We start from the raw sequence: 104079 nt of genomic DNA, 5'->3' as shown, positions 1-104079 counted from the left end.
AGAGAAAGAACATGCCAAAGATGCATTCAGAGAAAAGCATATGTGTGAGGATCTTCTCTGTTACCTAAACCCTCTGAAAGAATAATCCATCAAAGGTTTGTCATGCCCTGATAAATCACACAAACGAGAGGTGTTTGAACCTACTTAGTATGGTGGTAGCAATAGTTTAGTGCTAATACTTAGCATTAGAAAGCTCATAATGGAGACCCAAATCATTAAGATCTTGTAGCCTTTTCAAAATAAAATGTCAGGCGGCTAAAAGGACCCAGCTGAACAAGTTAAACAAACCAATTGTGGATTCTTTGAACCATTGCATTACCTTTTTCTGAACAAATGCTGAGCTTTTTATTCAGCAGGACAGAAGCTGACCTTAATGCTAGTAATTCACATCAAGCAGTTCAAGAATCACACTTAAGTTAACTAATTTGTTGTTTTCCAGTTTTCACATTTAATCTAAAATTAACTTTACATGGAAAAAATCGAAATTGATCAAACATACTCCACTTGGTGACAGATGATCCTTGCAGTGAGAGAATCAGTAGACACATATGCAAAGCATTGATATCATTATCAGCATCTACTGAAACTCTAGAATATATATACGGAGAGAAGGGCCATGCACACGCACATTTTTTTTACTTTGATCAAAATATGTGCACGAATGTTATTTCCTCTATAATATTCAGAAATGAAGCGCGAGAAAAGACGCGACAAGGCTTCCACTGAAGATTCACAAAATAAAATTAAGCTTTGTAAAAAAAACAAAGCATTGCACCCAATGTAGGCCAGGTACAACCTACTCCCTTTCACTGATCAAAGCTTTGAAGCAATGCAGAGAAAGATTTCAAACTTCACCCAAACCTTTGATAGATTCATGCCTTGATGCCAAAGTTTGAACACTTGATGGATCCTCTTGCAATGTCAATCTCAATCAGGTTGTCTTCCTCACTGATCTCTGACAAGATGTCCATGAAGTCCCTCTTTTCAAGCAGCAAATCAGGCAAGAACTCAGCAAGGAGGTCCTGCTCCTTCCATGCACATTGCTTCCTTTGCCCCACAGAGTGCCCATCAACAAGGGAGATCTCAATGAGGCTCTCGTCGTCGTCGCCGTCTTCTTCATCGGATAGCGAGCCGTCCTCGGTGCACTCTTCACTCACTGGAGACTCTGACAGGCTTCCGGTCAAATCCTCCGGCGCATCCCCGGCCAACTCATCTTGTGGCACAGTGTTCTCCTCTTGATGAACAGCATCTTCCATGGAAGGGTGAGACTTAGCTTTGTGACTCCTGGCTCTGATCAGCTGTCTGAGGTTGGAGAAGAGCAAGGAGAGGCAAGTGGAGATAACCAACACCAGCAATGCAAGAGAGGAGGAGGAGGATGTGGAGAAAAAAGAAGAGGATGCAGAGGAGGAGGAGGAAGAAGAAGAATACATTCTGTAAAGGCTACATGAAATGAGTAGGAGTGTGAGTTGTATGGCCATTTGGGAGCTGGGAAGCATCAAGAAATGCTCACAAGAGGCAGGAGCTTTAGTGTCACAAATGATGATGTGATGCTAAAGAAGAAAGAAGCCATGATGAGGGAAGCATGGAAGAGAAGGGGAGCTAGCCTTGCTGCTCCTCCCTCACTTCCTTTGCAACAACAAAACCTGCACAAGGAAAGCAAAGATTGTAATCTCTATCAGATGGATTTGTGAAATTGACACAAAGAGGGAAGAGGGAGAGGAGAAGTAGGGCTCACCATGAAGAATGCATCTGGAGAAATATTTTTTTTCTGAAACTGATGGATGGATGTAAAGGTAATTGTGACTATTAATGCATAGAAAACTGAAACTTTCTGGTGAACTGTTACCAGTGCACAGTCCCTAATGTCCTTTGCATCACTAGGTTAAGGTAACTGTTGTCTTTGCATCATGGTCAGAGTTCTTAACTGCTCAATGGCAGCAATATTTAAGGTGTGGTCCATGGCAGTGCTTATAGGATGACAACATGTAATGGCAGGGTTTTTTTGGTGGCTCCAATGAGCTTAGAAATAAGAGGATGCCATGTGCACAAGGTTAATTAAAGTTTACCACATGGGCCTCACCTATTCATCTCTTTCACTCTGTCTTCCTCTTACCCTTATCAAAAGCAGCATTTTACTTTGCTCATGAAAGGTGAAACTGCAATGAAATTTCGCCCCTTTTTTTCTCCCCTGTGGCAAAAGGCGCCCAATGTTCATGATTTGCATGCTCCAGCCCTCCTTTGCATTTGAAAAAACAATCAATTGAAGCACAGGGCCTTACCAATTTATAGCATCTCAATATTCTTTTTATATTTACTGAATTCCACATAAAACTAATCAACAGAACCGCAAGTCCTGAATCCTCTTGTGGCATTTCATCAAGCATAGGCAAGAACATGTAGATGTGTAATATCCTGCTATTCTCTAACAGTTAAAGCTTTTAAGTAATAAGATATGGTGCATAGGATCAAATCTTCTAGGCATATAATTGAAAATTTGGAATCCTATGATGGTCATAAACAAGATCTACAGTCATATACTCATCTAAAGACCCAAAAAAAAAAGGGAAAAACCTTCAGCCCTGCAATCCTTCTTTAGTTGCACATATAGATAAGGTTAAGAAACAAGCTTACAAATGCACCTAGTCAATAGATCTACTTTGGGATGCTCCTCCTTAATTACCTCAGTCTAATCTAAATGAATCCCTACCACTAGTTAGTTGTATTATATCTACAGTGTCAGAGAGCTAGGCTGCAAAAGTAGCTCAGACAAGTTTTGTTAGACAAAATTGGTCATACATCACCAACAATATAACCTTTGAATTCAAACTCTAACTAACAAATTATTTCCCAGGATGTATGTAGAACTAGGAACAATAGCATGCGACAAATCAGCCACTCTGAAAATCACTAATGAATGTATCAACTAGTACATCTGGACATAATACTATTGGTTCACTCATGGTCTCATGGACAGTTTTGCTGTATAAACTTATCTTGAGAGTAATTGCGTTTGAGTTGATAAAGTTGCAAATGCCCTATAAAACTTCAAGTTGAAATATTTTATCACAATAATATTTTGAGCAATGGAGGATGCTAAGTAAACTATGAGTTTTCAGATGACCCAGTTCCAAATATAGTGTGTGCCTGGCAAGACTGTCTTTCTGTCTACCATCAGTACCTGTTCACAATTTAATAAAACCAAGAGCCACAAAGTATGTATCTGATCAGAAATTAATTGCTTAGATAATCATAATCATGACAAAATTTATACTTGAGCTTAAGCATGTACGACTGAATTTTCCTTCAGGCATGTGCCATTTTTATTCTTCGATACATCATATACTGTATATACAAGTACTGATAGTAATGGATTTGTCACCAGTGTTCAGTGGGCTCATATTGATATTCATCCTTGAATATGGAAGGCCCTGAAATTGTTCTCTCTTTTGACATCTAATTGCTAATTTTTTTTTAACTGTCTTTACCATCTCAGAGCATGCCTAAAATATCCCTGCACTTCACTAGTAGTAAGTACCTTCTCATAACTAATAGCCTCTTTCCACTTGTATCAACTGAATGGATTTTGTTTTTCAGCATTAGGTGACAATGCGTAGCTGGGAGAATGATGCATCAGAAGCTAACAACCACAGAAGTAAGGTCACACAAGCTCTCTCATTATGACCTAACTTTCTGCAGAAAACAAAAAGGTGTTTTCCTTACTAATGCTAGGCCTTCTGTACAGCCAGAAAGGGACATTTCAAAGAGGCATCAATCATTCAAGGTCCATGAACTCAAGCGAAAGGCGCCGAGCCACAAATTCTCGACAAATAATTCAATCAACATGAACACACAAGACCTAATCTTACTGTCTATATATCTAGCTGATCATATCCTCTTCTCTTCCATGTCAAGTCTTCTTTTTTCTTAGGAAACATTGTGGGTCCTGAAACCAATTGTCCTTTCAAACACATTCTTGAAGTAGACATCTCCATGTTGACTATACTTCGTTTCATCGTTCTATCTTGCTGGTAGCCTGTCTTTTGAGGCACATATATGTTGTTTGACATTGATTCATCCTTCCCAGTACTGTCTTTTAGTGCTCAAATTAGGCTGTAGATTTGATTCATCCTACAGTCTTAGATGATCTCTTTTCACTGCTCAGATTTTATGGTTTGTTGTTTCATGTCAGATAGAGATAGCATAGCAGATTCAAAAATCACAAGTACTTCAGTCCTAGCAACTGCATGGGACAATGGTATATATTGTAATTTCACAAGGATATGTTTTTTTTTCAGATTTTCTTAAGGATATGGAGCTGTGTTCATTTTGATGCAGAAACAGATTTCTTTCCGTGACTTCAAGATGAAAAAGTTACAATTGCAATTCCATAATTACGATGAATAATGGATGACCACAAAGAGAGTAGTTTAGTTCAAACAACCCATCGACTACTTAACTTGTATTGCAATTGATCATTTTGCCTGGATCTCAGGTCCCAACGAAATTATTATAAATTTGGAAAATAATTCTACTTGATTTTGATGTATTGTTGTACTGTAAATTCAAAAGTACTGTCCTTAACTCCACCAATTAGACATTGTTTGTAGCACCTGTTACTTCCTAGAACTTTTTCAGTGTACTCTGCTTTTCATTCATCTTGCCTTTGTTGATTGGAAGCATAGTTAAGCAATTATTGTACATGTGAACTCCAGACATCCAAATGAAGTCCATATTCATTTAAAACTGGAAAATCTTGTTGCCTACTTTTCATATACCCATGGGCAAAGACCAGATAACACAATCTTCAGAAATTCACTTAAAAAACCCCCCAAATACTCACTAAGTCCACACATATAAGCATTCTTAGTACATATTAAGGTGGGAGGAAATCGAAGTAATTTTAGATTTTTTTTTGGGCGACAATTTATTTCATTAAATGCATCCTAAATGGTTGAGTGTGGAAGAAAAGGGTCACTTTAATATTGGGTGGTTATGAACAGACTCTAAATGGTACAATATTTATGGATGGATGGAATAATATGTTATTGTCCTTTTTTATGCTTATTATAAAAATAACTAAAAAGGAAATTGTGAACTCCAAGGACTTTTGGATTCATATTTTCAGTAGAGATCCATAAAAAAGCATTAGGAGTTTGTACGTGAGATAAGAAACAATTTTAGATAATTGAGATAATAAACACTAATGCAGATGATCAGTGCACAAATTATCTGCAAATATGTTTGTGCTCAACCGATTAATTAAAAGATTACTTGGACAAATGGCACCATATTGGACCATTTTAGCAAGCGTGTTTGGGAGGGAATAAACAACATGCTACACCGTCCAAGAGGTGATGATAATCTTCTTCCCTTTCCAATGTCATATGACTAAAATCTTGTTGGTTACACAAATTGCAATTACAAAACTGAATACAGTAAGACTTAAAAGTACACCTCATCATGTGCAAATCCCTCATTCTACAGTCCTTTCTGTCGTGTTCATTAAGGTTTATGCAAGCTAAAGCCTTTGGACCTATGCAGCCAAGAATATTCAATGCTACTCCACTTTAGGTTACTTGGCATATGAATTTAGATCTACCATCTACTTCCTCCATTTAAAAATATACTTCCTCCATCCCTAAATGTTTGACGCCGTTGACTTTTTAACACATGTTTAACCGTTCATTTTATTTAAATTTTTTATAAAATATGTAAAGCTATATATATATGCATAAAAGTATATTTAACAATAAATGAAATGATATAAAAATAATTAATAATTATATAAATTTTTTGAATAAAACGAATAGTCAAACGTGTATAAAAAAAGTCAACGACGTCAAATATTTAGGGACGGAGGTAGTATCATGTCATTGTTTTCCATAAAGTTAATATTCGTAGCATTTGACTAATTATTAAAACTAGCAATATACTACCTCCATCCCTAAATATTTGATGCCGTTGACTTTTTATATATGTTTGACCATTCGTCTTATTCAAAAAATTTACATAATTATTAATTATTTTTATATCATTTTATTTATTATTAAATATACTTTTATGTATGTATATAGCTTTACATATTTGATAAAAAATTTAAATAAGACGAATAGTTAAACGTGTATAAAAAGTCAATGACGTCAAACATTTAGGGACGGGGGAGTATATCTTTAGTGGCATGCATATGGTCTCATTATATTCGTATTTGGAAAATACTTTCATATGATATTAATTTCATAGTTATTGAGAATACATCGTAAAAGTAATTAATTGTCAAACTATATTATTAGAGATTATATCAATAGCATGCATGCCTTATATTTTTATACGGAGGGAGCTCTGTCTAGAGAGCTACGGGAGCATGATGCCATCTGTGAACACAAGGGGTGCATTTATACTACTTCAATGAACATATGTACTATCACAGGGATACATTTTACAAATGTGAGTTTACCCCTTTGTATGGAAGAATTTACTACTTTGTGGAACATGTTTAGTAGTTGCACCCTAGCAACATTTTTTGTATAGAGTCCACCATTAGTAGCTAACAAATTATGGATTTATCGTGGGCACTATCAAAGTCCTCGATGGTATGTTCTTTTCAAAAACTCATCAGTATTTCTTAGAAAAACTTATCTAAACAAACCTTTCAACTTTCTAATATTTAATTCATTAATTTGTGCTTTTCAATAATTGTTAGAGCATTCTCAGCAACTTATCTAAATTTGATCATCTATATTATCATTTAGATGGTCATCTATAACAGATCATCTCTTTGTATCAGTTATCACTCCAACAGAACATTCATATTACATTATTTATATTTATTTTATTGATACTTTGCAATCACCTCATATCATGTTATTATTGCTCTCTCCTCTTAAGATTGGACTATGAGATATGGAGTGAGAAAGAGAAACTTAAAATATGAAGCTTTTCCTTTTAATACGGAGGATGCATGCTCTATTTTTTGAGGACGTGATGGAGTATCTGTTAGAGTAACTTTTCTCCCTCACATAATTTATTTTAAGGATGGAAGACGGTCTCCAGGAAATGCTCTTGTATATTCAGCCTCATCATCATCCATCATTTATCATAACACAATATGAGCCTCTTGACACCGACATGCATGCCACATGCATGTAACCTGCCTGAACTCCAAAAAGCATATAGCTATATCTAGGGGACTAGGATGAAGTGAACTCCCAAGGACTGGCCAGCAAATTGCAAACCTGGCTTTTGTTCTTTGCTATCCAAGGTAGCCGGCAACCAATGCTTAGGTCTATATCTTTTAACTCTCATAGGTGTATGTTCTCAATAAAGATACATATGCCCCGTTAGTGAGGTTGGTGGATAAGTTAACTTATCCAGTACGGAAAACGTAGTAATAGATTATTACATGATTAATTAGTTATTAATTATTAAAAAAATATGAAATAGACTAATATGATTTTTTAAAATAACTTTTCTATAGAAAATTTTTATAAAAAATACACCGTTTAACAGTTTAGAAAACGTACGCACGAAAAACGAGAAAGATAAGATAACTTGCCTCGTCTGCCGAACGCGGCCATACTATATGGGCAAGGAACCAAACAGAGCACAGTAGTATGACTCACAAGGAATGTTCTTTATTGCCTTTTGACCATCAGGATTGTATTCCCAAGGTGTACTGTTAAGGTTTTCATGTTCCAATTGCAGGAGCAATGGCTTCCACTGCGTTCGTTAGAGCAAGATCAATAAAAGAGCTAACTAATAGCTCTAAAATATTTTCATGTCATTAAGATCCCAGTGTTTTGAAGCTTGTGGTTATAAATTGTTTTTCTTCTCTCTCCTATTCTCTCTCCTCCATATAAGGATAAAGGTGACGTAGCAAATTTTAGAGTCTCCTTATATCACTTATTGTACTCGCTCTTATGTATAAATTTTTTTAGATTATTTCTCGGATTTTACGCGCATGTTTTCTGAACTGTTAAACGATGTATTTTTTAAAAAGTTTTTATATAGAAGTTCATCATCTCACTATTCTAAAGTAGATTTCCAACTTTGCATTAGTTAACTTGATTGCTTGTACCATTATAGCTATATAAAATCATATAATCTTTCAAAAGAACGGAGTGATCTTTGTTGAGTTTATTGTGCATGGTACCAAGTGATTAGCACTAATTCAATAAACTAGGTATTGGTAGGAGCAATGTGGAGATTTCCTAAGAGTAGAATCAGGGGAAGCCAGATGCCTAATTATCTAATTAGCTAGCAACCTAGGCCTTTAAAGAAATAATTGATGAGGACCAATGGGATTAACTTTGTTGTCCAAATATCAAGGCCAGCAAAAACATGTTTCTTGCTGTGAAAGAGTTAGTACGATAAATTGTTACATAAAGAGAGAAAATCACAGTAAAAATTATTCGCTTGCTGAGAAGGGCATCATTTTTAGGGAGACCTAAATAGTATAAATTAACGTAAGGCTCAAAAAGTTTAGCATCCTGGAAAGAGTAACCCGAAAAACAAACAAATACTCTCTACAGTTATCACAATGACGTAAAAATTCATGGTGTATCATGATTCTCGTCTATAGCTCTTTTTTTTTTAGAGAGAAATAAACTAAAGCGGCTTAACCGAGTCTCTCTTTTTTTTCCTTTCATAGAATCACTATCACACATAATTTGGATTGGGTTTAAGAATTATAGGGGAAAAAATAATTTGGATTGGGTTTAACCGTTGAATTTTGATATATAGCTTAAAAAATAGGAGGAAGAGAGGAGGGGAGGATGGCAAAAGTAGAGGAGGAGAGCATTAAGCTCCTTTGAAAAATGGGATTAAAAATAGAGTAATGAAGAGGAACGTACTTGAGATAGCGTGAAATAGATGATTAAAAAATGCAAGAAAAATATGGGAATAGAAGTTTGAATAGGTAGCATGAAAAATACAAGAATTAGTAAGAGGATAGGCTCTAATGAAATTTTTCAAGAGATTGAAGCTATTACTAACTTTTCTCTAAAATCTATATGCATTGTTGTAGAAATGGAATGACGGCTATAGAGTCGGGTGAATGATTGTTAATTACTTTTTAAAAATTATGAAAGCAGATAAGCAGCCACATAAATAAAGCTACTCTAGTATCAGTAGAACACTAAATTAATCACTCTAATCCTAAAAAAGTCCAAAAAACCAAAAAACTTCTTAGAACTACGAGACTAAAATATATGCATTCAAACCCGACGGTTATATCGAAATACGGGAGCAATAGAAGATCAGGAAAATATTTGCCAAAGTCACCATGCGCGAGAACCAAATTGAAAATTTTGGGTTGAGATGAATTTGCTCAACTTTATTGATCAAAATAATCCAAAAGTCGTTACAAAGCACCATATCTCTCTCAACTCTCGTTCTCTCAATACTAAAGATAACGGCTTTTTCATACTATTGTTTGGCCAATATATATCCTCATATCTCTACATTTTATACAATAGAACATGGAAAGAGCCTAAAAAGATATACTCCATAGATGTTTATATGACACCGTTGACTTTTAAATCTATATTTGACCGTTCATCGTATTCAAAATTTGTATCTAAATATGCAAAATTATAAATCATACTTAAAGTTTCTATAATAATAAATTATATTATATCAAAATAATTAATAATTATATTTTTTTGAATAAGGCGAAAGGTTAAACGTGAACGTAAAAGTCAACGGCGTCATATAAAAAAATATGGAGAGAGTATTACTTAGCCCAACATAGCCCAATTAGTCCATAAAACTCTAATCAATTATAAATCAATCCACCGGCCCATTAGCCGGTCCACTTTTATGATGCCCAAATACCATGAACCAAACTAAAGTATTATCATCTAATGACATCTCTTGACCGACTCTGACCTTAAAATTTGCATTCTATCTTGGTCCCTCATCGTTCACAATGTTCACCTCCTACATTTATCTGCACATCAAAAATGAAGAAAGAAACAAGTTCATCCTAACTCGATCCACTTAGTCTGAACAATAATCTATTTTACCAATAATTTATATCACATATCACAAATGTTCTAACAGTTGTGCCATTCCTTAGTACTTTCATAGGATTTGGAGGACTCAAATCCTTTGTTCAAAAGGTTATATAAACAAAAATCCTATAGGATTTTCATACTACAAAACTCCTAAACAAATCATTTGATTCTTTCTTTTTTGGGAAGCACAAATCTTTTGATTCAAAGGAGCCCTAGATCAATATAATATAAGTTGTATACGTTTTTTTAGACAATTCGAATAAACTAAAATAATGGCTTTACAAGTTAAAGTGATCAACATATGGATAGTTTATTTTATTTTCTTAGAATTTCTAGCATCGATCAATCTATCCATCTATTTGTTCTATACTTATACTAATTGGGCACTTGCTAACAGTTCCCATGTTGATCAGAAAGATCTCACCATTGATTAATTAAATATTGTCATCATAACCATTAGATGTCATTAAAAATACCATGGCCCCTTTAATTTAGATTTCATTAAAATATCATGACTTATTTATTTTAACTTGAGAAAAATATCATTTTATGGCCCACTTATATGGTTAGAGACTACCTAGGTACATGGGTCCCTTTGGTTTCTCATGTGTGATTAGGATTTTCACGATCACATTTTCTAACTCCTAAACGGTGTATTTCGTTGTAGCAGTTAATTCAGTGGTCTATGTCTTTACATAGCTATCACAAAAATCATATAATCATTCAATCCTTTGATCTCAGCTATCACAAACACCACGGAAACCTTACAAGCCACTATATTTTTATATATCTCTATAACAAGCTCAAAATACGATCAATTACCTTAATGTGTACATATGCACATATCTACATAAGTATTTGTTTGTTTAGAGAGAGTAGTGATGGAAGCTATAAATCTATTGGCTCTGATTGGCCTAATCTTTCTTGAGTTGATGATAAATACAATTTGGGAGAAACATTAACGACCCAACTACAACTGTCGAGACATTGTTGTGTTGCTCTTTAGCAATTGATACACCTCTTCATGGGTTGTTAATCTTGTCATTGTAGATCAACCTTATTTCTGTAAGCAAATTAAATAAACAAGCAAGAACAAGATAAAATAAATAAAATATTGCTAGAACTTTAATCTAAACAAAACCTAAAAATCCCTGAAGGGGTACCTATCTATTTAAGGAGGTGGGAGAATGTCCAAGGGATCTCTAGGGTTGTGCTCCACTAGGTTGGGGTGTACCCCACTTGGACACTACTTGAGTCAGGGTACAGATGAAGTTATAGTCTCATAGGCTTATTATAGGTGACACATCACCTTGTTTCTATGATCGCAACCGACTGATGTGGAATTTGGACATGAAGCTAGATCCATTGAAACAAGGACTTCAAGGGCTTTCCATTAAGTACTCATGGATCCAAAACGGAGTTTGTATGAATGTTTGTTAACCGTTTAAGATAGCACTAGAGCAGGTGACCGAATTGGATTTTAGAACTTGGATGGCTTGATCTTGATATCTTCCAATTGAGCTAGGATGTGAGCAACCGTTGTATCAAGAGGAGTCATGGTCACTTCAAATGTTAATAATAGTGACGAGATATAAACATATTAGTAACCTACAACTCAACTATTCTTCAGTGTTATCTTATGTTTTAGTTTGACATCAGTCGCTAGCAGTGATGGGAGAAAATTTCAATCGACTGAGGATTGACCATTGATTTCAAAGATATTGTTTTACGAGGGATACAAGGACTACACATAATTCTAATTGGTTTTCTTGTTTGAGTCAAACTTTTAATTTGTAATTTGTGATCATTTATCCTGCAAGCTCTATAATAATTTGTGATAGCTTTTCTAAAAGTTTAATATTGTGCACTAGAATGAATGAATTTTTAATATCGTGTATTCATCCAATTGTTATGGTCCTTAAACCCTTTCCAAAATGTAATCATTTCTGGGATTTAAATCTTATAAATAATACAATGTTTTTTTACCGTATTTATAGTAATACTTGTCTCATCAATCACTTTTATTCAAAAGTCTTCTTATTTTATTCTCACCTAGTCCTACCATTCATCCATTACTCATTTATCAAGAGACACCATATTATTTTATTATTAACCTTATTATTTACTAAATAATTTAAAATACAACGGAGCGGCGGAGGTAGTATGTAGATCATGGTCTAACTCGCCGAACACATGTCTGCAGGCCTATCCAAAACTCGGGTCGGCCTGGGCTTCGAGCTTAGCCTAGAAAAAGCTCGGCCAAAAAAAACCAAGGCCTAATCCCGACATTTCTAGAAAAACAGAGCCTAGGCCTGGTTCGACCCTGGTTTTTTTTTTAAAAAAATCAGCCTTTTTCAGGTTTGGGCTTCAACATCCAGACCCAGTGCATGGTCAGGCTGGGCCAGGCTCAGTCTTTTCGGGCTGGGCCGGGCTGAAGAACAGGCCTACATGTCCACCACGGCCCAAGCCCTCCACAAGAAAGCCCACCTCGGCCCGCCTCGCCTCTTCCACTCCACCTCGCCTCCACGCCACCACCGCGCCGGCGGCTTCGTCGTCGTTCTCCTCGTCGCCCGTGTCCACGGAGAGAGAGGGAGAGAGAGAGAGAGAGAAAGAGAGAGATCCCCGCGCCCCCCACGATGGCGGTCGGCATCGCGCTCCTGCTCGACCTCGCGTCCCGCGCGCGGCCCCGCTACTCCTCCGGGGTCCACGCCCACTCCGCGATCTCCGCCGCCGCGGTCGCCTCCACCGCCGCCGCCGCCGCGCTCTCCGCCTCCGGCGTGCCGCTCTCCGCGCGCCACCTCTTCGGGTTCGTCTACCCCCAACCCCAACCCCTACCCCTGCGCCTTCTATATCCTAGTGGCTCTATTGCCCGTGCGGATGGGCTGGTTACTAGTGGCTTGGCCCATGGCCGCCGTCGAGGTGCTCGGGCTCGGCGCGCTGCGTGCTAGCTAGGGTTTTTAGTCGGTGCTCCCCGCTGGGTTCTCGGTGTAGTCAATAGGTGGGGGGTTTGGTTCTGGGAAGGATGGAGGGAAGCGACCAGTGTTGCTTGTTTCGGACCTCGATCTGCTGCTGGAGTGGAGCTCAGCGAGACCAGGAATCGGGTCCTAGCTTGTAGAGCGTTTTTTTGTCTTTGTGTCACTTGTGGGTTTAGGTCAAAGATGTGTTTTCTTGACGCAGATTGCACAAGGTAGATACTCTGTTGCTGGTGCTCCTGTGGTAGTTCATGCGTTCTAGCGTCGCTCTTGCTTGCGGCATTTGATAGGCTGCTAGTTTTTGAGTTTTTCCTGGCAGATGCAACTCGTGAGGCCATTCAGCGTCTTCGAAGTTTGCTTCCGTGGAAATATTTGTTGTATATTTACATATGCAAGTAAAATCTTGGAATTCTCGTGGTTTGTAGTGATGTATTGGAGGTGCATGATGCGTGGAGTGACAAAACCATTGCTCATAGCACTGCTTTGTCAATTCGGATAAAAATACCTGCTGCATTTGTTATAGCTTTGTGTTCAGAGTTTGAGATTGTTTTTGGACATGTTTTATGCTGCATAACTTCTCCAAATTGAGGGAAATAAGCTCTTGTCGAGATCTTATCAGTGGTAATGAATGCAATGCCATGGATCTTGCTCCTGAAATACTGGTAGGTCCAAACTATATAAGGGTGTGCCAGGATGAAAGATCTCTTATCTGGTTGAATTATTTATAACAAGGAATCCTTCAGATCCTAGTATGGCCATGGTTGTTGTAGGATGTGAATGGAATACATTATCTAAAACAAAAAAAAGCCATTTTCTTGTGAATTGTGATGTCACGATTGGAGCTATGTACTTGCTTGGCAAGTTCCATTGCATCAGATTGAACAAAAGTACTCCATATTTTAGACATATTTACGCAAATGTGAATTAAGATATTTTTAAGCATTACTCACTAATAAACCATGCACCCAGGCTAACAAATGAATGATAATAAAAATATTTCTGCACTGCAATACATGTGACTAGAGACATTTTCCGATTCTTACTAGACATGTTTATATTTTTTCTTTGCTTTTTACTTTTGAATCTATTGATCTAATACACATTAATTTTTCTTTATTCTTCAGTTTCCCAGGATTTACTGTAGCCTATTGTGATGCTGGTGCAACTGCTGGATTGAATGATGCTCCTGATCTTATTAATGATCTTAATAACAAAATACAAGACTCCCTCCGATACCCAATAAAGGAATACCCTCTGGAGCTGAAGCCACTTTTTTCAGCCTTTGCTTTGAAGAATTTTAGCTTGACAACCCTGAGGTCCTTTTTATTGTACTATTTGCCACTTTTGGAACCTCAACCACACAATGATGGTGACGATGAAGATGAGCTGCTTCAAGATGAATCAGAGAATAGGCCTGTTGATCTGGTTACTCCCTTCCACAATTCAGTGAAGCAAATCATCCGTGAGGTACCTGTTTACTGAACTGACTTTATGTTCGATCTTAAAATTATTTTGTTTCACAAATATTCTTTTGTCCAAGTTAAGCAGACACATGCTTGGTAAGCGTGATTATCGGATAGTGTCTGTACATCATACCCAAGATATTAGTTGCTCCCATTTGTTGACCTTAATTGTCCACCGTCGTTGTCTTGCTTTGATCTTTCATCAAAATCATATTTTTATCCATAATCCATGCTGAACTGATGATTGTTGTATTTTTCAGTCATTCTCAATCGTAGCTGTTTAGCTGGACTAGTAGTTTTAACCACATTAATTTCCTCTGTATATATGAAATAAGTTTCATTCAGGTTCCACCCTGTTTAAGGCCTGTGCCACAGAATCTAAGCTAAACAGGTGGATGGCCTGCACCTACAAGTCCCAACTAAGCTAAACCCATTAATAACCAGTAGAAAGACACTGAGTACGCTCTTGTTTTACATTCTAAAAGCTTAGGCCTAAAAGGTCACCACTAGTTTGCGCAAGCTGGGTGTGGAAAGTCACTGACTATGCCCTTGTTTTACATTTCAGACTTCTGTTGTAACAACAAGAAGAATATTGGAACGGATAGCAGTTCGTCATCTTTCACAAAGAACAGCATGGAAGCTTCTTAAGGGTAATAAAGTTTACTATGTATCAGATATTTTATTAAATTTGAAAGCGCTATAGCATCCAAGCAGGCTTCTTTAAACTACAGCTCCTTGAAGTCCATAAATATAATATGGAGAATGGGATGCCTATTTTTTTTATACATTTTCTCAAAAAATGATTTTTCTACCTGTGAAGTATATTATGAAATACATCTTTTGTTAACTTATTTTGTTCAGTTGAGTTATGTCATTTTATATTTGGGATGAACTTGGACTTTTAAACAGACTTCCTAAAACTTAAGCTTGGCTTGAAGGGCATGAAAAGCCTAGTTCAATATAGTATGGCTATAGCCTCACTAGACCTTATCTCTCTGCGGGATAGTGCCTCCAAATTTTTGTTAGACTAGCTAAATACCTGTGCTTTGCTTCTGGTAAATATGAATTATACACCTCTTATATTGTTTGCAACAAATCAGTTGTGAGGTTTTTAGAACTATTCGACCCTACAGGTGTCTAATGTGTTTACATAACAAACCTATTTTTACAAATGAGATAAATAGAACCAATATGCTGGACTATTTTGTAATATTCAAGGAACATGAAACAGTTGGTAAAAAAATATACAATAGAGTTGGTGGGTGAGGAATTCACTGCCACCACCATTGCCTTCTTTTGGAAGAGTATAGATATATGCCACATGCTTTATCTGTCTTTTAGATCACTATTCATGAATCATGATAAGCTTGATATGCCTTGTCATGTCTCAGTCATATGTATATGATGCTTCTATGTTTCGACAGAAGAAATTAATCTGAAGTTTTCTTTTTAGTATCTTTGTGGTTGTGTTAAGATTATCAGGTTATAATTTGCTGCTGTTCAATTCCTTATATTTTAATTCTGTTCTATAGATGCCTCAAAATCGTCAAAGAGGAAATCTGTAAGGGGGATGTCCTGTCCAGAGTTCTCATACTGTGTTGCTAGAACAACTTTCCGAGGTCAGATCTGCCTGCCTGCAATTTGTCAGTTTTCCGTTTATAGATTATTTTTTCATATATTTTTTCTTTAAACAGCACATGCATTGGGAGTAGCTGCTGCTTGGGTTGTGCAATCCATAGTTGAAATTTACAGATGTTTCATCCGTAAGCCTTCCAATGAGCAGGAATTGTTGGATGAGATGGATAAAGTCAAAATGTTCGGGAAAAAGATATATGGCATAACCGTCAAATGTGGGTTCTCTTTGGTTTTTGCCTCAATAGGAGCTGGCGTTGGGGTCCTTGTGCATCCAGTACATGGACAGTGGCTTGGTGAGTAACTATTTGCCATCTTCCTTTAATTCTAAACATGATAATGTTGATGGAAAAATGTCAAGTTTACATATAATTGGTATTATTTCTGTACCAAAATGTTACTATAAATTATTTAGTAGCATTTTGTATGGGTGTTTTGTTTGCTTCGGGGATTTTTCAATAAAAATCTGGCATCCTTCTGTTCTGACAGAAATAAGATAATATTGTCTAAACATGTTATTGTGGACTTAATACGTCTCCAGCGCATTTTCAACGTTATATCCATCTTCAGGGTTCTGTAGCCATTTTTTTTTAAATTGCTTTTAAGGAGCGGTAAGAATGAACACGTTTGTTCAATCCGAACTAAACTGACATTGTTCTTCTGCTATGGATTGCAGGTTGTACATTGGGAGATTTTGCAGGACCAATTGTTGCTATCCTGGTTTTCGAGAAGTTCCAGTTACCGCTGTAAGGTGAAAAGCATCCCTGTTGGAGATCTTCACGACTCCATAAGACCTAACTTGATGAAGTTCACAGTTGAAGAATAATAACCAGCTATCAGCCTCTATGCGCAAGGTCAATAGCTTCTTTTTTTTTCTTTTTTGGAGACAGGTGCTTTCTGGCATCATGAGATGTTGATATTACTTCTGTTCCTTGGATTTTGAAATTCAGGCTAACAGTTTTGTTTAATTGGTTGCGATTGTCATGACTCAAGGCTACATGCCATCGTTTACCTGAATCTGGGGGCATCATGTGCACCATGGTTACGCAGCCTTTGCATATGTGTATTCCATTGCCACTTTGATCTGTTTCTTCCTTGAAAGACCCATTGATGGCTCAAAACTGATAAAAATTAGCAATTTTAGTCCTTTGAGTAATATTGAAAGTTACTAAAATTTTAGTGTGAAATTTAGGTATATCATAGTTGATAAGGTACCAAGAGATACCAAATTTATATAGAAAAAAATTAGTACCTTCTTTAGGACCGTAAAATTGCTTGGTAAAAATTCTCATCTCTTTAGTTCAAGACAACAATTCAAACAAGCTTCATGCTAAAAATCCAAATTTGATGGGAACAAAAATGTGCATCAGCTGTACAGGGACGCTCTACCTAGGAGAGTCTTTAGAAAACTAGTTGCATTCATCCGAGCAGTGATAAATAAAAATCGCACAAACTAATACGTTACAGCGTGGATCGTTGGGTCATATGATTGGCACAGCAGTTCTTACGTGAACGGGTAGAAATTGGTGAAGAGCAAGCTACCGAGAAGAATATAGGCTATAAAATAAATACAGATTAAGTAGCCCCATCTTTTAGATTTGGGGGAGACCAAAATGTGCGATGCCGCCCAGTAAATTGGAGGACTAGCAGATAAAAATCGTGTTGATACCTGCACACCACACACATAAGCAAAAGATGAGATATAAGCAGTGAAATCTGCAGAAGCCACAAGATTGAGCAAATCTTTTTTTATGTAGATATAACACCTATGCTTACCTGGACGTGCATCACAAAGAAAGCAGTGAACGTCATGAATGCCAGATGTAAAATGAAAGGAAGAACTAATATGGGGCACCCCTCATTAACTTCAAGAATTTTGTCATTTGACCTGTTGTTATGCATAGATCCTGGGTCCGTCGCAACTGATTTTCTCCTCTTTACATCAGCATGTCCTGTTCAATTATTTAAGGGTTAGGTCTGTACCGAAGCTTTACACATAATTACTCTTAGAACACTATATCACTTGATCAATTCAATGTAAATGCTTTTACAGCTGAAATTTTCTCATTTCTTTAGCCACTTTAAAACTTTGTCGGTAGAAGTTACAAAATAGAGTTCAGAAGCAGCATATTTAAAGAAGTTGAATGATTTTTTTAATAAGATAATATTTTTAATAAATAAACTAATAATAGATAACATTGTAATACCTTGTGCTTTGTTAGTTGTGGTAGAAAATCCACTATTCAATACTGTGTCAACATCTGAGCTTTTATATGCTTCACTTGATCTCCCCTCAACTGTGGCAACAATCAGTTCGTGTATGCTAATTGATTTGAAGAGTCGGTGAAGCAGCTTTGTGTAATGAATAATACAATAAACTGCAAGACTCAAAACTGGGGAAGCCAAAAGAAAGTTTGGCAGCTGCTTCACTTGAAAGTACCTCAAAAAGCCAACCCCCCTAAAAGGAAAGACATGTCAATAATGTAAAACTCACAAATGATGAACCCAAAATATGTAAATAACATATAGATTTGTAAGGGGGAAAACATATACATCCGCATAAAAATAATAGTTTACAGGTTTAGATTAGCACAGATATTTTAATAAATCCTGACAACAGTAAACATGAAAGAGTTTTGCCTTCCCCGATGCCTACTACATGGTCCTACACCACCATGGAATGCCATCCTAGCAGCGTTTAAAACAGGTGTGCAAGACAAAACAAGAACAATGGAACATGTGTGTAAGATGAATATAAAGCTTGCATGGCTGTTTCACTGTTTGAATGTTCTGAGACCTTAGACTCACAGAATTATTATCAAGCAAATAATAACACTTGTGTGTGATCCAAAGTAGAAAGCTATCTATCCTAATAAAGGCTCTGTTTGATGGAGCTGGAGATTCTAAGAAGCAACTACTGAGTATCTAGCTGGTAAGATAGAAAATAGGGCAAAACAATGGATAGCTTTGGTATAAATTATGAAGTTAAAACTGATAAAGCTACTTTAACATAAATATAATTACCAGTAGTGGCTTTGAATGAATCCATACAAAAGAGGCACTTTAGCTTTGCACCATGGCCTCATCTCCTCCATATTTCCGTATAGGCATATGTTCAAATATCCATATGCTTGGAAAGCAAAGAATGGTAGAAATATAAAAACAGACCGCAAAAATCCAGTGATAAGAACCTGCACTGCCAGCTTGGGACAGGAAAAAGAAAAGGAAAATACGGTCAGATAGACATTTCTTTCGCAATAGCACCTTATATGTAACAAAAAAACACTTACAATAAGCACCATGTGAAACTGTAAGAAACCATAAAGCAATGTAAAACTGAACTTACTATGGGCCTTTTCTTCTGGACAGCAGCATCATATGCATGTAGCAAAGCCTGAAAACAGAAATAACCAGCATTAAGTGCTCCATTTGACCTAGCTGAACCGGAGAGAGCAAGCATTATCATTGCAATGGTATTAGCACCGGTAAACACGTAGAATATTCCCCCAAGTGAAAACAACGCATATAGACTCTCTGAGTACCTGCAACAAACAACAATTTATGTTTGATATTAAGAGATTCCAGGTACATGAGTTTTTGTTGGCCTAAAGAAGTAAATGATCTTTCGTTTTCATAGTAACTGGTGCAGAGGGAAAAGAGAATTACAGTGATGAGTAGAACACAGAAGCAGGGTTGAAGCAGAAGAGAACAGATGCTCGGTAAGCAGCATTCGGATTCTTCAAGATCAGCAAAGACAGTCTGAAAAGAGAGGATTTTATCCACTTTAGCAATGCATGAAACACTCGGTAATAGTGGAACATTTGTAAAAATAGCATCCACAGTTATTTTGATATGGCCATAGCAAACCAAACACTCCGATGCTCATGAATGTCTTCCAAATTTCCAACATCCTAACAGCATCACTAATGACCTCATCGTTTGGCCAACAGCTTGTAAGAATAAGCAAAAATTGAAAACTAAAACTTAATTTTGGAGTTGATTTTAGGTTTGTTTCCATTGTAGTTTATTTCACAGCATTTACTTTTATATCACTAATAACACCTATAGAAAAGTTTTACCCATCAATTTTTTTAATTGCTAATAAGCAGTTTCTCTTATAATAAGTATAAGCGAAACAGTAAGGCTGTAAATCACTAACAAAATCGTATATTGGAACCAGCTAATATATTGTTAAAATTCAGTAAATGCTGAACAAAATCCCAAAAAATCTTCTTAGGAAATGTACAAGACAAGGCGATTAAGCTAAACTAACTCGACAATTCGTTGCCCAAGAACATCGATCACCTGTAGAAGTAGGCCGCGGCAGCGACGAACGCAGCGTTGTTGAGAGCATATCCGGAGATCACGAGCACGGCCCTGTACCCCAGCACCGGCACCAGCGGCGCGAGCACTAACAAAAGCACCAGATCAGAAATCAAACCGAAGCACTCGACGCAAAAATCGCAAGGCGAGGCGAGGCGAGGCGCGGCGGGTGACCTACGGGATCGGGCGAGGAGGTTGAGGGAGGCCGGGAGGAGCGGGAGGAAGGCGAAGGACTGCTCGTACTCGTAGCCGCACTCGGCGGCGCGGAGGAAGTGGACGCCGTCCCACACGGCGAGGGAGGAGACGGTCGGCGCCGGGTCGTCGTCGGCGGAGGCGGAGGCGTTGGACGGGAGGAGGCAGGGCGGGTGGAGCGAGGCGGAGGTATCGTAGGGGCGGAAGAGGAGGCGGGAGAGCAGCGAGAGGGCCAGGACCAGCAAGCGGGATGCGGCGGCGAGCCGCACGACGCCGGCGACCGGCGCCGCCATGGGGGATCTCCGGCGGCGGAAGGGGTGGGTGGTCCGTCTATTCGGTTCAACCAAGCCAAGTATTTGTTCTCGTGAAGGGCTAAAACTAAAACATACTCCTACGCAACTTCCCGACGAGTTTACGATATGATTTTCGAAATTCATGATCAGTTTGGTAGGGGCTTCAACTCCTATACTAGCGAAAAATAATATACGTAAGATCACACGGATACGAGGCTAAATCGTGAGACGGCAGGAGGTACAATCACACAGATGAAAGACGGTGGACGCGGAACCGTTCGTTGTCGTACGATTTTCATATAGCAACGTTCTAAACTAACTCTCGGTCTCGGGGCAGTGTTTGGAGTGGAGTTGTAAAACGAGCTGAACTCGATTTCACCTCTAGTTTATTTTCTTAGATTCTCGTATAGGATTAGAGCCTTATTAAAATTTTTCTTATATTTTCTCGTTTGGAATAAAGGGTTGGGATTCCAAGAATTAAAAAGAAAATTCATTGGAGCAGGGTTGAGAGTGGAGACCTGGAGAATTTTAGAGGAAATTCGAGTCCAACCTAATAGGATTTTTTTTCTTGAGTTAAATTTTATGGTTTTCTTATGGTTTATCCAAAAAAAACCTTATTTTATATAATTGGATTCATATATCATAGCTTTTGAAGTTTTGAAATATATCGTTATAATCCACATAATTGGATGCATACTGCCACAAAACACCTATACCACTTCGTTCGTCTAAGACACAATTTACATGAACTTTTATCATTTATCTTATTTTAAAATTGAATCGATCCTCATCATCCTTGATAAAATAACAGTGAGCATTAGTTACAGCGGAACGGTGAAGGTTACAGCCACAGAAATAATAGCGGGTGACGGTGTGACACGAGAGCAACTGCAATGGATAGCGAGAGTAGTAGGCGATGGTGGCAATTGTAACTACATCGGCAACAACAGTGCACAATGATAACCTACTTGTGATGGCAAGGTTGACGCGACACCAGCAAATCTAGCAGAAGTTGGGACTTCAATCCCTCCATCATCTACTCATATCTCCAATGGTCAAGAATCCTCCAGGAGCGACGCATAGCCTAATGACAACGATAAAATATCCCTTCGTTCATTTTTCCCCATATCCCCCATTCTCTGTTCTTTTACAATGGCATTTTGGTCTATACTAAAATATGGTAATACAAAATCGGACAAAACAATGTCTCATGCGTACAAAGTGGCATGCATCTAATTTTCCATGTCTTGGAATGGTATGAATCCAATTAGGTAAACTACAATGACATTTTAAAACGTTGAAAGTTAGGATGACATGAATTCAGTTAACTCTATATCTAAAGAAAATCTTGCAAATGAACGAACCTAATTTACGGTATTCAAATCAACTTGCACTACGAAGTAACGCCATAGTTAGCCACAAAATTGTTGATTTAAAAAAATATTATCAAAAAATTGTTTTCCTCTTAACAAATACCAAGAGAAAATAGAAAATATTGAAAAGGGAGTAAAACAAAAAGGGCTCAAAAACTTTTATTTCCATCCCCACCTCCCTTATCTCCCGCGCTCCAGCCTCTCCACTCCCGCCATGCCTGCCGTTGGCGTCGCCTCCCCGCCGGCGCCCGCCGCCGTGTCCTCCCCGTCCCCGCGCTGCCGCGTATCCATCCCCCGCGGACGATTCTCCTCCGCGGCGTCGTTCCGCGCGCGGTGCGCCGCCGCCGCCGCCGAGGACGCCGCGGCGGCGGCGGTGGCGGAGACGGTGGTGGAGGGGGACCCCGAGGCGGGCACGGACGTCGCCGGCGGCGCCGCCACGTCGACGCGGCCGCCGTACTCCCTCATCTCCGCCGACAACGTGCAGAAGGCGATGCGTGGCCTCGGTGCGCGCTTCTTGGTTTTCCCCGTCGCGTCCCGTTGCTTGCCAATCTGTTAATTGGGTTTTCGGTTCTTATTATTTTAATTTAATGAGAGTTAACAAAAATGGATTCGTGAATTAGTTGCAAATATAATTCAGCGATGTTGATTAGACTTTTTTTATTGATTTACTCCTATCATGTAGTATTCTTTATCAAGTTGCAAATGTTAATACAGCTTTTGGGATATTCTAATTATACAATTGTAATTTGTTCTCCATTATCTCTCGCCGAATTTTCAGATTGTGTTGCCCCCCTCTTAAAATTTGAAGAAAACATGTAATCATTAAGTCATAGTGAACCTAGGCAACATGATATTGTAGTTAAATTTTCCTATCTGCAAATGCTAGGCGAAAGTATGTTCATGATTCTTCAAAGTTGTCCTGTTTATTAACTAGGAGTAACTGAACTTGTCTATGAGCTTTTTCTGTCGGAAACTGTTTATATTGAAGGATGTTTTTCCAACATTTCAGCAATTACAGACGCTGATCATTATGGTAGACTTGGGATCACCAGATTAGCTTCTACCGATGAGGTACACTGAAATCGAAATACCATGCAATGAGTGGCAATTTTACATACATTTTTGCATCCAAAATATATGCGTTGTACTGAAAATCACAAAATACCTCTGATGATGGCCAATGATGAACCTGCATTGTGTGCAATAGTAGATCAGCTGGATACTTTATAACCACTCTATGATGCTATGTTTGCAATGAAATATCTTGGAGAAAATTAGATGGAATGATTCTAGTCCTAATAATAGGAAGTGGATGGTAGATTGGTAGAGTAGCTTATTTGTTCAATGTTTATTTGGGTTTTTGAAGTTCTGGACCCATTGAGATTACACTGATGTCGATACCGATCTTGTGTGCCATCAAGCGGAAGACTTGTTGCGTAGCAAACCATTATTATAGGTATTCAAGTTCCATGGCATGTTAAATACTCTTGGTTTCATTATGTGTATAATCTCTGCATTAAATAAATAAGAAAATACAAAATGGGCTTAGATTTTGCTGGAGTATAGTTCAATTATGTATTTAGTGTCTGTGTTGACCTCCTTATTTCGTAATTAGCTGGCAACCATTATGCTTTCATTTTTCTGCGAAGTACTATCACTCTAGAATGCCAGAGTTTGATCGTGAAACCAGGTTAAAGCCGCCTACGAGAAGAAATGTGAAGAACTGAATAGCAAAGGATTGGAAGAAGAGGAAATCATTAAGGAGCATGACCTCATAAAGGTTCAGAACCAAAATGAGTCAATTCACTTTTATTCAGTCTTCACCCATTTCATTTCCAGTGCCTCCTAAACAAAACATTTGCGCATCATGGCAGGAATCTTTTACCATTCTAGCAACCGAGGAAGAGAGAAGATTATACGATTGGAGTTTGTCAAGAAGTGGGCAGCCAGAGCGATACGTCTGGCCTTTTGAAGTGGATCCCTTGGAACTAGCACCAGAGCCTCCAAAGGTATGTACCTGTTTCTACTTGAAATGAGGTTTACAATGAGCTCTTTTAAGGTGCTCCTTCTTACCTCTAAGGTGGTAAGACCCAATAAATCCTAGCCATTCATTTTTCTTTGTTTTGTGTAATGGTAAATAAATTTCTAGCACTTAATTAATTGGTGAAAACAGAAAAAGGAAAGCATTAATGACTACAAATACTCTTTCCAAAATTAACCAAATGTAAGAAATTTGGGGTCCAAAAAAATTCCATAATTCCAAACAATTCAAATGGACTTGCATGTTATTATTTCAAATATATAGAAGTGGTTATTTAAATTTGCTTGGTACTCAAAGTTCCATGAGAAATCATGGTAAGAGTATGAAATTAAAATTCATATATACAGATTGATATTTTTACAAGTCAAATGAACTGCAGTTTTAAAATCCAAAATTATGAAAACTGCAAGGAAATTAAATATTGTTTAGATTCCAAAGTATTTGAAAATTTCATAATCATGTAAGTCTGAAATATATGCACCAAATTTGAATTCTGCTAATTTGATCATAGAATTCAAAATTCTCATTCAGGATTTAAACACGTACAAAGTTGAAAAATATAAAAGTATCACCTAGCTCTGTTGTAATTCGAATTTTGAATCATGGTAAATGACAATGTTTCATTAATTGCTCACTTTATAGACATTAATTTGCTTATAGCAAGTTGAAGAATTTTTTCCCTTTCCCTTTTTTTGTCTATTACCTCCAATGAGGTAAGAGGAATCATATCCATTAGATAAACACAAAATGGATAGTGTAAACAATCTTGGAGCACTGTAAAAAAATCCATACATAGCGATGAGCTAAAATAACTTATTCATAAGCAAGATCATCAGTTTCTTCTCCAAACAGCTCACTACTAGTCATTCAAAAATTTCAAAATAACATGGTTCAAGATTCTATGTAAAAATTTATTCTCTTCTTTGAACAACTGATAGACAGCAAAATATGCATGACAGTTCATCGTCAATGAAAAACTAATCAGAATGACATTTGAGTACTTGACCTATGAGCAGGAACCAGAAGATGAGTTCCCGACGAAGTTGGTTGGCTACTTTTTCTTGGCATGGTTCATGCTGTCTGTTGCCTTGTCAGTAACCCTCAACAGATGATGAACTGTAAATTGTAATCCAGAACTCCTGCGTCACCATGAACGCTCTGCATGACTACATGTATACTGATTATTATGGTAACTAAAGTATAGTGCACTGAATTCATATGTACAGATCCTCTTTTTATGTCTCAAGCTTTCAAGGAATTCATGGGCCATTTGGTATCATGCAAACGAGATGTTCCAAATACAGCTGCCCCCTTTGTACTCTGATTATTATGCTTGCACTGCAGTTTCGCGTATTATGACTGTAAATGGGACTATTGATTGGTGTAGAACATTTTTCATGTTGCAGAAGTTACTAATAAGCAGCAGGGAGCTGCAAATTTATCCACCGGCAAATTCTCATTCGTCCTGTAGCACCGTTGTGTATAAAGATGTCACTAACATACAGAAATATGTGATGTTTTGGATATCGACATGGTCTGAAATATTTGTTGGACTACTACTTTGTATTGCAACATGTCGTTAATAACTTGTTACAGTTTAATTATAAGAAGCCTACTAACACAAATCCACATGTATCATTTTTCCTAACTCCAATATAATGTTCACATGATTGTTTTCACTTGAGATAGAATATTCACATGACTATTAATAGCCAAAGTCTAAAAATTTAAGGGCATAGACTCCTAAAGCATCACCTTTCTAGTTAGGGATGTACCCAAAATAACATAATAGACCTTAACTATATTAACGATTTTTGTTCGTACTGGGCATCGCCTATGCCCATGTGCAAAGAACAAATCAGGGTGACAATGCACCCAGTCAGCCACTCTTATCGGTGAATTTTGTGCATACTTTCAACCAACAAGTTAGTGATGGAATAAAAATAGTCGTATGAGCAACCGATGCAATTATTTATGTGGAAAAGCCTTCTCGACATGATGAGTAAAAAACCACAGGGATACAAAGACCAAATGAAAGGTGACATACAGGTGTGGATGGGCAGTGCATTTTGCACGAGCGGGTGCAGGCAACCAAACGAGTGCCCTGTTGGATCCGCCGTGCGAGCCACCCTTCATCCAGGCAACCAAACACGCCTTAAAGCTTCATGCATGCGTGCCTAAAGTTAGTTTGAGATTCAAACATTTTTTGCTGGTTGGTGCATACTTGATAAACGATAATATGTGTTTAGTTGTTGTTAAATTTGTTGATGTGCTCAATGTTTTCTCAAACCAATTGGCCAAATCAAACTAATATATGAAACATGTCAAGCTCACCAAGTTTGATGTCAATTCATGCATGTTTGAGCCTCTAATTTGTAAGTTTGGAGATGACCAGGTAATAATCACCAACTAGAACATACCATGTTCCACTTTACACTTCTATCTTGTACTTAGTGTGGTATCTAAGAATTTGAGGCCCTGGTGCAAAACACAAAATGTGGTTTTATATTTCAAAATTACAAAATGTGGTTTTATACTGTTATTTCGCTTCCCATCTCTTATAAGATCATGTTAATCAAGAAACAAATCAACAACTTACAAAAGTGTTATACTGTTATGTTATAATAAGTTAAGAACAAAATTTTATAAAAAATAAACTCAAAATTTTTCCCGACTCCCATATAAAAATTAGGAAAGGACTCTATATGAGGGAGAGCCTTATTAATTCCAATAAGCAAAACATTATTTTTTTAGTATTAGCCCAAAATATGGTTTCTTCATTTAAAAATGTGTTTTTAGATCATGTTATTATGAAATTGTCGTATTGAAAAAATACCACTACTAAATCAAAATCAAGTGGGTGCCACTGGTACTTCTCTAAATTTGAATTGTGCCATTCTGTATGTCTAGAATATGCTTGGACTAGTTTTTTAGATCAAATTTTCGAATGGGCCAAAATGCCCCCATTATTTCCTCTCTCCACCTCACTAACACATGTGTGTCACACGTCATCACCATACTCTTGCCGTCCACTCATCTTCTTGTTGTTCGTGTGGTGCCATCATTGTTCGTATTGGAGAACATATTGATGATGAGGTCCTAGCAAGAGTTACAGGACATGCTTTGGTGGCTTGGCCACATGATCCCTCTAACGACTTGAGCAGGATCATCACGATTGGTGCAAAGACAATGGAGGTAAGAAGCAACAGCAATATGCAGATGGTGACAAAGTCGGGAGGAGAGAAAGCCACAAAGGCCATTAAATCTAAATATGTAGGCGGAGGCAGCAAGGGAGAGGAGGTTGTAGGGACTACCCTCATAATGAGGATGCGGTGGACCATGGTGGCAGTGACAATTGAGGCCTCCTTCCTTATCATCCACGAGCTCTTCACCAGATTGCGAGGAGTAGCTCGACAATGTCATCAACAACTCATAGTTTATACTTATTGTCGTTGAAACCGTCCGACGGATCTCCGTTCTAAAGATGCAGATTCCCTGGCCTTCGCCTCTATTGCCGATGATGTCACCGCTACCGCATTCTCTTGCCTCCCACGGCACACACTTAATGATTCGTCCACCATCTCAATATCTAACTACCCGAGGAGCCCCTAGAGAGAGGAGGAGAGGTGGAGGTGCTGGGGAAGAGAGTGGAAATAGGAGAGTAGAGAAAGAAGATGAAACTGTTGGATGAGTCATACACACAAATCAAGTATTTTGGTCCATACAAAAATAAATGCATGCAAAAAGAAGGTATAAATTGAATACATAACAGCACAAGCCAAACTTATAAAAGAATCAACGACACTCACTAGATTTCAATTTTGATAATGATAATTTTTTTAATACGACAATTCTATAATAATATGATCTAAAAAAACCATTTAAAAATGGACGTGCGTGTTTGTGACTTGCCACTACGGAGGCACCCACTGTTGCTCATCCAGTCACACGTGAGACTAACCAGTGGGCCCCACTGTCGGTGGTATACCCTGGGTCGTCACCCTTCCATCCGAGTGGAGAGCGTAGGCACTGAAATCCAAACCCTAGAGCTGTCATGGCAATGGCGACGGCGACGGCGATCTCCGGCAGCTTCGGCGGCGAGCCCGGCGCGGTGCTCGCCCCGTCGGCCTCAGTACTCCCCGCGCCGCGCCGCCTCAACTCCCTCGCCAGCTCCAAGGTCCGCTCCCCTCCCCTCCCCTCCCCTCCCCTCCCCCCAATCTCCATTTTCTTCTTCCTCCCCAAAACCCTAGCTATGATGATGCAGCCTGGGTCTCCCCGTGGCGGGATGCCATCCCGGCCCCTGCGCTCTGATAGATACGGTGGCAGATTGTGCCCTGGAAAGAGAGAGAAATGGGAGATTTTGTGTCATGTTGGGCATGCTCGCTCCATGTATCCTCTTGGATCTAGTGTCGTGGTGTTTTCGCTTGTGGTTCCTCGAGAATTCAATATCAATGCTGCGGCATGTGGCGTAGCTGTGGTTATACAGTTAGGAGCAAGTGGAATCGCTAGGTGCTACACAAACTGGCATCGATGACTCGAGTAATCGAAATGTATTCGGAGCTCATCGGCGGTTTATATGAGTTAATGTTAGATCTCAGATGGAGTGAAACCTTGCCTTATTGTGAAAGATGGGGAAAACTGGAAATGGCGATGTACGTTGTTTAGTAGTATTTGGTATACAGCCTATCTTCTTTTATCTCTCCTGAAATGAGTATTAGTCATACAGCAGTTGGTCAGGATAGCATATTAGTTGGTTGTTATAATTCTTGCTTATAAGAGTTGTGAACAAGTTCTCAAGGTTTTGTTTGGTCGGTTTTTGAATGGAAACTGATCCAAATGCAACAGAAGAAACAACACAAAAATGTATCGTTTCTACCATGCTCTTGTGCTATTCTTTGTTTTGCTCAATTTGGTCATGGCTGTTTGTTGTAATGAAATGGGCAAATGTACTTCACTATTTTTTTTCATTGTGTTTTATATGCTTTGTTTTGTGCTTTATCACTCTGTCAAAGTTACTGGCCTTTATGTACTGTTTTCATACATAAGTTGCTGAACCTACTGTGTCATAGAGACAAAAAACTCTTCTTGAACTGTTTAGTGTGCTAATGCATCCTGATAGGATTGACACTGTTAGTGATGCATTACTTGAATTTTGGCTACGCATAGTGCATTTTGCACACATGTGTGCCATGTTTGTTTGTTGTTGTAATCTCTTTGGACTAACCTTGTTTGAAGTTCATTGTTATTGTTAAAAATCTGATGATTAAATGATTTTTCTGGTTTATCTTGAGTATTTAGTTGCATATAATTATCATCGTTAGATTGCATTCACATGATCCTTTGCACCGTATAATTGATTTTTTTTCAAAGGAACATATTTCAGTAAATTATTATCTAACGACTTGACCTATAATTCTCTAGGCACAATTTAGTTCGTTTACTCGTCGGCGATCTTTCAACCTCATGCTTACACCTAAACTTCTATGCATTGAGCACCAAAGCTTGTCAAAGAGCTCCACTCAGACTTTTGCTCTTTCAAGGAATGACTTTTCTCCTATAACTCAAGATGTGGAAGGCTTCCTTCACAATATTGTGAACATGGGGTTTCTTGATCGTCTGAAACTAGCATGGAAGATAATCTTCCCTGCACCAAGCATTAAGGAGAACTCCAATGCAAACATCGCAAAGCAGAGGCTTAAGATGATCCTGTTCTCCGACAGGTGTGAAGTGAGTGATGAGGCAAAGAAGAAGATCGTAGAGAACATCGTTGAGGCGCTCTCTGAGTTTGTGGAGATAGAATCACGGGACAATGTCCAGGTGGATATCTCAACTGATGCTGGCCTTGGCACCGTATATTCTGTGACTGTTCCTGTGCGCCGTGTCAAGCCTGAGTACCAGGAATCTGAAGAGCAGTACAGAGGGAAGATCGTAGGTGTTGACTTCAAGGACACTGGAGAAACGTCAGGCAGCGTCGATGTTACATTTGATTTCTTCGTGCCCAACAAGAACTACTGACCGTTGCATTTCTCTCTAAGTTTACTTTGTTGCATCCCTGGACTCCTTGGTTAGAATGCGGTCTAGTCTTATGTACATATCTAGGCTTTTGTTGTTTCTGCGTTTCATGTAATTTTATTCATGAATTGTTGTTCTGGAGCTGGAAAACATCAGTGCCGTGGAGTTAGTCCAAGTTTTTTTTTAAAGAAATGTTTTATTTACAAGGAAAGAACGTTGTGCACTCGTGCTGATGTTTTGCGAGCTATGCTATGTTCTGCCATGTCGCAATCTTGTAATGTGATTTAATCATCATCATCCGATCATCGTCATACTGCAGAATGCATCTACGATACTCACATATGTCAAGGTTGGTCAAATATGAGTAAATTTCACAACACTGCCACCATGTAACCAAAACTACCATTTGTCCGTTTTGCAACCCTGGTCAGGTATTTCACAAAATTACAACGATAGCCATCAGTTATATATCTATACTACTTTAAAAGAAATGAGCGAAGAGGTAGTTTTTAAATAAAATTATACAATATCATTGCATTTCTACAAAATACTTTAGTTGTTCTAAAATGCAAACATTTCTAGTATTTAAATCATGTATCAAATATAAACATTTTCTAGCATGATTGAAATCATAGAATCAATATAGAAATGTTTATATTATGTTACAAAATTTGAATCCTATAAGTACTTATATTTTGAGACGGATTATAGAATTTAAGTAAAATCATATAGCATCATTGAATTCCTATAAAATACTCTACTTATTCTAATATGTAAGCATTTCTAATATTTAAATTTTATATCAAAATATAAACATTTTCTAGCATTATCCACAGCATCCATTATTTTTCATTCATTCCTCTTTTATTAAGGGACGGACACTGTAGGCTTTTTTTCCAACATTAATCCTACTAAATAACCTAAAAGTCCTTACATTTTAGGATATATATATATAGGCTAAAATTATAGAAAACTAATAATTTAAACAAAAATAAAAACTCTATTTTTTCTGAATTTTTCTCATGAAATATTAATAAGCGGACTGAACCATACGATCTCTACGTTAAAAATCACGTTACCACCGTTGATTTCTTAAGTACAACTATTGGATGGTACATCCATTCTGGATTCCCAGGGATCAGAAACAACATTCCATGACACATGGCTTCCAAAGCCATTTGGGAAAAAAAAAAAGCGCCTTAAAAGTTAGATGGTTCCTGCGAAATGTTTCGTGGTTGGGACCGAGAAGCCAGCTGCCAAGAACATGGTAGATGACAGGACATTACAAAAGATATATACAGGGTAACTACATTTCCTCTTGGCTGACAAGGGAATAACATTCTTTTTTGCCAAAAGACCAAAAATACAAAACAAAAACTAGTTGATCCCCAGGCAGGGGATGATGGTGCAGAATGGCTAATCCAATCTTCGGGTCAAATCGAGATGGTCGTATATACATACATATTACTACCTAGTTAGACCACACATGCACCAGTCCATGCCTGTTGCCAGTATATATCTCGTTCCTGTCCTCATCGTAGAACAGTGCCGTGACATCCTCCAGAGCTTCTGGAATGGTGCTCCAGATCGAGGACCTCTCAGCACTGCCATTCTTGCGAGGGCCAATACGAAGAGTGGGGTCATTGGCAGCGATCTTGGCGATGCATTTGCCAGTCATAATGTCGCTCATATTGATAGACCCAATTGGAGGTACTGCACAGAAGATAAAGCTTTTAAACGTAATTTCTCACAGATTAATTATATGAAAACAGGTTAAAACTTCTATCAAATTTATCATTCCTTGTGAAAGTAAATAGCCTGATAGGCACGGATAGACAAGCCAATGCTACATTTAACTTTTAGAACCACCCAAAATGATGCATAGAAGCAGTTTCACACTATATAAATTATAAATGAAGGAAACAATTAGCTCAAGCAATCAGAGTTTTGAGACCATTGAGTAGCGCACCTGTACCGTCATCAACAGCTGCTTCAGATTTGCAGTATGAGATAATCAGATCCTGGTCACTGGTAATGTAGATATTGTTGGTGCTACAATCTTGATGCCAAAGCAAATGATCCTCAAATGAGGTCACGAGCTCTCCTCGAAAATTCCATACAGCAACCGTCCTGTTTCGGAATGTCAAGAAGAGATTGTTCTCGTACAGAAAAATGAAAGCTGATGGAGTCATAAACTTGGTGACACTGACTTCAATTAGCTCAGAACTCCGTACCTTCACAAATACCAGGAAATTGTTAGGCATGCCAACAGAAACAAAAAACAAGGGCTCATGAATTGTCATACATCAAGTATCTGAAGGTTCTCATCTTCTTGCTTGACAAGGAGCTTTTCATTGAACTGCTCAATAAAATCAATTTTCTTGTTGCGGTGCAACAGGTGCGAGAAGGATTTTAGTGGCCTTCCATCTTCAATTGACAATATCTTCAAAGGAACATGACATGGTGCTCTTTCATATATCAAAAGCATGATTCCTGGGCTGAAGAGAGAAATTCAAAAGGTCGTATTTAGCATCATTGAGTTATGTGAAAGAAAAACATTGAAAAGAAAAGCACATACCTGATCTTTATCTCCTGCACATTGGTGTCAGGTATTGAATATAGAAAAGAGTAGTTCTTCAAATCAAAAACCTTATAGATACTGCAAATACAAGGACAAACGTTTGAAAAAATATTGTGCTATAAAAAAATCACCATTTTGAGTAACTGTTTGTGATGCATACCCATCCTGAGCCGAATAGGTGAGTACTTTCCCATTTACATCATCAAACTCCACAAAGCCAGGCCACTTCAGAGATTCAGTTTCAAAAAGAGGAAAGCCAGCATCTAACTGATTCCTCCTTATATACCTGAAACAATATTTTCATATGACAACAATATATTAGTTGAGACCAAGAGCCACTACAAGTTGTGCAACTCGCATAGATGTTAAATCAATTCAATGGAATACAACAGTGAAAGTGTGCTTCTTGGCAAGTCAAACACGGAACTTAAAGAATTCAGGATTTCAGGGGAAATTGTTTGCTTTGGATAGGTTCTTACTCGATCGGGGTTGTTCTGCACTTTAATGTGCTAAAATGGTCTGATGCATAAACTGACACAGTAATAAGTGAATCATTGTTCTTGTTGTAGAACAGGCTCCGGATGACTTCATCTGGACTTAAATTCAAGAAGGATATGCGCTTGTTTGTAACTGCAGATACAAAGTAAAATGCCCAAGATAAGACAACAGATATAGCAATTTATCCAATAGAAACATTGTCTTGTCATATGAAGAATCTCTACCTCGACTAAAAGCAGCGCAGAGCCCAGAGTGTGCAAGAGCAAATATGATATCTTTTGCTGCAACAATCTCAATAATTTTCGATCTTTTTTTGAGAAATTGCAGCTTCACGAATAGGTGGGCATTATGATCATATGTATCAAACTCTTCCTGCATCCAACAAAGTATAATGTCAACGTTGAACAAAGTAAAATGGTCCATACCAGAAAGAATTACTAAGCCAGACTCTCATTGCGAGCGATTCTCATTTTACTCCACAGAACCTCAAGCATATGATTGGCGATGTCGCAATCAAAAACATGGAAAGAATCAGGACAACACTGTGTGCTTAAACTAATTCATGAATACTGTCATATTCGGTATTTCACAGTTTGAGTTGACTATTGCATGGATAGTGTCAAATAATTCATATCTAGCCTTTTGCAATCACTAAAGAAAACTAAGTTAGCTAAAACACCTACTGTTCCAAATATATTACTAACTTCCATTTTTTCAGCCTTAGCACAGACAAAAATCATAGAGGAAAAGTAACACAAGAAGCAACTTCAAATTCTTTAAGTAGCCAAAGATGAGTTTAGGTATGAACAGTTCATGCTGAGGAACCCTAGGGACAATAATTGAATAGTTCAAAGCATAATCCCAACGAACCAACATTACATAATTGTTGGTGCTACTCAAGTTACAGGAGCCACAACATCAAGCTTAATAAGACTAAAACGAACAATTTAGAGAAAGGTTAATACGAGAACCAACAAGTCCACTAATTGAATAATTTAAAGCTTAACCAAAGAACCTATTATAAATAATCACTATTGCTATTCATTTGCAACAGCTATATGCATGTATATGCTAAAATTGGGATGCCCAACCGAAGAAACCCTTAGAATCATAGCTTGAAAAAAGCGTATATATATATAATATAACTACTTACCAGTTCACCAAAATGTCCCAAAAAAAATCCTATTTCGAGATTAGGTACTAACAAAAAGGCCTTAGGACGCATCTTATTTGCCTAAATTCGGACCTTGGCGATTGTCCTGCACTCGCAGAGCCTCCCAAAAGCAATTTTTTCCCCATGAAACCCTAAAATTTTCCTGCGAAAGGAAGCCTCAAGTAAAATTATTTCCGCTGGAGTTGTCCACGGTGCCCGAAAACCCTAGCACCCCCCCCCCCCCCCCCCCCCCCGCCTCCCCCGCGATCCACACGGACGGACCCTAGCGACCGCGAGACCACCTCCTAGACCCCGAGAGGAGAGGCCAGCCACGGGGGGCCATAGCCATCGCCTTACCTGGAGGTGCATGTTCCGGAACCGCTCGGGCACGGCGGACGCGGCGCCCCCGCCGCGCGCGGCGAGCTGCCTGCCCCCGATCTCGCGCCGCTGCAGCTTCGCCGCGGAATTGACCACCGGCGCGTCGAGCCGCCGCTTCCTCCCCAGACCGCCGCCGTCGCCGCCCCGCGCGCCGCCGCCCGCGCCGTCGCCCCCGGCGCCCCTCCGCCGGGCCGTCACGCGGAGCCGCACCCGCAGCTGCGACCGCTTGGGCCCGTCCATCCCCTTCCCCCTCGGCGCACCGCCACGCGCACACGCGCACGCGCACCGCGGGCGCGTGGGGGGGGGAGTCGCGGTGGCGAGGACTAGGGTTAGGTTAGGGTTCCGAGGAGGAGGGGGAGGAGCTCTCGCTAGGGTTCGTGGGGGGGATTTGCTTCCTTGTTTGGTGGTGGAGACGAAGCGAAGGTGCAAACTGGAAAGAGAAAGAGAGAAAAGGGAGATTTGCCAGCGTGGCGAAGCGGTGTTCTGCAGGTGGGCCCCGTGCAAAGCACCGGTTGGACCTGCACCGTTTGGCGCTCATTTCTTCCTCTCAAACTTTAGGCCCCGTTTTAGGCCTCATTTAGTTTTCAAAAAATTTTAAAAAAAATATCATATCGAATTTTTGATCATCTAAATAAAGCATTAAATATAGATGAACCAAAAAACTAATTACATAGTTATGAAAGAAATCTTAAGACGAATCTTTTGAGCCTAATTAGCCCATGATTAACCATAAGTGCTACAGTAACCAATATATACTAACGACGGATTAATTATGCTCAAAAGATTCGTCTCGTGGTTTTTAGGCTAGCCGTGAAATTCGTTTTTTTATTCGTGTCCGAAAACCCCTTACGACATCCGGTCAAATATTTAACATGACACTTCTTCCAAAAATTTTCTCAATCTAATCACCACCTTAGTTCCTAAAAATTTTTACCCAAAAATATCACATTAAATCTTTGGACACCTAAATAGAGTATTAAACATAGATAAATCAAAAAACTAATTGCACGGTTATGTGAGAAATCGTGAGACGAATCTTTTAAGCCTAATCAGTACATGATTAGCCATAAATGCTACAGTAACCCACATGCGCTAACGACAGATTAATTAGGCTCAAAAGATTCGTCTCGCGGTTTCCATGCCAGCCGTGAAATTTGTTTTTTCATTCTTGTCCGAAAACTTCTTTCGACATCCGGTCAAACGTATAATGTGACACGCAAAAATTTTCATTTCACCAACTAAACACCCCCTTGATAGCAACAAGCCCACGGAAAATATAAAGTCTAATACTACCTCCGTCCCATAATAACCTCATTTTTTATTTTTCCGCGTCTAACGTTTGACCATTCGTCTTATTTGAAAAATTTGCATAAAAACTTAAAAAAATTAGTCATTATTCATGTTTTATCATCTAGTAAAAATAAAAATATTAAACGCAAAAAAATTTCAAATAAGACGAAGAGTCAAAGCATTGTATCAAAAAACTGAAAAATGATCTTATTTCGGAACGGAAATAGTATATAAAAAGTGTTTCTAATTGAAAAGATATTTTCTAACATATGAAAATTCTATAATTGGTAAGATAATATCTAATTTAGAAAGTTACTAATATATGAAAAATCTATGTAAAAAAGGTAGGGTCTATCGTAGCTATCCGATCTTAAAAAATGATTTTAGCCTTTAAATTTTAAAAAATAATGAATAAAGTATATAGCATGAGTAAAAGTACTTCATGCACATGAGAGTAGATTATCCACGCCATCTACTTATTATAGGTTAAAATTAATATGTATCAGCGTACTATATCCAATATACTATACATACTATTTTATCCACTTGCATCAAATCTACTATTTTTTTATTCATTTTAATTTTTCATACTTATTTTTAAGAACAAATTGTCCCAAAAGTTGTTTGTAAAATCCGCTCGGTTTAATGAATTTATCTTGACAATATAACATGTCATGTCATAATCCGTAAACGTGGCTGTGTTTTCGGTCACACCAGTTTAGCTCGCTAGGCGTGGCTAACCAATGCAGATTTTGAAAATAAACTTTGGGACAATTTGTTCTTAAAAATAATTACTAACAAGGTGTAAAATATATAAAAAAAAAGTATAAGATATATACTCTTCTATTTTTCTTTAGCTTGTTTAGAGAGTGCCACACGTGCATTGTGCCTGGGGCTTGTGTTTATAGTGTTAGTATAATACTTGCTCCTTGAAGTGAATGTTGCTGTTACAATACGACAAAATTACTGATTTGGCAAAATTTACTGATTTGGCAAAATAACTAGAGGTGCAAATTCACGTCACCGATGCATAGGTCACTGAAAGTAGTCCAGCTTAACAAATGGACTATACTACTCATTTGTATACGGTGGCAAGCAATAAAATTAATCTCATGTCGACAATTTCTCGATTAGGTCTGTTCCACGGAGGAGTAATTAAATTGGATTAGTGCCGATGTGTAATTTTGTTAACCTGTTTCTTCCAATCATGTACTGTAGATATTTTTTTTAAAAAACTTCTTAAAGATAGGGAAACCGTGTAAAATAGTTCTGGGCAAAATGAAAAATATTTTTAATTGCTTTTAAATAAGGGTACATAAACTTAAAATTAAATCAGGTCCACCCTCGACCACACCACTTTGGGCTGCTGTGCTGGAGCCTGGAAGAGGTACCCCCACTCAACCGCGCAATTTGTTTGAATTTGTAAAATTTTAGCCAGTGATTATATCAGGCAAAATTCATGAATATACATTTTATATTAGTCGAATTAAAATCTTGTAGACCTGGCAGGATCAGCAGATCGTAAGCATATATATAATAAAAAGCACAAAAAAGAGAATCATTAGGGGCATTCCGAGAATTGAACTCGGGACCTCTCGCACCCTAAGCGAGAATCATACCACTAGACCAAATGCCCATTTGATAACTTAATTCTAACTACACAATATATATCAGTTAATCTAAGTAATTAAGCAGTTTACAGGATTGATATTACTCCAGACTCCAACTGGAGAACTGCAAAAACTTATGCAAAATATTAAAGAAACGATACTGAATTATACCGACTTTTTGGATGGGGATATATATCTCATTAAGCAATGAAAACTTTAATTAATACCTGAGGAGGTTGTACTAATTTACTGCTGCCTGTAAGCATTTTTAAATTATTTGTCAGAGGTCAATTAAGGTTAGAAAGAAAAGTCTATATTATCGCTTAATTCATGAGAAATGGATAGAGGTGAGAAGGTAGGTGGGAATAAAGTATGAAGAAATTTAAATAAGAAGTGATTGATGAGATAAGTAATGCTTTGAATAACTACTTTGACATAAGATTCAAATTTATAAATCATTATTTTTAATCAACCGTTTAGTTATTGATCTCGATTATCCAGGTTCGCATGAGAGGGATGGTAGAGGAAGAGCGGATGACAGCGCTCCCAAACAGTAGGGAAGGAGATGGATTTTACTCTTCAGTTGAACATCCACTCCTTCTTAAATATCACTTAGATAGTCATTTAAGAATTAAAATAATTGATAAGATGAATTAATGTGAGATATATCACTTCATAAATATGCACGTATAAAAAATTTTCAATTCTTTTAATAACTATTTAGATGGCATAAAGAAAATAAATGTCCAACTGAGCAACGAAAATATTTTCCCAAGCAGTACAGATGTTAGGTGTTTCTTAGTGTTTTCCAAATATCTCAGCTTCAAGACTGTTTGATAATGAAACGTGTGTTTGGTGTGGAGACTGGAGAAGTGTGTGGTCAAGTGAAGAGGGATAATTTGTTTTCGCGGAAAATTAATTAGGAGTTGTGATTCGTAGTGCTCTTAATGATTGGTTATACTCCTGCCATGACATTCTGTCCAGGCAAAATTAATCAGAGAAAAAAATTTCGAGTACCATTTCAACGCAGCAACAATGAGCACGCACACCACTTCACTTCTCGGACAGAACAGAAATTTATTTTATTGAGAGAATATAAACTTAATCTACATGTAACAAAATGTACCAGAGACAATGCATAATATACCTATATCTAAAGGATCCTACAAATGCACAGGTGTGGAGATACAGTAGCAGTGTTAGTATCACACATCCCATAATTACCAAACTAATTAAATTCTAGATTAGCCAATATTTTCATGCGTGAAAAAAAGAACTAAACAAACTAAATTTATACTGATGCAGTTAACTAAATCAATACTGATCTAAACTCCCTAATCACTTTCGTCAGGTGGTCAGGACGAACACACAGCAACAGCAGCAGCAGCAGCAGCAGCAGCAGCAGCGCCATGGCCGGATGCATGAGCTCGATCGATCGCCATGGCTGTGGTTTTAATGCTCCAGCGACTCCATGAAGCGGTTGAGGTCGCGCTTCACCGCCAGGCTGGACTTGATCGCCTTATCGCCGGCGATGGCGCGGACCAGCTTCGTCGGCACCAGGCACATGCCCTCGCCGGCGAGCCGCTCCTGCGCGCCGCCGCTCGCCAGCAGCGCGTGCATCCGCTCTTCCGCCATGGATGGCACCTCCTTCTTCGCCTGACGGAAATGTAGCGATAGAGGATTAGTTCTCAGAGACAGAGTTCGATGTGTGTGGGATCAGAGGTACGTAGGTGATGGGTGTGGGCGGTTACCTCGCCGGCGGAGCGCATGAGGGCGAGCACGCCGACCTGTGCCTGGAGGAGCTTGACGTAGCGGGCAGCGGCCTGCAGCATCTCGGCGGTGCTGTTCAGCCTGGAGGCGCCGGGGATCAGCCGCGACAGTTCCGCCGTCTTCCCGGTGATCCGCCTCCGCCGCTCCCTCGCCGCCGCGCTCTGCACGGCCTGGTGGCGGCGCCCGTAGCCCGCCTGGTCCGCGGCGGCCTTCATCCTCGCCGGCTGCGCTCCGGATCCCCGCACGAACGCCGCGTGATCAGGCAGCTGCCAATGCTGCCGCGGCACCGGTGGCGGAGGCGGCGGGGGCCTGGGGATGAAACGACCGGCCACGAACTCCGGCCCCGGCGCCTGCGTGGCGGCGGCGGGGAGCTCGAGCTCGACGCAGCACAAGCTGCCGTCGACGGCGCATGCGCGCGGCCTCTTGCCACCGTCGCAGCAGCAGCAACGCCGCCGCTGGGCCTCCGCACCGCCGGGGAGCGGGCGGAGGAACTCGTCGATCAGGCCGGCGTCGGCGGCGGGCGGGTCGTAGACGAACCCTAGCAGCGCGTCGGTGACGTCGGGGTGGAGGACGTCCCGGAGGAACCCCATCCCGCCGAGGCCGTCGTCGTCGTCGCCGGCGGCGGGGAGGAGGCGGCCGAGCACGTGCACCCCGGTCGTCGAGCAGCCGGAGTTCGAGCGCCCTGTCGTCGCCGTGGACATTGGGGCCCGGCGCGGCGCGGCGGTTGCTTCTTCTGTCTGCTTCGAGCTTCTCTCTGCGCGCGTGTAACTGCTGCTGCTTCGCGCGGGTGTAACTGCTGCTGCTGCTACACGAGACGTGGGGCCTACAAAATCGGGGGATTTCTAACCGCCTGGAAGAGAATCCAAGGCGAGGCAGTGGGTTGGGTTGGGCCGTAATCCGATATAAAAATCCGGCCCGTTGCATCTGGCCGGTTTGGGAGAGAATCCAAGGCAGCTAACCGTGGTTAACCGCGGTAACTGGCGGTGCTACTGATTAGCCGTGACTATCACCGTATCTTTTAGTTTTAGCAAATTTAAATTTTTAACTTTAAATTTAGAGTTGACTTTAAGGGTTTTTTATTATAGTTAATTTGCTAGTTTTGATTCGCAAATTATATGGCGGTGTTACATATATATATATATATATATATATATATATATATATATATATATATATATAAGTTTTACATTCAAATTATTTTTCGTTTGCAAATATGTGGTTTGGTTTTTTTAAAAAAACCTAAAAGATGAACCCCCTATAACGATGCGTCGTAAAAATTGTTACATCACATTTATATTTCCGTGGAAATGGGGAGAACGTAGGGAAGAAAAATGTGTTATAGATTTACAGCCAGGTATAGCATGGACATCAAGACAATATATGTATGAGAATGAACATATATTAATAATGTGGTATATATTTATGTGTGACTATTGTATAAGTTGACTGTGTTATAAGATCTTGATGCCACGTAAGATTCTAGAGCTAGCGATCTTGCTCTAATTCTTATAATTTTAGATAAGATCATGCTTAAAATTTTAAATATTAATACTTTTTAGTTATATCTAGATTTATATGGATGCTAATGTGTGTGTATATATATATGTGTGTATATATATGTGAAAAGGCGTTTAAGATATTTACTTTCAAAACACGAACATATTTATAGATGAGTCTTAAAAATACTTTAATAACAAATTTTATATATTTTAGTGTAAAGTCATACTTAAAAACAGATTTTGATTTTGATGATATTGTCATTGTCCAAAGCAATATGATTAGTAAATTAGCAGAGTATTAGATAGTGCATAGTTAATTATTTATTATAGAATAATATATTAATAAATTGAATTGGAAATTTTAAATTCTAACATAAAGTTCCAAATTAAGGGTTGAAATTTTTCAAAGTTTGATAGAGTTTTTAAATTCAAACTTCAAAGATATAAGTTCAAATTTTTGATAATTAAATTAAGTTTCAAAATTAGAGTTGAAAGTTTTGAAAGAGTGATGGAAAGTTTACTCCAATACTTCAAAATTTGAGTTCAAACTTTTATATTTGAGTTGTGAGTTTTAAATTTAGAGTTGAAAGTTTTAAAATCGAACCCAGGCCCGAACTATTCCATGCGTGGCCATGCTCAATTGATTGATAAAAAGGTAGAAAACACATCGGATTTCATAGTTTGGATTTTTCATGGAAAAAGTCTATTGACATTTTTTAAGTAAAAAGTAATATATAAATAATTTTTTTACCTACGTGTTGTTAACGATCTAAAATCCAAGGCCGATAGTGAAGAGCAGAACATGCGTTGTGCGCTACATGAAATAACATTTTTGGTTAGTTACAGTGGCCTCTGTTTGGAATAGACTTTTGCGCGAATTTAGAATAAACTGTCCACTTAGTTAGCACAATAAATTAATATTAAGAAAAATAAACACGATAAAGTATCTTATAATCAGTGACATATAAGGGTTCGTTTGAATTCAGTGACTTTTTTCTTTGATACATCGGATGTTTGGAAGTTAATTAAGAGTATTAAATATAGATTGATAATAAAACTAATGCAAAATAAAGGTTATTTCATTAGACAAACTTTTTTAGCCTAATTAATCCATGATTAGCAAATATTTACTATAGCATCACATTCGCTAATCATAGACTAATTAGACTCAATAGATTCATCTCGCGAAATAGTCCAATGTATGAGGTAGATTTTATTAATAGTCTATATTAAATACTTGTAATTGGTGTTCAAATATTCGACGTAACGGAGAGTTAAAAAACTCGCTGGAAACCAACCTGGTCTAAAATAACGCAGTGGAAGAACCTTTTTAAAACAGAAGCATATAGAAGCATATTTTCAGAACTTGTGGAGCAACTAATCTACTAGAAGAAAAGGTGAAAAGAACACTCCCCAAACCCAGAGTATTCAGGGAATTTTTCTCCGATTTCGTAATAATTTTGTGGTGCGCGTTTTGCATTTCACCCCCCCCCCCCCCCCCCCCCAAAAAAAACGGCAACGCCTTCTGCTCTTCCTCTCGCCGTCACTCTCCTCCGCCTCCTCGCACCCATGGAGCCCCACGCCGCCGCCGCGCAAAACCCTAACCCTACACCTAACGCTAGCGCGGGCCCGCCGCCCATCTCCGCCTACTACCAGACACGCGCGGAGCACCACGCCGTCGTCTCCAGTGACTGGCTCGCGCACGCCGCCGCCGCCGCGGCCTCGCTCCCCGAGGCCGACGCCGCCGCCGCCGCCGACGACTCCGCCGCGTCGCTCCTCTCCCCCGGGAGCAACGGCGGCGGGGTGATCGAGGAGTTCAACTTCTGGCGGCGCAAGCCCGAGGCCGCGGAGGCCGTGGCAGCCATCATGGCGCTCGCCGCCGTAATCCGCTCCAGCAGGGCCACCACCATGATGGAGCTCGAGATCGAGCTCAAGAAGGCATCCGACAAGCTCAAGGTCCCCCTTCCTACTAGCCGATACTAGCATATTAACAACATTAGTGCAAAGATCATGATCTAATTACCTTCTCTGCAACTGAAATTGAGAAATTGTTGCTGTTGGGACAAGCTAGTTAGCAGAATGAATTTAGTTTTTTTTGTTGAAAATTCAGACCTTTAGTTAGACGAGTATTTTACAACTTTAATTGTGCAATCAGAAGTTTGCTGGAAGAAATGAACTTTGTGCAAAAAGCTTGCAAACTTTCATTTCTTACACTTCTTAGCATACCTAACATTGGTTCCACTGACTTTGTTGTATATAGCTGAATATGGACCAGAAAATCTATATGTTTCATGATTAATTTCATTTACAAATACAATTATGGTCATGCTATCTATATGTACTTTGTCTTTATGTAATATGCAAATCACGCACAATTATCGTAATGTTATGCTGGACTTATGCAATTAAACATGAACCTATCTGATTACAAAGTTTGAGCTATGGGCATATGCATGCGTTCACCATACCCTCCTACTTGATGTTCTTGCATGATGACCTTATATGGATTCCATATTATCTCACCTGCTGCTTCTAGCTGCTCCACATTTCTTTATGGCATACTTGATGTTCTGACTAAGGGAGTTAACACCTCAAAATTTGTCTATGTTTCAGTCTTGGGATGCTACTTCCATTTCTTTGTCTGCTGCATGTGATTTGTTCATGCGGTTTGTAACAAGAACATCACATTTGGAGCATGAGAAGTTTGATGCTGCAAAATCACGCCTAATTGAGCGCGGAGAAAAATTTGGAGAGATATCCTTAAAGGTTGTCTAGAATTATAATCTAACTTTTATAAAAATGGGAAATTCCACCTTTTTATAATTTTGTGGAATACCACTATGCAGGCTCGTAAGACAATTGCGATGCTCAGCCAGGATTTCATTTCTGATGCATGTACAATCCTGGTACATGGTTATTCCAGAGTTGTTTTGGAAGTTCTAAAGCTAGCTGCTTCTAACCGCAAGCTTTTCCGGGTACTATGCACAGGTAAATAGATCAGGTCGCATTGGAAACTGCATCTGTGTTTTCCAAATTTGATCATGGATTCAACGGAATTATTCTACCCAAAATAGCTTGGTGATGATGAAATTTATATTAGTTGCATTCAAATGTTATATTTAACACGAAATACCTTTCTTTGGAGAAAAAGAACCATACAATTTACCAATCATGACTGACAGACAGAGTACTGGTGAAAAATAAAATGATCCTGGGTTTGAATGCATTATAATGCAGTTTCATGTAATGCCTATGTGTCACTCTATTATTATACACAACACATTATAACGCATTCCATGATTCATTTGTAGCAAATTTCAATTCTTACTTTTCTAATGATGTGGTCTTATGTCATTCTAAATTTTGGAATTAATATGTCAAATAGCCTTGTGCTCAACTATCACTGCATTAATGCTTTCAAATTACACTATTAACTCTTGTGATTTCTAATTAGTGTTTGCTTCTCAACTGCAGAGGGCAGACCAGATAGAACAGGTTTACGAATGTCAAATGAACTTGCAGCACTAGGCATTCCTGTTAAGGTGCTAATTGATTCAGCTGTTGCTTATTCAATGGATGAAGTAGACATGGTGTTTGTTGGTGCTGATGGGGTTGTCGAAAGTGGAGGAATAATCAATATGATGGGCACTTATCAGATTGCCCTTGTGGCTCAAAGCATGAACAAACCTGTTTATGTGGCTGCTGAAAGTTACAAGGTATTGCATTCTTTGACAGTGTACTTCAATAACATCACTTTGCTCCTGTTTTTTATTTTTTTTACCGAAACCTTGCCCATGTTGATTGACAAGCTTCATTACGATTAGAAATAGAAATCAATAAGATCGTACATAGACAAACTATGGCCTAGGAAGCAAATCTATTCAATAATATTTAAGTCAGCTAGGAAATTGATTTCTGGAGCAATTAATGACAGATGTGTGTCCAGCTGATTAATTGGTATTTTTTTGGCACACGACTCTTTGAAGATGTTGCTTCTGTCTGTTTTGTAGTTCGCACGCCTCTATCCATTGGACCAGAAGGACATGACACCGGCACACCGACCAATAGATTTTGGAGTTCCAATTCCAGCTGGCGTGGAGGTTGAGACTTCTGCAAGGGACTACACCCCTCCCCAGTATCTCACGCTGCTTCTGACTGATCTCGGTGTTCTGACACCATCTGTTGTGAGCGATGAGCTTATTCAGCTATACCTATGATCACTGGTATGGAGATATGATGCATTGATGTACCACAGTTGAATCTAAGGTTTTTCATGTAAGTTTTTGCTATGTTGCGTTGCCCTTTATGTGACCATGATGCAACATCTGAAGGATGCACAGAAAGGCTATGAGAAAGAAGATAGCCCAGTTTTGTCTAAGTGTATTGGAATTAACCAATGGCTTTGGTGTTGGTTGTGAAGATGGTCAGAATGATATTTGCAATTCTCTCTACGTGCTCCAACAATGTACGTAGAAGCTGCCATCATTGGCTCTTGTTTGGTGTATAATTCTGATGCTGTTTTTGCAACCCCATCACATATACGCAGAATTGCACACTCAAACCTCTGGCATATGTGAACAAAAACTTCAGTCCATGTTTGAATACGACTTATGTAATAAGGTTTTGGGATAATATGAATTGACCTATTCCCAAAAAATTCCAATTATTTAATATGAATAATTAGGATTAATTAATGAGTGTACTTTTGTGTGTCGAATTCCTCGGTACAATATTCTTAGAACTAACCTCTCTGATAAATAGAACAAAGGTTTTTGGTATACTGTGGCCTAAAAATTCTTTTCCTATCAATTTACAATGTGGAGTTAGAACATGCCAGCATGGGTTAAAATATGTTTACATACAATAAGATAGCAAGAACGAGCTAAATAAAACTATCTACACTACTGTGAACCCAAGTTCTGGCTCATTAACATCCACAGTGAATAACAAGCTGGGAACAGCCAAACTGTGGCAGCTTGCTGTACAGCTACAACCTTTTCCGTCCTGAAATACCGACCAGAAATGGCAGATTACAATGACGAAATCATGGTTATTTCCATCCAATCCAATCCTTCGCCACTTTGGATGCAAACAGCAGATTGTTGATGGATATCTGAGCACTGAACATTGTGGGCAACACAGGCTGCATCCTGCAAGCCAACAGCGTTTTCAGACTTTCAGTCCTTAACATCTGTGACGCCCTCAGGTGATATCTGAAACCTCGCCTCAGCTTCAGCCAGACAGGGGGAGCTTATTACTTTACAGATTCGTTCCTCCGCCCTCCCCTTGCGAAGAAAGAGCCTGAAATGTGCAACCAAAACATGTTATAGAGAAAATCAGAAGGAATTGCACAGAAGCAGCAGAGGAAGGGAGATGGTTGAGTTCGTTGATGAAGAACCTTGTTGTGGAAGCATGAGCCATGATGTTCCCGCCAATAGGTTTGATCTGTGGACCAGCAAACATTGCAGCACCATCCACTTGGGCCACAACTTGGTTAGTGATCACCACTGCCACGCCAAACTAAAGCAACCAAATCAAACTGAATCAGTATATTGAACACACATGACCACAATAAGCAATATCCTGCAAGTTTGATTAGCAAGATTTTTTTTTTCAAAAAAAAAAGAATAGCAAGAAGAAACATCAAGTAGCAGCAGCACTAGTTCCTTTTGCTATTTGGTATGATAAATGTCTCAAAAGTCAAGAAATAGGTAAAGAGCATATATTCCATGATTTAATCAATGTATATACCAATGTACCTCGTCCGCTAACTTCTGAAGGCTCCTAAGAAACTTAGCCAGATGCATTTGCCTTGCTGATAGCTCCCCTCTACCAGAGAAATCTGTTCTGTATAGGGCTGTGGCACTATCTACAATCATGAGAGCAAACCTGCAGAAGTATATGCATACAGTTCAGAGACACCAAGGCAACGAGATATTCTAGCCCAACGTTACATGTAGGTCTTGAAAAAAAAATACAAAATTAAATAAGATACTATTTAAGCTATTCTCACTGTCCAAATATATATTTCAGAAAACAGAGGTCAAGTATAAAAGAATGAACTTGCCTTGTCTCCACCATCATGGAAGCTGCTTCCAGCAAAAGTCTTGATTGGTGATCAGTATTATATGCTCTTGCGTAAGCTACATTCTCCAGTACGTCAGCACCATTCAACCCAAACCTGAAATTTAGAACTATCATATTTAGCAGTTTAATCTATAACACAACATATGCTAAACATAACAGTACAACTATAACTACCTGTCTGCTATCTGGAGGAGTCTTTGCGGCCTGAATGTGCCCTCTGCATCAATATACAAAGCTTTTCCTTCACCACCACCTTGGTCCAATGGGAGCTGAAATGGAATCATGAATAAATTTGTAATGTTTGAAATGAAAGACAAGGAACAAGAGAAATGTGTTAAATACAACCAACAGCACATAATGTCGTGCGGAATAGAAAATAAAAATGCAGGGACTATTTTCATCAGAGAGTGAGCAACTGGGCATGACTGGTCTTGTAATCATGATAATATTGGAAGCAGTGGTACCTGACATGTAACACAGAGAGTATGACACAGCTGAGTCTTCCCTGAGCGAAATTCACCATATATCTCTGTAATGGATCCTGTTTCTATTCCACCTGATGGATAATGAATACAGAATCACATCCGTTTATTTCTAATTACATCCTATTGCAATGAATATGATGTAGTTAGGTATAAAGAAGGATAACAAGACAGTACCCTCCAATATTTTATCAAGCTCTCTTGATCCAGTTGTAACTTGGATTATCTCAAGCCTCTGTGCATGAAGTTGGCTGGCACTTGTAAATCCCAGTGGAACCAACTTCGAAGCTGCAAGATGTTTGTGAACATTTAGGATTTCACATAAATAAAAACTGTTTTGACACAAGAAGAATTGCAATACCCTTTAATTTGCAAAACAATCACTTGCCTGCTTCAATTATCTTATCGACTTTGGCTTCACTAATCCCTTTAATTTGCAAAAGGTCTTTCCTTGGAGAGTAGACTACAGACTCCACCGTGCAGAGACCAGCATCTTTAAGCTTTTTCACATCAAGTGCAGCTATACCAGATGCCTTCACAGCAAAATTATTTCACAGGAATTTTAGTTGCAATTCAGGTCAAACTGTTTTTTCCTCCCTGAACAAGAACATTTATCCTATTCTGATTTTCTCAGAAATAAAAGGTAAGTAGCAGTCTATCAGCTAAGAATTCCCAAATCGAGAGAGGAACCCGGCCGCAATGCAGTCCCAGATTGATCCACCCCTCGAACCAACGCTGCCCCCGCCCACGGCAGAAAAGCATCAAGAACCACCTAGGGTTCGATGGCCAAGAGCGTCACCAAGAACCTAGGGATCGAGTCGAGAGGGAAGGGGCTGGGCACGGGGAGGGCCGCACCTGGAGCTGCTCGATCGGGAAGGGCCCGTGCTCCCCGCCCGCCTCCTCCTCGCCCGCCGCCGCCGCCGCCCCAGCACCCGCCGACGACGACATGGGGGGCCCACTTGCAGCCTCAGAGAGAGGGGGGATTGGGTTTCAAAAAGAGCAAGAAGAGGCGCCAAGCTTTTAATGAGGCCACGCGGCTTTCCTTTCCTTCCTTCCAGTGGAAGACTGGGCTGACGATAACAGAAATTCCAAATAGAAGAGGGGGCAGGAGTGCAAAACGCTCCTTACCACGTGGCCGGCCCAGCTGGGAGTGCGAACTGACACGTGGGACCTATGGACCAAAATGTCAAAATCTTCTTTCATCTCCTTTGGAGAGGAACGGGATCTGACCTTATTTTCTCTCTAACAATGAGGTTGACATGTGAATCACATAGCCATTAGACTCACATATCATCTATCAAATCAGGAAAAGTTAAGTCAGAACAGCTTCATTCATTTGGCAATGAACCGACGTGCGCATGCTGCATCATCGTAAATACATAAGTATTTCATCGGTTTCGGAAAACATTTGCTTGGTTTAGTGTATGCCTGGACAATAGACAAGCTTCGTAAATACATAAGTATTTCATATGAACTCCTTTTTGAGTGAAAAAAATGTTTCTTTTTACATTTGTAAGATGTTAACTTTAGTACTGCTAAAGAAAATATAGCCACTTTTATACAGGAAATGTTATTAAAAATTTAGTATAACAATACTACCTATTCATGTAGCTAGACACTTATAAAATATCTAAATAACTCATTTTAAATACTTTTTAGGTGAAATAAATTTCTATACCCTCAGGAATGAGAGAAATTTACTTTTTTTTTCAAAAGAAAAACTTTGACATTTATGTACAGAAAATGCGTATATATTTTTGTGTACTATTTATATCCTATATTCTACCTAGGTATTTAGACAGTTTCTAGGAAATTCATCCTGAATGACAAAAACGTGAAACCAATTTTTTGACTCATAAAATTATAAGATTTACTATTTACAAAATGTATTTGACAAAACTACCTCCTAAAATATGCCTAAGTAATTTCTAACCCTTGTTATTGTTGAACTTGTAAAATTCATAAATAAATCAAAATCCAATGAACTAAATTTTGTTCGAACCAGTAAAGCAATTATTCTCACGTAAAAATACTCGCAATCATAAAATATTGCCATAAAATTCAAGCATATGCTATACTTAGGCTCCGTTCTTGGGGCGTTGGGGAGAGGATGAGGAGGAGACGATGATGGTGCAAGGGCTTGGCTAACAGCGGTGGTTTCGGTCGCATGACACCATGATCGTATGTTGGGAATGCTCCCACTACCTCCAACGGCACGGCCTTGTTCCCGAAGACGTTGTTGATCGGTCGCTAATGGCGGCCACCCTACCTCCTAGTGGCCGACGACGACAAAGGAGAGGGAGGAGAGGCTAGTAGTAACGAAGGGTGCGATCTTGCTCGTGAAGGTAATGAAATTATCCGATCAGCTTGCAAATGGAGTCCTGAACTATCCGCAGCTTGTGAAGTATGGAAGGCGATCAAATTCGAGTTCGAGCCGGTAGATAAACTAGATAACTAGATAAGTAGATAAAATTAGATATAAATAAGGTCTAAATAAAAAAGAAGCGAAATAGAAAGATCAAAAATCAGTGTTTCCTTAACGAGTTCTCTCTACACTGGGGTGTTTGGATAAAGCTAGCCAGCTCGGAGGGAGTTGGAGGCGAGACATAACACACCTGGTATGCACCAAAATTTTTCTCCCACCATCTACCGGCGCCCTAAGCTGGAGGGAGCATCCTAGGGTTAGCAACAGGGTGAGACAGAGCCGGGGATGACTAGAACCAGTGACGAACCTAGAATAAAAATTGTCTGGGATCCTATATATATTATAACACACATAACTGGTGCACGTATTTGAGATTTAGAATCTCTCTCTGACCAGGCCAGGCCGAATCAGGCCATCACTTGGGGTGGGAATGGCTCAGCCCACATGCATCATTTGATGAAAGCACTCCAGTCCAGTCGCCTCCGATTAGTGGCTTGTCAACCACTGGACTATCTCCTCACCGAATGCCCCTGCATTGGGGCAACAAAGTACATGACTAAAGGACCACAGGCGAAGCGGTTGAGTGCCACACCCTAGATGGCTAAAGTCTAGTAGCCCAAAGCATCACTAGCTTACGCTCTGACCCGAGTAGCATGGAGCACGTGGAATCTCGTGTGAATCAGCAAGGACCACCTTATTCTTATTTTTAACTACTAGTCCAATTAATATAGACTAAAACAACTAAATATTAAAATTCTACACTAGGTCCTGTGACCTTAGCTAGCACTGTATAGGAACACCACTGACTAGAACGGTCTTAGCCTTGCCCCAAAATTAACCCTCGACCCTGGTCTCGGCCTCGAAAACAAACCCTCGGGGAATGCGTTCCCCGTCCCTGTCTTCACCGGATCTCCAGCCCCGAATGAGCCCTATTTTCCATGAAATGAAGTTAATACTTTCTCTAATCAACATATCGTAATATACAATAATGCACTAAAATATAACCATAATTTTGAAATCATAAATGACAACGAACAAAACATCAATAGTTATAAAATAAAAGGTTACTATCCATACGAATTACCACAATAATTATCAATACACCCAATATTTTGTATTTTTTAATATAATTTTGGGGCCCCGTGGGGATCCCCGCGGGTGAAGTTTCTCCCCCACCCCTGTCCCGGAATAATTCAGGACTCCGACCCTAAATCCCTACAGGGTGATTTTGACCCCAACCTTGGCCGCATTTCAACGGGTCCCATCCTCGGTGAGGATTTTGCCAAGTCTGGAGCACCCTCCCTCCCGTCCGCTTGCCGGGATGGGCCTGGGAGAAGCCACTCTGAATGATAGGTGGGGCCTCATGCAACATGATCTAGATAAGGTGAGAGGCATTGGTAGAAAAAGTAGTAAACATTTTCAATGTATTTTTCATGTTTTTGTCTCCTCCCTACTTTGTAAATCGGGAAAATAGGGTTATGAGTGTGACATAATTTTACCAATTTGCAGGAATGTAGCCTTAGGTACCTAGTTTCCATCACTTAAATCAAAACTACAAAATCCAAGTACTTAATTCCCAACGGAAATGTGAAAAGTGCCTTGGGTGAGACTTTGGTGAATTTTTATCAGGCCTACCATGATTACTAAAATTATAGAAAAATTACATTAGTTCATGATAAATAATCTAGTGCTTGACTAAATTATTTACCATTTATATGCCTATGAAGTTTGTTGCACTTTTAGAATTGGTATGTATTTTGTCGATTAGGATTTTAAATAATTCTACTTTTAGTAACACAAATAATGATACAAATATATATTTTAAATACAAAGGTGTGACTAGAAACCTAAGTAAATACCTATGATGATACGAGGATGTTATTTTGTTTTCATCTTCCAGCTATCTCAAACAGTCTTACGTACGCATGATGAGACCATCATCGGTTCCCGCGCAATTGTTAGATGCAATTAATGAAACTCATTTGACAAAGGGGGTATATTTGTAATTGCCCCTAATCCTACGAGCAGATGAAAGGGAAGCCTTTCATCCAGCTCTGCTCACTTTGGCAGGTCGGCAGAAGGGGGCCCATTGCAGTTCCCAAACCCTCCAAACTCCTTCCAGCCCAACGCCATAAACCAGGGCAGAGAAGAGGAAGCGCCGCCCGCCGCCCGCCGCCCGCCGATGCAGCAGCCGATGCCCATGCCCGCGCAGGCGCCGTCGATGCCGCCGGCGACGGGAATCACCACCGAGCAGATCCAAAAGGTGCCTCCTTCTGACTCTCCCCCCTTGTTCTTGCTCCGGGTTCGTGCGCCTCGCTTCTCGGAGGTTTTAGGGGCTAAAGATTTAATCTTTTTTTTTGGTTGCCGGGACTGCTCGAACGGTGCTAGGTTTGCGAGCGCTCGGTTCCGTTAGGGATATTGGATTGGTAAAGATTCTGTTTTTTTCCCCCGGACCATTTGTGATGTGATTTGAGTATTTGACCGGCATAGTTTGAAGTTGAGTGTGTTGTGAGGGCTGCATGGCTGGCATGGTAGTAATCTGATTCGATAAGGAACGATTCGTGTTGGTCGCCGGACAATATTCTGATCCGTAATAATATGGTCATGTTGGTTTGGTAGGAGACATGTATTACTCTCAAGGGTCAAGGTTAAGGTTTATTGGAGAAAATAGGTCCTTTGTGATAAAATCTACTAGTAAACTAATGACATGTACATACTTTGGACTTGCTTGGGCTGTTGGGCTTGAATCTTTGTGTGTGTTATGCCTCATGTTTACTGATTGCAAGGTTGCTACTAGACAGTGTAATCATCTATAACTACTTCAGCGGAACTAAACTGATGTTTTTTTATGTGTTCTTTAGCGTTGCGCCATTGACATCATCACCTGATTAACTTCTACCATCCACATCTCATAGTCTGAAAAGTATTGTTGTGTCTGAAGCATTTTCCTGCATTAAAATCACTTTGCCACTTTGTATGGAACCATTTCTTTTTCTTTACTACAATTGCTCTGTTCTTTAAAAAGAAGATAAGATGCCCATATAGACCCATGTGCTCATCTTTATATTATTATAGAACATTTGTTTGTGGGTTACTCGGTTGCTTTGGATGTGTTTTTCAAGTACAGGTGGTCTCCAGTCCTTAGGCTTAGATGAAGTTTAAAACTTTTGGCAGAAAAACAATAAGACTTTCAGCAATACCAACTTTCACTTGATTGGCAAACTCATTGCTTTTTTAAATTGGTTTCTGTCTCATTTATTATTCCAATCTTCAAGTGTACCCTTTTCTTTTGGAGCTAGTAGCTGTGGTCTCGTAGTAGCTACTATTTGAAAGATACATGTGTATTGCATGTTCTCAGTTGATTTAAACATGCAAGCCGTTTTCTTTAAACCTGGTGAAGCTTATTTTCCTTCGAGAATCGGATGATGGTTTGCTTTGTTATACTAGAATAAACTCACATTGGTGTACTAAAGTTTATCTGCTATTGACAAATGCATAGAGCAACCCGCGGTCTCTTTTTGAAATATTTTCACACTCCAATTAACAGGGTGCATTGCTCATGTTTACTCAGGTCACATGGTGTGCAACAATTTTCATTTTGCACGTTCTGGAGTTAAAGTGATATTTTCCATATTTAGGCTAATGCTCTGCAGGTCTACTAGCTTTGTGGGTCAGCATTCAGATGATTGAAAAAAATTAATACTCCCGCTTTCTTGCAAATTATAGAAACATTTATAGTACAATGCTACAATACTGTTTGTTTGTTCTATAGTTAATGTGGTCTTCTGTTTACATTTACTGATTCCGTGGTGGCTCTGTTGTTTATAGCCATTTTACGTTACAGTCTTAATTCCTTTTTGTAGTATCTGGACGAAAACAAGCAGCTTATTTTGGCTATTTTGGAGAACCAGAACCTGGGAAAGTTGGCAGAATGTGCTCAGTATGTAACCGATCTTTTTCTAGGATTATACATTATGACATCCTTGTATGCTAATGATGAGCCATCCTTCTTGGTTTCTTGTAATTGCATTGTTGAATAATTTGTTCGGAACAAAATGCGATATGTTGTTCTCTTGTTATCTTTGCCTGTGTTAGTTAGTATATTCATTTATTGTTACCAACATATTACAATCCATATTAAAATGGATGTGCATTGTTATTTATTGTTACCAACATATCACCTGTGTTTGATTTCTTTTGCTCCTCAGAATGATACTGTCAATGCTACCTTCCCAGTGCTATTAGGAACTTCCACTTGTAATGGCTTAGTGTCAGACTGGCGGACATCATATTAAAAATCTATGAAACGTTGTTTCATTTGTCACTATATATTTCCATACCCAGCTTGAAGGTTACTATCTTGGTATGCCATGATAATAAGACAAAAAAACCCTTCATAATCTGTCAATACAATTCAAGTCGAAACAACACCCTGAAATAGGACAAACGGCTAAGTCTATGCAGCAGATGATTGTTCTCTTTGTTTGTGAAATATGAATTGAAAAACAACATATTTGATCATGTTAGCAACATGGATATTCATTCTATACGGAATTTCTTTTGCCTGCGAACACGTTAAGACCGTTTTAAATATCCTGTTCTGGTTACTTTGCACGTGATGAACCTTTCCCATTCTGGTAGGGATGGCGTCATTCTCTTGGGCCCGGCACATGGAGTAGTTTAGGCATCATAAATGAAGAATAGCTCAAATAAAGGTTGGACACTATCTGCTTAGGAAAAATTGGAGGTTCATTAGTAAATTAGAGATAGAGATTGGATTGGATTGGCTTCTATAACACTAGAGATTAGTTCCTTAAATGGACTGGGCTTAGCGTAGTTGGTTGATGGTGTGGATGTATGCCTGGACCACCCAAGTTCGAGTCCTTGTTGAGGGCATTTGCGTGCCCATTTTCTTCTTAATACTAAGTCAACTAGTTCCTCCTAGGTTGATCTCATTTTTTCGAAATTTGTTCCGTATATGTCAAGTCTGTCCTCCCTATATATAAAGGGACGACATGTTTATCTAGTATGAGTCAATAAAAGAATCTCTAAAATTAGCCCTAAACCTCAGATCATCTCTTAGCTTGTCAGAGAAATCCAGCTGGTGCTGCCTATTAGGACAATGCCCTATCTTTGGTCTTCGGACCTCTACCCTAGCCAGTCCATAACAGGTGGGGACCCGGCTATTGGACTCGTGTCTGCATGCAGTGTGTCTTGTGTTTTCTGTTATTTTAAGAAACTTGTCTTCATCCGCATAAAACTTTACAATTAAAAAGTGCTTAGCAATTTCATATTCTTGTTACAAAGTTATTGAACACTTTGTAGAAAGTGTTATATTTTAATATACAGTTCTTGAATGAGGTAGATAAATTTTATATTGTTTGAGTATAAAGTTTTGTTTCCTTGATAGAAAATTCTTTAATCAACTAGAAACTTTATTGATATTTGGAAAAACAATTTTATTACAGTATTTTGAGTATAATTTTTGTTATTCAATGGGAAGTTGCAGAACAAACTAATTTTATGGAAGGTTATAATGTATGAGGAGATGCATGTGCAACAGATAATGACATCTAATTACTTGATTTTTGCACACCAAAAGAAAATACATGCCTGCCCCTTCCAAACCAGAGCAGAAGGAAAAGGAAGGAAATTGTGTTTAGAGAGATGCGTAACGACCTAGGAAATGGTCACGTATTAGACACTCCCATGTTATATGCAGCAACTAACAGTTTAAACTATCAATACATGTTTTTTTTTGCCATTTTAATTCCATGTAAATCTATAGTGTAATATAGTTCCTAGATCGAATTTAGGTTGTAATCACATTGACTTTTTCCCTTCCACTGGCAAGTACAACATTGCTGTGAGCATGACATGCACAATCTTAACTGTGGTATCAGTGCCATTAGCATGCATGCCTTTACCTATGCACCATGCATGCCATATGTGCACCCATGGAAAGTGTTGCTATTCCATTTTTGGTAGTCACCTCACATTTTTGTTTTTTTAGTGAGTATTGGAGGCAATATCCAGTTTATTTTCCAAGCTTTCACCACACAGTCCTAATTTTAATAGAGTTTACTTGGTGGGGGCTCAATATATGTGCTTATCTTATCTCCATTAATCTATTTCATTGCTTGGTGGGGGCTCAATATATTATAATCAATCCAAATTACCTTCCATTACACTGTGCTTGTATTTATGAATTTATTTATTTGGCATAAATGCTGAAGATATTCTTCAAATCCATAACGGTATTCACCTATATGAATATGGTAACGGTAATGGTCTTCCTTCTGGAATGGACATGGAGAAACGCATCCAAATTAATGCTAATTGTGCCGTCAATCATATTTTTCAGGTATCAAGCCCAGCTTCAGAAGAACCTCTTGTATTTGGCTGCAATTGCTGATGCCCAACCACAGACCACTATAAGCCGTCCCCAGGTTAGTAATGTTCCTTAATCCATACCTCCCTATACGATAGCAGTTACTCTGCATGAACTCATGTTTTTTTTTCTGTAAACAGATGGTGCCACCCGGTGGGAATTACATGTCGCAGGTGCCAATGTTCCCCCCGAGGACCCCTCTAACGCCACAGCAGATGCAGGAGCAGCAGCTGCAACAACAGCAAGCTCAGCTGCTTCCCTTCGCGGGTCAAATGTTTATGAGGTCTGGGGTTGTGAATGGAATGCCTCTACAAGCTGAAATGCATCAGGCAGCAGGCGCACTAGGCAATCAGAATGCTGGAGCCACCTCAGAGCCTTCTGGCACAGAGAGCCACAGGAGCACTGGGGCTGAAAACGACGCGGGAAGTGACTAGGCTGATAAATCATCCTAGGAGTTTAAGGTAAGGTGCCGTTTTAGGTTGCGAAAAAAAACATTTATACAACGACTGAGTGGAGAGGGGATCATTTCTGTGCCCTTTAACGATGAGTGGCTGTGATCTTCGTCAGATGATGGTCAGTGGTTGTTACATTTACCTGTGGTTTCAGTCTGTGGTGCAAACATAGATTGTTGCAAGGATTTGTGGTTCGCTTTTCACTCTGAATTGTTGTAGGCTTGTATTCTCTCCGTTCCACGTTATAATACTTTTTGGTCTTGCCTAGATTTATGTGTGCTAATGAATCTAGACACATATAAAACATATATATTGATATATGAATGAATCTGGGTAAACAAATAAAATCTTATAATATGGAACGGAGGGGTAGCAGTTAGATGAAATAATTACCCTACTTGCCCTGTTGTGATTGTGGTTCCTAGTCAGCTAAGCCAACAACTGAAATGCATAAGCAAAATGATATCCAATTCGCTTTGGAGAATCCAATCATACAGCAGGATTTGGTCACATTTAGCTGTTAAGTCTGTAGAATATACACCGAGTAGCACCTGACTACATGTAGAGAGAAGCTTTCTTTTCAAAGTTCCCCCTGCAGACCAGCTATATATTTAGCTGAAGAGTCTACCCACATACCATTATGGGTACCTTTCAGTCCATTTAAGCTTGAGAGGTGTTGGGAATGTATTGCTGGCATGGAGATAGACTCACTCCTGGAAACATTATTAGGGTTCCTTTGGAGTGAGGATTAATCTAAACTAATATTAAGTCTTTCCTATGTCCATACGCAAAAGTATATTCAGAAGTCTTCTTGTCATTAGATCTCTCCATCTAACGTTCCAAACCACAAGTTAGATCAATCCTACCATTAATGCTACAATTAGCAACCATGCATGATCTTCCTCTCCCAAGCAAACCCCCCGTGGGCTTTCATCATGATCAAACCATCCTTGTACTTTAGTGGAATTACTGATGTATCAGTTACATGTGGATTTCTGTTAATGAAATACAATGAAAATAAATAATCATACTAAAACTTTTCCTTAAGATTGATACAAAACCGATAAACATCTTGCACAGTGAATATATATGAAAAAAAAAATAAGCATACAGTTTGCTTTCCCCTGAACCTTAGGTCTCATAGATAAGGAAGTCAGCTTTCCCCTGCATAACAAATGAGGCACTGCAACAGGAAATCAGTTCAATAAAACTCTAAATTGTGTTTAGTTCAATGGCTTCAACTGCAGTAGCAGCCTGTGTCAATCAAACAAAATGCACAAGCTATTGCGGTAGAAGGTACACCTTGAAGTTGAAGGCTGATTTGCTAGCATTGCAGCTACTTCCAAAAGGCAAACTTCACAAAATAGGAGGTATTTGCTTCATATTTTACAGTTCAGATATTTCAAAATTTACCCTTTGAAATCTGAAAGAAATTACCAGTATACTCTCTGTAAATAGGAAGTGCTAACTTTCACAAAATTAGGTTGAAAAATGTGTAAATTGCATATATTTTGTCGACGATCTGGATCGACAGTAATATATACGAGGTGGATAACGAGACGTAGAGAACGATGGTTAGATATAGACACATGGTTACTTAGGTTCAAGCTCTCGGTATATGAGATAATATCCTAATCCTGCTTGACGATTATATTCAGTGGTGTGTGTATATATATGTCCCCTAGGGGATGCCTCGTACCCTCTTATATAGTGGGGGATAGTGATTTACAGATATAGTCCTAATCTAAGACCAAGATCCACCCGGTCTAGATACGGTAGGATCCAGCATTCTCGACAATCCAGATATTACCAAACTCCTAACAGATGAAGTATAGATAATGTCTCCTTCCTATTCGATACCCCCTAACCTATACGTACATGTACAGATTATGGATACTTCTAGTACATGTATCCCACATATATGCATCTTTCACAAAATTAGCTGAGTATGACCCACCTTCTGTCGAGAACTCCTAAGATGCTACCTTGTCTTTCCCGATTGTATAATTCATAGGATATGAATCCACTATAACTGAATTGCATGCATTTGTATATATTTCCTCATCCTAATGCAGATGGTATCTATGGCGGGAGTCGTTAGTTTATTTTGGGCAGATTCAGTAAGCTCAAGACTACCAATTTCTATATACATAAGCTAGTTTAGATAGTTGGTTTTCATGGAATCAATCTAGTTTGCAATCGATTATTCCAAATGCATTGCTGTGTTACAGATGTTGGCTAGACATTAGACAATGACACCTTCACTTAGGAAATAATATGGGACTATGTGCAATCAGTTCTTTAACAAGCCATGGGGCTATGGGTAGTAAGTCCTTTAACAAGGTAATCCAAAAACTTAGACATCTTCACCTAGTCAATAGTATGAGGCTATGGGCAACCAATTGTCGAATGATTGTTCAATTCAAGTGTTAAAGTATCATAGGTGTATATCTTAGGTTTTATATAGATTCATGTCACTTGTAAATGCCTTCAGAATTATCTAACCCTTCTATTATTTTAGTTGTACAAACTTATTCGCACCAATTATCTTCTTATTTTAATGCATTAGACTCTCATGAAGAAGGCTGTTACTAGCTTGTTAGGAGGTTATGCCTTGCACCACAATTGAAAACAAAATTCCAATTCCTTTCACCAAACCTCTTTCACCATACGTAACACTTTCTAGGATTTGAATTATTTCTCTAACTTTTGTATGTGGGTATCAATGGATTACATCACCATTGCACTTGGAATGAAGTAAGGAGGCATGAAGACAATGACTAGCGAGAAATTTGTGTGCCATGATCAGAGGAGATAGTTCGATGATTTTGAGTAGGAAGGGAAGTCATACCCTTTAATCATATTGAACCTAGCCGGATTGACAAGCCTAGCTCATCTTGGCCCGATTAATTTGAGCTAGGATTAGGTTCGGTCCTTGGGCTAGGCTACACATGAATATTTATATATAATTTGGCTATGCTATTGTAAAGCATGAGAACATTGCTATTATAGAATATATTGATCCTACCGCACCTAAAATGACAAGGCTAGGATGATGCTCTCTCCATCCTTGTCCATCACACCTTCTTCATCCTCTTTATTCCTGTAGGCAAGATCTGGCCAATGGCCACCTACAAGAGAGGGAGGGAGGAGGGGAGATGATTCATGCATGATGCTTTCTCAGATGTTGCCTTCATTGCCATGTCCCTCACCGTCATGGAGGATGTGAAGAAGTAGGTGATGACGGAGAATGTGAGGCTGGCGGTGGAGCAACGAGGGGTGAAGATGTACCATAGGCTGATGTTATAGTTTGTCAACCTCGTGGTGGTAGCGGATTTCATGGCACCACCGACAATGCAAACTTGACAAAAGATGTTGTCGACAATGTTTCTTGAATGTTGCAAACAATGTTTTGTCAATGTCGTTACAATCTAGTTTCTTTGGATGTTGTGCACATAAGGTGCAATATTTTTCGTTAGGTTGCAACAACATTATTGGATGTTGTGCACACTATTTCTTATTGTAGTAAATAATTTTTGAATGTTGCATCTATATTTTTGATCAAGTGGTTGAACATGCGATGAAACATTGCCTGATTTATTGACTACAATCAGGCATTGCATATAGTTGAAACATATTTTTAATCAAGTTATTAAGATTTTGTTGAAAATGCAATGAAACATCGTTCAATTTATTGACTAGGATCAATCGGGCACCCAATATGTAGGGAAATTGCTATGCGTACGAAACAATCATCCGACTTACGTACGACTCAACCATCCAATGGCTGTAGTGCCACTCACTTGATTCCTTTTGCCTAATCAATATTCAATGGTTATAGTGTTTCAGTCATACGCAGGTAGTACAATTGGGTCGTACATATAGCGGGACTGAATTTGTAGTCATGTCCTTAAATTTGTTGTTGAGTTCAGAACTAAGAGAGACCTGTATTTACTTTTTAATATGCACATCATGTGACCCCATCTTGTATAAATCTACTGTATGTATGTACCATTTTACGCCATCCTTTATGTTTTGTTGTAGCAGAGAGCAAACCCATTGCTACTATACATTAATTGGTCTATTAGATATGACATATCACTAGCTCGAACATTATTTCTTGTATGGTATCTCTTGGGAGTAAAGCATTTTTTTTTACATTTTTGATCTAACATGCATAGGCTTGAGAGGTAGTTAGGATTTTTCTAGAGTTGCCATTTGGTCGGCATCATGGTTTCTCTCCTCCTATGCAAAATGAGCACATTCTGATTGTTCTTTCATTTTATTCAACATATTACAACAGCTCCAACTAATGCACAAACTGATTCAAGTAGCAAACTAAGTCATAAAGTGGCAAAGAACTAAGTAGCACATGAGGATGTTTCAGATCTAACTTAGTCCTAATTTGTGGCTGTTTGCAAAATGCCAACACCTATAAAAACAATGGTAACAAATTAAATAAAGATTATCACAACCTTCCTGAATGCCGAGGTTAATCATGAAAAACATGTGGTCTAATCTCATGGGTTCACTCCAAAACCAACTGCTTGTTACTGGTTTAGAGATAATACTGCTATTCCTCTTACGTATTTTTTCACTATCATGTAAATCCAAACTTTGTTTTTTTCTATTAGTTAGTAGAGATAAAAAGTAAAGTGGGAAAGAATGGGTTGTTGCCGTATTAATATATAGCATGTGCCAAGTGAGAATAGAGGTGCTGGTTCAAAGTCCTTATAAAAATATAGGTGCCTTGCCAATAAAATTGTTGAATATAAACTTGTTTGGATGTAATTCTGGTAAAGGCATATAGTAGTACAACGAGCCCTTTATCACTATTTATTGATTGCTTTTTAGTAGATCTTGGGTTCAAATGTATATTGTTCTTCAGGAAAACACCTATGACTTGTGCAACCTAATAGTATTTCTAGGCTTGGGGTGTCACAGAAATTAGTATATCCCCACAATCTCAATGCTAGGGGACTAATAGGGATTTCCCTGCAAGTAACTGTTCTTTGCTCAGTTGGACATTCTTAGCAAATTGGCAGCCGATGTTATTTGTCAAGGTGCTCTTATATGATAATCAAGCTTGTTCAATTGCTAGAACCTTTTCTTGTCAGGTGCTACATTGTTGGCAACAGGTTGTCTGGGACGATGTTCTCTTGTTCCAACTGTTTTGTTTCATTGTGAAGTTCTGGTATAAACTGAGAGTGGTCTTGGAACAATTGTATCAGCTTGATGTAATTGCCTGAGATCAATAGAGCTTTATATATGTAAAAAAATTGGAAGTTTTGTGTCATTCTTTGTAGCTGTGATTCTTTCTGCTCTTTATTTCTCAAGTTCTGTGTTAGGATATCCTATAGTACGGCTTGTAAGATATTGTACAAAAACAAAACCAGTTCAATGCAATTGTTTAAGTTAAAGAAATAAAACAGTCCATTACATCTCAGACCTACATTTTCAGTGAGAAGGATATCTGGAAATAAACATAGCATCCTCTACTCTAGTTGCTTTCAATTAATGGGCATATTGTTAGAGGTGTAATTTGGTCTATGTAATCTGTGATGCATTGGGGAGCAGGTCGTATGCGAAAGTTTCTAGGAGGATATAGTGTTTATTATGGAGGATACAGTGTCGTTGAGTAGGCTTGCTGCCATGAGTTATGGCCTGATCATTGGTGTTAATTATTGTTGAGACGCTGTTGATCCTGGCTTGGAGTTGTGTGCATGGATTATGCTGCCAAGTGGAGTAGTATAGATTCTTGTTCGTGATGGAATTGATCGTGTGCATGGCTGGCTCAGATGGAGGCTAGAGCAGCAATGTGTGCTCGTGCACGAGATGACGCCTAGTGAAGTGAGTTTCAGGCCGCATTCGACAGTTGGGTTAGTGACCACGTGAAAAAAATAGCAGTGGATTAATATATTATTAATAAGTTATTAGCTATAAAAATTATAAAATAGATTGATGTGATTTTTTAAACTGACTTTCTTATAACTTTTTAAAAATAATATTTAGTAGTTTGAGGAGCACGCGCGTATGAAAATGGGAGAATATAGGCTAGAAGAAAGTGACGCCGAATGTAAGTCTATCCGGTTCATCACGTCCGTGTTGAAGTAGCCAGCCAACATGTTACTAATACTTGGTCCATCACTAGTCATGCAACATATATTACCCAAGAATTCATATCCTCTGTCATTAGTAAGCAATGTCAGAGGTGTACAGTGGCACACAGTGAGGTATAAACACATAGCATTAATGAGATGCATGGCACATCACTGCAGCTATTAAAATTATCATTTTCACTGTAGCTTAGGACTGTAGAAGAGTATCGGCCGTCCATCTTACATTGAACGATTGATATTCATCCAATCTCACACCGCTGTTCACCTATCCATTACCAACCGCTCATTACACTACATGAAATAAAACTTGTTACTCCCACATGCAATGAAATTAAACCGTCCAGATATATGCCATGTTATTCCTAACAAATATTACTGGCTTCTCTCATTCTTGGACTTCTCATTTCTCACCATGGAGGATCTGGAATCATTGTGTTAATTAAGCTTCAAATGGTATTTGTCTTTCATAAATGAGGATAATTGAATGGGGGCAGAGTATTTGTTGAACGTCTGAAATGGTGCAGACAGAATATATAAAAAGACATGTTCCAAATTCCAAAGTGACAATCGAACTGTGTGGCGCATGATCTGCCAGTATTCAACCAATGAGATAGTAGACTGCATATCAAATATTTCTCCTCTTCCATGAAACCAAATAATTCTAATATCATGGAACATATACATGGATCGTCCAAGAAAGCAGTGCTTCCTAGAATTACAAGCATATAGGTTTGGGATGCATTGGGGTTACACGTACATGTGCGAGGATACAAACAAAGCAATCTGTCAAGCCTGCTTGCTCTCTTCAAGCACTGTGACTCAGAACAAGGAGATGAACAGTAACGATATCATGGTAAAGGGCTAAATGCACTCTTGCCTATACTGATGTATAAAAAATATGCGAACCGACATTTCAAGCATTCACCGAAATAGTTCTGTCAACATCATTATGTTCTTTGTTCTCATTGCACTTAGGGGCTGTTTGGATCCATGGACTTTTTTTAAGTCTCTTGTCACATCAAATGTTTAGACGTTAATTAGAAGTATTAAATATAGACCGATAACAAAACTAATATCATAAATAAAGGCTATTTACCTAGATAAATTTTTTAAGTCTAATTAATCCATGATTAGCAAATGTTTACTACAGCATCACATTCGCTAATCATGGACTAATTAGACTTAATAGATTCGTCTCGTCAAATAGTCTAAAATATGTGGTGGGTTTTATTAATAGTCTATATTTAATACTTCTAATTAGTGTCCAAACATTCGATATGACAGGGACTAAAAAAAAAATCTTATGGGATCCAAACAGAGTCTTAGTAAAAAGAAAAATCACTTCCAGGACATCTAAAGTTTCTCCCTTGGTGCCACCATATGAAATTTTCCTCTGCAATTCCTGAGCTATTAATTGAGATAGAAAAATACTATATTGCTCTTCTTCTTCTACCACCTGAAAAATCTTTAGAGAATGAATAGGAACTCCACAAACTAAACAAAAATCGGGTTTTTAATTTTACTCCGGAGGACGTCACAAGCAAGGATAAAAACAAAAATGTGCCATGAATTAACCATATTGAATTTTTTATATAATACTTCTGCTATTTTCTGTCTACATGAAATTCTTTCACGAGAAAACCAAAATGTGGCTTACTACTGAAATTTTAACAATGAGTGTGTATCAACATTTAGATTCAGGGGTAAATCTACTGTTAGAAATATGGTCACATTTCGGCATATTTTAATCTAAAATAGTAGAACAGTATGCATGACATTCACATGGAATAATCTAAATCATAGGAATAGAACATCTAGTAGCATGCTTAATGCGTAGCAAGCATAAACATCCATTTCGTATACACGTAGCAATGAAAACATTGCTAACAGGCACTCTAAAACAGTAAACAGAAGAAAAGGGAGCGCGGTATACCCTGAGAAAGGCCCTCCGCTAGTATTTGAGGCAGCACTGCCTCCGTTGATGTTGTTTCTGTTGCTGCCGCCGTTCCCGCCGTTGCCGCCGCCGTCGCCGTGCACGCCACTGCTGCTGTGCGTGCCACCGCTCCCGCTCCCGTTGCCATCTCCGTCAGTCGACATGGTGGAATTATCCGAGCAGTCGTACAAATGCACTCCCCAAAAACCTTAGCACGCGCCTACCCGTGCAGGTACTCTGGCGAGAGGGGTTCCAGAGGCCTGCTCGTTTTGATCACTTGTGCGCACTAGCGATCAGAACCGGGGAGACAGAGATGAAGCACGGGAACTCGATAAAAACCAGAGAGGAGCAAAAGCAATGGAGAGGAACTGTACTAGCCTCGGGAAGAAGGAGAGGAATATGGAAACCCGAATCCACGCCCCCTGATTCCGTTACATGATTACCGCGCAATCAAATCGCGCAATTATAGCTGCGGACGTTACGGGAGGCAATCACAGGGATTTGAATATTCTTTCCTTCAATTCCTAGCCGTTGCAAAAAGGAAGGGGCGGGCGGAGCGGCTGGACGAGCCGAGCCACGCCACGTCCCAGACCGGACCGGCCTGCCATCCAGCCGGCCGACGTGCGCGCGCGCGTGTGGCGGTCTTCCTACCGTTTCAACCAGTCAACAGGGAGTCTCTTCTACCTCTCTATTTAAGCTGAGGTTCTCCACTTTAATTCTCCAAGGTGGTATTATTGTCTCTACCATTTATTGTGCACTAGTGGAATTTTAATTAACCTTAATTGGGCCTAGCCTATTTGATTAACAATCCCCACCAAATTTCATAGCCCACAAGAAAAGTTCTTAAGACTTATCTTGTTTATTATACCAGTGTTTCGGTGAAGACTGTTAAGTTGAACTTTCACCTAGGAAAAGAGCTACACCAGACCACAACTAAACAATGGACTATGCCTTGAATTATCAGTCTTGTGCGGTCAGGTTTCACTCAGAACCTTTACTGATAATAGGCTACCGTCTGCATCCCCTTTTGTTTGGAGCATATGAGTCAAACTCCAGGCCCTTTCATGAGTATCTAGAGATTACCCAAATCTCAAAGACTGTGACTAGCAGTCAAACTCATATAGGTGTGTTCCTTCTAAGATGTTCTGTAGGTCAACATATTTGCTTTGAGAAAAGCCACTCAGATCACATTAAGGTATAAGCCATCCTACCATATAGAGTAGAAGAGAAATGCACTATGAAAATGAGTCCTTTTTAAGGGTCTCTTCTCTCAGTTATACAATAGCTTGTCTCACCATCCAAATTCACGGGATTTCCGATCACAATGGATAGGTTTCCATTATTGTGCAATTTTAAGTGGGTCTCAAACCCATTTCCCTCGATGCATTGTCTATCACATTACGTGATAGTCCCTTGGTAAACTGATCTGCCAGATTTTTAGCTGTCTGGACGTAGTCCAGTGCTTTCGCTCCGGAGTTTTTCTGTTTCCTGATAGACTTCAGTCTTCTTTTTACATGCCTAGATGACTTCATGTTGTCCTTTGAACTTCTCACCTTAATAATCACTGTTTGATTATTATCACAGTTCATTAAAATTGCTGGTACTGATTTTTCAACCACCGGCAAATCCATCAGGAGTTCACGAAGCCACTCGGCCTCAACTGTGGCCGTATCTAGTGCTGTGAGTTCTGCTTCCATTGTTGACCATGTTAAGATGGTCTGCTTGTAAGACTTTCAGGAAACAATGCCACCTCCAAATGTGAACACATGTCCACTTGTGGCCTTTATCTCATCAGCATCAGATATCCAGTTAGAGTCACTATACCCTTCTAGTACTTTTGGTTACCAGTTATAGTGAATGCCAAAACTTATTGTCTCTTTTAGATAGTGCATGACTCTTTCTAAAGCCCGTCAGTGATCATCTTCTGGATTTGAAACAAACCGGCTCAGTTTGCCAACAGCAAATGAGATGTCAGGCCTTGTTGCACTAGCTAAGGACATCAACGAGCCAATGATTTGGGAGTATCTCAACTGATCCCTTGCTATCCTTCGGTTTTTCCTTAATAGCACACTAGGATCATAAGGAGTAGGAGCTGGCTTGCAGTCACTATACCCAAAGCGACTCAAAATCTTGTCCACATAGTGAGATTGCACAAATGTAATCTCACCCTCATATCCTCTCAGTAGCTTAATGTTAAGAATAACATAAGCCACTCCCAAGTCCTTCATTTGAAAGCTTTTGGACAGAAAGTCCTTAACCTCTTCAATCACATTGAGGCTGGTTCCAAAGATCAATATGTCATCGACATATAGACACAAGATTACTCCCCCTCCCCCACCATAGCGATAGTACACACATTTGTCAGCTTCATTCACAACAAAGCCATCAGATGTGAGTGTTGTGTCAAACTTCTCATGCTATTACTTAGGTGCTTGCTTGAGGCCATACAAGGATTTCAACAATATACACACCATTCCCTCCTGACCTTCTAGTACATAGCCATCTAGTTGATCCATATAGATATCCTCCTCTAGCTCTTCGTTTAGGAAAGCTGTCTTAACATCCATCTGATAGACGAGAAGACCATGAGAGGCTGCCAGAGCTAATAGTACCCTAATCGTGGTCAAGCGAGCAACTGGTGAGTAAGTATCAAAAAAGTCCTCGCCTTTCTTCTGGGTATAACCCTTGGCCACAAGCATTGCCTTGAAATTTTCAATTGTACCATCAGGCCTAAGCTTTTTCTTGAAAACCCATTTGCATCCAACAGGCTTGCACCCATATGGACGCTCAACGACTTCCCAAGTACCATTAGACATAATAGAATCCATCTCACTGCGTACCGCTTCCTTCCAATAATCAGCGTTAGGAGATGAATATGCCTCTTCTATGGTTCTTGGAGTATCATCTATGAGATATACAATGTAGTCATCTCCAAAAGATTTTGCAATCTTTTGTCTCTTACTCTTTCAAGTATCTACAATATTATTCTCCTCGGGATATTTCTCAACAGTTTGATCATCGTGTTCTATCGATTCAAAGTGCTCATGTAATGTAATAGGTTCTTGACTAGAGGTGCTAGGTGTACTCTTCGTGATGGGAAATTCATTCTCAAAAAATGTAGCGTCTCTGGACTCAAAAATTGTACTTACACGCATGTCTGGTACACCAGAGTTTATTATTAAGAATCTATAACCCACGCTGTGGATAGCATAACCAAGGAACACATAGTCAACGGTTTTTGGTCCAAGTTTTCGCTTTTTGACTCTAGGTACATTCACCTTTGCCAAACAGCCCCATGTGCGTAGGTAGGAGATATTTAACTTCTTCTTTTCTCATTTCTCCAATGGTGTTACTTCCTTATGCTTCATTGGAATTTTATTCAAGACATGACAAGTAGTCAAAATTGCCTCACCCCACCATTCCTTAGATAGTCCCGCGGTATCTAACATGGCATTCACCATCTCAGTTAGAGTGCGGTTCTTTCTTTCGGCTACCCTGTTTGACTGGGGTGAATAGGGAGGCGTGCTCTCATGAATAATTCCAAACTCTTCGCAAAAGGATGTAAACTCATTGGAAAAGTATTCTCCACCTCTGTCAGACCTCAACCTTTTGATTTTCCTCTCTAGTTGGTTTTTTACCTCAGCCTTATAAATCTTAAAGTAATGCAGTGCTTCATCTTTTGATTTTAACAAATACACATAGCAAAATCTAGTGCAATCATCTATCAATGTCATGAAGTATTTCTTTCGACCTTTAGTCAACACACTGTTCATTTCACACAAATCTGAATGAACAAGTTCTAGAGGTGCCAAATTTCTCGCCTCTGCTACCTTGTGAGGCTTGCGAGGTTGTTTCGACTGAGCACAAGTATGACATTTAGAATCTTTGGCTAAAGTGAATTTTGGAATTAAAATTCACATGACAGAGTCGCAAATGCCACACATTGGACTCATCATTCTCACAAATATGGTTCACAACTTTATTATTACACATATCATCCAAAGAAAAGCGGAACAATCCTCCGCTGTCATAGCCTTTACCAATAAAAGTTCTATACTTTGAAACAACACATTTATTGGTCTCAAACACAAGTCTAAAACCATCTCAACATAATAGAGAGCCACTAACTAGATTCTTCTTTATTGAAGGGACATGCTGCACATTCTTGAGTTGCACGATCTTTCCCGAAGTAAACTTTAGATCGATCGTACCAACACCATGAACAGCCGCAAGTGACTCGTTTCCCATCAACAAGGAGGAACCTCTCCCGACCTGATAAGAAGAAAATAGGGAAATGTCAGCACACACATGAATATTAGCACCAGTATCAATCCACCAATCAGGTGAATGAAAAACAGAGAAAATAGTTGGTAAAAGATTATCATACCCCGATGTTCCTCCGCCCTCGCTAATGACCATGTTGGCAACCTTCTTGTCCTTGCGATCAGGACAGTTCTTGGCCCAATGCCTAGGTTTACCACACACAAAGCAATCACCCTTGGCCTTTCCCTTGCCTTTCTTCTTATAGGTGGTAGTGGCATTTGGTTTGACGTCAGGCTTGATTTTCTTCTTGTTGTTGTGGGATGCATGAAGGTTCTTCTTCTGCACCAAATTGGCGCTAGAACCTCCCTCTACCTTTTTGCCTTTGTCGTCTTTTGCCCTTGCCTTCTCCTCAACACCCAACGAGCCATTGAGATCAGTAACACTGAACTCCTATCTCTTGTGTTTTAGAGAAGTAGCAAAATCTGACCAAGAGGGTGGTAGTTTGGCAATAATGCCACCAGCCACAAACTTGTCAGGTAACTCACAGCGGTTATTCTCAAGTTCCTTTGCCAGCATCTGAATCTCATGAGCCTGTTCTACTACAGAACGGTCATCGACCATTTTGTAGTCATAGAACTGCTCCATGACAAATAGCTCGCTGCCAGCATCAGAAACTCCGAACTTGGCCTCAAGTGCATCCCACATCTCCTTCCCCGAGGGCATATGCATATACACGTCCACTATGTTGTCGGCCAGTACACTGATCAATGCCCCACGGAACAGGCAATCCGCCAACTCTAATTTGGCCTCCTCCTCAGGTGTGAGAGGCCTTTCGGTCGGTTAGCACCGTGAGACAAAGAAATATTGCATGGCTGTCAACCACAACAGTGTACGTGCTTTCCATCTCTTATAATTCGAACCATCAAATGCATGCAATTTCAAAGTAGCAGCAAAACCAACTACTGGAAATGACCTATAAGGTTTTTGGATTGTTGGAAATATGGTTACATTTCGGCATATTTTAATCCAAAATAGTAGAACAGTATGCATGGCATTCATAGGAAATAATCTAAAACATAGGAATAGAACATCTAGTAGCATGCTTAATCTATAGTAAGCATAAACATCCATTTCGTATACATGTAGCAATGAAAACATTGCTAAAAGGCACTCTAAAATAGGCACTCTAAAACAGTAAACAGAAGAAAAGGGAGCGCGGTATACCCTGAGAAAGGCCCTCCGCTGGTATTTGAGGCAACATTGCCTCCATTGATGTTGTTTCCGTTCCCGCCGCCGTTGCCGTGCGCGCCACCACTCCCGCTCCCGTTGCCGTCTCCGTCAGTCGACATGGTGGAATGATCCGAGCAGTTGTGCGAATGCACTCCCCAAAAACCTTAGCACTCACCTACCTATGCAGGTACTCTGGCGAGAGGGGTTCTGGAGGCCTGCTCGTTCTGATCACTTGTGCACGCTAGCGATCAGAACCGGGGAGACAGAGAGGAAGCGCAAGAACTCGGGAAAACCAGAGAGAAGCAAAAGCAATGGAGAGGAACTGTACTAGCCTCGGGAAGAAGAAGGAGAGGAATATGGAAACCCGAATCCGTGCCCCCCGATTCTGTTACGTGATTACCGCGCAATCAAATCGCGCAATTATCGCTGCAGACGTTACGGGAGGTAATCACGGGATTCAAATATTCTTTCCCGGGGAGACAGAGAGGAAGTGCAAGAACTCGCGAAAACCAGAGAGGAGCAAAAGCAATGGAGAGGAACTGTACTAGCCTCGGGAAGAAGAAGGAGAGGACTATGGAAACCCGAATCCGCGCCCCCCGATTCCGTTACGTGATTACCACGCAATCAAATCGCGCAATTATCGCTGCAGACGTTACGGGAGGTAATCACGGGGATTCAAATATTCTTTCCTTCAATTTCCAGCCATTGTAAAAAGGAACGGGCGCCTGCCCCAGCGGCAACGCCATGTCCTGGACCGGCCGGTGCACGCACGCGTGTAGCGGTCTTTCTACCGTTTCAACCAGTCAACAGAGAGTCTCTTCTACCTCTCTATTTAAGTTGAGGTTCTCTGCTTTAATTCTCCAAGATGGTATTATTATCTTACCCATTCATTTTGGGCTAGTGAAATTTTAATTAACTTTAATTGAGCCTAGCTCATTTGATTAACATCTATAGTCTATCATCAGGGCCATATGACCCTGATGCCATGCATCCGGCCAAGCCAATGTGTCCCTCAGCATTTTGTATGTAATGACCCTAACAACGAAAATTTATTGGCACTAATTGAGATCTGACACACTTAGACTCACAATCAGAGGGCGAATTTTCGTAGGCTTCTTATTAAATTAGTTTTTAGGGACAATTCCCTACATGCCCCTGTAATTTCACCCGATCCCTTCTACGCCCCTGAATTTTGCTTGATTTCTTATCTACCCCTGAGTTTTTATTTGGATCCCTTACATACCCATTCCGTTAGTTGACCATTAGTTTGACCGTTAGTTATTGTAGAAATTATTTTACTGGCCTTGGTGTATTACTAAAAGCTAGAAATGTTTTATGTGTAAATTATTTGAGTTGTGAAAACCAATAAGAAATAAATTACTAAATATTTGTTATGAATTTTTAAAAATGAAACATTATTTCATTAAAATAAAAATATTTATTGTAAAAATTTTCTGAATCAAAATTGTCAACAAATATGTATTGAAAAAAATTTGTTTTGAAAAAACAAATGGATGTAATTAGTTTTTCACAAACTAGAAAACATATTTAAAATTTTTTAAATAAATTTCAGATCAAATTTGATGAATTTCGTATATTTCCCAAAAATTTAAACCTAAATAACATTTAGTTTTATTTCTTAATTTTCTGGTGAAACTAATGTATGGATTTAAGTATAATTTAAAAAAATAAAAAGTTTTATATTTAAAGTTAGTCATTAAATGATTATATCGTTAGTATAAGTTAATTTTTTTCATATAAAATTTATTGGGTATGTAGCACATATGTATAGGAGGGGTAATATAGTCATTTTAAAATATTTAACGGTCAACTAACGGAGATGAGTATAGAGGGGACCAAAATAAAAACTTAGGGGTGTATAAGGGATGAGGTAAAATTCAGGGGTATTGAAGGGATTGAACAATTTTTCAGGGGTACATAGGAAATTATCTCTAGTTTTTAACGTGTCGCGAAAAGCGGGGCGTTACATAATTAAAGTACTCAGCATATGTTCCTACATCTTTGGCTCTGGAGTTGTTACTTGTTGGCTATTTTAGCTATGTAGTAGCTGTAGTTCGTCTGTGCAATTAGATAAGTAATTTGCTAATCAGGGCATATTTAGTTACTAAACAATCGAGATAGAACTTTCTTCTGCAGCCGAAAGAATGCAGTTTATATTTTAAAATAAAATGATTTAAACATGTATAGTTAAAATAAATATAGCTCATCGAAACAGTCTCAAATCCTCAATCTACTCATAATTCTAGCTCTAAAAATTTTGGATAAAAAATATGTAGCTTTAATAGTATTTTAATAAGGTTAGGAATTTACCGCTAATCTGGATCGGTCTGCGTTATTAGACTTATTCTTAAGTGTAGATGTATGGTACGTTCTTTTTACTATCTAGAAAAATATATTGAGGTATCATATTTTTCAGTGTAAAAATTTAACACCTTAAGATAGAACATATTTTAAGGAACCAGAATTTTGCACTAAAATTTGTAGCATCCTAAAGGTACTTCTTAATAAAAAAACCAACATCCCTATATTTCGTGTCAAAAGAAAAATAAACTATTACAATTAGAGTTTTAAATACAACGATACTAACATGCGAGTTATAACCCCGGTGGTTTCAAATCCTGACTGAGGCCGTGTTCCGGAGTGGGGTGGGGAGGGTTAGGTATCCGGCGCGAAAAACATAGTAATAGATTAATACATGATTAATTAATTATTAATTATTAAAAACATATAAAATATATCAATATGATTTTTTAAACAACTTTCATATAGAAACTTTTTTTGCAAAAAATATATTATCTAGTAGTTCGGAAAACACGCGCGTAAAAAACAAGGGGGTTTACGTAACTTAGCCCCCGGCCTGAACGTCAATTGTTTGGATGGAATGGTTCTAGTGGTTGATAAATTCACTGGCTTGTAAAGTAGATGTTGGTTTCAGTTGCCCTGAAGGGAAGCATGACTTGTCCTGCTATGCAATCGCATAGGCTTGGAAGGTGCCAGGAATGCTAGACTCCCATGCTGTCCAAGAAAAGGGGGCTAAATAAAACGTTAGACAATCTTTGCTGGGTGCGACAGTATAGCCGTTCATGCAGTGGCCCAGCTTTGTCCAGGATAAAACAGTAGAACCGTTCAAACGGTGATCTACTCTCGATTCAACATTATTTGGATGTTCTGAATGCTTCACCTTTGTCCAGCTCTGTGACATTCACCATCACTACTGAAGAGAAGAGGCATGAAGGACATGCAGATGCACTCTACATAGCATCTGATTCTTAGGCCAATCTTAATGGAAGTTTTATGGACAATAAATAGGATGCCATGTAGGTATTTTTGATGATATGGCAAAGTACTAATGAAGAGAGAGATGAAATGAGTTTCATGGGGATGAAACCTTCTATGCACTGTTATCTAGACAACTTGTGTCTTGCATGTAACCTAGAAAACAACAATAGATGAAACTATGCATTCAGAGAGGGATGTTTCATCCTAGTTTTAAACTTTTTAGATGACATGTCACTCTAGATAATCGTGTCATGAAACTTGCATTGAGGATTGCCTTAGTACTACTAGAAGAACTATACCTACATTTTAGCATTAAAGTCAAGTGTATGGTCTCGAGAGACATTTGGAGAAAAAAAATCACTAAAAGGCATAGTACCTCCTGATCCCTCCTTGATCTGAATATGAAAAGAAATCCACTTGGGCCCATATATGAGAGTCACCACAAAGTTTAGCATTAATTTATGTTGGCTTGACAGTTCACAGTTGACACTAGGGAACTAACAAAAATTTGCAACAAACGAAATCCAAGGTCAGTTTGTGGCTGTTTGTCAAATGCCAAAACCTCTAGAAACAATTATTTATAAATAATATTAGCATAATCTACCTTGGTGATGAGCTTAATCGGGCTGAAAACCCTGTGGCCTAATCTCATGGGTTCATTTCAACACCAACTGGTTATTTCTGGTTTAAAGCTAATGCCATACTCCTGCTTGCCAATATACTCTAGTTCTTATGTGGCTTTTCCCTATATCTTCTATCATGTAAATCTTAAAGTATTTTTTCTACTTTGTACTTAGTTGGGGATAGCAAGTAATGTGGAACAGAGTGTGTTGTTTGACATACCGATAGCATGTGCCAAGTGACAGTAAAGGTTTCTGTTGAAAGTCCTTATAAAAATACAAGCATACCACATTAAATTGCCAAATGTAAAGATTAAGTTCCATTTCTCAGAGTCAAAGATTGCTACTACCTCCATTTCATATTATAAGTCTTTCTGGCTTTATCTAAATTCATTGATGAATGAATGTATATACTTTATATATGTGTCTAGATTTATTAGCATCGATGTGAATCTACGTAATGCTAGAAAGACTTACATTATAAAACGGTGAGAGTAGTTGCTGCCGTTGCTTGGTGGTAATGCTCGTAGTGGTAGATAGAGTCTTCTATGGATACCATACCAGTCCAATTTATTTTAGTACATTGTTGGCTTTAAGTTGTCCTGAAGAGTATTATTTTTTAGGCATGAAAGGTAACGAGAATAGCCGAACCTTAGTTCGTCCAGAAAAGAGAGACAAGAAAAGAAGTTCCTTCAAAAGAGATTTTCTTCACCGAGTGCAATAGTGTTAAAAAACTGGTGCTTGTAGAGTTAAATTAGCCGTAAGAGAAAATAACTTAAGTGTCTCTTATTAAATACAGAGATGGTATGAAGTGAGATATAGGTTGGGGGTAAAATGAATAAATATTTGAATATAAGATGATTAAAGGGACAACTAGAACTCCACAAATACACTTTTTGTTTGACAAATTTAAATTCTAAAAGTGCATATTTTTGTTGAACCTTTTCTTCTTATCTCAAGCTATCTTATATGAATTTTTTTTCTAAACAACTATGAATAAATAAATTAAGAGCCTTCACAAAAATCATATATATGATTTTGTAGAGGTTCTAACAAGTAAAAAGCCATTAAAGTACAAATGGACTTTTAAGAAGAAACAACTATGAATGAATAAACTGAGAACCTTTACAGAAATCATGGCAAAGTATATTGGAATGCAATTAAGTTGATTCTTCGTTATTTGAAGGTACTTGTAGTTTTGGCTTGATGTTTAATAAGAATAAAATAAACACAATTAACATTGTTGGATTTGTGGTTTTTTTATTGAGCAGGAGATTTCGATAAAAGAAAATATATTTTAGGATATATCTTCTCTTTATATGGTGCAACCATCAATTGGAAGGTTTCACATCAGTCTTTCACTGCTCTTTCCATTACTGAGGCAAACTATATTTCAATTATTGATGGTGTCAGGAAAACTATTTGGTCGTGAGGTCTTATTTTTTGAACTTGGTGTTCAACAGGACGTTAATAATGTTTATTATAATAACCAGAGTATTATATTTCTTTGAACAATAATAATATGTTTCAGGTCCACAACAAAAATATTGCTATCAATGACCATTTTGTTCGTGATATTGCTGGTCACGCAGATGATCTTGCATATGTACTCATGAAGTCATTTTCAGGTACTAACTTGAAGCATTGTTTAGACTTAATGGATATTTGTGGTGCTTAGCGATCTTTGGGTTTTAGAGACATTTTTTTCTATCATTTATTTATAGGAGTTTTAAGTTAATTAAGGAGATATTTGTTGGACTATGACACCAATACCAGTCCTAATCTAACATTAGTCCTATTCTAATTTTTCCATACAAATATATAACACCCTTTACATGTAACGCGGTACCATTATTTGTAGATCGTGTCTCTCTCTCATTATTTTCTCTATCTTAAAAGGGTTTTTCACGTTATGTTCCTATCTTTTTTACCTCATTTTCCTATCAGTTTGTAAGAGCTTTTCTATTACTCTTCGGCTCAAAATTTGACAAACATGATAGAAAATCGCTAGTCCAACAGACTGTCCAAACTCCAACGCACAGGAATTTTGTTTTATGTTTTAAACCTTTTAAATAAATAATTTTATTACTAGACCTTGAGAGAAAGTATTTCCACCAGATAAACCTTTTGGCCAAACCACTAACATTGGCATGACAAAACAATGTTACAACACAAAGTTTTTGTGTGGTATGCTTGCTACGCTATTGTCGGTGTCGTGACAATATTGTCTTGTCACGCCACTAGCACTGACGTGGCAAGCCTGTCACGCTAATCACGCTGCGTGACAACGTTATCTTGCCACCAACACTAGTGTGGCCAAAAGATTTATCTGACGAAAATACTTTCTACCGAGGTTTAGCAATAAAATTATTTGTTAAAAATATTTAAAAAATAAAAAAAAATCCATGCACAGGCCATGCCATCGCACTGGTCAAACGAATGAAGTGGCTGCTCAAAGTTGACAACCCACACTATTCTCCACCCTCTTCGGTCCAACCATTGTCCTCCATGTTCTGTCCAACCATAACTTCCGTAACATGTCTTACGGATAGAAGCATAAGTGATCCGGTCCACCAAACCACTTATAGACCAACTAAGTAATAACCCACTTAATTAGCCTATAAGTGGGTTCACGGGTTGGTCCACTTACACTCTTGCTTGCGAAATAGCTTACAGAGCACTTATTGATCAGTTATATTTATTTCAAGTAACAGAGAATCATCTTTATTCATAAATAATCTTTATGATTACTTTTATTCGTAAATTAATAAACACAGTATACGATGTACCATGATATTTATTATGATTGTGTTTCGGACATTTTACTGAGAAAGTGATGCTAGCTCATCAGGGTCAAGCCCACTGAATGGCGTAGCCGCTGTAGTTGCTCCGCTTGTCGGCGTATCGGTCCCAGATCATTACTCCGCCGTAGTTCGCTGCCTTCTGCACGACCGGGACGACGCCGTAGTAGAGGTTCTTGGGGTGCACGTAGCCGACCGTCTGCTCCGACGCCGGCAGGCCCACGTAGATGCCGGAGTCGGGGTACGCCGCCGTCCACTTCTCCCACTCCTGCTGCCAGTAGGCGGCGCAGTACCCGTCGCCGTAGAGCCTGACGTTGATGCGGGTGACGACCCCCGTGGCGAGCGCCCGCTCCACGCGGCGGTCGGGGTACCTGCACCGTGGCGTCGCCGACAGCTGCACCGGCGTCCTGGCGCGGAACTGCTTGTTGTAGCTCCAGAGGCGGGCGGCCAGCACGTCGTAGAAGTCCGGCGGGCCCTGGTCGATGAAGAGGTCGACGCCGTCGACGTAGGCGTCCCCGAACGGGCGGCGCACGCCGGTGCCGTTACCGGAGCCGGCGAGGTAGGCGTACCACAGGTAGTCGGCGAGGTCCGTCGCGGCCTTGGCGCTCGGCAGGGAGTACTGGCTGCCGAACCCCCCGATGGAGAGGAACACCATGATGCTCTTCGACTGGCAGTGCTTGATGTCGTCGCCGACGCCGGCGACGGGGTGGCCGGAGAGGTCGAGGCCGGGCGTGCCGTGGCCGCCGAACACGTCGAGGAAGGAGATGACGACGAGGGTGTACGTGCCGGCGTCGCACGCCTCGCGGAGCGAGCCCTCGGCCTTGTTCCGGCCCCAGAAGACGGTCACCTGGCCGGTCTTCCCCGCGGCCGCGGCATGGCCGGCGAAGACGGCGAGGAGCGCCGCGAGGGCCAGCAGGCTGACGGACGCTTGCCTCTTGCCCGTGACCGCCATTATTGATGGGTGGTTTCTTGTGGAATTGCTCGCTATCAGTGCATATATGGTGGTAGCTTGGGATCGGAAGGCATGGAGGACAGCTCAGCCAGCGAGCTAGAAATCAACCCGAACTGAGAGCGACGTAGGTGCTTCAACCAAATCCGTTCACGCGCACGGCGGCGAGTCGACTATGCTCTTGTGAGTTCGACGACGCCAAGCCACTCAACGTGGCAAGCTTGCCCCACTGGTCCGTCGGCTAGGCGCCTTTGTTGTCTTCCGGCCAAACCATTAAATAAAAGGGACAACAACTTAGGCAGTGTTCGCCACTGCCCCATAACCTTAACTAAGCCCTATCTTTTTACGCGTGCACGCTTTTCGAACTGTTAAACAGTGTATCTTTTAAAAAAAATTTTTATAGGAAAGTTATTTTAAAAAATCATATTAGTCTATTTTATATTTTTCATCCACACTACCAAACGCGGCCTTATTCATCTTCCAAAAGAAGTTCGATTTCCAGTATCTAGTACCTTTTGCAAAAAAAAAGATAATCATAAAATTAAGAGTAGCCACATAATAATTGACCATATATTCCATTCGTTTTTTATTTGACACCGTTGACTTTACATTTGACTATTTGTTTTATTTAAAATTTTCACATAAATAAAAAAGATTACAAGTCATGCTTAAAGTTATTTTATTAGTAAACTAAATCATAACAAAATATAAATAGTAAAACAAATGATGAAAAGAAGATTTAACTATCAACCGTATTAAATAAAAAGAACGGAGAGAGTAGTTCTTTACTTGGCTGCGCATCTCCAAGAGGAAGAAAATAGCCTCAATAATCTTTGTTTGCTGCTGTAAAATTTTGTTACTAAATACAGTATTTAAAATATGCCGTGCCATTATTGGTGGGCCCTCAACTTTTTTGTGCCGATTATCGCATACAACACTGAGGATGTGAGTCGGGTAAGGCATCCGAGGGTCTGCCTTGAGGATTGGTTTGCCAGTACTGGGTATGTCTTAAAACTTTTAGGCCTATTTATTCCCATATTTTGCTTATACTTATATTTATAAGCTAAAATTTGAATATTCAATCTTAAATTTAAAATTAATTTTATAGTTTTTCATCAAGTTTATTTTTCAGCCATGTTTATTAGATCGCTAAGAATATGTATATAAAAGTTTTATTTGCAAATTAATTTCTGCTTATGTTTATAAACCAAAGTTTTAAGTTTTAACCTTAAATTTAGAGTTGAACTTGAAATTTTTCACCGAAGTTTATTTTTCAGCATTGACTTTTAGTTTGTTAAAAACACGTGTATAAATTTTTTATTTATAAATTATTTGTTGTTTGTAAATATGTTGTTTAGGCCCCTTTGTCTTCTTTGTAAATTATTTTTCAGCATTGACTTCTTAAAGTGATTTGAACAAATAAACACCAACAATACTTAAAATATAACGTGCACCAATTGTACAACTTATATCGTCTTGTGAACTCTTTACACAAATATTCAAACTCAATATCAATATGCGAATTTGTGATATTTTTCACACTTAAAAGTACTACCACTTGTCTCTTGCATCCTTAAAACATGAAACAATCAATTTTTATGCTTTGTTTATGCGAACATAGTCATGATTGTTGATTTTATAAGTAAATCTTGATCTGTAATAACAATGAGAGTAGACTTGCCACCTATACAATAAAGATAGTACATAATAAGCACTAAGATATATCTGTTTTTTCATCTTGTGAAAAACATAACCCAACAAATAGTTATTTTCATATCTAGTAATGCCAACAAAAGGCGCAAATCTTTCTAAAAGATCATAACTATTTATCTTATAAGTTTTGTCAAAACTAACACAATCTTCATACATCTCATAAAAAATTCTACTATCTTCATATACCTGAAATCAGGGTTCGGAGTATCCGAATTGCATTTTGTATCGGGGTCACCGAAATACCAAAATTTTTGAAATTTCGGATGAAATTTGTTCCAACAATATTTGTTGAAACAATACTAGGTTTTAAATTATAGTGCTCGCAAATAAAAAGTTGTTCCATATCTTTAGAAAGAAGACAAGATGTGAGAGAAAAAAAAAAGCTAATTACCTCCTACTCCTGGTGGTGGTAGTAAATGTTGATTTCACATAAGATTCACTTGATGAATCCGAAATTCAGTAAAATTTTCACATAAGATTCATTTGATGAACTCAACATTTACTGCTAGTGTTGTTGGCTTCCTGCTTGTTAGCTGCTGATGGTGGACTGGTGGGCGACGACGGGCAGACCGTGGGGGATCGACGGCGTCTGGGGGAGACCGAGCGCCGGTGCCGCGACGGTCGGAGGGTGCACGAGCGACGACGGTCGGCGTAGGCCGCGCAGCGGCGCCGAATGGCTTGATGCGACCGGTGGGGAGGTCAGATGCGGAGGGTGGGGGAGCACCGGTTGGGGATTCCGAGCGACGCTGTGGCGGCACGTGGCGCGCCGGCGGCTTGGGGAGGTAGGGCGCTGCCGTGCGACGGCTGGAGGAGGCCGGGAGCCATCGCGTGGAGGGTGGGGGAGCGACATGACGATGACTGGTTCCTAGCGTAAGCTGGGCGGCCGCGCGCGGTGGGCGCCGATGACAACAATGGTCATGGGCGAGACAGCGACGCGAGAGGAGGACCACGAATTTTTTTGATTTGCACGGACGGCCGCACGTGGATTGGGATTTTTGGTTCTTCTAGGGTTTCCTCTCCAGATTTGGGAAATTATTTTAACCGAAATATTTGACCGGAGCCACTTACTATCGGGATCCACAGAAATGGCTGAAATTTAGGAAATTTTGGAAATTTCAGAAATTTTATTCCGGAATTTTGAACCCTAACTGAAATATACTTGAGACAATGTTATTTTTATTAGTTTGAAAAGTATAGTAGAATAAAGGGTTTTCTAACTTTTTTTAAAGTATTGCATTATATTATTTTTCCACATTGTCTTCTCAATGAATCTCTGTTGTTGCTTACGCTTTTTTTAGTGTATGGAAATGATGACAAACCCCCTTCAAGTATGACAAGGGAGACATTATCATTCTGTTTGACACATTAATTGAATTAAGAGTATTTATCGAAGTTTTCTCCTCATCTGTCATATGTTTATGGGAGACTCATCAGGGGGTGGGCTCATGATTATGCTCCAAAACAAGCCTTGTCACTTGATACTTTTTGTTTATTAGCTTGATCTGCATTTCTGCCGTATATCTTGTGTTTTTCACTTTGTTTTGCTTCCTCTGTTTGATAAGAGAGTTTTTTCTCCACAACATTTAATTTATTTGGAATATGCATGGAGCATATTATTGTTTTTTCAACTGGTTTTCTCCACTTGTTGCATCTAAATATATTTTTGACACACAATCACTCTTCCTTGAATGCTAATTGTCACCCATAACAACAAATGTTAATTGTCACCTCTAACAACAAAGAAACCTATTATGTTTGCATAATCATCATAGAATTCAAAAGATTATGTATCACCAAGGAAAACTTTGTTCATCACAAGGACATGTGTACTGTTCGACTCTTGACTACATCTATCTGCTGCTACTACACTTTCATTTTCCAAAAGTTGTCAATTTGCTTCACTGATTCTTTCATGCCCAACATCTTCCTACACAGATTGCTTATTGATTATAGGACATTCAATATCTAAAGTTTGTCGAACTACTACAACATCTGCAATCTCAAGGTGTGTAAACTGATCATTCTGTCCGAATTGGTCTTCTTGATTTGCTTCTTCAAACTTTTTATCTATCGAATTAAACGAACTTTGCATATCTGTCGTTGACACAAATTGGTTCAAATCAAACTGATCAATAGTCTTGGATTCTTTTGCTTCACTATTTTTCCCAAATCGTGGACCAAATAATTTTCTGAATTACCAATTAAGAAGTTTTCTGGAATATGTTCACTCTCCTTCAAGCTTACCTTATTCGCCCAAAATGTGTTATCATACTCAAACCTACTAGATGATACATAAAGATCACTCTGAAAAGGTAAGCACACAAAGAGTAAATAATATGTTTTCAACAACTTGTTTTTACCTTTTTTTTTCATTCATACCTATATATTTGTCCCAACAACATTGTTAAATGCACATATTTCTTGGATCTTGGATCAAGCTTGTAAAACTGATATTACCCTCTTGGGATAGTTTGAAGAAGCCTTCATACTATGAGTCTGTTTGCACCACTTCATCCTTGTGTTAAAACACAAACGGTACATTAGTTTTTTTTTATAGCATATATAAAGTGGAAATAATGTATGAAACACAAAAATTAAAACATAAATATAGAAGGACAACTTTTTTAGCATATACTTATGTTGCAGTCTGAAACTACAAAAAAATATTCTAGGGAAAACATGAACAAGATGAGGACGAACATCCCCATGCACTAGTTGTTTGCACATATATATAACACAAATCCTTGGAACATTTGTAGTTGGGGCTACAAGAGCAGAAAACAAATGCAGTGAGTGACAAAAGCAGAAACGAAAGATTTGGTTTTAGAGGCAGCCAGGCAGTCGAGCAAAAAAATGGAATTGAAACAGATCAGGAAGGGAAGATAAAAAAACAATAGAATTTGAGATTGAGAAAAATTAGTACAGGGAGAAAAGAAAAGGTGTGGACAAATTTATCCCCATGGTCAAAAATCTAAGTCCGGTTATGTTTACAACCTAGGGTGTGTGGGAGTTTTTTTTGGATTTGTTCTCCATGCCAGATCGATCTCGATCTTTTTCTGGTCTCTCCTCAATCTCCTTTATGCTTATCACGGGATCGTGTTCTCTTTCTCTTTTTTTCTGGCTTACTTGGCATGCAAGCCAAATGACATGCACGTGCGTGCCAAATTGCAAGATTTTTTCATTTGTTTTGGGCCTGTTGACGCCAAATGTTGGCACTGACGTGTCCCCAAAAGCGTCCGGGTCGAAATATGGCTTTCAAATTAAGTTCCGAATTAGTAGATGCTGCCAAAGGGGGTGGGGGTGCCATACGCAAAAAGGAAGCGACTCGTAGAATGGCAGAGGCAAATAGAGCTCTTGCACATTTTCGTTAATCCATGAACAGAATCTAGGTATGTAGACACATGGTCACACACAAAGGCTAAGGAGTCGTTTATCAGAATGCTCCAGTGCAGGACTTAAATTTTTAGAATGCGCGGACGTGTCAGTCAGTTTGATCCTGCAACTGACAAGATGAAGAATAAAACAAATCGATCGGCTATCGAGTCGATAGGCGACAAAAAATATCCAACCAATCGGATGTTGATGTAGCAGCGTTTAGCCAATAGGTGAGACAATCGGCTGCTGAAAGCACGGATCGGCTGAAGACTTAATAGAAATAAACTTGAATAATTAAATAAACAATGAATGCTTTGCTATGATCAGCTAAATCTAATTTGCGTGCAATCCTCACAAGCCGATGCAACACAACATAAATACCGATCTAAGTAAATCAAGCCGATTGGTGTAAAAATAATACAGTAAGACAATCGGCTACTCTATTGATATAAATATAATGAACATGTAGATCGACAAATATCATCGGCGATAAACGACTGACAAACGACGAAGATCTATAAAATATCAAGCCTAGATTACTATGAATAATAATAGAAGATCGGACCAAACCGAGATAGTTCAAAATTACGCCGAGCAATGTCAGGATAGATACTAAATAGATTTAGATTGCTATCAAGCCGATGAGCCGATGATTGATAACTTATCGGCTGGTACTTTGATAAAAGAATGAGCAAAATACATTGATATGATATAAATCATCTGATAAACACAATGTACTAGATCAGACTAAACCGAGACATTATTAGATTAAATATGTCAAATAACAAATATCAAACCAATGTAGGTCGTCCAAAGTGGTCGATCAGATCAACTCAAGACACGAAAGTGATCTGAGCTGAAACTGATACTATAACTAGCAATCGCACAACTAAAGAAGATCGAATCGAATCGAGACAATTCTAATTTAGCCAATACGATTACCTTGGCCGGCGGAACGTAGGACTTACCCCTCCGTTGGAGATCGAGATGATACAGTCCTGCATCAGATGACAAGTTCCGTCAGAGTTGAAACCTTGGGAAGGAGGGTGGTGATGCGCCGAAAGTAATTGATCTATATTAATGTGTAGATGATTTACACTGACCCCGAGCACACATATTTATATCCTTGGGTGGATAATAGTCCGTGTTGGACACGGCATAGGACTCCTTATAGATAAAAAGAAATAACAAATCCTATATAGACTCTATATCTAATTCCTACTGAATATGACACTGTTTTTAATAGATAAAAGAAAACAGACAAGTCCTGATCGGACTCTAACTCTCTTAGAGATTTAACAAAAATCCTAACTAACTCTAATTAATAGATAAATTTACGCTACCATGCCTTGGTCTTCACGATTCCCTATTGAATTTGATCTCTTCCAGATAAAATTTCTATCGGTGATTGTACATTTTCTTATCCAAATCCAATAAGTAAATTTACCAAATTTGATGTTAACAGGGCCATAAACATGAGCGGGCTACTGAGGCAAGTACGAGGCCTAAAACACCGTATGTCGCAGTTTGTCTAAAGGCCGAAAAGGAATGTAAGACCCAACGAGGAAGGAAGGGGCAGTGGTTGGAGGTCAACACAGAGCATATGGGCCGAAATGCATTTGTGCTTGACATGGGCGTATGCCTTTAGGTTCTCATCCAACGGCAGTGATTGAATTTAATTGATGAAATCAAAATTTTCATTCGTTTCATCACTAGGTGAACCCATGTATACACATAGGCAGTCCACGACAGAAACAGTGATTTATAGAGCATGAGGGTGTTTTGTGCTTGAGCAGGGTGGCACCATCAAGACGGAAGATTAAAGCAAGGTGTATTTTTATGTATTTCATAGTTCTTGCATTGATTGCACTGGATTACTGCTTGATTGCCTCAATCCAATGTAGTGGAAATAGAAAAAAAAAACAGTTTGGAGTGGATGGATTTTTCTAGTGTTTTTACTTGTGATGAATTTGGCAAGACCAAAATACCATATATTATATAAAATAAGGGAAGTAGATAAATAGATGAATGATTTGTGATAATTATTCAACATAGTACAAAGGACTCCTTAACTATTTAAAATGCATTAAAAATAATTTACAAAATTTATATGGGAAAGTCCAGATTGTTTAGATGTTTGAAAAACATATCCATTAATTCAGTCACCGATTATCTAGGAAAGAACAACAAGTGTCCTAACACATTTTTATTTAAGAAAAACTAAAAACAAAATATGAAGAAAGTACTCTGCCCGTCTAAAATAAGTGACTACTTTGATTTATTTTAGACAAATTAGTACTCAAATAAAATAACCTCTATGCCTCCATTTACTTATATTTTTTTAAGAAAAATATGGTAAGATTACTCTCCAAGATTGCAACAATTGTGCATGTCCCAATGTACTTTTCCTGTCTCAAAATAGAAACATATTTTGGAATAAAAATTATAGTAAAAATGTTTAATCATTAGTCTAGTTAAGAATACTTATGTAATCATTATTTATTTTAATATAATTATATTATTACTAAATGTATTTTAATTATATTGTAATTTATATTTTCACCTATTTGCACAAAACTTTTAAATAAAACAAATTGTCAAACATGTGTAAAAAAGTAAATACGTTATACTATGTATGGAGTATTACGCCTAGACACCATGACAGCATGTCTGGATCATTACTCAACAAATATCCTAAAAATTCCCTATTTAATAGAAAAAATCAAAAGAAAACAAAGTAAATTGCCCCAGATTTATGCCTTTCCCATCCTGTCCAAACAGCCCTCCACAGCCCAACACCATCACCACCACTCAAGAAGAGAGAGAGAGAGAGAGTGAGCTGAGATGAGCTCATGAGCATGTCCAGCGAGGCGGGCAGCGGTGTGGTGGGTGGATGTGGCGAAGGACTTCTTGAAGGGGGCTAGGCTGTGACGAATCCAGAATAAAAATTACCGGGGGTTCAATATATACTAATTATCTAATTTTTATACTTATACACTAATTAATATGATATAATTTAGTAAGAATTGGATAATTTACCCGGGGTCTGAGGACCCGGGAGAGTGAACATAGGTTCGCCCCAGGGCCTAGGGGCCCTGTAGTGGGTGGCAGACAACCTTCTCCCGGCCGGCGACCACCTCTGTGACACTAGATATCAACATACCTAAAATGCTACACAAAGAAGCTTAAAAACATCCAAGCCTAAATATTTTTTTAGAAATTTCGGCAAAAGCCTCCTCTGTAAGTAGGAACATCCAAGCAGGCAGTTATAATATAATAAAGTAGTAATAATCACCACATAACTCAGTTTGCCACAGACACCACCATGACCACAAATAACATGACAATAGACCTTGAAATTATAAACCAAAACTAACTTGGAAATTGTGTCATAAAATGTGATGATGAATGGTGCTACATCCAACCCATACATTTGTTTGTCATTTTGTACCTAAAACCAAAGGAAACACAAGGGTGAGTAAATAGTACTATCAAACTTCGAGGAAAACTAGACCATCACATTTACAAGGAGAAACAAAACAAATCAAGATTTGTTCTTTTGGAAAACAAGTCAAGAAATGGTAGTTCCCATCTCGAGCATACATGAGCATCCTTTAGACCTTTAGCATTACTGGTAAGTTGAGTAAGGAGGGCCAACACTTACTTTTAGGATCATGAATGAATGAAGAATCAATTAAGCAAATGAAAGCATATTAATGAAACATATATATAACGGAATATAAAGTATAGCATGGATGAAAATCGAGAATTTATCAAATCATAATGATTACATGCACGCAACAAAGGAAAAACACATATATTAAATCAGACCATACATAACATCACAAAAGTTCATCATATCCCTGCCTTAGCCCTTTCAATAGCCCGGTCTAACTCTCCTACGTTGGAACCCTCCACTCCTATGGAGCAAAATTAAATATAAAACTTCTAAACGCGACTAACTACCGCTAATTATACATAGAATACTTTATATACTTTTGACGATAAAACAAAAAAACAATCTATTTATTCCATCAATCCGTAACTAACTACTCATACCAATACCATCATTGTTTTATCTTCTATGACTAACAAGGAATCCCTGGCATGGCATGTTTGCAATGCCAATCTAAGTCCATGTCGGTTGAACACATACATGCCCGTACGATGCAATTGTTTCATACAAGAATTGGAATACCCGTCAGTTGCTCTCCTGGCCTAACATGTTGAGAACACAATAAAACTGATCAGACCACTGTTCCAGCTCTGTAGAGCATATAACGAGCCTGTGTTTTTGTTCATCCGTTTAATTTATAGGCTCGGTAAAATCAAGAGCATATAATCTGTTGAACCGCCATTAAATCACCTGCTTTCCTTCTAACAATTAAATCATATACCCTCCTCCGTATTTTAATAGATGTGTTGTTGACTTTGTGTCATGCGATTTGACTAATCATCTTATTAAAAAAAATTGTGCAACTATGTGAAAATTTAGGTTATAATTAAAATATATCTAACAATAAATCCAATCACAACAAAACCAATAATAATTACATAAGTTTTTTGAATAAGACGAGCAATCAAACATGTAATAAAAATTCAACGGCATCAACTATCAAAAAACATTGGGGTATATGGTAAGGTTTGAACGAAATTTTTTTATTTTTTAAATATTTTTAATAAATAATTTTATTAATAAACCTTAGAGAAAAATATTTTCACTGTATGAACCTTTTGGCCACATCACCAATATTGCCGTGGCAAGATAATATTGTCATGCAGAGAATTTGGCGTTGAAGGCTTGCCACGCCATTATCACCACACAGAGAATTGGTGTCATGCCGGCGACAATGGCGTGTCAAGCCTAGCATGCCAAATTCTCTTAGTGACAGCGTTATCTTGTCATGTCAATATTGGTGGCGTGGCCAAAAGGTTCATGTGGTTAAAATATTTCTACGTGGTTTAGTAATAAAATTATTTATTAAAAAGACAAAAAAATTCGATCTGAACCACCTTTACCCATTGTGGGCGTATAAAAGATGTGGGTGAAGGGCAATTGGCGTACAGAGACTTCTACGAATTTTTCGTTTCAAAACACTCTCATCACAACTTGATGGCTTGGTTGGTGTACGGGGATTTCTCTGACCATGTATTGATAAATATTTTCTAGAGAATTTTCAGAACTTGACTTTACCATGGATTGGGCACTCATGGCAGATAGGGTTGGGAGGTATCAAGAACGATATAGCAGGAAGGTTCTTCTGATGAAGGGAAGGGCAATCAAGGTGACTTTGTATCGACTAATTTCTTTTTTACGAGAAGTAGCGATAAACAAAATTTATAGATAACCCTTGATCATATTATGATCATCGTCAAAGAAATGAGAGCCAACTTCGATGTAGTGTGGCTCATAAAAGGGTAGTATTAGTCTAGTCTTTGATCTGTATCTTATCTTTATTACAGGCTTGCAGAGAAAATCAAATGTACTGTAATAGAGTTTTGGGAACAGTTTGTTTAAAGGCATCCGATACTCACTTCTCTATTAATGTAGTGAGTACAAATTAAAAGGGACATAACTTTTATACCTATCATAGTGATATATCGTTCCGTAGTTCGCTATAAACTGAGTTTTCTCCTAGGCCAATTCCATGTATGTCCCTCTAATTTCTCCTAATCCCTTTCACACCCTTGAGATTTGCTTAATCTCTTATATGCACCTGAGTTTTTATTTGGATCGCTTACATGCTCGTTCATTAGTTGACCATTAGTTTTTAATGTTAATTATGGTAAAAATGACTTTATTGTCCTAGATATATTGCTAAAAGCTAGAAATGTTTGATGTGCAAATTATTTGGGTTGTCAAATCAATGAGAGATATATTACTAAATATTTGTTATGAATTTTAAAAATGAAACATAATTTCATAAAAAAATTAAAAATATTTATTGAAATCCAATCAAGCTATGCATCAAATATGAAAATTACTTTTCAACGAATATATAGTAAAAAAATATTCATTGTAAAAAAACAAAGGGAATGGAATTATTTCATCACAAACTAAAAAACATATTTAAAATTTTTAAATAATTTTCAAATCAAATTTGATGAAAGCTAAATGACATATAGTTTTAGTTGTCAATTTTATTGTTAAACTAATGTATAGATTTAATCATATTTTTTTGAAAAAAATAATAAGTTTTATTTTTCATGTTTGGAATTAAATGATTATATCCCTTTTATTTTAGTATAAGTTATTTTTTACATGAAAATTTATCAAGCAGATAACACATATGTATAATAGGGGTAATAGAAGTAGTCATCAATCGTGCATTGCACATGTTATTCTTGTTGATTTTACCAAAATTCTGAACGTATTGTGTATTTTTTTATATTTTCTCTTTTTACATTTTTTCTATATCTACAATCTTAAATTTACTTTTAGTTGCTAAACTTGTTTTCTGTTTCTACATTCTTAAGTTTCTAAAATATCTTAGAAAAATATAGGTTTTTTGTTGCTACATTCTCAAGTTTGAAACACAGTAGGAATTTCTTTTCAAGTTTCCGATGGCCATATGTCACCTCACATAAAACATCGTTGTGTTTTTTTTTAAATTCCCTGCCGTTGGTGGTTCGACATAAATTTGTAGTTTTTTTTGTTTTTCTTGTAGGGGCCAGTCAACCTTACGACGATGCACGACAAAATTTTAATTTAGATTTCAATTTGGATGTTTACGATGACACGCTTTTTATGGTTTTTCATGTAGGATGCGAAATTCACGTCCAATTTAGGTTTCAATTAACCGATTTATAATTGCACATTATATAAGGTATGTATAGAAGAGAAGAAAGGGAAATAAGATATACGACAAAAATGGAATCGCAATAGCGCTAGGATTTTGTTTCTAGTTTTTTTAATAAGAAAACTAAATAGATGTTTCAACTGAATAGGATGTAAAATTCATGTCCAATTCAGATTATAATTAATTAGTCTATAATTGCACGATATATAAGGCTTGCACAGAGGAGAAGAAGGGAAAATGAAGAAATTGGAAAAATAAGAACAGGAAAAGAAAGAAAAGAAAAATAGGAAGAAAAAAGGAAAGAGAAATAAGGAGAAAGGTAAGAAATTGGAAATGGAAAACAAATAGAGTCTTAGTAGCATTCACCCTGTGCACTGTTTAAAATTTAATATTTGTATCAAATAAAAACAAATAGTCTTATAGTTTAATATATATTTGCATCAAATAAAAAAATAGAGAAGGACTGATAATGACATAACAAATTTTAGTGTGTTTGTGTATTTCTTCGTTGTCGAAAAACCATCCACCTTATTTAATTTGTTTATGATGTTATATACAAATTATTATTCTTAATTTATATGTTTACTGATGCAATGCACGCTCTCTTCATCAATTGTACGTTGTTTCTATTTCTGACTCGATGCACAATTTATTTTCAAAACTTATTTTAATTTATAGAATTAAAATTAACTTTATCCGATGCAACACAAGCATTTTTTTAGTTAATTTTTAATTTGAGATCGCATTATTAACTTGATAACGGAGAGTGCAATACGGAGACAGCTTCAAGATTATTACAATTGAACTACGTATAAAGTTCCATACTTAATACGAACGAACGATACGATCTAGATTCATGATAATATGGCACATGTAATGAATGGTTAGATCTTTTCCGATTAATGTGACAACTCACTTGAACTACCAAGTTAATATTGGCGCATAGATAATCCATGTTAATAATAAAATATCAATTTTCAATTAAATTAATTAAATATCTAAAAAAGATTCAAAGGAACGCACAATATCAAATTTCTTGATTATTATGTTTTATAAAACTAATCTAAAAAGTATGTGGTATTTCCTATGCCTTATTTTGACCAAATTCCCGTTCTATTTTTGTTAACAAAATCCTAAATACGATATCTCTAGTCCTAATAATGTTGAAATATTATTAATAGTTGAAATTTAATCAAATGAAGCCCAAGTTGCACAAGCACAGCCATGAGCTCATCTAACTAACCCTAAACAAACATTCCTCTCCCATCCTCTATACGCACTATGGTATTATGGTATTAATTGATATGCTGTGAGTATGAACTAGTATTGTCGTGCACTTATTCTTATACTAAATATGTAATACTATATATTGTTGTTTTCTATGTGTATTTCTTTCTACTGACCGATATATTTTCATTCCATTGGTTCCATTTTCGAAATTCTGACAATGTTTCCATCTCTACCATTTTGTTTCTGTCCCTACCATTCCATTTTCATACCGTTCCATTTCTATTTGCAAATAAAAAAGAGTAAAGTATATGACCGGTCAACTTATGGCGCGGTACCACTTAGGTTCATAAACTTAGAAAATGCACATTTATGTCCATGAACTCGTTTTAATAAATAAAATCATGGATCTAGATGGTACATTAAAACGAGTTCATGAACCTGGATGGTACATTAAAACGAGTTTATAGACCTGGACGGTACATTAAAACAAGTTCATAGACCTAAACGTGTATTTTCTAAATTTATGAACCTAAGTGGTACCGCGCCACAAGTTTAAGGAACGGACATGTACTTTACTCAATAAAAAATATAGAAATGCAAATGTTGATACTATTTATGCACTAACATGTTGTAATTGATATGACTACTGCTTAATTAACCGATTAGTAGGAAATAGACCAATAGTTTGTTGCCTATTCCTATTAGTATTATATTCGTTTTTACTTTTTTATTTCACTATGTATGTACGTACGTAATGTGCAACTCTTACGTGGTTAACATAGACATTATTATTTGGGATGAATCCAAGGACGCAAGAGGTCAAGGAAGAGAGGATTGGACACTCATCACTACCACCAGGGGATGAACATGACATCCAATGCTTCCGATCTAATAAACCAAAAACTATTATACTGCACCTGTTGTATAATCACTTCATAAACTAGATTGTTTAGAAACTTAAAATTACTCATACTAAAACCAAATTGAAATGTGTTAGATGCTATTGAAGACAATAGTTATATTTTGAATGTACCGCCCTGCTATTTTCCTCTTACAATTATAGTCTTTGCGGGCATGCTCCCTAACATCCAGAACGGCTTTGCAGAACTTACATGCATATAAATTTCTTGTTATACATTTTTGAAACAATTTTTGACATCTGCAATAGTTTACTCATTCTTTTGTCCCCTAAAAATATTATCGCAAAATTAGAAAATATATCGTCTATTCATCCATCCATGCATTTTAAACTGACCATAGGTGTAAAAAGAAGTCATCATTAATTAACTCTAGTGGTATCTAGGGTGATTATTTGGCTTATAACCAAAATCTTAATATTAAAAATTGAATATCAACTACAAATTTAATACTAAAAATTCAAACTTTGTCTTATAACCATCAGCAAAAGTAAAAAGATGGGGATGGGAGCAACTCTGGCTATAAATTCTAGTGTACCAAAGAAGCTGTGTTGAAAGGAAATCGGATGCTGTTTCCTTCCATCCAGCATAGCTACAATTATTGAACTTCTTGATACAATTCCAGGAATGGGAGACACCAGGCATGAAGAAGGAATGAGTGAACATTGTTGTATGATGGCGAGAAGTAGGATATGTGTGACAACTTCATGTGGCTGGCCATGGATGGTTGCTGATAGATCTATTTGGAACAGTACTACTTCATTCATAATGTTGCTAATAGACCTATTTGGAATAGTCCTACTTCATTCATAATGTTGAGTGTGGTGGCTGGCTGGCTGGCTGCCACTCGGAGTGAATCAGAAGATTATTAGATTAGGAAGATTATTAGATTATAACAGGTGCAGTGCATTGATCAATCCTTTGTAAGAAATGTGACTGTGAGAACAATCCAAAAGGGCTAGTGCTTCCTTGTTTCCTGTGTTCTCCTGTCACTGCTAGTTCTAGGAAAACTAGGTTGGCCAACAATATCAATATATCATCATTTCCTCGGAGGAGGTTTTAGTTTGATTTTACTCCATGAAAAAAATACACTATTTCTAAAATGAGGCAAGAACAAATTACCATCTGCTAGAATGGAATGGTCAAGCATATTTGGATTGACCTCGCGAATGGTCCTCCAATCAACTTTATGATAATAAATTTTCGGCGCATACACAGATGTGCTAGAATATAGATCCATGAAATGTGTACAGGCACCATTTGCAGGTAAATTATGGATACATCGATCGGCAACGAGGCTTGGAATTGCATATATGATACATATAGTCCGTTTTTTTCTGACGAGCATACATATAATTAATTAAACAGTACTTACACAAACTACATAGTTTTATTGTTTTAACGAAGATGTGCATTCGTAATTTGCGGTAATTTTTATAGCTTTTATAAGGTGAATGCTGGAATTAATGAATTCCATTATCCAAAAAACAATTACACAGCCCTTCCAAGAAAAAAAAAGGACACCATGCCCAGGAACAAAAGTGCTATCGATTATGAAGATACATCATAATGCACCAGTGTACAGTTGTGCACATACATCGATTTTTCCATCGTCTTTTTTCTTTTACAACAGTGGACATAACATACAAATATGGTTGGATCAATTGCGCAAATCAGGAGCAACGTTATGATACATTATACTAGTATATCAAATATTTTTCTTGGAATTTTGGTAAGATATATTTCTCAATTTATCTATTTTAACATAATATATGATACACAAATTCATCATGGAGTTATATATTTTAGTTCTAATTTACCCTTATAGAATTTTTATTGCACATACTACCGTACTACCAGCGTAGTATATAAAATTAGATCCGTTTGATCAAAATTAATGAACGCTCATAATCATTTAAGGGTAACTTTAAAAAATTTCTAAATAAGACACGTTCCTGGCACATCTAAACCCGCATAAACCAGAATACACAATAGAACCCAAAAGTGAGGAATTTCTCGTTTGCCATATCCAGACAGACCCTAAGCAATTGTAACAAGCATGGTCATCATGCATATACCTCGATATTTGTCCTGCACAAATTATTGGCTACATGTAGTTTCTTTAAATTAATTTTGATGTTAGATGTCATTTGACACACATGGCTTCGCCATCTATAGTGGGCTGACAGAGAGTTCACTGCCAACTCCAATTCACTTTACTAACCAAGTATCAGAGGGCGAAAATAGACGTCCATGAAAATTTATATGCTGTGAATTTCTTATAAGCAAACAGTCATCAGACAGAGAACATGACTGTATGTACCAAGAACTCTAATTATCTGGAGTATGCTTGAATAAAATGAAGACTTGATGAATGTCTCGTGGCAGGTAAGAAGAAAATTGTTGTGTTGTGCCGTCTTTCAGTTCCAAATGGGGTAGTTGAATACGGTACTACCATGTGTAAACTTAGTGTACATCCATCATAAAATTTAAGTATTTTTACATTGTTTAGTACAGATTAAGGATGTGTCAGAAGATTTTCTTTCAGTAATTTTATTTGTTAATTTTTGAATTTTGAATTGATTATATTCCTTTTCTAAGTGTCTGATTGGATCTAGAATCATTGGGATGTGATTGAAATCATGGAGATCGCTGCGGAAATACTGATATTAAAGTATAAAACATGAATTCTAGAAAAGCTTGTATTTAGGACAGAGGTAGTATTCTTTAGCCATGACAATTATATATTTATTTTTATGCTCTATTGTGTTGGGACTGTTGCAATTATATAGGCTTGGCCTAAATTAATTCATTGAATTCCAAGGCCCAAAATTAATATATTAGGAGGAGCCAATATTCTGTACCGTATGAGAAATCAATAAGGAATTGACTCAACTTAAATAGATTGCTTTAATACTCCCTCCATATTTTTATGTATGACACCGTTGACTTTTAGAATCACGTTTGACCATTCGTCTTATTTAAAATTTATATTCAAATATGCAAAATTATAATGCATAATTAAAGTTTCTATAATAATAAATCATATTATAACAAAATAATTAATAATTATATAATTTTTTGAATAAGACGAATGGTTAAACGTGAACCTAAAAAGTCAACGGCATCATATAAAAAAATATGGAAAGAGTACGATTCTATTGAGAGGTTGAGCCGAGCCAGCAGGGCTAAGGCTGTGGGTGAGGCGAGAGTTCTGTTGTACTGAGTTAACGTTGTCCCTAATGGTTCACGACTTAATTACTCGGTCAATTAATACCCATCCAACGGCTGGGAGTCATGATTATACGTATTAAGATGAAGGCATATGTGAATTCTTCCTGTAACCACCCTTTTGTATTGGAGTCGTGAGTATTTTTCTTACCACCTAATTCTGGAAGTCATAGAGGCTACATGTCAGCCATGACCTAGAGGCTGACATGTGGACCCATATACCTCGAGCCTACATGTCAGCCACTAAGTCAAAGGAAAGTTAAGTCAGAGGAACTCCCTCCGTGTGGGGGTGTTGGGGGGCTTAGTTTAGGGTAGCTAATCATACATCATCGATCGTCGGGAACAAATGGAGAAAGCAATTCCTTTATACGTGTGTGCGATCGGGTGGGAGTAATTTAATATAGGGGTATAAGTGGGCTGGCCGGAGAACCCGCTTATAGGTCATCTAAGTGGTTAATCCGGTGGGTTACCTGCTTAATTGGCCTATAAGCGGATTAGCGGGTCCGTCCACTTACACCTTTAATTTAATGTGCGTGCAAGGCCATAAGACTTGTTCCATGGCCTACAAATCAACAAACGAAAGAATACATGTGTGCTTGTTAAATGTAGCAGTAAACGAAATACAAACCCAATCTTTTATCAAATTAGTACTATAAGGCCAATCCTACTGGAGGGTTTCATTTTGTTGTTTCTAAGGGTACGGTCATGTACGTGGAGTGTTCTGAGTTGAGAAATGAAATATTCCCCTCCAATGCGTAATGCCATTTTTGTGGTTTTATATGACAATTTTAGCATTTAATGTGTGATGCAGGGATTAGAGGATTGTTGGATAAAATAGAACATTTTGTCCCCAATGCTAGTGTGGAACAACTTCTAAGTTTTGGAAAGAGTGTACACTCAGTTTCATATAGACGAAACCAATCTTATGCCTCTTCATAAATTTAATATCATATATTGTATTAGTTTATGTGGCACCTCATATAATGAGAACGAAAACCATTGAAATTGGCCTAGGCATGTGAACTAATCAGTAGGGGATTATACCTCTATCCACCCCGCTTGGAATTTGCTAAGGGCCACTTGCCGCTTACGTGGGGCATTAATTTATATATATTGAATAATTCTTGTTGATTTTTCGGCTAAAAAGTTGAGTTGTGTATGAATATATACAGGATGCCTTAATTGAGAAGATGGAGCTTCATAAGGTCAAACTTGAAATTAGATTATTTCTACTTATTCAGTGTAGTATATAGAAATTGGCCACCGACTTACGGGGTTTACGTCCTACACTACTATGATAGTGTCATCGTAGACTTTAAAATGTAGACACTAGGAGTTAACAAAGTGAGACCTATATATCAGTGGTTGTAGTGGTACTATACAAAAATACAGATGGCACAGTCTAACTTAGGATAAGTACATAAACGGCTGGCTGTTGCCAGGATTTAGGACTAAGGTCCGTCCTAAGAGAGTAATCAGGGTCAACCCATGCTGCATCATACCAAAATTCCAAAATTCCCTCTGTGGCTTTAACTTGTATGTTCTTCATCTATAATATTGTACTATAAACTACCGTGCTACTACAATTACACAACATAATTTGGCTTCATATTTGCACACTCAGCTGATCTGATTTCTCTGGCCTCTGTCATATACCAAGCAAAACTGATATTCTTTGTCTTAACTTGGTCTGATTTTCGCTCGTGTTCAAATATCACATATACAGATCTACACACAAACCATACCTATCATGAAAGAGTGCGTACGTAGTAATATACAGGCTAGCTCCTAAGTTTTTTATCATCCTTGAAAAAACATCTTAAAATATCATATTTTTCAATGTAAAAATTTAGTACCTACATCAAGGTATCAGGATTTTACACTAAAATTTTTGATATCTCAAGATGATTTTCAAAAATAATAAAAAAAACTCTTCATAAATACATTGCACAAATCCAAAATCATTTCATCCGTGCAGCTGTAATAAATTCAATTGTCATTCCCCTCTCTAGTTGGTGCCTGCAGAACAGGTGAGAGGCCTATAAATACATTCCCCTCTCCCCCACCACACACAAGCAAAATTAGTGCAATTGATCCAAGCATTACAATGAGTGATCGATAACACATGGCTGGACTTTGTCATCCCTTTCTCAAGTATTTTTCACAAATTGGATTCTGTATGGCTCCTGAAAATCATTCCCACCATTATATAATTAGGCATGGTAAGCATCATGAACAATTTAGCACATCAAATACTAGCATTGGATAGTCCAACGCGACACCAGCGACATATTCTCTACATTGCTCAGTGTTCCAGATGAGGAGATTTCTCTAGCAACGTGTGAGCAAGAAGATGAAATGGTGACCATGATCTAGAACGTGTGAGGCCCTAAATACAGAGTTGGCCAGGCCAGGCCAGGAGGTGCACTCAGGTTGAGATCGATGCCAACGGCTTAGAGGATAGGACGGCGTCCACGGTGTAGTCGATGGGTTTGTCTGTGGGGTTTTTTTTATCGTCCTTGGAAAGAACTTTCAGGTATCAAAAATTTTCGAGATACTAACTTTTTACATTGAAAAATATGGTACCTCAAAGTATTTTTTAAAGGATGTTATAAAAGCTTGTATCCAACCATTTTATCATTAATTAGTCTTACTGGATGTTGACAAACGGGAGACAAACTAGCCGTGTGACAAAAATCAGGATGAAACTCATAAGCTACAGAAATTAATGCTCTATGGTTAATCTCCTTTCCTCCTCGATGGTAGATCAAGTATTAGTAAGTGGAAACAGTTTTATACACTGCGTTCAGCTATTCTTCATGGACTCCAACTTCTACGTCAAATTTAAAGTACAGCACAAAGCATGCGTTATTTTCTCATATTATTTGGGAGTGAATTTTAAACTCGCGAGGGGGCATCCTCTCGTCTATTACATACTATCTAAATAGTTATTAAAAAATTTTAAAAAATTTATGAAGACAGACTAATATAATATATGTCACTCCACAAACGTACTAAGTTCAAATATGACTTCTACTATCTGTAAAAAATAACAAATTAAGCTCTGAATAATATATGTATACTCACAGTCATATTCGTTATTTTTGTTACGGATTATAGAAGTCATATTTGAACTTGGATGTTTGTGTAGTTGTATATTTAGTATTAGTCTATCTTCATACTTTTTCTAAAAAAATTATGAATATTTAGATGACATGCGATCGATGAGGAGATGTCCCCTAATTATCTCATATTTATTCTCGGCTTTTGTGCGCACACTTTCTGATCTAATAAATTGTACGTTTTTAAATAAAAGGTTCATATATAGAAGTTAGTATCTTACCTTTCTAAAATATATTTTTTATCTTCATTGTAGTTAATGTTATTGTTACATCATATCACAAAAATTAGATAATCTTTCGTCTTTTATCTTCAGCTAGAAAAGAACACAGCCAAGGGCCTTTAAAGCGACAAGTATTGAGTGCCATGGGTTTGTAGTGCGTTTCACAAACAAACAAAATCTAAATGCATCGATTGAAACCGAAAGATACGAAATGAAACCAAACAAATAGTCTGTGGATAACAACCACATATCTTGAAGCAAATCTAATGGATAGAAAATTCATATGGCTCTAAGAAGTGTCGTTGTCACGTTCTTGTTATTATTTGGTGACTTGATATAACGTGGGGCATGTGCAATCGTGATATCCATGAAACAGATGAATGAGCCCTACTTTTATCTACTTTTCATCTTGGGTGTTGTTAGTATTCCTAAAAAGTGCACAAGAAAGAGGAATCTCAACTTCAACGTACAGGTCGTCCAAGCACTCAATCGAGATCGCAAGCATCGGCACGTGTGTACAGAAATATATATCCACGTGCATGATGGCTCATTTGTGCTTGGCTATGTGGAGTGTATTGAAATCTGCCGAATCACTCTTCTACATCCTATGTCTCGGTGTTCCGTCATCTGGCTTATGTTCTTCATGTAGCATTCAGATCGAATTGACTCTATGAAATTACATCGATACTTCTACATATCTAACGTAGGAGACATACGTACATCTTTTCTCCGAGGGGCCTTAATTACCACAGCTTAGATTTCGATTTGCCTCTGACCATCAAATTAAATATGAATAGCCCATCCTCCTCTCTTTTAAACAAGAGGCGCTTCCGGTTCTCCGTGCTTCAAACAATTTGGTCTTCTCTATATTATCATATCTATAGAGTCAATAATTTTGTACGAGGAATTACTGAACTCAATCACTTATTGTCGTTACTCAACAATTTTCTGTTATGTTCTTTTCCATATAGGTAGTCAAATTAGATCAGTAATCGATTTCTAGGTTTCGTCATACATGATGGCACATTTGTGCTTGTGCTATTGGCTATGTGGAGTGGATCAGCGTGGTGACGAACTCTGTTGTGATTTGTGAAGCGCACCGTGCTTAGATGGCTGTGGCACGGCCATGTTCAAATCTCAGTGCTGCACGTACATATATACTGAATGCGATGAAGGCAGTGGCCGGCCGGTTGAATGCGTGCGTGCAAACTGCTCCCTCCGTTACACAGTAAGTACAGTATTGTATTGTTTATATTCAATGTTTGATTATCTGTTTTTTTATAAAAATATGATTAGTATTTTTATTGTTATTAGATGATATAAAACATAAATAGTAATTTATGCGTGATTTATTTTTTATATTCTTTTAAATAAGACAAACGATCTAATGAATGCGTGCGTGCAGACTAGTGTGCTTTCAGGAGCCCAAATGTTCCGGGTTGGCCTTTAGCTTTAGCACTCACATTCAGACACGTTCCAGACCACAGAAGCCATGAGACTGATCTCCTCATTCGGACACCCACGCGAGACTGCAGGGCCTTTGAGGTCAACAAACAGCATTTGGATGTAGAAAACATACTTTATATTAAAAAACTTTATATGTCGATACTTTTATATATACAGGTACTTTGCACATGTAGGAGAAAATGAAGATGGGCCAAGCCCAGAAAGGAATAGACATGGGCCAAAGTTTTTTTTAAAACTCGTCCATTTTATTTAATAGAAGATTACCTGATTAGAAACTTCGCATGACCGAAAAAGGCGAAAAGGCTAATACACGCACGGGCAACGGCGCTGCTCGTGGCACTGCCATTTTGATTTTTCTTTTTACTTTTCAAAACAGTTTTTTTATGTTACAGCCATAAATTTTGCATGTATAAATTTGTATGTATAAAGATTACTATGTATAAAGTTTATATCTATAATGTTCTATATATCTAATAGATTTTCATAAAGAAAGTTTGTGTGTGTATATGGTATGCCTAAAATTTTATATGCCTAGAGAGTTTACATGTCTAAAGTGTATATAGGATGTGTATATATATATATATAACTCTGATGCTCGCGCATTAGACGCGCAGTTAGCTGGGTCGAACTCATTTATATATGTAGAGAAGATCTGCTAGAAGGACACATTAACCATGATCTCAACAATTTGCAGGAAGGGGACCTAAAAATAAAATAAACATGAAATCGGGGCCCTAGCTCTTTCTTGTCCATGGCAGACGCTTGGACGCCAACTTCAGCAAAACTTGAATCATGGTGGACTGCAGACCAAGGCATGGCTAGGGGGTTGATTAATTGATCTAGCTAGCTAGAGATGTTCCAGCAACTACCTGATGACATCGAGAATATTACCTGAGACGGCCCAGGTACGTACTAGGCCATGGTTGAAGGTTCAATCATGTTTGGGGCCTCCAGAAGTTGGATCAAGTTTCATCAGTGAAGCATTTTCCGCTTGGTTTCTTGACAAGGGGAGACAACTGAACTATGTAAGAGTGAACAAGGAAGGACACTGAACCCCTCCTCCGGTCATCACCGCCGGCAACCCGTCTAAATCGTAGAGGGAAGAAGGGTCAAACCTGAGATTTACTCTTGTATAAATTAATACAAGTACAAATAGTTAATTTCATCCTTACAATGGTAGTAAATTTTGAGCATACCTACTTCCTCCTATTTCTTGTTGCAACGCTTGCATAGGTGAAGCTTATAAATAGATTCTTCACCCCCTCTCCACCACACATATCACCTTGCATATGCGAAATTAACATAGTTGTTCTGTGTGCCATAATATGCAATCAACAAAGCATGACTGGACTTTGTCATCCCTTACTCAAGGTTTTTAGCAAGTAAAATTCTACAATACACCCACAATGCCATCCATTCAATACATTGTTAGGTATGGTATGCATTAGGAACAATTTAATAGGATGAATACAACTGTGTTGAAATTTGAGAGCTTGTTTACATTTCTCACTGTACCACTTGTTTTTGTTACCATCTCCTCGTAATAATTAGCCGTGTCAATTTCTGTACATATCAACTAGGTTTGGGAGGCATTAGGAAGTCCTGATATCCAATGTTCTCGTGATGTACTGTTTTCAGCTATGATTTTACTATTGGTAAGGACATGTATCACACTGTAAACAAATGTTGTCTGTAAGTGTTTATCATGTTATATAGACGTAGCAAACAGACAAGTCATCCAATGGTTTCTCTATTAGACTGTTTATAAACTAATTAATGTATTTTGTTTGCATGTTTAAGAAAATGCATGAGTATAATGTGGGGATGTACCTGAAATAAACAGGAATCCCACATGCTCAACTATCCAGGATGCAGTTGCGCATAGAAAAGGTATAAAAGCACAAACTCAGCGAGGAAAACTTACTTAGCAGCGGAAATATGGCACGTCGGCCTAGTTTTCAAAAGAGACCAACCAGGCAGCAAGCAGAAGACCCAACAACACCACAGGTGAGCCTGAGCGAAGGGAGCGACCCTAACACGAGTAACCTTGACGAAGACCTGCTCTTCTGAACCACATTTTATGCAAGGGGTGAGTACGAACGTACCCAGCAAACCACGATTCAAGAATACAAGTAGAATACATGCAAGTAGTACAAGGATATAGGGTTCATCAAGGTGGGTTGATAACAAGCCTATTATAAATAGTTTTTCCCTACTTTGATAAAACAATTTATTTGTAAACATTTATAAATCGATAGTTTAAAACGTGGCAATGTCAATCACCAACATCCTCATCTTATTCCACTCCAAATTTTAATTATAAAATCTACTCATACCATAAGAAATAGGAATCACCCAATGACACATCTCCTTAACCGGGAGAACGGCGTATTCGAATACAATACAACTCTGCAGCGTCTGCCCAGCTTTACCCACACGATACCATGACTGGATCAGTCGAGATAACAGAACCGTTCATTAGTCCCACTTACTACTAGTACCGCCCAGTGGAATATCATCCGTCCTAGCAGTCGGACTCGCTCGGCCACAAGCAAGGCATAGTAGGGTCGCTGCTTTCACGGGTGCCACTGTTGTGAGATCATGTCAACTTGGCCCACGGCCCCTTCCACATGTCCACTCCTATATGCTCCTAGAGCCTCTAACAGTCGTTCATATAGTGGGACCACGTAGTAGGTTAAGTCCGATTACTCGGTCCTATGGATGGGCGCGAACTATATCACTTTCCATGGCATAAGAGGGTTTTTATCCTTATATCTGGGGAAGCAATTAAATTAACACATCATATACATACAGTAATACATGTCATAATATCCACAACATCAACCTTCACCCGGCGTCACCTTCCATATCACTCAAGGCGAGTGATTTATATCAAAACAATATTTTATGCAGCCCGATAGCGTCATCAGGTGACGACGGGCAAAACGGATGTATGTATGTAGAAGTTTGGTGGTATTATCCACTACAATATTAATATGATGAAGTGCTCATCCTATACCTAGGTTATCAGGGAATATGGTATGGTGGTTTAGGGTATCGGCAATAATAGTAAATTAAGTACAGGGTGATAACTAATGTAACATGATTATTTGAAAGTAAGAATACGCCAAAATAACTTTGCAAGTAAATAATGCATAAAATAACTAAGTGTTTCTCTACTTAGGTTCTCAAGATGATCAAAGGATGATTTCGTGGCTTGCCTTGCAACATATGGTTTTCTGGGAGCTTCAACGTAGTCATCTGGGTCCACGTCAGCTTCTGCAACAGCTTGATAGACTTTCTTCCATACAATCTAGCGCATGCACACAAGAACAAATAATAAACAAAGCTATAAAACTAAAAGCTATAAATAAACAATAAAATAACAACAAAAAGTTGTTGCTAGCTAAAGAGATAACAACTGCATAGGTGATTGGAGAGATTCATAAGGCTTTTAGACGGATCTCGAATTAAGATCATCATTGTATAGCCAGACGGTTATGATCTAAAATTAGAGTGATGGATGATAGATATTGGAAGAGAGATCACGGATCTATGATATGGTTTTATGTAGCTTCGCATAATGCGAGATTGATTTATGTACCACATGAATAAAGATCAAGTATGACTCGAGACAAAGGTTGATTTGAATACAATGAAATACAGATAGATATTGGTCGGTTAAAAGTCAGGGCTTGCTAAGCCATTGAATAGGAATAAGAGTTTAGACTGTATATGGAAGAGGCTATGTGGCAGTGTGTTGAAAGAGAAGGCGATAAGCTAGATGAGGTTATTTTGTGATAAACAATGTAAGCTTGGAGTCAGGAGGATGTCGATAACTGGATCAATGTGCGAGTC

The 104079-nt window shown here is 38.3% G+C and overlaps 11 protein-coding genes and 1 non-coding gene across 13 annotated transcripts; 5 read left to right on the top strand and 7 right to left on the bottom strand.

Annotated features, from left to right (window-relative positions):
* Positions 1–518: 518 nt before the first annotated feature.
* LOC102700758 lies at positions 519–1641 on the bottom strand. Its single transcript, XM_006663975.3, has one exon. The coding sequence runs from the start codon at positions 1494–1496 to the stop codon at positions 873–875; it is 624 nt and encodes a 207-aa protein (XP_006664038.1). The 5' UTR covers positions 1497–1641; the 3' UTR covers positions 519–872.
* A 10917-nt stretch (positions 1642–12558) lies between these two features.
* Positions 12559–17139, top strand: LOC102708114. 2 transcript variants are annotated; one of them, XM_015842823.2, is made up of 6 exons: positions 12559–12819; positions 14110–14452; positions 15014–15098; positions 15981–16067; positions 16143–16376; positions 16757–17139. In XM_015842823.2, exons 1-6 carry the CDS (start codon positions 12650–12652, stop codon positions 16828–16830), a joined length of 993 nt encoding a protein of 330 aa, XP_015698309.2. In that variant the 5' UTR covers positions 12559–12649; the 3' UTR covers positions 16831–17139. The 2 variants fall into 2 exon arrangements, with proteins under 2 accessions (XP_015698309.2, XP_040385379.1); XM_040529445.1 differs by lacking the exon at positions 12559–12819 and adding an exon at positions 13157–13200.
* Positions 17140–17349: 210 nt separating this feature from the next.
* Positions 17350–21022, bottom strand: LOC102707829 (GPI mannosyltransferase 2). The gene is made up of 8 exons (XM_040529480.1): positions 20582–21022; positions 20386–20491; positions 19747–19839; positions 19427–19622; positions 19105–19283; positions 18288–18538; positions 17857–18032; positions 17350–17749 (listed from the first exon to the last, which is right to left on the bottom strand). The coding sequence occupies exons 1-8, from the start codon at positions 20886–20888 to the stop codon at positions 17585–17587; spliced, it is 1473 nt and encodes a 490-aa protein (XP_040385414.1). The 5' UTR covers positions 20889–21022; the 3' UTR covers positions 17350–17584.
* Positions 21023–22422: 1400 nt separating this feature from the next.
* Positions 22423–25763, top strand: LOC102700481 (NAD(P)H-quinone oxidoreductase subunit U, chloroplastic). The gene is made up of 5 exons (XM_006663974.3): positions 22423–22764; positions 23271–23332; positions 23952–24041; positions 24136–24270; positions 25319–25763. Exons 1-5 carry the CDS (start codon positions 22476–22478, stop codon positions 25412–25414), a joined length of 672 nt encoding a protein of 223 aa, XP_006664037.2. The 5' UTR covers positions 22423–22475; the 3' UTR covers positions 25415–25763.
* A 2545-nt stretch (positions 25764–28308) lies between these two features.
* Positions 28309–30539, top strand: LOC102707543 (cell division topological specificity factor homolog, chloroplastic). The gene is made up of 2 exons (XM_006664507.3): positions 28309–28479; positions 29724–30539. The coding sequence occupies exons 1-2, from the start codon at positions 28357–28359 to the stop codon at positions 30315–30317; spliced, it is 717 nt and encodes a 238-aa protein (XP_006664570.1). The 5' UTR covers positions 28309–28356; the 3' UTR covers positions 30318–30539.
* A 1071-nt stretch (positions 30540–31610) lies between these two features.
* On the bottom strand, positions 31611–35324 carry LOC102700197. Its single transcript, XM_040529654.1, has 8 exons — positions 34904–35324; positions 33618–33765; positions 33375–33525; positions 33056–33181; positions 32893–32973; positions 32620–32812; positions 32284–32548; positions 31611–32027 (listed from the first exon to the last, which is right to left on the bottom strand). Exons 1-8 carry the CDS (start codon positions 35162–35164, stop codon positions 31786–31788), a joined length of 1467 nt encoding a protein of 488 aa, XP_040385588.1. The 5' UTR covers positions 35165–35324; the 3' UTR covers positions 31611–31785.
* A 2454-nt stretch (positions 35325–37778) lies between these two features.
* Positions 37779–37850, bottom strand: TRNAP-AGG. The gene has a single exon. It is a non-coding gene; the product is annotated as a tRNA-Pro (tRNA).
* Positions 37851–38888: 1038 nt separating this feature from the next.
* On the bottom strand, positions 38889–39842 carry LOC102707267 (transcription factor bHLH52-like). The gene is made up of 2 exons (XM_006664506.3): positions 39576–39842; positions 38889–39480 (listed from the first exon to the last, which is right to left on the bottom strand). Exons 1-2 carry the CDS (start codon positions 39807–39809, stop codon positions 39277–39279), a joined length of 438 nt encoding a protein of 145 aa, XP_006664569.1. The 5' UTR covers positions 39810–39842; the 3' UTR covers positions 38889–39276.
* A 2784-nt stretch (positions 39843–42626) lies between these two features.
* Positions 42627–45531, top strand: LOC102699915 (translation initiation factor eIF-2B subunit alpha). The gene is made up of 5 exons (XM_006663972.3): positions 42627–43049; positions 43707–43859; positions 43940–44081; positions 44568–44809; positions 45104–45531. Exons 1-5 carry the CDS (start codon positions 42663–42665, stop codon positions 45308–45310), a joined length of 1131 nt encoding a protein of 376 aa, XP_006664035.2. The 5' UTR covers positions 42627–42662; the 3' UTR covers positions 45311–45531.
* Positions 45532–45805: 274 nt separating this feature from the next.
* Positions 45806–48610, bottom strand: LOC102706989 (DNA repair protein RAD51 homolog B). The gene is made up of 9 exons (XM_015843264.1): positions 48518–48610; positions 48051–48195; positions 47840–47950; positions 47645–47736; positions 47355–47449; positions 47161–47274; positions 46853–46982; positions 46492–46613; positions 45806–46394 (listed from the first exon to the last, which is right to left on the bottom strand). Exons 1-9 carry the CDS (start codon positions 48608–48610, stop codon positions 46271–46273), a joined length of 1026 nt encoding a protein of 341 aa, XP_015698750.1. The 3' UTR covers positions 45806–46270.
* Positions 48611–52165: 3555 nt separating this feature from the next.
* LOC102699640 (GRF1-interacting factor 3) lies at positions 52166–57125 on the top strand. The gene is made up of 4 exons (XM_006663971.3): positions 52166–52350; positions 53951–54027; positions 56452–56536; positions 56619–57125. The coding sequence occupies exons 1-4, from the start codon at positions 52270–52272 to the stop codon at positions 56910–56912; spliced, it is 537 nt and encodes a 178-aa protein (XP_006664034.1). The 5' UTR covers positions 52166–52269; the 3' UTR covers positions 56913–57125.
* Positions 57126–76882: 19757 nt separating this feature from the next.
* Positions 76883–78242, bottom strand: LOC102722914 (xylanase inhibitor protein 1-like). The gene has a single exon (XM_040529543.1). The coding sequence runs from the start codon at positions 78146–78148 to the stop codon at positions 77249–77251; it is 900 nt and encodes a 299-aa protein (XP_040385477.1). The 5' UTR covers positions 78149–78242; the 3' UTR covers positions 76883–77248.
* Between the last annotated feature and the right edge of the window lie 25837 nt (positions 78243–104079).

This window comes from Oryza brachyantha, chromosome 12 (assembly GCF_000231095.2).
Source record: "Oryza brachyantha chromosome 12, ObraRS2, whole genome shotgun sequence".
Taxonomy (NCBI): Eukaryota; Viridiplantae; Streptophyta; class Magnoliopsida; order Poales; family Poaceae; genus Oryza; species Oryza brachyantha.
The sequence above is the reverse complement of the archived record's forward strand: the minus strand, read 5'-3'. Positions and strand labels throughout refer to the sequence as shown.

What these genes read in the sequence shown, in the direction of transcription:
- LOC102706989 (XM_015843264.1), bottom strand. Translation starts at nt 48,610, where the DNA reads ATGTCGTCGTCGGCGGGTGCTGGGGCGGCGGCGGCGGCGGGCGAGGAG. An exon ending in TCCATGATGGTGGAGACAAG is followed by an intron (nt 46,983 to 47,160) that starts GCAAGTTCATTC and finishes ATACTTCTGCAG; the next exon opens with GTTTGCTCTCATGATTGTAG. An exon ending in TTCAGAAGTTAGCGGACGAG is followed by an intron (nt 46,614 to 46,852) that starts GTACATTGGTAT and finishes TGGTTGCTTTAG; the next exon opens with TTTGGCGTGGCAGTGGTGAT.
- LOC102707829 (XM_040529480.1), bottom strand. Translation starts at nt 20,888, where the DNA reads ATGGCGGCGCCGGTCGCCGGCGTCGTGCGGCTCGCCGCCGCATCCCGC. An exon ending in GCCGCGGCCTACTTCTACAG is followed by an intron (nt 19,840 to 20,385) that starts GTGATCGATGTT and finishes CTCTCTTTTCAG; the next exon opens with ACTGTCTTTGCTGATCTTGA. An exon ending in TCTTTGTGATGCACGTCCAG is followed by an intron (nt 17,750 to 17,856) that starts GTAAGCATAGGT and finishes TGTGGTGTGCAG; the next exon opens with GTATCAACACGATTTTTATC.
- LOC102707267 (XM_006664506.3), bottom strand. Translation starts at nt 39,809, where the DNA reads ATGAAGGCCGCCGCGGACCAGGCGGGCTACGGGCGCCGCCACCAGGCC. An exon ending in TCATGCGCTCCGCCGGCGAG is followed by an intron (nt 39,481 to 39,575) that starts GTAACCGCCCAC and finishes CATTTCCGTCAG; the next exon opens with GCGAAGAAGGAGGTGCCATC.
- LOC102699640 (XM_006663971.3), top strand. Translation starts at nt 52,270, where the DNA reads ATGCAGCAGCCGATGCCCATGCCCGCGCAGGCGCCGTCGATGCCGCCG. An exon ending in AAGTTGGCAGAATGTGCTCA is followed by an intron (nt 54,028 to 56,451) that starts GTATGTAACCGA and finishes CATATTTTTCAG; the next exon opens with GTATCAAGCCCAGCTTCAGA. An exon ending in CCACTATAAGCCGTCCCCAG is followed by an intron (nt 56,537 to 56,618) that starts GTTAGTAATGTT and finishes TTCTGTAAACAG; the next exon opens with ATGGTGCCACCCGGTGGGAA.
- LOC102700197 (XM_040529654.1), bottom strand. Translation starts at nt 35,164, where the DNA reads ATGGACGGGCCCAAGCGGTCGCAGCTGCGGGTGCGGCTCCGCGTGACG. An exon ending in ACCTATTCGGCTCAGGATGG is followed by an intron (nt 32,974 to 33,055) that starts GTATGCATCACA and finishes TTGTATTTGCAG; the next exon opens with TATCTATAAGGTTTTTGATT. An exon ending in AGAACCTTCAGATACTTGAT is followed by an intron (nt 32,549 to 32,619) that starts GTATGACAATTC and finishes GTATTTGTGAAG; the next exon opens with GTACGGAGTTCTGAGCTAAT.
- LOC102699915 (XM_006663972.3), top strand. Translation starts at nt 42,663, where the DNA reads ATGGAGCCCCACGCCGCCGCCGCGCAAAACCCTAACCCTACACCTAAC. An exon ending in AGGCATCCGACAAGCTCAAG is followed by an intron (nt 43,050 to 43,706) that starts GTCCCCCTTCCT and finishes TCTATGTTTCAG; the next exon opens with TCTTGGGATGCTACTTCCAT. An exon ending in TTTCCGGGTACTATGCACAG is followed by an intron (nt 44,082 to 44,567) that starts GTAAATAGATCA and finishes TCTCAACTGCAG; the next exon opens with AGGGCAGACCAGATAGAACA.
- LOC102700481 (XM_006663974.3), top strand. Translation starts at nt 22,476, where the DNA reads ATGCCTGCCGTTGGCGTCGCCTCCCCGCCGGCGCCCGCCGCCGTGTCC. An exon ending in AGGAGCATGACCTCATAAAG is followed by an intron (nt 24,042 to 24,135) that starts GTTCAGAACCAA and finishes GCATCATGGCAG; the next exon opens with GAATCTTTTACCATTCTAGC. An exon ending in TAGCACCAGAGCCTCCAAAG is followed by an intron (nt 24,271 to 25,318) that starts GTATGTACCTGT and finishes ACCTATGAGCAG; the next exon opens with GAACCAGAAGATGAGTTCCC.
- LOC102708114 (XM_015842823.2), top strand. Translation starts at nt 12,650, where the DNA reads ATGGCGGTCGGCATCGCGCTCCTGCTCGACCTCGCGTCCCGCGCGCGG. An exon ending in TGCTAGAACAACTTTCCGAG is followed by an intron (nt 16,068 to 16,142) that starts GTCAGATCTGCC and finishes TTCTTTAAACAG; the next exon opens with CACATGCATTGGGAGTAGCT. An exon ending in AGTACATGGACAGTGGCTTG is followed by an intron (nt 16,377 to 16,756) that starts GTGAGTAACTAT and finishes TATGGATTGCAG; the next exon opens with GTTGTACATTGGGAGATTTT.
- LOC102707543 (XM_006664507.3), top strand. Translation starts at nt 28,357, where the DNA reads ATGGCAATGGCGACGGCGACGGCGATCTCCGGCAGCTTCGGCGGCGAG. An exon ending in ACTCCCTCGCCAGCTCCAAG is followed by an intron (nt 28,480 to 29,723) that starts GTCCGCTCCCCT and finishes ATAATTCTCTAG; the next exon opens with GCACAATTTAGTTCGTTTAC.
- LOC102722914 (XM_040529543.1), bottom strand. Translation starts at nt 78,148, where the DNA reads ATGGCGGTCACGGGCAAGAGGCAAGCGTCCGTCAGCCTGCTGGCCCTC.
- LOC102700758 (XM_006663975.3), bottom strand. Translation starts at nt 1,496, where the DNA reads ATGCTTCCCAGCTCCCAAATGGCCATACAACTCACACTCCTACTCATT.